Source organism: Oncorhynchus kisutch, linkage group LG11, assembly GCF_002021735.2.
Source record: "Oncorhynchus kisutch isolate 150728-3 linkage group LG11, Okis_V2, whole genome shotgun sequence".
Taxonomy (NCBI): domain Eukaryota; kingdom Metazoa; phylum Chordata; class Actinopteri; order Salmoniformes; family Salmonidae; genus Oncorhynchus; species Oncorhynchus kisutch.
Genome location: NC_034184.2, coordinates 55800273 through 55944451, shown reverse-complemented (window position 1 = coordinate 55944451; position 144179 = coordinate 55800273). Strand labels below are relative to the sequence as shown.

The 144179-nt window shown below is 41.8% G+C and overlaps 1 protein-coding gene across 1 annotated transcript; it reads right to left on the bottom strand.

Annotated features, from left to right (window-relative positions):
• Positions 1–35120: 35120 nt before the first annotated feature.
• Positions 35121–121360, bottom strand: LOC109899533 (cadherin-6-like). The gene is made up of 12 exons (XM_020494855.2): positions 121093–121360; positions 75738–76174; positions 54996–55290; positions 53238–53357; positions 51283–51450; positions 49254–49441; positions 45530–45783; positions 44096–44232; positions 41830–41951; positions 41531–41648; positions 41017–41268; positions 35121–40566 (listed from the first exon to the last, which is right to left on the bottom strand). The coding sequence occupies exons 2-12, from the start codon at positions 75981–75983 to the stop codon at positions 40052–40054; spliced, it is 2415 nt and encodes an 804-aa protein (XP_020350444.1). The 5' UTR covers positions 75984–76174; positions 121093–121360; the 3' UTR covers positions 35121–40051.
• Between the last annotated feature and the right edge of the window lie 22819 nt (positions 121361–144179).

Here is a 144179-nt window from a genome sequence, read left to right as displayed (position 1 = left end):
CATGTAGGGTTTTTTTGTATTGCCGTGGGTTTTGTAATTAAACTGCTCCATCTATTATCTATCTCTGCTCTCCTGCATCTGACTTCACTGCCACCAGTTCTGCAACCCTTTACAGTGTCTCCCACTGTCCCTCCAACACCACTTTCAGCAGCATCTGATCTCCCAACCAGGACCAACCGTGCTTAGCTTCAGAGGCAAGCCAACAGTGGGATGCAAGGTGCTATGCTATTCAGTCAATATAAACACATTTTGAGTATAGCCATTCCATAACTTCCCCATTTCTTCCTCTCTTGTGTTAATGTTGTTCTTAACCTCAAAGCAACCTTTAAATGTGTCTGACGTTACCTCTTAAACATCAACTAAGTAGCCTAGACCTCGCTTCCTCTCTCTTTTTTTCATCCCTGGTTCATTGTTGTGTTCCCCCTCAGCTTTCATCGACATGCTCTACATCGATAAGGACCTGAAGTAAGTTCACACCTTCGTGGACGTCTACTTCTTCCCTCAACTGAAGGAGAACGTGTGTGTGTTCAGTGTCTGTGCGTTCTTGCGTGAGTGTGTAAGCTTGCATGCCTGAAGGTGAGATCTCCCTACCTCTCTGACAGCCCAGCCTCCCCTCGCCTGCTAGAGAGGCCACTCACTCTCAAATCAATGCGCACTCTTCTCTCTGCACTGTGGATAGAGAGGGGAGGCGAGAGGAGCTAATGGCTAAACACTAATAGCTCTAGCATTGACAAGCGGTGCGCAAGTGATGCTTGACTACTTAATTCTCTTATCATGGCTGTGTGGTCCTATTTTGGTCATCTTTAACACTAGAAGCACTGGGCCTCCCTGCCTGTAAGTACCCACTAGAGAACATTGCTGGGCGTAACCTTTAGCATATGCATCATATGCATATCAACCCGCAAGGTGCACAGGTCAAAAGATTTTCCATATTCCTAAACAAAAGCACTAGTGCATGAACAATTGTAAAGGGTGAATCGCATAAACAAATATTTGTGGAAATATATATTTAAAAAATATATATTGTTTGGATCGAGTAAAGGATATGTTTGCTTATTTTTCTTTTGCCTATTAAAAGCGTATAGACTATTTTTGATGACTTTAAGAGCATTACAGTGTAATGCATTTGAACCATTTTATCTGTAGATTCAATTAGTAATGGACTTATAAGACGTAATTACAGTTCAGTCTTGCCATCTGCACGAGTGAATCCACACCAACCTACTGTTCAAAAAAAAATTGAATAGAAAGGTTTAGAATCATATGGAATAATAATACTAATAGTAATAAGAGTAATATTAATGTAATATAATGAAAGCAGATCATACAGTATTTGGTGTTTGGCAGATGGAAAGGCTATCCGTACATGGTAGAGATACATACCTTTGTCACCGTCCATTTTTTTCATTTGGTCACTGCCGATGGCAACAGAAATGGGCATGGTGTTAAGGATGCAAACACTTATTTATTTTAAATCTGTACACTGTGAGTGTTACTTTACACCTCTCTATCACTGATGTCGAGTACAGCTCCCCTGGTATGTTGTTTTACGCAGAGGGTGGCAGCTCCCATCTTTGTTAACGGTTCTGAGCAGGCTAGACTTTTTTTTGCAGTGAACTTGTCTGCCAGGGAAATTGATGTGTAAAATTTGTCCAGGGTCACATTTCTGCAGTCTCAGATAGTCTCTCATCCGCTGGCCTGGTTTCATCTTTCCTCCGGCAATCTAAAGCCGTTGAGCTAAAACTTGGTTTCGACATCCAAAACTTAATTCCGAATTTGTCCGGTTTGTTGGCCATGTATTGGCCATGAGCTTTAGCTGGGAACAGTTGCTCATCAACAGTAATGTCAAGCAATGCATTTGAATAGCAAACAAGCTTCCCGTGGTTACTTTGTTATTGTCATGCCATACACTCAAGATTGTAAAATGGCCTCAATTACGCTCAAATTTTTGTTGAGAAATAAATCATACATCACTGAAATGCTGGGTATGGAAGCATTTAGCTGCCAAAACTCAATTGGAAATGCAAATGGTAAAATGATAAATCAATATATTTGCTCTTACTTTTCCTAAATGGGTAGGTATTCGTTGTGGAAAAAATTCTACTTGAAATATCAAAAAATATATTGCATTATAAATTTCATGATTGAGTATGCATCATTTGTATTTTTTTTTACCTTGTTTTAACGAGGCAAGTCAATTAAGAACAAATTCTTAATTACATTGATGCCCCCCCCAGCCAAACCCTAACCTAACACGGACGACGCTGGGCCAGTTGTGTGCCGCCCTATGAGACTCCCGATCATGGCCGGTTGTGACACAGCCTGGGAACGAACCAGGGTCTGTCACCACACCCTTTTATCAAGTTTGCTGATCTCTTGTGTTTATTAAATGGTTCACCACATTTTCTTTGCAACTTTGGGTAGAAAACGAATTGCAGAATTAATGAAAATAAAATGTGTGGTCAAGCCAGCCCTCCATGAAACCACTTCAGTTGGTGTTTCTCTTAGCAACCTAATGTTTCAACCTCACTCTGCTTGAATAGTCCCCAGAAAATGTAGCACAAACATCTAGTGGGTAAAACATGGTACACAAATGTATGGTAAAGAATGCAAGCAACTTCAATGGCTAATTTCTCTGAACAGGGAGAAAAAGATTAATAGGGAAGCAGCTGCTCCATACTACTTGTCAGACATAGAGAACTGATGCAGTATACACGTTGTTGGGGTGGGATTGGCACGGGGGCGGTCTGTGGGTGGCTATTGATCATTTTATTGGATTCCTCATGTCTTACTCTTGTTTATGGTCCAAATCAGATTTAATGAACTATATTTATTGACGAATATATGAATAAAATAAATAAAAATGGGCAATTTGGGTGCAATCAATTAGCTTAATTTCTCAGAGGATGCTAATCTTATTTCATCTTACCAAAATAAACCAAATAAGTTTGCACACTAGATGCCGCTGTTCCTGCTACTGCCACCACACCCTTTTATCCATTTTGCTGGACTCTTGTGTTTACTAAATGGATCACAACATTTTATTTGCAGCTTTGGGTAAAAAAACAATTGCTTTTGATCATGGTGAAAATAAATTACGAAGGGCAAGTCAGCCCTCCATGAAACCAATTCAGCTGGTCCATCTCTTAGCAACCTAATGCTTCATCCCAACTCTGCTTGAATAGTCCAAACCAACGCCCTTTGGCACACTTGTCTTGTCCTCTCAAGATGGTAATAGCAAAGAAAATCAAAAGGTTAACAGCCTCTGAATACTTTTCTGTATGTGATTAAAACATTCTGACAACTGAGAAATGTAAAATATTATTATTATTATCTTTAGGAAAAGTCAGGGAAGGTTCTAGTGTTAATGTGCGGCGGTTGCGGTCGGGTCTATGTTAGCTGAATGTTATTGGGTTGTTGGTGTCTGTTTAGATATTGATCCCCAACCGGTAGTCAGTGCTGTTCTGTTGATGTTGTTTCTCAAGTGTTTCAGGGATGGGTGAGGTGTATGTTCATTCAGAAAGGCGTCAGTTAAGCCTCCTCTCGTATTAGATGAAGTAGCAGTAAGATTTAGCGAATGGAGTCTGTCTGTATAATGAACAGGTTGGACCTGTTCCCTCCCTCTCTTTAGAGAAGATAGTATATGTCTACGATGAACAGGTTCGTGGACCTGCTTCTTCCTGTTAGACTGGTCGAGAAAAGAACTGTGCTACTCCCATCACACATGCGTGCACACACACACACACACTCACACACGCACGCACGCACACACTCACACACTCACACACTCGGACACACACACACTCGCACACACGGACACACACACACACACACGCACACACACACACACACACACACACACACACACTGTGACCCTGTGTGAAGGCCATGGCTCAGCTTACAGTGGTGTGCTAATTGCTGTGTGTGTGTATGTCCTGGGAGGCTCGGTGTCCATGTAGGAGCTGAGCCGTGTGTGTGTGTGTGTGAGAGAGAGAGAACTCTTTGTAGAAACAGACAGCTCTAGATTCAAAGTGTACCTTTTATAACAAGGCTGCTTTCCTGTTAATGGAAGTGCTTTTAGACACAGACCAAGAGAGAGAGATCTGTATTTCTGGCTCAGATAGTAGCAGGCAGGAGATGATATTTTCTTAAGTAGCCTGTGATTTGTGCCCACTACGGAGAGCGAAAGAGAAGTCAGGGAGATGGAGAAAACAGAGAGAGCCAGGGAAGAGCAATAAGTGAGTGTAGAGCAAGAGGTTGAAAGAGAGTGAGGGAATGAAAGAAAGCATGGGCAAAGAAGGGGGAGCGAGAGGGGGGACATGAGAGAGATGGAGACAGTGATTGTAAAGGTTTCTATAATGGTTGCTCTACTGTATTTGTGATGTGTTCAAATTTGTTTTGGCTCGTGTGCGTCCATGTTTTTTGTGACTAATGTTTACTTTTGGTGTGTGTGTGTCAGTAGTTCATCCTGAACCAGTAAAGGAATGATCCTAAATCCCAGCTCCAGCAGTTCTGCCTGACCCTGGGCACAGAGGGCAAGGAGCCTGACATCCCCCTCTACAAGTAAGCCACTGCTCTCTCCATCCCTCTTTCCCCCCTCTATAAGTAAGCTGTTCTCTTGGCTCCACACAAGCTGTTCTCCCTCTCTTATTCTCCCAGACCCTCTCTTTATCTCTTCTGTTATCTTTTTCATTCTTTCACATGCGTCTCTCACCCTGACCGCTGTCGTTCCATTCAGAGACGGGCTGAACCGTGCTGTGTTGGGTAACGGTCTTTGTTGTTGGCATAAATAAGCACTACTCCCAAAGATACCTTTTATTTGACCAAGGAGCAAGTATCGTTTGATTGACCACTTCCCAAGTCCCACAGCGAAATTAGCTAGGCTAAATGTCTCCATATAAACTGACAATTGACGAACAGTGTTTATGAGAAGTGTGGGTGGGTCTGAGTGTATTCCCTTAGAGGACCAGCCTGTTTGGGAATCACCACAATGTATACAGTACTTAACTCTCTTGTTAAAAAATTTGATTCTGATTAAGGTCTAAATATTTAATGAGAAGCAACAGAGGGGTTCTGATAACAGGGTTTGGGATGTGTCCAAAATGGCACAATATTCCCAGTATACATACAGTGCATTTGGAAAGTATTCAGACCCATACACTTTTTCAGCATTTTGTTACATTACAGCCTTATTCTAAAATGGATGAAATTGTTTTTTCCCCTCACCAATCTACACACAATACCCCATAACGACAAAGCAAAAACTGAAATATCACATTTACATAAGTATTCAGACGCTTTAATCAGTACAACCTTTGGCAGTGAATACAGCCTTGTCTTCTTGGGTATGACACCACAAGTTTGGCATGCCTGTATTTGGGGAGTTTTTCACATTATTTTCTGCAGATCCTCTCAAGCTCTGTCAGGTTGGATGGGGAGCGTCGCTGCACAGCTCTTTTCAGGTCTCTCCAGAGATGTTTGATCGGGTTCAAGTCCAGGCTCTGGCTGGGCCAATCGAGGACATTCAGAGACTTCTCCTGAAGCAACTCCTGTGTTGTCTTGGCTGTGTGCTTAGGGTGATTGTCCTGTTGGAAAGTTAACCTTCTCCCCAGTCCTAAGTCCTAAGTGCTCTGGAGAAGGTTTTCATCAAGAATCTTCTCAAGTGTACTTTGCTCCGTTCATCTTTCCCTCGATCCTGACTAGTCTCCCACTCGCTGCCACTGAAAAACATCCCACAGCATGATGCTGCCACCACCATGCTTCACCGTAGGGATGGTATTGGCAAGGTGGTGAGCAGTGCCAGGATTCCTCCAGAAGTGATGCTTGGCATTTAGAAAAAATAGTTAAATCTTGGTTTCATCAAACTATAGAATCTTGTTTCTCATGGTCTGCGAGTCCAATAGGTGCCTTTTGGCAAACTCCAAGCGGGCTGTCATGTGCCTTTACTGAGGACCATAAAGGCTTGATTGGTAGAGTGTTGCAGAGATGGTTGTCCTTCTGGAAGGTTGTCCTATCGCTACAGAGAAACTCTGGAGCTCTGTCAGAATGACCATTGGCTTCTTGCTCACCTCCCTGACCATGGCCCTTCTCCCCCAATTGCTCAGTTTGGCCAGGTGGCTAACTGTAGCAGGAGACTTGGTGGTTCCTAACTTCTTCCATTTAAGAATGGAGGACACTGTGTTCTTGGGGACCTTCAATGCTGCAAACATTTTTGGGTACCCTTCCCCAGATCTGTGCCTCGACACCATCCTGTCTTGGAGTTCTACCAACAAGTGCTTCGACCTCAAGGCTTGCTTTTTGCTCTGACATGCACTGTCAACTGTGGGACCTTATATAGACAGGTGTGTGCTTTTCCAAATCATGTCCAATCAATTGAATTTACCACAAGTGGAATCCAATCAAGTTGTAGAAACATCTCACGGATGATCAATGGAAACCGGATGCACCTGAGCTCAGTTTCTAGTCTCAAGGCAAAGGGTCTGAATACTTATGTAAATAATATATTTCAACCAAACAAATTCCAAAAATAATAAAACCTGTTTTCTCTTTGTCATTACAGGCTATTGTGCTCATAATGCTATAATGCATTTTAGAATAATGCTTTAACGTAACAAAATGTGGAACAGTGAAGGGGTCTGAATACTTTCCGAATGCACTGTAGTGCACTACTTTTGACCGGAACACTATGCTATGTTCCCTGGTCAAAAAGTAGTGCATTATATAAGGAATAGGGTGCCATTTGGGACACAGACTTGGTGATCTGCCATTTTGATCAAACAGTCCGTTTTAGAATTTTGCATGAATCATATCCTTTATTTAAAATGTTTTTTTTTTTTTCACCTTTATTTAACCAGGTAGGCTAGTTGAGAACAAGTTCTCATTTGCAACTGCGACCTGGCCAAGATGAAGCATGGCAATTCGACATATACAACAACACAGAGTTACACATGGAATAAACAAAACATAGTCAATAATACAGCAGAACAAAAGAAAACAAAATGTCTATGTACAGTGAGTGCAAATGTGGTAAGATAAGGGAGTTAAGGCAATAAATAGGCCATGGTGGCGAAGTAATTACAATATAGAAATTTAAACATTGGAATGGTAGATGTGCAGAATATGCATGTGCAAGTAGAGATACTGGGGTGCAAAGGGACAAGATAAATAAATAAATATTGTATGGGGATGAGGTAGGTAGATAGATGGGCTGTTTACAGATGGGCTATGTACAGGTGCAGTGATCTGTGAGCTGCTCTGACAGCTGGTGCTTAAAGCTAGTGATGGAGATATGAGTCTCCAGCTTCAGAGATTTTTGCAGTTCGTTCCAGTCATTGGCAGCAGAGAACTGGAAGGAAAGACAACCAAAGGAGGAATTGGCTTTGGGGGTAACCAGTGAGATATACCTGCTGGAGCGCGTGCTACGAGTGGGTGCTGCTATGGTGACCAGTGAGCTGAGATGAGGCGAGGCTTTACCTAGCAGAGACTTGTAGATAACCTGTAGCCAGTGGGTTTGGCGACGAGTATAAAGTGAGGGCCAACCAACGAGAGCATACAGGTCGCAATGGCGTGTAGTGTATGGGGCTTTGGTTACAAAACGGATGGCACTGTGATAGACTGCATCCAGTTTGTTGAGTAGAATGTTGGAGGCTATTTTATAGATGACATCACCGAAGTCGAGGATCGGTAGGATGGTCAGTTTTACGAGGGTATGTTTGGCAGCATGAGTGAAGGATGCTTTGTTGCGATATAGGAAGCCAATTCTAGATTACATTTTGACTTGGAGACGCTTAATGTGAGTCTGGAAGGAGAGTTTACAGTCTAACCAGACACCTAGGTATTTGTAGTTGTCCACGTATTCTAAGTCAGAGCTGTCCAGAGTAGTGATGCTGGACGGGCGAGCAGGTGCTGGCAGGGATCGGTTGAATAGCATGCATTTAGTTTTCCCTGCATTTAAGAGTAGTTGGAGGCCACGGAAGGAGAGTTGTAATGGCATTGAAGCTCGTCTGGAGGTTAGTTAACACAGTGTCCAAAGAGGGGCCAGAGGTATACAGAATGGTGCCTTTCCGTGATTCCTCGCATAATATTGCTTTGCCTCCTTCTGAACAGTATTTGAGGAGAAGATCCAAGGAGGTAGGGGGAGATAGGATGCAAGGAATCAAGAAAAGCTACATTGGGAAAAGACATATGCAACAAGGTAAATACCCCCTCACACATTTCATGCACCATCTGGTACTCTGGCAGTTTGATCATCAACACCCTTCCCTCTGTCAAATCTCAGAGAGAAAGCCCTCAGGATGATTTTAACATTGGCGTCAGCACACAGCCCTTCAAGGGGCAATCTGCAATTCAAACAACAACAAAGCAGACACCCTGCCACCTTTTTAGGTAAACAGCTTAGAGATGGGGCTGGAGATATGTAACCACTCTCAAATGCATAGGCCGGGATATGGATGCAATACCCAAGTTTTGTTTATGATTACATTGTTTACACACAATGGAGTAAAACAAGCTTATATTTTGGGTTTTGATGGGGTTAAACAGTTCACCTAAAATCATGAGATATTTGTAAGTTATATTATTCAAGAATCAATGGTTGTATATCATTCATTTGAAAGTCCAAAAATGGATGTCACAATCGCAGATTGGCCCTTTAACCTCTTGAAACTAGGGGGCACTATTTTCATTTTTGGAAAAATAATGTTCCCAAAGTAAACGGGCTATTTTGTCAGGAGAAGATGCTAAAATATGCATATAATTGACAGCTTAGGATAGAAAACACTCTAAAGTTTCCAAAACTGTAAATATATTGTCTGTGAGTACAACAGAACTGATATTACAGGCGAAAGCCTGAGAAAAATCCAATCAGGAAGGGACTCTTATTTAGAAAGCTCTGCGTTCCGATGCGTCCCTATTGAGTAGTGAAAGGGATATCAACCAGATTCCTTTTTCTATGGCTTCCCTAATGTGTCTAGTGTCACAAGACATAGTTTCAGGCTTTTATTTTGAAAAATGAGCGTGAACGACAACATTGCGTCAGTGGTCAGCTTGTGGCTCTCAGTGTGATTTGTGTGTAATAGACAAAAGCGGCCATTGTGCCTCTCGATCAAACTGGGAAGCCAACTGTCCCGGTTGATATACTATCGAATATATATTTGAAAAACACCTTGAGGTTTGATTATAAAAAATGTTTGCCATGTTTCTGTCGATATTATGGATCTAATTTGGATTTTTTTTGCCGTTGTTTTGACCGCAGTTTCCGGTGGATTTCTCAACCAAATGTGAAGTACAAACGGAAGTATTTCAGCTATAAGAATCATCTTTATGGGACAAAATGAACGTTTGCTGTCTAACTGGGAGTCTCGTGAGTGAAAACATCCGAAGCTCATCAAAGGTAAACAATTTAATTTGATTGCTTTTCTGATTTTCGTGACCAAGTTTCCTACTGTTAGCTGGACATAATGCTATGCTAGGCTATCGATAAATTTACACAAATGCTTGTCTTGCTTTGGCTGTAATGCATAATTACAAAATCTGAGATGACAGGGTGATTAACAAAAGGCTAAACTGTGTTTAACTATATTTCACTTGTGATTTCATGAATATGAATATTTTCGAGTAATATTTTTTGTCCGTTGCGTTATGCTAATTAGTGTCAGTTGATGACAATTCTCCCGGATCCGGGAGAGTTAGTTCTATGAGGTTTTAAGCTTTGTCACTACAGTGTTAGCAAACTCCTCACCAGAGGTAGTATATTACAGACTACAGTGGTCACAGTAGAAACACTATTGATTTCCTTCATTCAAACATATCACCCAATAATCTAGGTGTTTGTGTGTTGGAGTAGGGTGAGACCTTCACTCTGAGAATTCTAGTGCAGACTGGAATGCAAGCTACCACAACCCTGGTAGAGATTGACCTGGTCAACTTGACATTGATGACTCCTCACCTGGAGCCAGGACCATCTAATTCACATCTGGACCTCAAATCCAGTTCCACTGCTTTTCATTATAAACCCGGGACCCCAGGTTGGTGCAATTAATTATCAGGTAGAACAGAAGAAAACGGCAGTCGTCCAGACCTCGTAGGGTAAGATTTGCATAACACTGGTATAAACAGGGCCTTATGTGAACAGTGATACTACATTTCAAATCAAACCGTTTGTCCCTACTCCCTAGGTAGACACCAATGTAACCAACACCTGTGGGATTGGGCTCGATTTGGAACACAGTTTGACAGTGTTTTTAAGTAAGGGTTCTGAGACTTCCATAATGAGCCCATGCAGACTGGAATGTAACCAACCAACCACCACTTTTAAAGACTGACATGGGCTGTGTCCCAAAATGCACCATAATATCTACAGTGTACAGCGCAATCAGAAAGTCTTCAGGCACCTTGACTTTCTCCACATTTTGTTAAATTAAAGCCTTATTCTAAAATGGATTAATAAAAAAAAATCATCATCAATCTACACACAATACCCACAATACCCATTAATGACAGAGTGATTTTTTGGGGGGGTGGGGCAAATTGATAAAAAATGTAACAACAGAAAAACGTTCCCCAAGAACGTTTTTCCATTCTTAAATGGAATAAGTTTGGAACCACCAAGACTCTTCCTAGAGCTGGGCACCCGGCCAAACTGAGCAATAGTGGGAGAAGGGCCTTGGTCAGGGAGGTGAGCAAGAACCCAATGGTCACTCTGACAGAGCTCTAGAGTTCCTCTGTGGAGATGGGAGAACCTTCCAGAAGGACAACCATCTCTACAGCACTCCACCAATCAGGCCTTTATGGTAGAGTGGCCAGACGGAAGCCATTCCTCATTAAAGGCACATGGCAGCCCGCTTGGAGTTTGCCAAAAGGCACCTAAAAAACTCTCGAACTATGAGAAACATGATTCTCTGGTCTGATGAAACAAAGATTGAACTCTTTGGCCTGGATGCCAAGCGTCACATCTGGAGGAAACCTGGCACCTTCTTCTACGGTGAAGGCATGGTGGCAGAATCTTGCTGTTTGGATGTTTTTCAGCGGAAGGGACTGGGAGACTAATCAGGATCGAGGGAAGATGAACGGAGCAAAGTACAGACAGATTGATGATAAAAACCTGCTCTAGAAAGCTCAGGCACTCAGACTTGGGCGAAGGTTGACCTTCCAACAGGACATCAACTCTAAGCACACAGCCAAGACAATGCCGGACTGGCTTCGGGGCAAGTCTCTGAATGTCCTTGAGTGACCCAGCCAGAGCCCGGCCTTGAACCTGATCAAACATCTCTGGAAAGACCTGAAAATAGCTGTTCAGAGACGTTCCTCATCCAACCTGACAGAACTTGAGAGGATCTGCAAAGAATGTGAGAAACTCCCCAAATACAGGTGTGCCAAGCTTGTAGCATCATACCCAAAGGTGCTTCAACAAAGTACTGAGGAAAGGGTCTGAATATTCATGTAAATATGATATATATATATATTTTATATATATACATTAATACATTATGGGTTATTGTGTGACAAATGTGTTTGTAGAAATTGTATTGAATCAATTTTAGAATAATGACGTAGCGTAATAAACTGGAAAAAGTCAAAGGGTCGCAATTTTTTTTTAACCTTTATTTAACTAGGCAAGTCAGTTAAGAACAAATTCTTATTTTCAATGACGGCCTAGGAACAGTGGGTTAACTGCCTGTTCAGGGGCAGAACGACAGATTTGTACCTTGTCAGCTCAGGCGTTTGATCTTGCATCCTTCCGGTTACTAGTCCAACGCTCTAACCACTAGGCTACCCTGAATACTTACTGAATGCTCTTTATAGTGTGCTACCAAAAACCTTATGGGTAATATATAGGGAATATGGTATCATTTTGGCACACCGCTAGTCACCTCAACAACCATGACCCCTCACCCTGATCTAGCTCTCTAAATGAGCTCATGAGTACAGAGACAAAGGGCAATTGGTATGAAGTGCATTCCATACAATCCCAACACACTTTCGCACCCACACACACAAAAATTCCACTCTCCGATTAGACAGGAAAATGTGTCGAAGGCAGCGAGCTTTTAAAGAGTGCTTTTTGCAGGAAGTGAAATGGAGAGTCACTCAGAGTGTTCTAGGCCCCCTCAATAGCTGTACAGAGAACTTGACTTAGTCTGTGGCCACTACTACATACTCTAAGAGCCTGAGAGATAGGCACGCACTGTGTTTGTACTATACTTTGTCTATCCGCCTGCATTTACATTCATTCATTGTACAGTACCTGTCGAAAGTTTGTTAGCACCTACTCACTCAAGGGTTTTTCTTTATTTTTTCTATTTTCTACATTGTAAAACGATAGTGAAGACATCAAAACTATGAAATAACACATATGGAATCATGGAGTAAACGTAAGTGTTTAACAAATCACAATATATTTTATATTTGAGATTCTTCAAAGTAGCCAGCCTTTGCGTTGATGACAGCTTTGCACACTCTTGGCATTCTCTCAACCAGCTTCATGAGGTAGTCACCTGGAATGCATTTCAATTAACAGGTGTGCCTTGTTAAAAGTAAATTTGTGGAATTTCTTTCCTTCCTAATGTGTTTGAGCTAATCAGTTGGGTTGTGACAAGGTAGGGGTGGTATACAGAAGATAGCCCTATTTGGTAAAATACCAAGTCCATATTATGGAAAGAACAGATCAAATAAGCATGGAGAAATTACAGTCCATCAATACCTTAAGGCATGAAGGTCAGTCAATCTGGACATTTTCAAAATCTTTAAAAGTTTCTTCAAGTGCAGTCACAAAAAACATCAATCACTATGATGAAACTAGCTCTCATGAGGACCGCCACAGGAAAGGAAGACCCAGAATTACCTCTGCTGCAGAGGATAAGTTCATTAGAGTTACCACCCAAAGAAATTGCAGCCCAAATAAATGCTTCACAGAGTTCAAGTACAAGACACATCTCAACATCAACTGTTCAGAGGAAACTGGGTGAATCAGGCCTTCATGGTCAATTTGCTGCAAAGAAACCACTGCTAAAGGACACTAATAAGAAGAAAATACTTGCTTGGGCCAAGAAATACAAGAAATTACATTAGTCCGGTGGAGTCCAAATTTGAGATTTTTGGCTCCAACCGTGGTGTCATTGTGAGACGCAGAGTAGATAAACAGATGAACTCAGCATGTGTGGTTCCCACCATTAAGCATGGAGGAGGAGATGTGATGTTGTGGGGGTGCTTTGCTGTTGACACTGTCTGTGATTTATTTAGAATTCATGGCACACTTTACCAGCGTGACTACCACAGCATTCTGCAACGATACGCCATCCCATCTGGTTTGCGTTTAGTGGGAATATAATTTTTTTTCAAGAGGACAATGACCCAACACACCTCCAGGATGTGTAAGGGCTATTTAACCAAGAAGCAGAGTGATGGAGTGCTGCATCAGATGACCTGGCCTGCACAATCCTTCGACTTAAACCCAATTGAGATGGTTTGGGATGAGTTGGACCGCAGAGTGAAGGAAAAGCAGCCATCAAGTGCTCAGCATATGTGGGAATTCCTTCAAGACTGTAGGAAAAGCATTCTAGTTGAGGCTGGTTGAGAGAATAACAAGTCTCTGCAATGCTGTCATCAAGGCAGAGTGGCTACTTTGAAGAATCTAAAATCTAAAATATGTTTTGATTTGTTTAACACTTTTTTGGTTACTACATGATTCCATATGTATTATTTCATAGTTTTGATGTCTTCGCTATTATTCTACAATGTAGAAAGTAGTAAAAAATTAAGAAAAAACATTGAATGAGCAGGTGTGTCCAAACTTGACAGGTGCTGTATATATTTATGCAGGGCAATCTACTCAATAACAATTGCCTGAGTCCTGGGATCCATCAAATCAACACAAACACACATATTATATACTGAATAAAAATATTAGCGCAACAAGCAACAATTTCATTAATTTTACTGAATTACAGTGAGAAAATCAGTCAATTGTAATGAATTCATGAACCCTAAGCTATGGATTTCACATGACTGCGCATACATATGTATCTCTTGCTCACCGATACCCCCCCCCCCCCCAAAAAGAAAAAAAGTGGTCCTCAGGAGCTCGTCACAGTATTTTTGTGCATTCATATTGCCATCTTTAAAATGCAGTTGTTTTCATTGTCCGTAGATTATGCCTGCACATACCATAACCCCACCTCCACCATGGGGAACTCTGTTCACAACACTGACATCAGCAAACGGCTCACCCGCACAAAGCTATACACGCGGTCTGCTGTTGTGAGGCCGGTTGGATGTACTACCAAATTCTCTAAAACAACATTGGAGGTGGCTTATGGTAGAGAAATTAACATTAATTTCCCTTGCAAAGCTCTGGTGGATATTCCTGCAGTGAGCATACCAATTTCGCACTCCTTCAAAACGTGGCATTGTGTTGTGTGGTAAAGCTGCACATTTTAGAGTGGCCTTTTATTGTCTCCAGGACAAGGTGCACCTGTGTAATGATCATGCTGTTTAATCAGCTTCTTGATATGCCACGCCTGTTATGTGGATGGATTATCTTGGCAAAGGAGAAATTCACACTTACAGGGATGTAAACACATTTGTGGACAAAACTTGAGAGAGGTGCGCTTTTTGTGCGTATGGAGAATTTCTGGGATTTTTTATTTCAGCTCATGAAACATGTGACCAACACTTTACATGTTGGGTTTATGTTTTTGTTCAGTATATACAGTATGTTTGTCTGTCTGTACGGTATGTGTATGCTGCTTGGAACTGACAGCCTCCCTAATGCTTCCCGTATTGCAAAGTTTTCTTTGGTTTATGCTGCTTTTCAGTTTTTCTGTTTGATTTCGAATTCAGAAGCACAGAGGAACAGTTAGTATTTGTTTGGAACATGCCACAGGCCTCTTCATTTGTAAGTGAGAAATAGGATTTAATTATTGATAAAGTGACATAAGTGACCACATTGCATTAAAAATTAATAGCTTTCCTGAAAGTAATATAGTAAATTGGCTGTTAATAATTTAGGGTACTCAAAAACCCTGGGTGTTTTGTGTCTGTGTGTTTTATGCTAATGTTAGCATTTTTGACATCTACAAGTGTTGTTTGTTTACTTGTTCTAGCTTCCCCCTGCTGAAATCTAACCAAAATGGGTGATGTTAAATGTATTTTTAAATGTTTTATATGATATGAATATGATATTTTCCTCGTCTTTCTCCCGGAGTGTGCTGCTTTCTCACATATTTCTGCACAACACCAAAGTTTGATGGGGCATTGTCTTTCTCTTATGTCTTTGTTTTATCCCTCCTCTCGACGTGTAAAATGTGTAGCAGTGGAACACACATCTTCTTCCCATTCAGAGATGATGGGGGACTATATGCTGTTGATATGTCCCTCAGATTAATCAAACCTCTTCTCCAGCTCAGGGTGCCTCTCTCCATCTTTCTCTCTATCTATCTTTCTAGGCAAACAGTAGGGCAAAAAAAAAAGTATTTAGTCAGCGACCAATAGTGCAACTTCTCCCACTTAAAAAGATGAGAGAGGCCTGTAATTTTCATCATAGGTACACTTCAACTATGACAGACAAAATGGGAAGGAAAAAATCCAGAAAATCACATTGTAGGATTTTTTATGAATTTATTTGCAAATTATAGTGGAAAATAAGTATTTGGTCACCTACAAACAAGCAAGATTTCTGGCTCTCACAGACCTGTAACTTCTTCTTTAAGAGGCTCCTCTGTCCTCCACTCGTTACCTGTATTAATGGCACCTGTTTGAACTTGTTATCCGTATAAAAGACACCTGTCCACAATCTCAAACAGTCACACTCCAAACTCCACTATGGCCAAGACCAAAGAGCTGTCAAAGGACACCAGAAACAAAATTGCTGGGAAGACTGAATCTGCAATAGGTAAGCAGCTTGGTTTGAAGAAATCATCTGTGGGAGCAATTATTAGGAAATGGAAGACATACAAGATCACTGATAATCTCCCTCAATCTGGGGCTCCACGCAAGATCTCACCCCGTGGGGTCAAAATGATCACAAGAACGGTGAGCAAAAATCCCAGAACCACACGGGGGGACCTAGTGAATGACTTGCAGTGAACTGGGACCATAGTAACAAAGCCTACCATCAGTAACACACTACGCCGCCAGGGACTCAAATCCTGCAGTGTCAGATGTGTTCCCCTGCTTAAGCCAGTACATGTCCAAGCCCGTCTGAAGTTTGCTAGAGAGCATTTGGATGATCCAGAAGAAGATTGGGAGAATGTCATATGGTCAGATGAAACCAAAATATAACTTTTTGGTAGGACAAAGAATGCTGAGTTGCATCCAAAGAACACCATACCTACTGTGAAGCATGGGGGTGGAAACATCATGTTTTGGGGCTATTTTTCTGCAAAGGGACCAGGACGACTGATCCGTGTAAAGGAAAGAATTAATGGGGCCATGTATCGTGAGATTTTGAGTGAAAACCAGCAAGGGCATTGAAGATGAAACGTGGCTGGGTCTTTCAGCATGACAATGATCCCAAACACACCGCCTGGGCAACGAATGAGTGGCTTCGTAAGAAGCATTTCAAGGTCCTGGAGTGGCCTAGCCAGTCTCCAGATCTCAACCCCATAGAAAATCTTTGGAGGGAGTTGAAAGTCCGTGTTGCCCAGCAACAGCCCCAAAACATTACTGCTCTAGAGGAGATCTGCATGGAGGAATGGGCCAAAATACCAGCAACAGTGTGTGAAAACCTTGTGAAGACTTACAGAAAACGTTTGACCTCTGTCATTGCCAACAAAGGGTATATAACAAAGTATTGAGAACCTTTTGTTAATGACCAAATACTTATTTTCCACCATAATTTGCAAATACATTCATTAAAAATCCTACAATGTGATTTTCTGGATTTCTTTCTCATTTTGTCTGTCATAGTTGAAGTGTACCTATGATAAAAAATTACAGGCCTCTCTCATCTTTTTAAGTGGGAGAACATGCACAATTGGTGGCTGACTAAATACTTTTTTGCCCCACTGTATCTGTCTCTCTCTTCTCTCTCTTTTTCTCTCTCTCACTTTGTCCTCGCTTCTCTATCTTTCTCTCTTTCTGACTTTATTTGTGTTATTTTCCAGAAGGACAATACCAGCGTCTAGTGTCCTTGAGCATTCTCATATGATTTCTCTCTCTTGTCCTCACCCTCACTCATCCCACTCTTCTTTTCATCTGTTTGTTGCAGGACCTTCCAGACAGTGGGGCCGGGCAGTCTCACGCGCGGACCGAGACTGTGGCTGTGTATTTCAAAGAAGAGAGAATAGGCTGTGGCAAGGGCCCAAGGTATGTAGACCCACAACAACCACCCAATAGGCAGAGTTAGCATGCAACTCAAATGGGACCCTATTTCCCATGGAGCCCTGGTCAAAAGTTATGCACTATAATGGGAATAAGTTGGCATTTGGGACGCATTCCTTAGTGTGCTCCGCTCTGCTCAATGCATGTCTAATGGGCTCTAGAAATAATGGCAATTTTTTATTGATAGTGTTTATTATAGCAATTAAGCTTTCAGTGGCTGTTCTATTGGTAGCAACATTATGCAGAATGAAAATTAATCGATTCATTATTGAATTGACATAAATAGTATTATAGAAACAACATCACTTTGAAGAGGGGAAGTGCCCTGTGACACAGAGTGAGAGACCGCACAGAGTGCGTCTCTCTCTGGAGATAGCTTAGCTCTGGTCTATGGAATTAGTGCGGCTTGCGGACACTAAGCCTTCCTTTACTCACACCCTGGACTATATCTAGGGCTAGCTGTGAAGATAGACGGCACACAGTGAGTCCCTCCGGCTGCGTCCCAAATGACACCTTTTCCCCTATGTAGTACATTACTTTGACCAGGGCCAATAGGGCTGTAGTCGTATGGCTCTGGTCAAAAGTAGTGCACTATAAAGGGAATAGGGTGCCATTTAGGATGCAGCCTCTCTCCGGGGCTAAGTGGGGTTTGGTTTGGTTCTACCTGTGATCTGTCTCTTCACAGGAAAAGGGCGTAAGGGGTGGGGAGGGCTTTTGTGAAGAAGCCTAGGGTAAAGCAAGTGTGAATCGCTGCATGAAGGAAGGCCCTTTCAGGGTGGAGGAGAGCATAAGAGATAAAACCCTTTGGCTCAGCTTAGGAGGAATGAAACGGAAATGCATCAAACATCTCTCAACCCTCTGCATTGGAAATCCCTCTCCTTGGCCCCCCTTGAAAGAGCTCTCTGCCTCTAAGCTGGTGATAACTTTGTCCCCTCCATAGTATCTCTACCCAGCTTACTGTTTTTATATTTACGGAATTTTAAGCCCCACTACCCCACTGCCTCTTGGCTATGATCACATAATGCATAATATAATATATACTGAGAGCGGTACGGTAAACAGTGCCTGGCCCAAAGGCTTAGCTACCTCTGTAAGATGTATGCATGGTGCTAGCTACCTGGGATTGTTAGGAGGGAAAATGGGCTTTGGGGAAAGAAACTTTTTCATATAATCCTCTGTCTTTGGCCTGCTCTCAGACTACAGCATATGAAAAGGATGTTTTGAATATGCTTAAGACCTTTTTTCTTGTCTGTCTGTCTGTCTGTCTCTCTATTTTATTTATGAATTTTTCTCCCTTTCAATCCAGCATCCAACAGGCGGTGATGGAGGCTGCTATGGACTGGCTCGAGAAATATAAGTTGTTTGAAGAAGAGTCATTTTTAACCACCACTACATCTTATATGTTTAATAAGCCCTAGCTTTGTCTGTAGAAAAAATATATAAATGGCTGCCAATGTTTAAGTTCCTGGGCGTACATATCATAGACAAACTGAAATGGTCCACCCACACAGACGGTGTGGTGAAGAAGGCTTGTCACCCAAAACCCTGACAAACTTTTACAGATGCACAACCGAGAGCATTCTGTCGGGCTGTATCACAGCCTGGAAGAGCAACTGCACCGCCCTCAACCGCAAGGCTCTCTAGGGAGTGTGTGGTCTACACAACATATCACCAGGGGCAAACTACCTGCCCTCCATGACACCGACAGCACCCAATGTCACAGGAAGGCCAAAAAGATCATTAAGAACAACAACCACTGCCTGTCTGTTCCACTGCCTGTTCACACCGCTATCATCCAGAAGGCGAGGTCAGTACAGGTGCATAAAAGCTGGGACCGAGAGATTGAAAAAATGCTTCTCTCTCAAGGCCATCAGACTGCTAAACAGCAATCACTAACTCAGAGAGGCTGCTGCCTACATTGATACCCAATCACTGGACACTTTAATAAATGGATCACTAGTCACATTATACAATGCCACTTTAAATAACGTCACTTTAACTTACATTACTCATATCACATGTATATACTGTATTGTATATCATCTATTGCACCTTGCCTGTGCCCTCGGCCATCGCTCATCCATATATTTATATGTGCATATTCTCATTCACCCCTTTAGATTTGTGTGTATTAGGTAGTTGTTGGGGAATTCTTTGATTACTTGATAGATATTACTGTACTGTCGGAACTAGGAGCACAAGCATTTCTCTACACTAGCACTAACATCTGCTAACCATGTGTATGTGACCAATAACATTTGGATTTGATTTGATGTACAGTGGTCTGTCCAGTTGTTTGAAGAAGTTGGAACCACCATTACATGTTTAAAAGCTTCACAAAAATAGCCTACAGTTGAATTCGGAAGTTAACGTACACTTAGGTTGGAGTCATTAAAACTCGTTTTTGAACCACTCCACAAATGTCTTGTTAACAAACTTAAGTTTTGGCAAGTTGGTTAGGGTTACGCAAGTATAAACACCATGGGACCACGCAGCCATCATACCGCTCAGGAACGAGACGCTTTCTGTGTCCTAGAGATGAAGTACTTTGTTGCGAAAAGTGCAAATCAATCCCAGAACAACAGCAAAGAAGATGCAAAGAAGATGCTGGATGCTGGAAGATGCTGGAGGAAACAGGTACAAAAGTATCTCTATCCACAGTAAAATGAGTCCTATAAATGAGTCCTATATCGACATAACTTGAAAGGCCACTCAGCAAGGAAGAAGCCACTGCTCCAAAACCGCCATAAAAAAGCCAGACTACGGTTTGAAACTGCACAGGGGGACAAAGATCGTAATTTTTGGAGAAATCCCAACTGTGAAGCACGGGGGTGGCAGCATCATGTTGTGGGGGTACTTTGATGCAGAAGGAACTGGTGCACTTCACAAAATATATGGCATCATAAGGAAGGAAGGTTATGTGGATATATTGAGGCAACATCTCAAGACATCAGTCAGGAAGTTAATGCTTGGTCGCAATTGGGTCTTCCAAATGAACAATGCATACTTCCAAAGTCAAGGTATTGGAGTGGCCATCACAAGCCCTTACCTCAATCCTATAGAAATGTTGTGGGCAGAACTGAAAAAGCATGTGTGAGCAAGGAGGCCTACAAACCTGATTCAGTAACACCAGCTCTGTCAGGAGGAATGGGCCAACATTCACCCAACTTATTGTGGGAAGCTTGTGGAAGGCTACCCGAAAACGTTTGACCCAAGTTAAACATTTTAAAGGCAATGCTACCAAATAATAATTGAGTGTATGTAAACGTCTGACCGACTGGGAATGTGATGAAAGAAATCAAATCTGAAAGAAATAATTCTCTCTAGTATTATTCTGACATGTCACATTCTTAAAATAAAGTGGTGATCCTAACTGACCTAAGACAGGGAATTTTTACTAGGATAAAATGTCAGGAACTGTGAAAAACTTAGTTTAAATGTATTTGGCTAAGGTGTATGTAAACTTCCGACTTCAACTGTAAAACTTTCTTTGGTGTCTTTTGAAATTCACTTTGTTTAAACATTTTTTTTAAAAGGTTAATGGCTGCCGGAGAGTGGTGGACTGTGCTGTCGGTTGTCTGGTGGATACGGAGAATTAGCCTGTTTTGAAGTGCTAGTCCAGAGAACAGCTAGCATGTGACCTTGACCTGCCTGCATTGTGGTTCATGAATGCTAAGCTAACTGCAGCTAAGAGCCTTCTTCCATGCTAATAGCCTTGGAGGACCATGTTGAAGTCTCTTCTTTGTGTCGTGTATTTCACAAATAGAAAAAGGGACATAATAAGAATAGGCCTTGGTTTGTGTGTGAGGCTGTGAGACGAAAGACCTCTTGTGTTGAGCATGGCCCCGGTCCTTAAGCTGTGTAGTGGAAGACATGTTGACTCGCCCTTTAGGGTATAGGGTGTAATTTGGTATGCAGCCTATTTAGAGCCCTATGTTCAACCAGAGGGTAGCCATTTGCGACTCACTTCTAGCCACACGCTGCTTTAGTTTTTGGCCGTTTGTCATTAAACAGCACTTAAGGAAAATCTATAAACGTTTTAGCATTAATAACCATTCGTCATTCACTGCCAGGTAAAACACAATTACATGCTCTCAGATCCTGATCTGAAAGTTATCCCCATCATCATCATCATCATCATCATCTATCCTCCTCTTCCGGAGCACCTGCGTATGTATGTGCATGGCTAATGCATTAGTGTCTATACATTGAGGTGGGTAGTGTGTATGGTGAGTTAGTGTGGTTTTGGACTGAACCAGTGTTGTCCGCGCCGACCAGCAACACATTAATCAAACAGTACAATTTGTCTGTCTTCACTGGAACTAATTACCGGGTAGATGGGTAGAGTTAGCCTTGCTGGAGGAAGGAGGAAGCAGGCCTGTAGGAAGTTGAGAAGGTCAAAGCTTTTATTTGGTTTGGCCTGTAAATGAGGCCCTTAGCGGCCTGTGTTTGATACTGTTTGGGTGTTCAAACCCTCGCTTTTATGGAACATTAGTGTCTTACGATGTTGTTTTTTACAACCCCCCCCTACCTCGCTCCCCCTCTTGCCATTTGAGGCGTAGAGAAGATAATCTCTCCCTCCCTTTACCTCTTCCCCCCCCCCTCCCTATCTCTCTTCCCCTCTCTCTCTCCTTTTTTTAGTCTTCCTCCCATCCTAAATTATCTCTATTCTCTCTCCCCTGTGTAATCCCCTGTCGTAATGATTGATAGATGCTCATTGCTAGTAAATTAACATTTCCCTCATAAATTGCACTTTCAAGTGGCTAGATTAGCAATGCATCCTGAAAAGGTCAGTTCATTTAAAATCATCTCTCCCCCTGCGAAGCCTCTTCCTCTCACTCCTTCAGACAGTACAAACTGTCCAGGCCTGCATCCCAAATGGCACCCTATGCACTATTATATAGTGCACTACCTTTATATAGCTGATGCGGCCCAGGGCTGTGTTGGATCTGTTGTTTCCTATCCTTAATAAAGCTAGCTACTTCCTGTGAGAGAGCGAGCCCCACCGACATCTCCCTACCGTACGGCTGAGACATTTAAAAACTTTTGAACACAGCCCTAGTTTGTCCAGGTTATGACTGAAATATTTGCTCATTACCAGGGTCAGTCATTTCTCTGTGTTGGGGACCCAATTATAGTTACTGTACACTGAGCTCCAAAAGTATTTGGACAGCAACAATTGTGTTGTTTTTCTGCTCTGTACTCCAGCACTTTGGATTTGAGATGATACAATGACTGAGGTTAAAGTGCAGACTTGTCTTTAATTAGAGGGTATTTTCATCCAGATCGTGTGAACTGTTTAGAAACTACAACACTTTTTGTGCATAGTTCCCACATTTTAGGGGACCACTTTTGTATGAAATTAGTCAAAAATGTAGTATTTGGTCACATATTCCTAGTTTGCAACTCTACAAACTTATTGGATGCATTTGCTGTTTGTTTTGGTTGTGTTTAATATTATTTTGTGCCCAATAGAAATGAATGGTAAATAATGTATTGTGTCATTTTGGATTCACTTTATTTTTATATATTTTTTTAAAAATTAATTATGAATAGAGATGAGTGAGAAAGTTAGACGCACAAATATACCCCCAAGACATGCTAACAGCAGTATAATAGCAGGGGAGGTTAACATTTTTTGGTGGGGTATGATATTTGTGCCTCTAACTTTCTCACTCATCGTTATTCACGATTCACTCAGGAGTATCCATGGACATTGTTACTCTTGGGTACCTGTCTTTTTAAACTCTGGTTTGAAACGCAGCTCCGACGGATGAGCCGACAACTGGAATGAGCCTACAACTGGAGGATTTGCTAGCATCATCCTTGATACCATCGCTTGCTGATGTGCCCTTCAGCATGGCACTGAACCCCTGCAAGCCTCCAGCTTCCTTCAGTACAAACTGTGTTGGACAGTTGTTTCTTCTATTAATACTGCTAGTTACCTCCTGCGAGAGAGACGTCTCCCTACAGTACAGGTGGGACATTTCAAAACTTCTCAAGACTTTTGAACATAGCCCATGTTTGTCCAGGTTATGACTGAAGTCTCCCAAAGCGCTTACTCCCTACTAGCATGAATCATATCTATGTGTTAGTGGTCCAATTATAGATGTACAATGAAATCAAACAGTGTTCCTTTAATTAAGGGGGAAATGTACAGGTAGCTACCAAAATAAAGGAAACACCTGAGTAAATGAGGGGTACAAAGTATATTGAAACCAGGTGCTTCAACACAGTGGAGTTAATTAAGCAATTAACATCCCATCATGCTTAGTCTCATGTATAAAAGGCCCAGTTGTCCATTATTTTGGCTACTCTGGCTAGGAAAAAATATTTCTGTGACTTTGAAAGAGGAGTCTCAAAGGTGTGTATGTGTGTGTGTGTGTGTGTGTGTATGTATGTATGTATGTATGTGTGTGTGTGTGTGTGTGTGTGTGTGTGTGTGTGTGTGTGTGTGTGTGTGTGTGTGTGTGTGTGTGTGTGTGTGTGTGTGTGTGTGTGTGTGTGTGTGTGTGTGTTCCATCAACAAAACACAAAATGATGACATTTCTGGTGGAAGAATGGTGTCGCATCCCTCCAATAGAGTTCCAGACCGAATCTTTGCCAAGGTGCATTGAAACTGTTCTGCCGGTTCGTGGTAGCCCAATGCCCGAATTAAGACACTTTATGTTGGTGTTTCCTTTCTTCGGTACTTACCTGTAGATGGGGAGTGGACACTCCTGCATCCCAAATGGGACACTATTCCCGACAAATTGCACTACCTTTGACCATGGCCCGCATATGGCTCGGGTCAAAATTAGTCCACTATATAGGAATAAGGTGCTATTTGGGACGAAGCCAGTGTATCTGTATTTAAAGGGGGATCTGTAGTTGGGAGTGTACTGTCTTGTGTTCTGTCCTTGTACACCCCGGTAACACTCAGGGATCACAGGACATATTATTCCACAGATAATGAGGGTAGAAAAGGAGTGTAGTCATAAATCTGAACTCTTCTGTATTGAGGATCCAACTTTCATTTGAGCGTTCAAGTTTCATTTATTTGCCATTTGTAAGTTGAAAATATATCTGAAATGCCATTGAAATGTAACTTAGATGAGATTTCTATAGTGTGATCATATTGTCTCTCATATGTTTCCCGGGGGCCTTTATTCCTTTATTTCTATACCAACACTAACTGGCTCTACTGTGTGCATCATTTGATTCATCATCGATAGTTTTATTGTATTGAGCATTGAATGCATTTAACTATAGGTCGTTCCACCAATTTGGTGTCGTTTGAGAAGTGTAACTTAGTAAAAAATGTAAAATAATTTCACCTTTCACATAGTGTCATAAAGAGAACATGTTTTCCCATCTCAAGAGGTTAAATAAAAAAGTGTCTATTTAAGTGCCAAATAAAGTAACAGGGTTGACCGTAACAGGGTTGACAATTTCATTTGAAATCAGCCATAAATCACCTTGTAACAGGGGGAATGGAAGCTGTTTGTGTGCAGCAGGGAGTGTCAATTGAATGCAAGCTTCACAGGCTTGACGTGGTATGCTTGACCCGCTCAGTCTCCCACCAGAAAATGGCTAAAAATAGTAGAAAATGGCTAAAATAATAGTAGTTTAAAGGAATAACAGGGTTGACCATAAAATGAGAGCAGACATAAATGAATCACTAATCACATTAAATAATAATAATCTTCAGAAAGAACATTGTCAAACCCACAAAATAACTAGGGCTTTACAATTGTGGCGAAAACGTGGATAAATGTTGGAGTTAAGTGGGTTAAAATCTTCCTAGAAGCCACAGATTGTACATGGAGGGACATGTCAAAATGTTGAATTTTTGCACTTTACCAAGTCAGATTTATTGAATTCGTATGATCTACATTAAGAGCACCTCATTTAAAATAACAAGCTTTTTAAAATGCAATACCGGTACACAATTTATACTTAAAATATCAATGGCACGCTTTTCCATATATATTTTTGTATTTTAATTGTTTTATTGAGAAGGATAGACAGAAATGAGCTAGGAACCAGATAATTAAAGAGAACATAGAGTGAAGGCCAGTGAGGCTGGAATTGGAAACCACGCAGCTAGGCGAATGCATAATGTGCTGAGGGTGTGTGGCCTTAACCACTCAACCAACCTCGGGGCACACACTCGTTTTCTCCTCTTACACTTAGTGTCTTACTCTAGCTACCTACAGTATATCTCAGACTGTCCAAAGGGCTTCCTTCTTTCTGTCTGGGATCATTTCCATGTTTTATTTAAGGCCTTCTTGGGTATCGAGCCACTCAGTGAAATTGAACTTTTTGTTCGAAGGCACCACCGCCATGCCCACCTCCCTCTTTCCCTCCCTCCCTCCCTCCCTCCCTCCCTCCCTCCCTCCCTCCCTCCCTCCCTCCCTCCCTCCCTCCCTACCTGACAGGCAACATAGCTGCAAAGGGGAAAAGGGAAAGTGGATACCTAGCCAGTTGCGCAACTGAATGTATTTAACCAAAATGTGTATTCCGCATTTAACCCACCACTCTGAATCAGAGCAGTGCGGGGGGCTGCATTAATCGACATCTACATCATTGGCGCCCGAGGAGCAGTTGTTGAGGGTTAACTGCCAGTAGTAGAGAGTAGAGAAGTGAGAAAAATAGCCATGCTAAGTCCTCACATTGACGGCTCATTATTATCTTCCGGCGCCGACAGAGATGGCCGCCTCGCTTCGCGTTCCTAGGAAACTATGCAGTTTTTTGTTTTTTTACGTGTTATTTCTTACACTAGTACCCCAGGTCATCTTAGGTTTCATTACATACAGCCGAGAAGAACTACTGAATATAAGATCAGCGTCAACTCACCATCAGTACGACCAAGAATATGTTTTTCGCGATGCGGATCCTGTGTTCTGCCTTACAACCAGTGTAACGGAGCGGATTACATGCAGCGACCCATAAAAACGACTCAGAAAAAGAGGGAAACGAAGCGGTCTTCTGGTCAGACTCCAGCACATCGTGCACCACTCCCTAGCATTCTTCTTGCCAATGTCCAGTCTCTTGACAACAAGGTTGATGAAATCCGAGCAAGGGTAGCATTCCAGAGGGACATCAGAGACTGTAACGTTCTTTGCTTCACGGAAACATGGCTAACTGGAGAGACGCAATCCGAAGCGGTGCAGCCAGCGGGTTTCTCCACGCATCGCGCCGACAGAAACGAACATCTTTCTGGTAAGAAGAGGGGCGGGGGCGTATGCCTTATGGCCAACGTGACATGGTGTGATGAAAGAAACATACAGGAACTCAAATCCTTCTGTTCACCTGATTTAGAATTCCTCACAAATAAATGTAGACCGCATTATCTACCAAGAGAATTCTCTTCGATTATAATCACAGCCGTATATATCCCCCCCCAAGCAGACACATCGATGGCTCTGAACGAACTTTATTTAACTCTCTGCAAACTGGAAACGATTTATCTGGAGGCTGCATTCATTGTAGCTGGGGATTTTAACAAGGCTAATCTGAAAACAAGACTCCCTAAATTTTATCAGCATATCGATTGCGCAACCAGGGGTGGAAAGACCCTGGATCATTGTTACTCTAACTTCCGCGACGCATATAAGGCCCTGCCCCGCCCCCCTTTCGGAAAAGCTGACCACGACTCCATTTTGTTGATCCCTGCCTACAGACAGAAACTAAAACAAGAAGCTCCCACGCTGAGGTCTGTCCAACGCTGGTCCGACCAAGCTGACTCCACACTCCAAGACTGCTTCCATCACGTGGACTGGGAGATGTTTCGTATTGCGTCAGACAACAACATTGACGAATACGCTGATTCGGTGTGCGAGTTCATTAGAACGTGCGTTGAAGATGTCGTTCCCATAGCAACGATTAAAACATTCCCTAACCAGAAACCGTGGATTGATGGCAGCATTCGTGTGGAACTGAAGGCGCGAACCACTGCTTTTAATCAGGGCAAGGTGTCTGGTGACATGACTGAATACAAACAGTGCAGCTATTCCCTCCGCAAGGCTATCAAACAAGCTAAGCGCCAGTACAGAGACAAAGTAGAATCTCAATTCAACGGCTCAGACACAAGAGGCATGTGGCAGGGTCTACAGTCAATCACGGACTACAGGAAGAAACCCAGCCCAGTCACGGACCAGGATGTCTTGCTCCCAGGCAGACTAAATAACTTTTTTGCCCGCTTTGAGGACAATACAGTGCCACTGACACGGCCTGCAACGAAAACATGCGGTCTCTCCTTCACTGCAGCCGAAGTGAGTAAGACATTTAGACGTGTTAACCCTCGCAAGGCTGCAGGCCCAGACGGCATCCCCAGCCACGCCCTCAGAGCATGCGCAGACCAGCTGGCCGGTGTGTTTACGGACATATTCAATCAATCCCTATACCAGTCTGCTGTTCCCACATGCTTCAAGAGGGCCACCATTGTTCCTGTTCCCAAGAAAGCTAAGGTAACTGAGCTAAACGACTACCGCCCCGTAGCACTCACATCCGTCATCATGAAGTGCTTTGAGAGACTAGTCAAGGACCATATCACCTCCACCCTACCTGACACCCTTGACCCACTCCAATTTGCTTACCGCCCAAATAGGTCCACAGACGATGCAATCTCAACCACACTGCACACTGCCCTAACCCATCTGGACAAGAGGAATACCTATGTGAGAATGCTGTTCATCGACTACAGCTCGGCATTCAACACCATAGTACCCTCCAAGCTCGTCATCAAGCTCGAGACCCTGGGTCTCGACCCCGCCCTGTGCAACTGGGTACTGGACTTCCTGACGGGCCGCCCCCAGGTGGTGAGGGTAGGCAACAACATCTCCTCCCCGCTGATCCTCAACACTGGGGCCCCACAATGGTGCGTTCTGAGCCCTCTCCTGTACTCCCTGTTCACCCACGACTGCGTGGCCATGCACGCCTCCAACTCAATCATCAAGTTTGCGGACGACACAACAGTGGTAGGCTTGATTACCAATAACTACGAGACGGCCTACAGGGAGGAGGTGAGGGCCCTCGGAGTGTGGTGTCAGGAAAATAACCTCACACTCAACGTCAACAAAACTAAGGAGATGATTGTGGACTTCAGGAAACAGCAGAGGGAACACCCCCCCATCCACATCGATGGAACAGTAGTGGAGAGGGTAGCAAGTTTTAAGTTCCTCGGCATACACATCACAGACAAACTGAATTGGTCCACTCACACAGACAGCATCGTGAGGAAGGCGCAGCAGCGCCTCTTCAACCTCAGGAGGCTGAAGAAATTCGGCTTGTCACCAAAAGCACTCACAAACTTCTACAGATGCACAATCGAGAGCATCCTGGCGGGCTGTATCACCGCCTGGTACGGCAACTGCACCGCCCTCAACCGTAAGGCTCTCCAGAGGGTAGTGAGGTCTGCACAACGCATCACCGGGGGCAAACTACCTGCCCTCCAGGACACCTACACCACCCGATGTCACAGGAAGGCCATAAAGATCATCAAGGACATCAACCACCCGAGCCACTGCCTGTTCACCCCGCTGTCATCCAGAAGGCGAGGTCAGTAAAGGTGCATCAAAGCTGGGACCGAGAGACTGAAAAACAGCTTCTATCTCAAGGCCATCCGACTGTTAAACAGCCACCACTAACATTGAGTGGCTACTGCCAACACACTGTCAATGACACTGACTCTACTCCAGCCACTTTAATCACGGGAATTGATGGGAAATGATGTAAATATATCACTAGCCACTTTTAACAATGCTACCTTATATAATGTTACTTACCCTACATTATTCATCTCATATGCATACGTAGATACTGTACTCTATATCATCGACTGCATCCTTATGTAATACATGTATCACTAGCCACTTTAACTACGCCACTTGGTTTACATACTCATCTCATATGTATATACTGTACTCGATATCATCTACTGTATCTTGCCTATGCTGCTCTGTACCATCACTCATTCATATATCCTTATGTACATCCTTATGTACATATTCTTTATCCCCTTACACTGTGGAATTGGAATTGTTAGTTAGATTACTTGTTCGTTATTACTGCATTGTCGGAACTAGAAGCACAAGCATTTCGCTACACTCGCATTAACATCTGCTAACCATGTGTATGTGACAAATAAAATTTGATTTGATTTGATTTGATCATTAAAGAGAAAGTGGCCAAAAGGTTATTATTATGCTTCACTTTATAGATTCTCTGGTGGCTCTGGGCGGCAGGTAGCCTAAACGGTTAAGAACATTGGGTCAGGAACTGAAAGTTAATTCAAATCCTGAGCCAACTAGGTGAAAGAAACTGCCGATGTGCCCTTGAGCAAGACACTTAACCCTAATTGCTCCTGTAAGTCGCTCAGCATAAGAGTGTCTGCTAAATGACTAAAATGTCAAATGTAAAAATATCTGTCGAAGCAGAATTAAATGTTAACCAAGGCCTGAACTAGAGCTGGAGGTGGAGGGCAGGAGCAAATGGATAGAGCTGAGCCTGCCATGTTGGCGGGAAAGATGGGAGGGAGAGAGGCGTCCCAGCAGCCCCATACACCTTGGCCAGAGAAGATGAAATATACATGGGGAGACGAGTTGACCATTTATCAACGCATCGCTCATCCATTTTAGAGCAACCAGTTTGGTTGTCTCTTAATCTCTTTCTCTCTCTCTATGCTCTCAATCAGCTATTACACACTTTCTTCCGCTCTCTCTTTCGCTCCCTCGTTCTTTTCATTATCACCACCACATCGTCCGATCCTCTGTCTCTCCTGCAGCTGCATGTTTCCTAAACAATACAGTTTCTTCTTCTCCTGGATACGACAAGAGATAGTCTCTGAATGTTTCACAAATGACACCCTAGTCTCTACATTGTGTACTACTTTTGACCTGTGCCCCATTGGAATTTGGGATGCAGCCTCTAATCTATTTGGCTGTCAGCGAGCAGGGAGGGGACGACAACCTCTCTCCTCAACTGTCACTTAACCCTCAATCTCTGGATATGGTCATGTGTGAATACACAACAAGTACAGTACAGAACAGTATGGAGGATGGCTGGAGGGATGGATGATCTTGATATAGTGGTTCTGTGTGTGTTTATGTATTTGCCCCTTGCTGAGACAGGGAGGTAGGCTATAGGGAAATCTTATCTCATCAACGATGGTACATGGATAGATGCAATGTTAGTGTTGGTTAGATGTGTTGATTCGTTAGTAGGGCTTAAAATGTGTTTGATTCCCATAGGCAATAGATATGCTGTTCTTTAGTCATTGTGTGTTGTGTTTGTGTGTGTATTCTGCAGCACCCCTTGAGGGAGTCGAGTGTTGCTAGCTACATTCCAAAGTGTCATCGCTGTGGTGCACAACAAGTCTCATTGTTGATAGGGTCCCAAACTTTAAACCATTCTCCTCTCTCTCTCCAAAAACACGGAATTCAGAATCGCAAGACCGCAAGTCGCAACCCTGTCCTTGAAAGTAATTACCAGACTGTCGATAAACAAAAGACTCAAGTCAAGCTAAATGGGCTAACGCCTAACACTAAGGTGATCAGTATGCAAAAGCACATCTCCTCTAAGGTGATTTTCTACACAACGTTGGACCGCAGAGAATTCTCAATATGTCTCTTCATGCAATACCTCAACACAACACAGAGACCCTGTTGTCTTTTCTGTCTTCTCCTGCCAGACTGGGAGCAAGGATATGCATATTCTTGGTACCATTTGAAAGGAAACACTTTGAAGTTTGTGGAAATTTGAAAGGAATGTAGGAGAGTATAACACAAAAGATCTGGTAAAAGATAATACAAATAAAAAACAATTTATTTTGTATTTGTTTTGTACCATCTTTGAAATGCAAGAGTAAGGCCATAATGTATTATTCCAGTTCATGTGCTATTTATATTTTGCCCACTAGATGGAAGCACGGTATGTGCAAAGTTTGACTGATCCAATGAACCATTGTATTTATGTTCAAAATGTTGTATCAAGACTGCCCAAATGTGCCTAATTTGTCAATTAATAACTTTTCATGTTCAAAATTGTGCACTCTCCTCAAACAATAGCGTGGTATTCTTTCCCTGTAATAGCTACTGTAAATTGGACAGAGCAGTTAGATAACAAGAATTTAAGCTTTCTGCCAACATCAGATATGTCTGTCCTTGAAATGTTCTTGTTACTTACAACCTCATTCTAATTGCTTCAGCCTACGTTAGCTCAACCGTCCCATGGAAGGGACACCGATTCCGAAGGAGTTTTACAGTAAGAGTCTCAATCTCTTGTCCCTTTACACTCTTTATGTAACGGCATGATAAACAATGCAAATGACCAAAGAAGCATCTCTCTCTCTCTCTCTCTCTCTCTCTCTGTGTTATTCTCATCTGTTTTTCTCAGTTGCTAAAACACAATTTCTGAAACCTTGCTCCATGTCCTGAAAACATTAAACACAAAACCTCATCTTCAAGCACTATTTCAATAACCTCTGACCCGTCTTGCAAAATGAAACATTCGCCTCAAAACAGTTTTACCTGTGTTCAAAATCAAACACTGCTCTCAAATCATAAACAAAGTGATCAAAATGATATACACTCTCAAGCAATCAGTAAACAATTGTCACAGCCTACTAGGAGTGGTGGGTTGGAATCAGGCACAGAGAGCAGGGTTCAGTAAATCATGATTTATTCTCCGGTCACGCCAACATAAAACAGACCAGCCCAAACACAGGACCAAACAGTCCGGAGAATACAAACATGAAAACCACAACCAACAGAGTAACAAAAAACAATCCCGCACAAAACAAGGGCGGGTCAAACTACTACATATAGGGAAGCTAATTAAACCAAAATACACACAGGTGAAACTAATAAGACAAAACCAACAGACAAACGGAAAAGGGATCGGTAGCGGCTAGTAGGACGGTGACGACGACCGCCGAGCACCGCCCGAACAGGCAGGGGAGCCAACTTCGGTGGAAGTCGTGACAACAATACACCGAAAAATTGAAAACACATTGTTCAAAACATACAATTCTCAGGGAGTACATTTTTAATGTAACAAAAATATTCATATTTTTCCATCATTGTCTTTTGATGAACGAAAACATGTTCTATCATAGTAGCTCAAAATTGATCAGAAATTACTACTCTGCTTTGCTCTTTGCAATTGTGTTTTTTGTTCTTCCTCCTCCTTGTAGTCCTATTTTTACAGTACTGTATCCTGCATCTCACAAACTTGTCCTTTGTCTCTGTAATACTGTAATTCGTGTTCTTTGTTGATATGAACCTGCAACCAGTCAAAATCTAGCTAAAATTCTCAATTGCTAAAACACTAAGACCCATTGGCTGAACAAAGTTCTCAGTTGCCTGGACTCATTTAGCTAATTATGCAATCTGTTGTCAATACCTTAAACCATTTCACATGGAAAACACAATTTGCAGATCTCACTTAGACTTTTCAGCAAAACTCTAAACACATTCTCATTCTCAAAACACAATCTGCACTCTATAGTGTATCCCTCGCTGTTTGTTGAAGTGAATATGTTTGCTTATACTAGATGTTGGCCTCCCATTGCTGTAGAGAGACGTTGGGGCATTTGGCTATACGTTTGACATTTTAGTAATTTAGCAGACGGTCTTATCCCGAATGCTTTATTGTCTGTAGACTACATGACATGGTGGAGTGACCAAAGATTCGTCCTGGGGTCAAATACTATTAGTTGTCTTTTAAATAGAGTGTGTTTGATTGAGCTTTAAGTGAAGAGGAAATTAAGCAACTCCTGGAGGACAGTGGAAGTTGATAAAAATGCTATTGATATTTTTAAAACCAACGCATTTCGGCCCGTGGCCTTCATCAGGGTTTTTATTGATTGAACTTGACACATAGACAGTTAGTCAAAAGGATACTGTAAATCTTAGTGCCAGTGCGAGATCTGTGAATGGAATAACCTACAGTACAGAACAAACATGGTCTACACAACTAAACTGTCTGTTGTTCTTTCATGATATCCTAATCGACTTGATCTAAATTTGTGACATAAATGCTTTGACACAGAAGACCTGGCATCCCTCCATGGGTACAGTTTTAAATTGAGACGCAGTGACGCAGTGATCCTTTTCTGTTCTCTTTATTACAGATCTCATTTGGAGATGTTATGTTCTAATTAGCTTATCAGATCCCATTCTCATCACAATGACATCAAATGAAGCCTGTCGAATTCCATGTTATTTTGCTAATATTAGGAAGGAAAATAATGAGGTACTAGGGCCATTCAGTGCTGGTAATGTTTGCAGTGTTTCACAAATTATAACTAAAATGACAACATGTAGGAGTACGTGTACATTACAATGTCAACACATGCTAAACACTATAGTAATCACTGTCCTCTATCGGTCATATACTGACTGTGTCTCTCTCTCTTTATTCCTCTCTGTCTTTTATATTTTCCCTGGTCCATCTCTTTTATTATGTCTCTCTTTTATTATGTCTCATCAGAAGCGATTCATCGAGCGGAAGTACAGACAGGAGCTGAAAGAGATGAAACGAGAGAGGGAGCGCCAGCAGAAGGTGGGAGACGAACCAGAGGAAAGTAGGAAGTAACAGAGCCTTTCTCTGACCCATCGAGATGGACAGAGCACTTCTTTGACCAATTGAGATGGATGATATTGAATAGCGCATTCAAGGAGCAGGAAGTGGAGGGATGAACAATTTACAAACACTGAATTGCAAACAAAAAATGCATTTTCCTCTGACTACTCCCTTCATCTGCATCTGACTGGAGAAGATTTGTCAGGTGTAAACAATATGTTGGCAGCTTATCATTAGACTTGCTTTCACCTGGTCAGTTCTTTCAGATCAGTGCAATGAAGGAGAGAATTCGAGGAGAGGACAAATGTCTAGACAATTGAGAAAGACCACCAGTCTACAGTCCACCCTGTTCTGTCTCATCCCATTTTTATTGTGCTTGGTTGCGTTTGTGGTTGTTTTGAGCTGCATTCATGTGTAGGTCTTAATCAATTTCATGTTGATTATGTACAGTCAGTTTTTACCTAAATCTACAGCACTGTTGGTCGTCGCTCATGATAATGAACGGCATCAACAGAAATGCTATGTTTTAAATGTCCATTTTTACTGCAAGTGACATTGATACTAATTGATATTAATAAGGGTATTTGAAATATAGATTTTTCATTATAATGACATCTGTCCTCTTGATAGCCATACTCTTCATAATCAGTGTCCAACGACAAATTGCTTAATGGGAAAACTAGTAGTGGCATATCACATGCACGTTATGAGGAGGGGAAAGTGTTAATATGATTTAATTACATTAAATATGTAAAATGCCACCATCTGTCGCACATCTGCTGCCTCTTCCTCTAACAATGAAAAAAATCGTTTTTCCCCCCTCTCTCCAAATCCGATAGCCAGATTTTAAAGATCTTAATTATAGATTGTGTGGAATTAATGATTGCTTCAGTTCAGTAGCCACAGGATCCATGCTATTAACCACTTTGTCTTGAATTTCAACGTACGTCATAAGAACTTAAGCTACAGTACCTTCGAGCTAGTCTGATGTCATACTGGGCAAAAACTAAGGGAATATGGCTAATGTGCAGACTGATTTTTTTTTTCCAAATTGGTAAAAATTTGGCCAGTGTCTAGGGTGTGGTTATGGTAAGTTTGAGTTTTTTGCCAGTCTGGCTGTCAAGTAGTCCCCAACTTTCTCACTTCCTATGCCTGTTAAATTGCCCTCTGACAGCAAAGCTTATCTGATTCTGAAACACTGATGTCTATGCATAGAAACAGTAAGGATGAATGCATGATTTTGAAGAAATTTAATTGTTGGATCATGTAAATATGCAGTAGAAAATCATGTTGTACAAAGCAGATAGATGAATTAATGGGCATCGTGTCATGACCGGGCCCCTTTTAACAACTTCACATACTATAACCTCTCATAGTATTAATCAACATAGAAAAAAATGTCTGCATCCCTATTCTCCATCCGTCCCCTGAAGTGTGCACTTGCATACTTTCTCGCACAGTAAGTAAGCCTTATCTGAGCCAAAACGGCCAATGGGGCAGGAGCCTAGCCCCTTTTTCTGTAGCGTGAGGCAGGTTGGTGTACAAGTACAGCCCCTAGACAGGATGCTACCTTCTCGCATGGATTTAACATTCCTATTCTTGCAAATCCATGACAGGTAGTGTGTAAGTGCACCATTTAGGAGAAGGGTGGAGAATTGGGACATAGCAATAGACTGCTCAATAACATAGTCAGCAACATAATATAGAGGCAACCTTAAGGCTAGCCAACTGTCTACAGTTGAGGAGGACATCAGTACTGCATACTGTAGGCTAGCTCTGGTCCAGGGTGTGAATGGAAGCATCGGTGTTAGCAGGCCGCACTAACTCCCTGGACCAGAATTTACTGTAGGCTAGCCATATCTGGCAGCTAACTCTTGTGTCCTTAGCTGAGCATGGTGTTAATGCACAAACATGTATTTATAGTGAAATTATGCTGTTGACACCCTGTATTAAAGAGAGACAATGGATGTACCAATCCGAGATTGCCCCTTTAAAGAAGGAAAACAATAATGCAGTCTTCTGTTGTCATTTCTCCTTCTGACATAAACTAGATGTCAAACCCTCAGGGCAGTAGAAGAATAACAGTTGATTTTCAGTGTGAAGGGTTTAGGAACCCAAATAAATGCTGCTTATCAAAGCCACATTTGCCACAATCTCAAACAGTCACTTACACAGTGGGTGCTCAATGGTCTTTTAAAAACATTTTTTTTTTTACACAGTTTCTCATTATAATATTGAGCATATTATAGTAGTATACATTTTTAACAAGTGTGTTCTTGTCTTAGAGTACTGTCTAAGCTACCACACCATTTTCATCAAATTATACTATTTTTTTACATCCATGGGCACTTGGAAAATATTTTTGAAAAATAAAGTATCAAGTCCGATTTGTGTGAATCATAAATGCTGCAGACAGAGAGAAAAATATAATCGTCATCGTGGCAATTACGTCAGTTGTGTTATTCGTTTGAAATGTCTGATAAATGTAATCCGTCCTCAGGTTGGCCTTTAGTAGAGAGTTGCCACTGCTTGTTTTAGCTAGGCTAAATCCCAAATGGCAGCCTACTCCCTATATTGCACACTAGTTTTGAACAGGGCCCTGGGCAAAATTAGTGGACTATCGGGAATAAAGGGCCTTTTAGGATGCATCGCTGTACTTTTTTTCTCTTGATGTACCGCTGCCCTCTGAGTGCTCCCTCATACATTCCTCTTATCAGCTAAACGATATCAAAGCTGTTTGTTCATAAATCATAGAGAAATAATGCTTGGGGGCAATATCGCAATGCTACTGCTGTTTAATGTGTCTTTTGTGGCCTTGGACAATTTGGGGGTGCTTTGCTTCATTTGAATTGCTATATTTTCTTACTACATGTATGTCAAACCATTTTATGACGGCAAACCATTTCATGACCATTTCATACGTAAGTGTCAGACCATTTCACGCTCCTAATATTGTATTGACCTTTACCTCTTATGTCAAGGACAATCCCAAGGCAATGTCGACCCTCTTCCTCACAACTGAAATATCACATTTCCCTTAATAATAGGCAGCGTTTTCCCCCACATCGTCCCAATATGTCAAGCCTGCGAATGCCCTTTTTGTCAGTGTGCACTTCACAAATATATAGTCAACCATCAATCAATGACTTACATTTGAAAGAAAAGGAAACTGTTTCAAAATACAGAACAGCATACAGAGTAAGACACTAAGTAAGGAATTAATGTTTAATGGGAACTGCATGTTTCGTTTATACTAAGCAACACACTGCTACTGTAACCCTCTATGCTTTCATGTCTATAGACAGTCTTCCAATAGGAATACATAATAATAATAACTACTTTATTTGTATAGCGCGTTTTAACACAAGTAAAAAGTGCCTCACTTCATAAAACAATCAAATAAAAAGTACTGACAGAGACAGGAAGGAAAATGACAAATGATAGCAAAATGAAATGACCTTTTAATGTATGATTTCAATGTACCTTTATAAAAGTGTGTCTTCAGCAGGGATTTAAAAAGAGGCACTGAATCGGCAGGCCTGGTATCCTCTGGCGGACCATTCCAAAGTCCAGGAGCCCTAATGGCAAATACCTGCTCTTCTTTCGTTTTCAACCGAGACTTTGGAATGGTCAGCGGTGCCCCTGCCAGAGGATCTCAGGCTGCATCCTGGCTCGTAGGGAGATGAAAGATCAAGTCCGATTTGTGTGAATCATAAATGCTGCAGACAGAGAGAAAAATATAATCGTCATCGTGGCAATTACGTCAGTTGTGTTATTCGTTTGAAATGTCTGATAAATGTAATATGCGATATGGAATGGGGCTAAACCAAGTCTAACCTTACATGTGATTAATACAAATAAGAAATATACTCCAAAAGTGACTGGTAGCCTTTGTAGAGAAGCTAAAATAGGTGTGATGTGATAACATGTCCTGGTTCCTGTTTAAAAGAAGAGCTGCAGCACTTTGAACTAACTGTAGACAAATGGAGTGATTTCTGACTGAGACATGCACACAAAAGAGTAACAGTAATCTAGGCATGAGGAATAAAAAGCGCAAATAACTTTCTCCAGATCAGTGACTGAAATAAGACTGCTTTTAGCTAAATTTCTTAGGTGATAAAAGCAGGACTGGACTACCGTTTTTACATGCTCGAGGTCAAGGTCAAAGAGGACAAGGTTACTGGCCGTAGGCTTTACATTGGTGGACTAATGACCAAGGTTATTTACAATCTGGATGGGGGGCCAAATAAAACATCCTCTGATTTTTGTATCATTGAGCTGGAGAAAATGTTCAGTCATCTAACATTTTATGTCAGCAAGACACTTGTGAAGGGTAGCTATGCTAGCTTGGTCACTGGGTCTGATTGTTAAATAAAGCTATGTCATCCGCCTAGCAGTGACACTGAATTGTTATTATTGTGGATGCTGTCACCAAGGGGACAGGTAAAAAAAGGATGTGGCCCAGATTTGACCCCTGAGGGACACAATAGTGAACAGCTGCTGGGGACATTACTGAACCACCCATGCTCACGGGAAACGTCTGCCACATAAATATGACCTGAATCAGTCGAGGTCAACGCCAGAGTTTCTCACCTACTTCTTCAGCCGGTCAACAAGGATGTTATGACAGGTATTACAGTAACACTTTTTAAAGAGGGTACCTTAAAAGTGAAGCATTATTGACATTAGTTCTTCAGATACATGGTCCAGGTGTTTCAGGTACCCCCACACAGAATATAGTTTATGATCAAAATGATTGGCATCCTTGATTTTTTACATTTTTTACCTTCATTTGATAAATATGAGTAAACAATACTGAGCTATATTGTACGATAAATTAGTTTGACAATTATATTATTTTAAACTAATACAGTTCCTCATAGAACAATTTTTTATAACAATAATTACAAACAAATCTGTATGTAAAGATTCAGTACGGAGGAATGGTCTAAGATCCCTCCCAATGTGTACTACAATCTCATAAAACATTTTAGCAAAAGGCTAAGTGCTGTTATCCTCACAAGTGGCGGGTACCAGAGTACTGAGCAATAGTTTTGACCACTATTTTTGGGGGAAAAAAACAATGTATTACTTGTTAAACAAAATCTCTTTCTTTGAGCAATTGTATTAGTATAATAATACAAATTAGCATAGATTAGCATACAGCTCAGTCTTTTTTCTCATCTTCATCAAGGGTGCCAATAATTTCGGTCATGACTGTATGTGTTTGTCACAAATGGCACCCCATTCCCTAGATAGTGCACTACTGTTGACCAGAGACGTATGTACCTTAGTACAAATGTAATGCACTATGAAATGGTATGCCATTTGTGAGACAGAATATATGCAAAACTATAAGAAGATGTGGATCAGGTATTGACAGTCAGAAAGGTGTGTTTTCTGACGTCCCCCCCCATAGAAATACAATGAGTAGAGCGGTTGTCCCCATTCAAGTCAATTATGCTATAGTGGGTGACTGGCGGACAGTTTGAGTGTACCCATAGAGATAACATTCAGCCTCTCAGCAAGGCTTGTGTGATCTCAAAAGAGCATTGTGACATACAGAGTCATTGCTATAAGAGGGTGTATGGGAAGCTAGAAGCCTGAAAACAAAACATAACTGTACAATGTATTGTATCGATTTACAGATACGCACACACATAAGCTACGATAGAACTCACAAAATGCAGCTTTTTTTTTTTGTCCCAGAAACACTGAAAAATGAATAGGCGTTGTCTGTCTATCAAGTCCACCACAAAACCGCTTGCTGTTACTCCCTCCTTTGCAGGAAGCTTTTGAAAAAGAAAAGAGTAGAAGTTTGTTTGTATATAGAGATACTGTGTATGTGGGCCTGGTGTACAGAGTAAAGTACAACAACTCTTTTCCTCAGGAGTCCCCTGCTGCCTAGCAGAGAAAGAGAAAGACCACTAAATACTGACAGGATAGCTTATCTTCTTCCTCCTAGTCCTCCAGAGAGGTCAAACATCAACGGTGATCAACGACGGTAAAACACTGCCTCGTGTCTGTTTGTGTCCTCTTTGTTTTGTTCTATTGTTTGCCACTTTTACAAAGTACCAGGAGTTAAGTTCACTTTAGCTATTGTTCCGAGTGTTTGTTTGTTGTATGTTTACCTTTAGCTCCCCTCTTACGAGCTCCTTCTCTCTCATTAGGAATCCCTGCAGCTGTCACTGTCCTCTCCCCCGTACAAGTCTGCCAGTTTCTTAAACCTGGGTCCCCACTCGCTCAGGTAGTTATAGTCCTGGTCTCCCTCTATGGTCATGGAGCCCAGGGAGCTAAGGGACTCAGCAACCGAGCCGCTCCCTTCGTAGGCGTAGGTGGCCAGGGAGTCGTAGGGCGGTGCGGTGGGGTCCTGGTCGTTTTCCTGAAGCCTTTGGTTTATGAAGTTCCTGACGTCCGCGTTGTCCCTGTGGGCCGGGGGAAGGATCACAGTCCGACGGATGGGAGGGTGCAGGGTCTCGGGCTTAATGTCCCTGCGCTGTTTGCTCTCCTCTGTGGCCTCTGGGTTGCGCAGCGTGCCGATATCAAAGGCCTGGGTGTCCTCCTCTCCGCCCCCTTCATCGTTGTAGCTGACAACGTTGTCTCTCACATCCTCTTTGGAGATGATCAGAGGCTCCTTCTTCCTCTGCTGCCTCCTCAGGGCAGCGAACAGCACCACGATCACTATAGACAACAAAAAGAGAGGGAAAGAGAGAGAACTTGAGTATGAGATGGGAGAGGAGAGGCGAGGAAAGGAGAGGTGAGCAAAGGAGAGGAGTGTGCTTCGATTGATCATGATCACTTCAGAAACAAGACAAAAAAAGTCTGAGCAACTTTTTATATTTTTCCTTACTGGATTCCTCCTATTTTCTGAAGGATAGCTTTTGTCTGTTGGGAACCATTGATGGTGTGGATATATGATACGCTCACTAATGTACTTTGGTGGGCTGAGAAAGGCTTGCGCTGCCACATAGGACGTGTGATGTGAAACTTATCATTTATGTGTGTTAATGTGATTGACGCTTTAAATATGCTCTATGTAAGCCACATGCCAAATAACATTTTCTGTGTCATTTAAAAAGATTAATGGAAAATAAAGCTTTTTTTAATTGAACTGAATTGCGAAGTACTCACTGAGCAGTATGAGGACACAGAAGATGATGGCCATGAGGGCTCCAGTGCTGAGGCCTGCGGTGAGGACCAGAGCTTCCTGGTTACACAGCTGCATGTTCCCCTCGCGGTCGCAGGTGCAAACGTGCACCGTCAGGGTGTTGGTGCTGCTCTGCATGGGGAAGTCGCTGTCCGAGATCACCACGGGGACCAGATAGTTACTCCTCTGTAGCCGGCTGTAGCTGTTTCGTCTGGTTAGGATACCTGCCGTGTTGTCTGTTGGAGAGAAAAGTGTTAGAGTTAGCTACTATACAAGTTAGGTGGAGGAACGTTTCACAGTTTTTTAAGAGGCTTGTTTTCTTTCAATTTCCTTGTCTCAAATGTATGGCCTTAAATATTATATTAGAGTGTGCTTAAATATATATGACTCGGTGTGATTTACAAATCGTGATCATGGCAGCTGTGCAATACACCAAATAAAAGACACGGACAATTAAATGTGTGTCAACTGCTGTTCTACAGGAGGAAGGGCACATACCTTTATTGTCTCTGACGGTGAAGTTGGCTTTCACAGAAGCCTCGTGCGCTAGACTAAAGAAGAACCTGTGTCCACCAATAGGCTCGTCAGCGTCTGCAGCACTTACTGTCTGAATCCTCTGAAAAAGGCATGACAAATATGATCAAGCACAGATAACATACTTTATCTCGAGGAACAAGACGAATGTGTTAACTGACAAAGGTTATAAACTGATAAAGGTTAGATAAGTTGGGGACCTTAGGTGGCAAAGAAGACCTGCTGTAGGGGGTTTAAAATAATAGTACATTGTTTTCCATTACCTGGTTAGCCTTGGCGTTTTCACAGACAAATGTCTCGTAGTAAGTGGCGAATGTAGGAGCGTTGTCATTAACATCCAGTACTCTAACATAGACTGGTACACGACTCATCAGCCGTGGGTTGTCTGTGTAACAAAGGGACATGACATTTAAGAACAACACCAAGTAAAAGACAATAAATGCCTTTGATACAATTATGATACTGTTCTGTGTCTCAGCAAGCACTTTGGTGTAAGTCCCTCAAATTCAAATCTAGACTTTGAAGTCAGTTCCACTGCGTTTTTTTTTTATTCTTACCCTCTAATCAGAGACTGATTTAGACCGGCGACGGCAAGTGGGTGCAATAAATTATCAGGTAGAATAGAAAACCAGCAGGTCCGCGTAGTGTAAGATCTGTATTCAAATATTACACTACGACAGTGGCTCGCACCCAGTAGGGGGAGATGAACAAACGCAAAGCAAGCACTGCCCTATGAGTTCTGGAGTAATTCTGGTATGTTGTTGTACCTAATCTGGTGTCCCAGGTCTGAATCAGTCCATGATTACAGAGGAAGAATGAAGATGTTTTTTTTAATGTGTAACTGGATTCAAGGTCCATATTGGATTTGTGGGCTATGGAAGTAGATCTGCTTTGTCTTGTTGATACAATGATGCAAACTCAACTACTCATACTACTGTACATGTAACTAGAAAGTACTGTACTAATTCACCACACACACACATGCACACACACGCACACACAAACACACACGTACATCAATGATCAACAAGGCCAAGGCTTTCGACTCTGTCAATCACTGCATTCTTATCGGCAGACTCAACAGCTTTGGCTTCTCAAATGACTGCCTCGCCTGGTTCACCAACTACGTCTCAGATAGAATTCAGTGTGTCAAATCGGAGGGCCTTTTTGTCTGGAACTCTGGCAGTCTCTAAGGGGGTGCCACAGGGTTAAATTCTCGGGCCGACTCTTTTCTCTGTGTATATCAATGATGTCGCTCTTGCTGCTGTTGATTCTCTTATCCACCTCTACACAGACGACATCATTCTGTATACATCTGGCCCTTCTTTGGACTCTGTGCTAACAAACCTCCAAATGAGCTTCAACGCCATACAACACACCTTCCTTGGCCTCCAACTGCTTTTAAATGCTAGTAAACCTAAGTGCATGCTCTTCAACCGTTTGCTGCCCGCACCCGCCTGCCCAGACTAGCATCACTACTCTGGACAGTTTTGACCTAGAATATGTGGACAACTACAAATACCTAGGTGTCTGGTTAGACTGTAAACTCTCCTACCAGACTCATTTTAAGCATCTCCATTCCAAAATGAAATCTAGAATCGGCTTCATATTTTACAACGAAAGCCTCCTTCACTCATGCCGCCAAACATACCCTCGTAAAACGTATTATCCTACCAATTCTTGACTTCGGCGATGTCATTTACAAAATAGCCCCCAACACTTGAATCAGCAAACTGGATGTAGTCTTTCATTGTGCCATCCGTTTTATCTCCAAAGCCCCATATACTACCCACCACTGCGACCTGTATGCTCTCGTTGGCTGGCCCTCACTACATATCCGTCGCCAAACCCACCTCATCTATAAGTCTTTGCTAGGTAAAGCCCCGCCTTATCTCAGCTCACTGGTCACCATAGCAACACCCACCCAAAGCATGCGCTCCAGCAGGTATATCGCACTGGTCATCCCCAAAGCCAACACTTCCTTTGGCTGCCTTTCCTTCCAGTTCCCTGCTGCCAATGACTGGAACAAATTGCAAAAATCTCTGAAGCTGGAGTCTTATATCTCCCTCTCTAACTTTATTCATCAGCTGTCAGAGCAGCTTACCGATCACTGTGCCTGTACACAGCCAATCTGTAAATAGCACACCCGACTACCTCATCCCCATATTATTACTTACTCTCTTGCTCTTTTGCACCCCAGTATCTCTACTTGCACATCATCATCTGCACATCTATCACTCCCGTATTAATGCTAAATTGTAATTATTTTCGCCTCTATGGCCTATTTATTGCCTACCTCCCTACTCTTCTTCTTGCAAACACTGTACATAGATTTTTCTATTTTTATTTTATTTTGTGTTATTGACTGTACGCTGGTTTATGTGTAACTCTGTGTTGTTTTTGTTGCACTGCTTTGTTTTATCTTGGCCAGGTCAGAGTTGTAAATGAGAACTTGTTCTCAACTGGCGTACCTGGTTAAATAAAATAAAAATAATAATAAATAAATAAATAAAAAAACATGGTACTTACTGAACTCAGTGGCAATAACAGAGACATTGTGCCAGGCGATGTCCTCTCTGTCCAGAGTCCTCAGCATGAACACTGAGCCGTTACCTGGGTGCACATTGAGCACCCTGTCCATGTCTGTACGCCGGTCAATAGAGTACCTGCACATAACAAACAAGTATAAGCTTCCTCACTTTGTTTTCACATAAACCCAATGCACTGTTGGCAGTGTATAAGCTTCTTCACATTCGCAGGAATATTATGCACCCTGTCTGTGCGCTGTTCTACCAAGTACCTGTATCTGCACATTTTTTTGTTTTACCTTTACTTAACTAGGCAATTCAGTTAAGAACAAATTCTTATTTTCAATGACAGCCTAGGAACAGTGGGTTAACTGCCTGTTCAGGGGCAGAACGACAGATTTGTACCTCGTCAGCTCGGGGGTTTGAACTTGCAACCTTCCGGTTACTAGTCCAACGCTCTAACCACTAGGCTACCCTGCCGCCCCACATAACAAACAAGTATACATTTCCTTGCATTCTTTTTAGAGAAATCCATTGCCGCATTATCACAACAATACATCCTACTGCTACAAATATCATCCAATTTGAAAGCAATTTGGATGACTGACAGTTGTGGATTGGTCGTTCGTCTAAAAATAGAATGACTTCAAAAATATGTATCTGCGCTATCATGGACAAACACAAAGGCATACACACACACACCATTTATGTGCACCCACTCACACACACACACACAGACACACACACACACCATTTATGTGCATCCACTCACACACACACACACACACACACAGGAAATCCAGTCGTGTTGTGTTTCTCCACTTCCTAAGAATGACTGTTATACATCAGTTTGATTAATGGAGGATCAGACGTCGGCTGTGTCCCAAATTCACCCTATTTCCTATATAGTGCACTACTTTTGACCAGGGCCCATAGGGTGCCATTTAGTTGCAGATGTTGGCAGGGAGAAGAGGGAAGGGGAGCGAAGGAGGGAAGCATACCCCCGGGGGAGAGCATGAACCAGGGCGATCAGTCGCTCAGGTATCGTGTACCATCGCACCCCCTACCCCAATCTTCCCTCTATTCCATACCCACACTCTTCTACTCTCCCCTTTCACAACCACTATTTTTACTCCTTTTTTCTGAACAACCAACATTGTTAGCATCTATCTATCTAAATGCGCCCTACACTCTCACAGACAAACACACACATACAGACACACTATTTGCCCCTCTCGTTTCTGATAGTTAGTCTAAGCTTGTTAAATCTGTTGCTGTTGGGGTGCTAATTGCCTTTCTAATATTCTCAATAATTCAGTCGGCTGAACTCCTCCGCTGATTAATAACAGATAAGTGTGTATGTGTGTGTGTATGTGTGTGCATGTGTCTGTCCTCTCCCCTCCCCAATGTGTGTGTTTGTGTGTGTGCGTAGTACCTGACGGGACTGCGGCTGCTGTCTGGATCTGTGGCGCTGACTGATCCGATGATTGTGCCTACTGCCACGTCTTCTTTGACCTCCATGACATAGCCGACCCGGTCGAACACGGGCGGCTCGTCCACATCCTCCACGATCAGTTTGACCGTCGCCCCGTCCGTGGTTGCTGCATAGCGCAGGAACCGAGGGTCAGGGTTGGAGTTCTCCACCTGGATCCTTAGAGTGTAGGACCGCTTCCTCTCAAAGTCCAGAGACTGAGGAGACAGAGGGAGAGTGGAGAAGAGAGGGTTAACAACTCACACGCACTCAATTGCCAGATGACACATTTCTATTCCACTTTCTTTCCTTTTCACACAGACAAATCCTGTGACATGCAACACCCTCCTTGTCTAAGCAACCCACACACACACACACGCACGCACAGACACACACAGACACACCAAACAACGCGCACTCTATCAACAATTGAATTGATTCAGTGTGACTCAACCTCTCTGTCCCTCGTCAGTTGACACATTTTTAATTCACTTCCCCTCTCACACAGACAAATTCTGTGACTTGCAACACAATCCTTGTCGAAGTCACACACAACTTCAACAATTGAATTCTTTTTCTGTGTCTGGCTGCTTTCTGGTGTCTGGGGTGGCAGGGAGCATAGTGGCTAGAGCGTTGGGCCAGTAACCGGACTGTTGCTAGTGTAGTAGAAGAACGTGAGAAGGTAATATACTCGCGACTGGTGACTTGCTGAAACCAGACTGGTGAGGGCATTGTCCAGTGTGATAGCGGTATATTTGCATCTCACAGGAGCGAGTCACACCTTTGCTGTAGCAATCTCCAGGACGCAAAGTTCTCGTGGAAATCCTAGGGTCACTGTCACCAGGAGAGGTGTGAAGACTGATGAAACTTGAATCGACGAAATGAATGTTACTGTGTGAATTAAATTGTTGCGGTTGGTTTGTTTCAAGAGCTTATAAAGAGCTGCACATTTCGATATGTCTTATTGCATTGTGTGTTTTCTGGTTGCTGTATTTTTTAATTGACTGGATTTAAATTGTATGTTGGGTTGACTGGTTACCAGGCACATTCCTATTGTCTGGTCATAACATTCAAATTGAGTTGATTAGATTCGAATCTGGGTGTGTTTTCCTGTTTCCGTAATTCAAGCTCCTGCGCGCATCAAACACACTGTTTGTCTCTTAGAGATGATTCTGAACTGAAGACACATGTAACCATGTTAAGTCTTAGCCTATTGGGGATAGTAATTTACTCTGTGTTACTTTGTAATGTATGTATTTCATGTGCACTCTAATTGTTTGAGTGTCAATTATTTCGTAATACATTCTATTAGTTGAATTGAGCAAATGCATTCCTCGTTTTACAGAGTAATTATTTGATTGACTATGTGCCTATAATTTAATAGGGCTATTGATAGTTGTTAATTACACAATACACATAGCATATACAGTACGCTTGGTCTCTAACTGTGCATCTCTGAGCTGAGGACAACTCAATAATTTGATGCTAGGACATTAATTGCCAGATATTAGCTCCTTGTTCCTCAGCCTCTTAATAATTGCATGACAGTAAACCTAGACATGTGTATCTTATAGTATTCTGAGTGGTGACTCAAGGCTCGCAACCTTGGCTATACCCACTGGATGCGGGTATGGGCCTATAGCATTCACATAATAATGGAGTCAGATTGATAAATGTAGTTTATTATTATTCAACATACATAATGGGAGACCCCTCATCCTCAGTCGATGGGGATTTCCACCAACCGACATAATGGTTGGATCACTATCACCAAACTAAATGGTGACTCATCTAGCTATTGGCGATATCTATATTACATTACACTAGTTCAAATCCCCAAGCTGACAAGGTGAAAGATCTGTTGATGTGCCCTTGAGCAAGGCACTTAAGCCTAATTGCACCAAGTATAGGTCCAAGAGGCTTCTAAAAGGCTTCTACCTCCAAGCCATAAGACTTCTGAACATCTAATCCTGAACACCGGGAGAGTTGGGATATGCAAAAATTAGTTTCCAATTCACACATGCGCGTGTGAAAATAGGACAAATATGAGCGCCACACAATTAGCATTATATTCTGTCTTGAGTAAATTTACTCAGGTACGTGGTGTAAAAAAGGTTTAGAGCTCTCTCCTCTTCTTGTGTGTGAACCCCAATAATCTCTCCTTTCTCCTGAAGTGTGCACTTGTTTGCTTCTAAGCGACTTTGGGTCCATTATATAAATACCATGTAGTATTATTATTATTATTATTCCCTTCATGGCTTTGAAAGGAAATGACTGGTCTATGCTATGGAATCACTAGCCATGGGATGACACCTCTGGCTCTGTGCTTCATCTTTAAGAGTGCCATCACACCAACGCTCTCTGGAAAGAACACATCTGACGTGTGCCTTTAGCTGTGAGGGAGCTACTGCCAAATCAAATGCAGTCATTTAACCAGAGAGGTAGGTGCGTGTGTGTGTGTGCGCACTTGCATCAGTGCAGGTTTTTCAATGCCAATGAGCTTTCAACTGGCCACTGTCTGCCTGTACCGAACTTGATATCAAACAAATACAGACATTTGATATGACCCTACATACTCAATAAATCGTTGATCAATTTTTTTGTCCTTGTTTGGCTTTTCCTCAAGACAGGGGTTTAATGATGTCAACATGAGCATGTGTTGTTTGGTGACAGTGCTAGTGGTACAGGAGAATTGGCATGCCCTTTTACCTAGATGAGCCATTTAATTAAAGTAGGCTCGGCTGTAGACCAGACCCTGTACACATGCACATGCACACGCCCGCACATACACACAGAGCGAGAGAGAGCGAGCCGAGATCCCTCCAATATCATTACAACGGTAGCATCAGCAGAAGGCAATTACATCTCCCTCCACTCAATGACGACCTGGTGGAAGTGGCGTGATCGATTTAAATCCACACTAGAGGATAAGAGGGCATTTGATAAAGCAACAATCTGATTCTGTTTAATACATCAAAACATACTATAGCTCAGAGCACCCAGAGGACTACTGGCTGGTTCTGGTGAAATAAATACCCAGCATCAATCTGATCTGCACTCAGAAACCGTGACTAAGAATGCATCCTATCTGAGCACGTGAATGTACAATCTGACATGACTGGATAGCAATGTGGCAAAATCCACCCTTTCAAAAAGCAAGGTGAAGCTGTTACCATATCACTTACATCGACCAGATACTTTTAGGGCCCTAGGGAGTACTGGTTAGGGGTTGATTTGGAATGCAAACATTTTGAACAAGTGTGTACAGTCGTACAGTCTAGCGCAGTGTTTCCCAAACTCTCTCCAAGGGGTGCACGTCTTGGTTTTTTCCCGAACACTACACAGCTGAATCAAGTTATCAAAGCTTGAGGATTCGTTGATTATTTGAATCAGTTGAGTAGTGCTAGGGTAAAAACTAAAACGTGCACCCCTTGGGGCCCCGAGGATCGAGTTTGGGAAACCTTGATCTAGTGTTTATAGGGGTTACGGTTCAATTTCGAATCCAGCCATACTGAACTTTCTGAGTGTGATAACACCTAGGGAGTAGGGTCGAATGCCCCATTAACGAGGGACTAGGAGTGATTTGGAATCCAGCCATACTGAAGGAGTGACCTAGGGATTAGGAGTGAAGGAATAGGGACTAAGGACAAAGGGTAGTGGTAGATTTGGAATCCAGCCATTCACTGACCTTCCTGAGGGTGATGACACCATCCTGTGTGCTCCTATTGGTTGAGATGTCGAACATGGAGGGGCCGTCGCTGCTGGTGATTCGGTAGTTCATCTCAGCGTTCCTGCCGATGTCAGCGTCCATAGCACGCAGCACGGCCACTGTCGAGCCCGGTTCTGTCGACTCGGGAGCTTTGAACTCATACAGACCTGGAGGAAAGAAATGCGTACGTTCGCTTTTTCCATCTGTAGCACCTGGATCAACCCCTAAACTAAACTATACGTTTAGATACTGTACATCTTCAAAGCCAAGATCAATCAATCTTGCATCATTTATTTATTCAACTATTCAATACATTGGCCCATGCATAGCTAGTTATTTTCACCAGATGATTTCCTGGTTTGAGCCAGATAAATTGATGCGTCCCTGTCTGCCAGCTTGAGCACCCCACTGTATCATATGCTTCAATAAATAGCTGGTCTGACCTTTATTTAACTAGGCAAGTCAGTTAAGAACAAATTCGTATTTTCAATGACGGCCTAGGAATGGTGGGTTAACTGCCTGTTCAGGGGCAGAACGACAGACTTGTACCTTGTCAGCTCAGGGATTTGACCTTGCAACCTTCCGGTTGCTAGTTCACCACTCTAACCACTAGGCTACCCTGCCGTCTGCAGAGGGATGGACCTGATATACACATGGGCTGCATATACAAACACCACTGACAGCCTCATAAAACATGCTGACATCATTCTGGACAACACCTGAGTCGGCAGGTCCCACACACACATCTTCCATTCAGGCACGCAAGTGTACACACGCGCACACACAAAGGCATGGGCACACACACAGACTCAGACATTTTTGTTTTACTATCGTTGTAGGGAACAAACAATTAATTCCCATTCAAAATCCTATTTTCCTTAACCTTAACCTTAACCCCTAACTATAACTATCCTTGTGAGGAATTATGGTCTCCACATGGATAGTAAAACCACACACACACACATATCACACTCCCTTCTTGTTCTGTCCATTGAGGTTAGGTGCAGGGACAGTGTTTGTCTCCCTGTTGTAGAGGGTGATAAACGGAGTCAGGGTTTCTACGTTTGTGTGAGTTTTGTCACGTGAAGAGCTGTTTGGCTTGTGCGCGTTGATTCTAACCGAGTGTAACACGCTTACACACACACACGCAAACACACAGGGATAAACACAGAGACACAGAAGCACACACACACACACACACACACTGCTGTTACTGAGGGGAAACAAAATGACACCAGTAATCTGTCAATCTGATGCAGCTGCCTTTGCAATTCACCAGATGCACCAGAAAGGGAGAGAGCAAGGGAAAGAGAGGGACAGGAGACAATGTGTGAGAGGAGATGGAAGGAAAGTGGGAGAGGAGTGTATGAGAAAAAGATGAATGGCAAAAAAGAAACACTGAAAGCGAGGACGAGGAAGGAGAAGAAACACGAGAAACAAAGGACAGTAGCGGAGCCACACACGGTGACATTGAGAGCGTTAGAGAGAGCAAGAGAAAGAGATGGAGAATGACATGAGAGAAAGAGAATGAAAGTGATAGAGTTAGAGATAAAGAGAGAGCGACAGAGAAAGAGTGAAGAAGATAAAACCCACAGTGTACTCTTTTCATTTAATAGGGATTAGCAGGCCGATCTGATGCACTGTGCAGGACCCTTCACTCTCTCATATGGCTCTACATTTAATTATGCCAAGCCTTCAAGAGAGCGGCACTGCCACACACACACACACACACACACACACACACACACACACACACACGCCACAGCAGCACAGTAATACTTGCTGCAATAATCCACATTCATTTTGAAATTGCCACCAGATGGAGGCTGCCTGGTTGGCACAAGCCTGTATAGTGAACTGAGTTTTATATTCAGGGGACTGATGTGTGTGTGTGTGTGTGTGCGTGCGTGGATGAGCGCATGTGCGTGTTTGTGTGTGCTTATGTGTGTGTGTGTGAGTGAGTGCATGTGCATACACACATCTGTCTGTTTTTGTGCACTATACTCACTCTTTGGGAAGCGTGGTGGGTTATCATTGACATCAGAGAGGGTAATGCTGACTGTGGTGGTCCCTGATAACCCACCCATCTGTCCAGCCATGTCTTTAGCCTGGATCACAACCACATAGTTCTCCTTGGTCTCCCTGTCCATGTTAGGCAGGGCTGTCTTGATCACACCTGAATGTGAAGGACAGACAGTCAGGACAGAGGATCAAAGTGATGCAAGACTAGATACTTCTGATCGATATAGATATTTATAGCACTAACACTTTTTCCAAAGAGGAAATTAATTGAATATCAAACAATAGGGGATGTGAGGGTTGATGGTGCACATCATTCAAACCTAGTTCTGAGCAGCGTTGGTGAAACGCACGGTGAACGCAGGGGTATAAAACTCTCATCCTGCTCTTTCATCACTTAGGATGTGGCAGCAGGGGAGGAGGGAGACACAGAGGAGTGTGTGTGTGTATCTCACTCGCTGATGGACAGCTAGCAACTGAAAAACATGCTAGTCCATTCAAGTAGTTCTGAGGGGGAACAATACATATATACACAGTATGTGTGTGTACTGTATGTATACACCAGTACACTCTGAATACATCTCTCTACACTATCTTCCTCTCTCTTTATCTTTCTTCTCTCTCTCTCTCTCGTTCTCCCTCTATTCTTTCTTAATCTCACTCTCTGTCTTTTCTCTCTCTCTCTCTCTCTCTCTCTCTCTCTCTCTCTCTCTCTCTCTCTCTGTCTCTCTCTCTCTCTCTCTCTGTCTCTCTCTTCTTTCTATCTTTTTATCTTTCCCACTCCCTCTCTCGTCTTTTGCTACTCTCCCTCATTCACTCTTATTCCTATTCTCCTCACAGTCATAGACACAGAGCGAGAGAGCGAATCATGCTTATGATGTCCAAGCCTGCCTTTGTGTAGGGGGGGGTGTCAGTTTACATGGCACATCTGGCATAAACCACATTACTGTTAATCCTGCGATTAAAACTGCAAATATATTTTTTGGGGGTCGCCATTTCCCTTTTGTTCACGCAAAGAACTCATTTGGGATCCATTCCAAAGCACACATTACAAATGATTAAATATAGCAGTGGTGACGGAGCAGTGGGATCAAAAAGCGGCGGCTGGCGGAGATTCTGTCCTTCTTTTCTGTCATGTCTCTTCAGTCTGACACGGGAGTTAATAGCTGCGGTGAACGCACACGCACGCACACACACACACACACACACACACACACAGAGAGTCTCCAGACGTGGTAGTGAGGGGGAGTACACTGTTCGTATCCTGGTTCACTCGCAGTATGAATTTGGGTTCCATTCAGGTGTTAGTTGAATCTTCAGTGAGGCAGGTTAATGGCACCTTGTGTATACTTCCCTGGGAACTTTGCTCCCTTGAGCCACAGATAGACTGTAGAGTGTAAATATTATAGAACTCTGTATTTGCATTGTAACTGACCCCAATTCTCCTTTCTGTCTACAGAAAAGCAAAAAGACAGGGTCTGGGGCCGTGTGGCGCAGTGGTTAAGGGCGCTGTACTGCAGCGCCAGCTGTGCCACCAGAGACTGTGGGTTCGCGCCCTGGCTCTGTCGTAACCGGCCGCGACCGGGAGGTCTGTGGGGCGACGCACAATTGGCCTAGCGTCGTTAGGGAGGGGTTGGCCGGTAGGGATATCCTTGTCTCATCGCGCGACTCCTGTGGCGGGCTAACCAAGGTTGCCAGGTGCACGGTTTTTCCTCCGACACATTGGTGCGGCTGGCTTCCGGGTCTGATGCGCGCTGTGTTAAGAAGCAGTTTGGCTTGGTTGGGTTGTGTATCGGAGGACGCATGACTTTCAACATTCGTCTCTCCCGAGCCCGTATGGGAGTTGTAGCGATGAGACAAGATAGTAGCTACTAAACAATTGGATACCACGAAATTGGGGAGAAAACGGGGTAAAAAAAAAAGACAGGGTCTGTTAACACTGACCTGTGTTGGGCTCTACAGAGAAGTATGGCTGTCCTTGCAGGATGCTGTAGACCACCCTGGCACTGTTACCATATGTAGGGTCATCAGCGTCTGTAGCGGTCACCTGCATCACCACCGTGCCTGGGGAAGGTAAGAAGGAGGAGGAGAAAAAAAAGAGGTGAGCAAAGTTATACACATGGAATGGAGTCGGAGGGCGTTGGGGAGCACTCAATAACACAAGATTCAAGACAACTTCCTGAATAAGGCCAATAAAGTGAACTGGGCTGAACTGAAGTCTTTGGTGGCGTCACAAATGACCCCCCCCAAGCAGCTCTGCTGTTTGCAAACCCCTAAAAAAACGATTTGTGTATCTCGAGTGTCTAAAAACCATATATCTGATCCAAGGCAACGGCTGTGATCCATTTTCCTTATCAAAGAGGCGGAGAATGATATTTCAACAGAACAAAGGGGAGAAGTGTTCGTCAAATAGTACCTCCCAGCGATGCCTAGTGGGGCCCAGTGTTGACTCGTTAAATGCATAAGAATAATTAATTGAGTGGAACTATTTTAATGGCAATGAACATAAATATAGAATTGTGCAAATGACATTGGAATCGTGACCAACGGAAACTTCTAAATCAGTGCCAACGTGAGGTCTGCACGGGTGAAACTAGTGGGGCGCTTTACATTGCTGCACAAACATCGGAAAGTTACTTTTCTCTTTAACCTCTTAATTGAATAAATAAAGTGCAAGCTAATTTCTTTGATGATACCACTTTGCTTTCTGAAGAGGGAATGCTCAGTAGTTCACAGGACAAAGTGTCCAGTCGATTGCACTACAAAGGCCGGTCCAGAACAGGCCCTCTTTTCAAAGCACACCTCACTGGTGGCTATGGGCAACTGCTTTTCTTACTTAGAGTTTGTAAACAGGCTGACAGTTTGTCACTTGTCGGTGTTATGTGACTATTTAGTGTTAAGTGTATACTTCACATACCCAAGACTACCTAATATCTGAACTGCATGATTAATCGTCTTGAATTCCAACTACATTATTGACATACGCCAGGCAAAAACAGAGTTTTTAATGTGTTGCAATTGATAACTGGACAGAGTATTCATAAGATTAGCTCAAGTATATAATATAATCAGCATCATTGGGCCGCTTCACTTAGTTTGTTTGGCTGTAATAAAACAGTTAATGGCCTGTAATCATTCGCATTTAACGACTCAATTTATTCACCCCAAATGGCAACCTATTCCCTATGAGCCCTGCTCAAATGTAGTGCACTACATAGGGAATAGGGTGCTATTTGGGATGTGGACAATCTTTCCTCTCATTATTATGATTGATAAAGCCCTCATTGATCCAACAGGATAGGAATTTGTTTGTAACAACTTTAGCTTGTCTCACACATAAGCCTTCTAATCCTGCAATCCATTGCATATACAAGTATGGCATATATTATTACCACTGACTGCATGAGATCCCCCTCTTCTATAATGATGTCCAGGCTATCAGCTTAACTGTGGACCTGTTTAACAATGGTCGGTCAGGCTATGAGTTACAGTTACACACAGGACAAAACTGGATGACATGGTTATGACTTGACAACCAGAAACATTTCAACCACTTCTGCCCTGGTAGGTGTCTGTGGTAAGGAGTGAGTGAGATGGGATGTAGGGTTGTTCTCTGTAGCCTACTTCTGTCATACGTACCAAGAGGTTACATATTTGGTATGTGTGTGAATTAAGGGTCAGGGTGTAGGTGTTCATACGCACCCAGTGGGGACATCTCAGGTACCTCTGTGAAGTAAGGGTCCTTGGTAAACTTGGGCTCATTGTCGTTAATGTCATGAATCTTGATGATAAACTCTGACTCTCCCTCTAGAGAGGTGTTAGTGATTCTGTTGACGGCCTTGGCCCGGAGCGTGTAGTAGGCCTTCTCCTCCCGGTCCAATCTCTTAGTGGCATGGATATCCCCAGAGTTCTCATCGATGATGAACAGACTACCGGCTCCATCACCTGTCAGGACGTATCGTATGCTACCGTCACCCCGGTCCCCGTCTGAGTGGAGCTGTAACAGTAATGAGAAACAAAGGGGGCGGAGTCAGTTCACAATGGCACTCAATCTCAATACAAAGGATTTGCAGTGAATATGTACATTTCAATTATTGGACTCCTCTTGGGACAAAGAAACTTCAATAGTCTATGCCACTGTGCTCGTGACTGATTGCAAATGATCTGAAGACAAATAATCTAACTGTGACAGAACGATATCCTGACCATTTACATATTTTTTCAAAATGACTCTTTAGATGTTTGATTTAAGACATTTGTGTTGTCCCCAATTTCCTATGCCATTTGTAGAAATAATTATAGTTTCATAGAAATGTAATCAGGTTGAGTGTGACCAGTGTGTCCTATGTCTGTTCTTACTAACTCCGAGATCAGATTTCTCTAACATGCTGTAGAAATATGACGTGATATTTTCACATCATCTCCTCTCCTGTCAATCTCCTCTCTACTCCACTATTTGCCCGCTCTCCTGATGTGGCCTGTTTCTGTCTGCATGAACAACAGCTTAGCTTGTTCTGACATTTTAATTCAGCCACAAAATCTCCTCAACATATTCATGTCTGGGAACTCATCAAAATCTTGTCTGCGTCCTGAATTGCACTGTATTCCCTATACAGTGCACTTCCAGGGCCCATAGATATCTGGTCAAAAGTAGTGCACTATATGGTATAGCCAATAGTGTACTACTTGGGACACAAAACTTGTCCTTCCTCTCTTTCCTCCTGCTGTTCCCCCTCCTTTATTATTTATATTTTAGTGCATTCAGAAAGTATTCAAGACCCCCTGACTTTTTCCACATTTTGTTACATTACAGCCTTATTCTAAAATGGATTCCATTTTTCTACTGAATCTACTGAAATATCACATTTACATAAGTATTCAGAGCCTTTACTCAGTACTTTGTTGAAGAACCTTTGCCAGCGATTACAGCCTCGAGTGTTCTTCGGTATGACGCTACAAGCTTGGCACACATGTATTTGGGGAGTTTATTCCATTCTTCTTTGCAGATCCTCTCAAGCTCTGTCAGGTTAGATGGGGTTGTTACTGTACAGCTATTTTCTGGTCTCTCCAGAGATGTTCGATCGGGTTTAAGTCTGGCCGGGCCACTCAAGGACATTCAGAGACTTGTCCCGAAGTCACTCCTGTGATGTCTTGGCTGTGTGCTTAGGGTCGATGTCCTGTTGGAAGGTGAACCTTTGCCCCAGTCTGAGGTCCTGAGTGCTCTGGAGCAGGTTATCATCAAGCATCTCTCTGTACTTTGCTCCATACATCTTTCCCTTGATCCTGACTAGTCTCCCAGTCCCTGATGCTGAAAAACATTCCAACAGCATGATGCTGCCAACACCATTCTTCACCGTAGGAAAGTTGCCAGGTTTCCTCCTGACATGATGCTTGGCATTCAGGCCAAATAATTAAATATTGGTTTCATTACACCAGAGAATCTGTTTTCTCAAGGTCTGAGAGTCCTGTTAATGCGAGTGTATTTGTATTTCATAGTGTTCAGTTTATGTTTTAAAATAAACATTATGGACACTTACCACACTGCGTTTTGGTCCTCCGATCCTTCTCGCTTCTCCTCCTCAGAAGAGGAGGACAAGATCCCTTACAGCTATAAGAATATGTTGAAGGCTAGCTGTATTGTGTGCAGATGACTGATATGCTCATTTTTGTGTCCGTCTCTACACGTATACAGACGAGAAGGCATACAAAGGATTGCCAATTGGTATTGGTTTGTTATGCAGACCACATGCAGATCTCTTCAATGAAAATCCCTACATTATGGACAAGGTATGTGTATGAACACCATTATAAAAAAACGTTTTTTTTCCCCCTTTCACATTTACAAAAAAAACAAGGTATGAATACTGTTGTGTGCATGTTTGTTAAACATCTGTATAATGACTATTTATTTGATTCACAGACCCTCCCTACACCTCTGATGAATATAACAGGAAACCTGTTCGATCCCCATGCACTGCAAAATCATTGCTATGGATATGGAGAACATCAACATTAACATACCAGAGGATATACCAGTTGGACTTGGGGCTCTGCAGGGAGTTTACCTCATATTTAGATTCCCCCCCCCCCTGCTTTGACACTGAAAATCATAAACACTGACATTTACAATATTGTGTTATTGTTATCCTTATTATTATTAATAATAATAAAAAAATAGGGGAGGGGGGGTAGTTAAAAAATGAACCCCAAAACGTTCTTCAAAGGTTCTTTGAGGATCCTTTAAAAGGGGTTATTTGAAAAACCTGTTTAATGGGTTCTTTGAAGAACTTATAGGGGAGGGGTTCTTCTACAGTTTCAATTTGAAGAACTACTAAAGGATACTCCAGGAACCTCTTATTTTTAGAGTGTAGTCTCTATTATGCCCCTCAATTATCTCAGCCAATCATGGACCCTTCCTTTCTTCCTACATAGCTCATTTATTCATATTTACGGGCCCCAGACCTACTTGTAATTAAGGCATATGAACGTTCTTATGTTAAGGAACACAATTTTTTTTTTTCAAAGTAGGAAATAGCATCAAAAGCCTACGATCCTGAATCCGGTCACATAATGTGGTGTGTGACTTGCTAGCTTCTGGTGCTGGACAGATGGAGTATGTTAGATTGTGCAGTCAGTAAATTCAATCAGGTGGATGAGCACTGCAACAGTATGAATGTGTCCCAAATTGCACCCTATTCCCTATGCAGTGCACTACTTTTGACCAGAGCCCTATGGGTCTGTGGGCCCTGGTCGAAAGTAATGCACTACAAAATAATTAGGGCACCATTTGGGACGAAGACAGTATGCACCCTACTCCTAACTCCCTCTCTCTCTAAAATATGAATGGCTTTTTACTTCAGGTGCTGGAAGGCTTTATATAACTAATTCATTGTGTTCTGTGTGAAAACAAAGCTGTGGAAGCAAAATGGCTGCCTTTTAAGTTTAGCATCTTTAACATTTCTGTGTTTGTTGTAAACACTGAAAGATATGATCGTTGTGTTTTCCACCTATGTAACCAAGTTGGGAGAAGCTAGCTACTGACTGTCTATATTTGTGGTTATGTTGTGCTGACCATGTACCTCCCCTCTGGTGTGGCAGGTAGCTGAGTGGTTAAGCGTGTTGGGCCAGTAACCAGAAGGTTGGTTGTTCAGATCCCTGAGCTGGCAAGGTGAAAAGTCTGTGTTTTTGTCCTTGAGCAAGGCAGTTAACCCCCAACAACAACTTTGTGTACGTTGATTAAGGCAGCCCCCACACCTCTCTGATTCAGAGGAGTTGGATTAAAAGGTAGAAGGCACATTTCAGTTGAATGCATTCAGTTGTGCATCTGACTGGTTATCTTCTTCATCCTCTCCCAATGAGATACATTTAAGTAATTTAGCAGACACATATCCAGAGCAACTTAAAGGAGCAATTAGGGTTAAGTGCCTTGCTTAAGGTCACATCAAGAGATTTTTCACATAGTCCGCTTGGGGATTCAAACTAGCAACCTTTTGATTACTGGCACAACGCTCTTAACCGCTAGGCTACCTGCCACCGATAGACAGACAGTGTGACACATTCCATTCAATCTTGTTTGTATGGACAGAGTGAGCGCTCGGGGTCTGCTCTTTTGGTTTTGAGGGGTTCAGCATCATTCCTTCATTCCCCTGAAGGATATTACACAGCCAGCTCAGTGTATCGAACCCCCACTCTCCTCTCCTGCTTACTGCACTAAGGTTTGTGATCCCTCCGTCTCCCTCCTCTTCTAGTCACCCACCCTGCCCCTTTCTATGGTAGAAGTGAATTTACAGCCGCCCACCCGGGTCCCTGCTACTCAAATTAGGAGAAAAACCTCTCCCGAAAATCAATCTGTCAGCCAGACGTGGATCCACAATGGCTCCTGATAAATTTATCTTGAAAATTCAATAAAAGACTCACCAGGGGGAAGAAAGCATTGATCATGGCCACCAGGATACCTCCACACATTGATGCAGAGCCCTTTCTCCTCCGTCCACCATGATATCAAATCATAATGAAATAAAGCAAAGGAGGAATGTGTCCAAAATGGCACCCTATTCCCTATTTAGTGAACTTCTTTAGTGTGTAATTTGGGAAGCAAACAAGGAAGATGCTCCAGTACTAGTGCTACAGGAGAGCTTTGGTATTTTGTGGAGCGAGTTTCTGTTCTGTAGGTCACCCATACTCTATTAGATTAAGAATTATTCAATTTTATTACACACAATAAAGAGGTCATGAGACAGTAGTTTTGAAAGGCAACATTAACCAACTCCGCAAGATCCATAAATCCTAACATTTTATGTGTAATAATAATAATAATCAATACATTCCTAAAAATAATGATATCACATGCGTTTTTACCTCAATTCTGCATATTAGGAGCAGGAATATTGTAGATGTTTTTATTTTAAATGAATGTATATCATTAGCACAGAAAATGGCATGGTGGTCCAGACATATTTAGCTGCCATTTGAGTATCACAGAGCTATAGGGTATACAATATGTATGGTTTTAGACGAGGCCCTTAGGTCAATCATCCAGTTACACTTTTAGCCCTACAGTGGCACACTAATGGCACACTATCCCATATGCAGTGGACTAGGGCAAATATGGACTTATACAATTAATAACATGATTATTTAAATAACATAACAAAGTGGTAACTATTTCATCATTGGGATACACATAGGCACTTGAGGAACTCAACTTGTGTAAGCCTCATTTAAGACATGCTCCAGAATACTGACAACTACTAAGTAGTTTTATAAACATTCCAATTTGGGCTGGATGTGTCAATGTGTAGTTCATACATGTGTAACCGATGTGAAATGGCTAGCTAGTTAGCGGTGGTGCGCGCTAATAGCGTTTCAATCGGTGACGTCACTCGCTCTGAGACTTGAAGTAGTGGTTCCCCTTGCTCTGCAAGGGCCGCGGCTTTTGTGGTGCGATGGGTAACGATGCTTCGTGGGTGTCAGTAGTTGATGTATGCAGAGAGTCCCTGGTTCGAGCCCAGGGTAGGGACGAGGGGATGGACAAAAGTTATACTGTTACACATGCATAATCTATGAGTAGAATTACTGTAGTACCTCAGTTAGCGACGAAATCCCTAGTTTGAAAGCGACATCATGCACCCACAGCAGAGCATGAGAGAATAATGACGTGGTGCACATATCTGCACATACAGTGGTTCCTCCTTTAGAAAATGCGAACTTGCACCGCGCGACTTAGAGGTACCCAGTGTCATGGCTTCATTGCTCCAGATTACCACAAGGGGGAGATAGAGCACTCATTATGCATTTGGGTCCCAAGGTTTTTTATGACCAATCATATCGAGTGGTTCCAATGAAGAATTTTGGCGCGAGCCACCCTTGCCTTGTGGCGTGCTTCAACAAAGATGGCTGACAAAACATGGTGGAACCAGATGTAAGTTGTTATAACGTCATAACGAGTCAAGCAAAACATTTACAATTGAGAGGAATATGTTAGTTAATGTAAAGACAAACATTTGTTCATATTCTTTTGTCATAAAGTTAATTTACGAAAATCGCTATTTAGCAAGTTGACTAACTAACATTAGCCAGCTAGCTAGTGTTAGGACAATGAATTTGTAATTCGTGTGGTTTAATGTTTTAGGGACTCCTGAGAAAAGCAGCAAACCAGGCTGTCGTCTTGTGAAACAGTGGATGTAAAGAATCTAGCTAGCTAAAGCATTTACTGCAAATTGAATGTACAATTGTGTAAGCTTGCCTTGTGATGCAGCTCCAGTAACATAGCTAGCTAACTATTTACTTGTTGATTGTGTAGTGGAGGATAAAAATAACTGTATGCATATGGATGTGTAGCTAGCTACGGTATGTAGCCGATCTGTGCATGGACCCTAAAACGTTTGGTATGAATATTAGTTTAGAACCTATCTATGAACCTCAGCTATCATAGTTGTATCAACTTCAAGTCTGAATGGCATTAATGAAGCCTATGGATAGAGTAGAATATAATAACTTTATTGCGCCAAGGATGCAAGTCCTATAGACACATGTTCTGTAGTTATTACCATGCATGAGATTCCAACATTGTAGCCTGTACATTGAATATATTCACTGATCATGTACTCTTCCCTGGCAAATAAAGGTGCGGTTCTCTGAGACATTATTTTTCAGTCATATCAAACTCCATTATTTGAATGATGCTGTGTCTGCATGTATGTATTACAACTATACACGTCAACAATGTTTACCACACCTGCTCCTGGGACATCAATGAGTACACATTGTAACTATGCAATAGACTAGAAACATGATTGATTTGTAATTCATATATACAAAAAAGAACTATGCATATCTAACTCCCTTCATCTGCATTAATCTGAGGACAAAGGATATTATTTCAATGAGGTACTTAATTTCAACCAGTGAAGAATGTGAAACACTTTATTGAAAGAAGTTCATTATCCAGGTGTTACAAATACATAAATGCATTATAATTATGATAATTGTAATATTATAAATACAAGTTGAATCTGTACTTCAATGCACATATAGTGTGCATTATAAAACTAGGAAGAAAAACGAGGTGGAGAGAGGTGTATAAGACAGAATGGGAAAGAGGTAAGAACAGCGGTAGACAGCATATGATTCATGAATTACAGTGGTACCCTAATATTCTCTCAGTTCATCACAATTGCGGTGTCTCCTAACCAGCCTTGAGCCCACTGTTGGCCCGAAGGTTATCTTAAGAGCGGGTGAGGTGGCGATGATAGGACTGGCTTCCTCTCACATCAACACATACCTGCAGACGAGTGACAAATAGATAGAGAGAGAGCATGATTAAGCCTTGTTTTTTCCCCCATCTTAAATCAGGAGGTGAAATGCAAAACTGACCTTGTATCATTAACTCCGGGACTACTACATCGATGTCTGTATTTCAATGTAAAACATCTCTATAATAATACTTCCTGTTGACCTGACCAAGTGACATCTCACCTATGATCATGCTGTGCCCTCTGTGTCAGCCAGTTCAGATGCAGGAGGGATTCACCAAAACAGCTGATATAACCTAGAAGATTTAGGGAGAAGGGGGAGAGGGGATGAAGTGAATAAGAGAGACTGTTTCTTGTGTGTGTGTGGTTTCACCTGGTGTCCACACTAATTGGCTACAGAGAACTTTATGCTGAAAAACAGACACAGGAGGACAAACAATAGAAGATAATGTCAATAGAAGATACAGTATGTGATGCAGACAAATCGGAGTGTGCAGGAAACATTTACATATAGAGGGCTATGTGTCTCACCACTTGGTTATTGCAAGGCTAACCCCCAGGGAAAATTATAGTTCAGTGAAAATGGCTGTGTTTATGTGGTGTAAATCTGAAAAATACCAGCTGACATCTTAAGGTTTTTTAAATGAATGCATGTGAGACAGGTTCCATGTACCACAAGACAGGCAGAGACGGAGAAAAAGAAAACATAACAGTTTAATTACCTCTGGTTATGGACACTTTTGCCAGCAATAAAGCTTCCACGGCCTGTTCCTCGGACAGTGAACATCTGTCAATATCTACATTTTTGACCCCTTGGTCAGCTCGCTCTCTGAAAGTAAAGAAAACAACTTATTTTTTATAGATATGAAAACAATAACTGAGATATGACCGTTCAATCTAAAGCAGCAGATTTTTAGGATATACAGCCCAGTGCTGCTTACCTGAGATGCCATCTTCGTAGGTGTACGCTTTGACTTCCTTTGTGTTGGAAAAAAGTTGCTTTCAGAAAAATTATTTATGATTGAAAAAAAAAAAGTTTTGCTCTCGACAAAAAGACAAATGTACCTCCATAGCATATAACAATTTCTGTGAATAACCACACCTTCATACAAACGCGCTACTGTATGCTGAATTCTTGACGCACAACCGACGATGCTGCCATATCCTGCCAGCACTTCCACAAGCGAGCCACTCAGGAGCAGAATGATGATGCGTGGAAGAGGGAAAGGAATGAGATGGGAACAGCAATTTGTTGCAAGTTGGGGAGGGGTGCTAATAGCTGAACAATAGACTATTCAACCTTTACTTAATACACTAATAGCTGGGCTAAGTGTGAATCCCCCCCCCCTCCTATCACAGACCAGATAACTAAGGGGTAGCTTACTACTCAATGTAATAAAGTAATGCCTTTTCAAATAAGTTACCTTACACGTTATGTTGGCTGACAATTTGTTAGCTACGCTGTCCTTACGAACCACATAGCATATAATAGCAGTCTGTACCGGTATGTTAGCTAGCTACCTAACGTTAGTAGTTATACATCAAACTTGCCAGTATATTAACTTATAGGCTATCTAACTACCCAACGTTTATTGACTTGATTATTCTCGTCATTCTTAGCTTAGCTAAATGGTATAGTTGTTGTACTTTCTCAATTTACATTTGGGTGCTTTCTTAAATTGGCCCTGGCTCTCTATATCCCGGACAATAGAACTCGTCAAAATTCACCCAAGGCTGAAAGACTGGAACACTAGCGCGAGCCCATTAATGGAATTGAACATTCGCAGAGCCTGTTTTGACTGGAGTGATGCTTAGAATTCCATAAAAAAAAATTCTCTTTTATTTCACCACTACAATCTGTTTGTTGGGCAAAAACAATTTGTGTAGAAAGTAAACATCCGCATCTCAATGGTGTCAGCTGTGCTTATGTCTGCGTAATGAAAAAGTAGGGGGGAAAAAAATAAGAAAAAAAAGCTCGCTGCCCAGACTTACATAATTACAAAGAGGAGATTCTTCTGATTAAAATGGTGCCCGTGTAACAGTTTTGCCTCCGTCCCTCTCCTCGCCCCTAACTACGCTTGAACCAGGGACCATCTGCACACATAGATAACAGTCCCCCTCGAAGCATTGTTTCCCATCGCTCCACAAAAGCAGCAGCCCTTGCAGAGCGAGGCGGACAACTACTTCAAGGTCTCAGAGAGAGTGACATCACCGATTGAAACGCTATTAGCGTGCACCCCGCTAACTAGCTATCGGTTACACGTGATTTGAAAAAAATCTAAATTTACACATTGCGAGATATTCGGCAAGACAGACATGCGTATATTTCCCCCATAGGAAACAATGGGAAGACCGCAGAGTTCCAATATTATTTTAGTTGTTTACATTTTAACTAAAAAAACTACGTGAGCAGGCATTGTGACGTTGAACAATGAGCTGGGAATAGAATGTTCGGAAGGTGAGTTGGAGCCACAGTGCGCAATAGAACTAATAGGAGCTGGCAGGGTGAAAAATGCACTAAAATGGCCGGTGTCAGCAAACGTCGGATAAAAAGCATAATTCAATTGTTTCCAGCAGCACATTTACAGTCACCGACACTCTGGTTAACATGAAAACGGAACGAAACGGTCTGAATTTACAAACGGACAAATTCTCTGAATGGAAACACCATAATATTAATCAAATGAATTAAGCCAAATTGCAGGGTATGCCGCAGTATGGCGCAGCTTTTATAGGAGGAACCACTGTATATGATGTAGTATGCAATTTTCATGTACCACTTTTGGCTCGTGAGCGCTACAGAACTATACAAACTAACGGGGAATCTCTTTAAGTACAAAAGTGTCAGTGATCTACCTTAACATTTGTTAACAATACAAGAGAAAATTTTTGCTCTCCAAGATGGCGTAGCAGTAGGATGTGTGTGTTTGTCTTATCCCGTGTAAATAGTAGGTCTTTTTCATATACATCTTAATCTCACTTTCTATCTACGAACTAAATATACTTTCCTGCAACCCTCCTCACCCAATGTGGTACAGATCTGCTATTTCTATTCCTTATATCTGGAACTTCCATCAGGCTCTAGCCAGCTAACTAGCTACTAATCTTTGTTAGCCACGGGTAGCGGTCTTCATATTTTTCTCGGTCACCAGCCAGCCTGGACCATTTATTGTCGACGCGGAGCCCCGCCGATCCATCACGACTGGACTACCGACGTGATCGCCCAATGTGGTCTTAACAGGCTATTCTGATACGATGTCGCCGAAGAACTATCTACTTAGCCCCGGCCCGCTAGCTTTTCTGAATGCTGTGTCCCCTGCTCGCCTAGCGTATTAGTGACTACCGAATGGCATCCTGACTCACCTATTGCTGCTCTTTTGACCCTATGATCACTCGGCTACACAGCTGATGCTCCCTGGACTCATTTTGTTTACCTGTCGGTGCCAGCCTCGAAGGTCCTGTATATACCTAATTGACCCTTTCTGCCCATTCATCGCCTTGTCTACTGCAGTCTTCGCTAGTTCTTATTGTTTTATTTCACTGTAGAGCCCTCAGTACCGCTCAAAATGCCTTAGATAGCTCTTTTGACCCACCACACACACATGCGGAGACCTCACCAGGCTTAACTAGTGCTTCCAGAGAACGAAACCTCTCATCGTCACTCAACGCCTAGGTTTACCTCCACTAAACTCACAACCTACCATAGTCAGTAAATTATGCCCCGAATCTATTTTACCATGCCCAGAAATCTGCTCCTCTTATTCTTTGTCCCCGACCAGTTCTTATAGCCTTTAACCGTACCCGTATCCTACTCCTCTATTCCTCTGGTGATCAGTAAAGCACTGCCTTATCTCAGGTCACTGGTCGTCATAGTAGGACCCACCTGTAGCATGTGCTCCAGCAGGTATATTTCACTGGTCATCCCCAAAGCCAACTTCTCCTTTGGCCGCCTTTCTTTCCAGTTCTCTGTTGCCAATGACTGGAACGAATTGCAAAAATCATTGAAGTTGGAGATTTATTTCTCCCTCACTAACTTTAAGCATCAGCTGTCAGAGCAGCTTACCGATCATTGCACCTGTACACAGCCCATCTGTAAATAGCCCACCCAACTACCTCACCCCCATATAGTTTTTCCCCCCAGTGTTTAATTGCTAAATTGCAATTATTTTGCCACTATGGCCTATTTATTGCCTTACCTCTCTAATCGTACTACATTTGCACACACTGCATATAGGTTTTCTATTGTGTTATTGACTGTATGTTTGTTTATCCCAAGTGTAACTCTGTGTTGTTTGTGTCGCACTGCTTTGCTTTATCTTGGCCAGGTCGCAGTTGTAAATGAGAACTTGTTCTCAACTGGCCTACCTAGTTAAATAAAGGTGAAATATTTGTTCTTATAATAAAAAAAACAGAATGACATTTACTCTCATTGGTGTCCAAAAATAACTATCTGAAAGCAACGCCAACTGGCTGGGTCAAAAATAACCCAACATGTGTTCTGTCCTCTATTTACCCAGTTCCGGGGTGTTTTTAAAACCCAGCATGTTTTTAGAGTGTACTGTTGATATACTGTTGATATTTAAACCAGGTAGCTTGCTACACTCACCCGACAAGTCAACGCATCTCATGTTTGGATACTGGTCACTTAATCTCCGTACATGGCAGACTGGGAGACCTTACGAGCTTTGTAAAAGGCAGATAAACAGGTGCAACCAAACAATGGACTGGGTCGGGATGGGGGTGGTGAACTTGATGAGGTCACAACGACTTGCGGGCAGTGGGTTTAGAACAAAAATGACAAATTGTAAAAAATATATATATACACAGTACAAGTCAAAAGATTGGACACACCTACTGTCATGTCCATCGTACCAAGGAGACCAAGGTGCAGCGTGGTATGCATACATTCTTCTTTATTAAAGAACGAAACACTGAACAATATAACAAAACAAACTGTGACGCTAATATGAATAGTGCAGATAGGCAACTAAACATAGACCAAGAACCCACAAACACAAAAGGGAAAATGGCCACCTAAATATAATCCCCAATCAGAGACGACGATAAACAGCTGCCTCTGATTGGGAACCATATCAGGCCACCATAGACATATAAATACCTAGACCTACAAAACCTCTAGACATAAAAAAAAACATAGACAATACAAAACTAGCATACCCACCCTCGTCACACCCTGACCTAACCAAAATTTAAAGAAAACAGAGATAATAGGTCAGAGCGTGACACCTACCTACTCATTCAAGGGATTTTCAAGATGTTTTGTACTATTTTCTACATTGTAGAATATTAGTAAAGTCATCAAAACTATGTCATTGTCTTGTTGAAAAACAAAAGATAGTCCCACAAAGCGCAAACCAGATGGGAGGGCATATCACTGCAGAATGCTGTGTTAGCCATGCTAAATCACCGACAGTGTCACTACCAAAGCACCCAGCCCCACACCATCACACCTCCCCCCCATCATCCTTTCACCTACTCTGCGTCTCACAAAGACACGGCGGTCAAATTTGGAGTCATCAGACCAAAGGACAAATTTCCACCCGTCTAATGCTAGTGTTTCTTGGCTCGTGTTTCTTCTTATTGGTGTCTTTTAAAGTGGTTTCTTTGCAGCAATTCGACCTTGAAGGCCGGATTCATGCAGACTCCTCTGAAATGTTGATGTTGAGATGTGTCTGTTGCTTGAACTCTGTGAAGCATTTTCTTGGCCTGCAATTTCTGAGGTTCAGTTAACTCTAAAGAACTTGTCCTCTGCAGCAGAGGTAACTCTGGGTCTTCCTTTCCTGTGGCGGTCCTCATGCGACTGAACTTAGGGGAACTTTTGAAGTTCTTGACATTTTCAGTCTTGACTGACCTTCATGCCTTAAAGTAATGATGGAATGTTGTTTCTCTTTGCTTATTTAATATGGACTTGGTCTAATACCAAATAGGGCAATCTTCTGTACACCACCCCTACCTTGTCACAACACAATTGATTGGCTCAAACGCATTAAAAAGGAAATAAATTCCACAAATTAACTTTTAACAAGGCACACCTGTTAATTGAAATGCATTCTAGGTGAGTAATTCTTGAAGCTGGTTGAGAGAATGCCAAGAGTGTGCAAAGCTGTCATCAAGGCAAAGGGTGGCTACATTGAAGATTCTCAAATAGAAAATACATTTTGATTCGTTTAATACTTTTTTGGTTACTACATGATTCCATATGTGTTATTTCTGAGTTTTGATGTCTTCACTATTATTCTACAATAAAAAAAACGGTAAAAAATAAAGAAAAATCCTTGAATGAGTAGGTTTGTCCAAACGTTTGACTGGTACTGCATATACCTATATATATTTATATTCCGGACTCTTATATTGTTCGTTTTGCTACGTCTTAATTTCTTTATTTTACCTTTTTGGAGTATGTGCATATTGTTGTGTATTATTAAAACACAATAATTTCGCTGCTCCTGCAATAACATCAGCAAATCTGTGAATGCGACCAATAAACTTCGATTTGATTTGTGCTCCACCAGAGACCAAGGTGTTGCCATGGCGCAGGTACAAAACGTGTTTCTGTCTGTGCCATATTACAAACTCCATCGCCCAGTGGGGGATGGGGGAGCATGAAAAGATGCTGAGTGCAGAGCTAGGCCCCACTTTCCCCACCACACCACCATGGGAGCCTCCAAGACTGGGCTGCTCCCCACAGATTCCCACATAGCCTATATGTGACTCTCAAATGGCACCCTAGTACCTTTGAGGTGCGCTACTTTTGACCAGGGTCCACAGGGCGCTGGTCAAAAGTAGTGCTGTGCATTATGTAGGGAATAATGTGCCATTTGGAACACGTTTCAGGAAGGCGCTGACTGACACACAGCTAGATTGACTTGGGAATGCCGAGTAGGAACCAGCCTAGCCTGATGCATTATGTCTCTGTTCACTTGCTTTATTCCTTAAATGTTCCCCGATTTCCAGCCCATTACTGTGGGGTAAACAGGGCCAGGCAGTGAAGGGAGTGTAGCAAAGGGGAGCGCGAGGAGAAAATAGATAGAATATAACTGCTTGCTTGGGAGGCGCGGAGAGACCATACCCACCAGGCCTAGCAAACCATTGGGGCCTATCAGGGTCTGTAAATACTTTATGAGATATGATGATACTCCTCAACCACAGGCCATTAACCATTTTCACTAGGAATGTGCCCTTTGGTAAAGCAGGAAAATAATCAAATAAGCAAACAAACTCTTCCCCAGTGACAGCCCAGGCTCTCTTTAGGCCGATATGTTGCTTGACTGCTAATGAGACTCCGTGTACGGTGATTCTCTTCTCTTCCTCCAGGAAAAACAACCAACCGGCCCATACACACACCAAGACAACAGCCAACGGTTGCATCCCAAATGGCGCCCTATTCCCTATTTAATGCAGTACTTTTCAAAAAGACCATTAGGGCTATGGTAAAAAGTAGTGCACTCAGGGGTCTAAAGTGTGACCAATTTGCTCGCATCTGCAACAAAATATTTTGCTGTGCGACCTGGAGTCTTATTTTGGGAGCACCAGTGTGACTAAAAGAAAATCCAATAAAAGATTCAATGCGGAACAATATTTCACCTCAACACCCTTCTCTACACTGCTCAAACAAAATAGACTGCCTCCTGATGCTACTTGCTTACAGTTTCCGGGCCACACACACTAAATCCTGCCCCTTCACTAAAGCAGGTAGCACACAGTTCCTCCACGCTGTTTATTCTCTCAGAATGCTGTCAATTCATGCACTAAACATATGCCTCCAAGACACGAACGATGCTGCTTTCCACGTTGCATCTAAATATGAATCCACATATATCTCTATTATACTATTAGTTTGTGTATGTTGCTCTCTGCAAAATGTGAGTTAGTTAGTCAAAGGAAGCTGACATGTGCCTAAAATAATGCTAATGCTAATCACTAACTAGCTAGCTAAATGTCATTTAGCTAAATTCACTAGCTACAGAGAAGCAAACGATAACTCTAATACAGGTTGCTACCAGAGGTGTTGTAGATCATCAAGTTGTTTGTGCAACAGCATGTTCTGAATCAGATAGCCTATTCTAAAATATTTGTCTAAATGCAACATCTATTAAAATGTGATTAGGGTCCCCTGGGAAACACTGACCAACACGTTGGTTCCTACCCTATCATAACATCACTCAACTAGAGATGGAGTGGCCTTGATGTACTACGCATGCTGACATTCAATTGGCACAACAGAGTCTCCGCATGAGACCTGTAAAGTGTCTGAGGAGAACGTGAGAATTATTGTCACCGAAAGCTACAGATGGATCATAGGAAGGTTGAGGTGGAGCGCGCCCACAGGTCTGGAAAACCTGGTACTGTATATATATACAGTTTGGACACATTTACTCATTCAAGGATTTTTCTTTATTTTTACTATTTTATACAATGTAGAATAATTGTGAAGACATGAGAACTATGAAATAGCACATATGGAATCATGTAGTAACCAAAAAAGTGTTAAACAAATCAAAATATATTTTACATTAGAGATCCTTCAGTGTAGCCACCCTTTGCCTGGATGACAAATGCACACTCTTGCCATTCTCTCAACCAGCTTCATGAGGTAGTCACTTGGAATGCATTTCAATTAACACGTGTGCCTTGTTAAAAGTTAATTTAGGGAATTTCTTTCATTCTTAATGTGAGCCAATCAGTTGTGTTGTGACAAGGTAGGGGTGGTACACAAAAGATAGCCCTATCTGGCAAAAGACCAAGTCCATATTACGGCAAAACAGCTCAAAGAAGCAAAGAGAAATGACAGTCCATCATTACTTTAAGGTATGAAGGTCAGTCAATGTGGAACATTTTAAGAACTTTGAAAGTTTCTTCAAGTGCAGTCGCAAAAACCATCAAGTGCTATGATGAAACTGGCTCTCATGAGGACCGCCACAGGAGAGGAAGACCCAGAGTTACCTCTGCTGCAGAGGATAAGTTCATTAGAGTTAACAGAACCTCATAAATTGCAGCCCAAATAAATGCTTCACAGAGTTCAACTAACAAACAAATCTCAACATCAACTGTTCAGAGGTGACTGCATGAAGCAGGCCTTCATCATCGAATTGCTGCAAAGAAATCACTACTAAATGACACCAATAAGAAAAAGAGACTTACTTGGGCAAAGAAACACGAGCAATGGACATTCAATCGGTGGAAATTTGTCTTTTGGTCTGATGATTTGAGATTTTTGGTTCCAACCGTCGTGTCTTTGTGAGATTCAGAGTAGGTGAACGGATGATCTCTGCATGTATGGTTCCCACCGTGAACCATGGAGGAGGATGTGTGATGGTGTGGGGGTGCTTGCTGGTGACAACGTCAGTGATTTCTATAGAATTCAAGGCACGCTTAACCAGCATGGCTACCACTGTATTCTGCAACGATACACCATCCCATCTGGCTTGAACTTAGTGGGACTGTCATTTGTTTTTCAACAGGACAATGACCCAAAACATACTTCCAGGCTGTGTAAGGGCTATTTGACCAAGAAGGAGAGTGATGGAGTGCTGCATCAGATGACCTGGCCTCCACGATCACCAGACCTCAACCCAATTGAGATGTTTTGGGATGAGTTGGACCGCAGAGTGAAGGAAAAGCAGCCAACAAGTGCTCAGTATATGTGGGAACTACTTCAAGACTTTTGGAAAGCATTCCAAAGCATTCCAAAGCAAAGCTGTCATCAAGGCTATTTTGAAGAATCTCAAAGCTCAAACATATTTTGATTTGTTTAACACTTTTTGGTTACTACATGATTCCATAGGTGTTATTTCATAGTTTTGATGTCTTCACTATTATTCTACAATGTAGAGTCAATATTTGCAGTGTTGACCCTTCTTTTTCAAGACCTCTGCAATTCGCCCTGGCATTCTGTCAGTTAACTTGGGCCACATCCTGATTGATGGAGCCCATTCTTGCATAATCAATGTTTGGAGTTTGTCAGAATATGTGGGTTTTTGTTTGTCCACCCGACTCTTGAGGACTGACCACAAATTCTCAATGGGATTAAGGTCTGGGGAGTTTCCTGGCAATGAACTCAAAATATCGATGTTTTGTTCCCCGAACCACTTAATTATCACTTTTGCCTTATGGCAAGGTGCTCCATCAAGCTGGAAAAGGCATTGTTCGTCACCAAACTGTTCCTGGATGGTTAGGAGAAGTTGCTCTTGGAGGATGTGTTGATACCATTCTTTATTCATGGCTGTGTTCTTTGGCAAAATTGTGAGTGAGCCCACTCCCTTGGCAGAGAAAAGAAGCATCAAGCTCCTCACCGTGCACTTTCACCATTCTGTGAAGTTCATAATGACGTATTTAATCTGTAACCTAATAAACTGTATTGTTTCGAATCAAATGAAATCAAATTGTATTGGTCACATACACATGGTCAGCAGGTGCTATTGCGAGTGTAGGGAACAACAACTAGTTTACAAAGTTGTAGTGGCAGGACAACAGACCATATCATTGACTCCAAGTTTACTTTGAAATTATGTTATTATATCAATATTTGCACATAAAGGCGTTTCCACTGCCATTTCTCGTATAATACATTTGACAGACACAAAAAGATCCCATGTCGAACAAACAAATTGCAGCACTTTTGTACCATCAAATTGTACCAACACGTTTTGTTTCCATCACAGCTGTCGTGATAAATGTTGTATACGGGAATGACTTTATTCACATAAAATTGTGGATGGAAATTTGGTTACTTTGACAAAGCCGTTAGTTCCTTATAAGTGGCACAAATTAGTCATTGTACCTTATGGTGGGTATTGAGGTTACACAAAATGCATTTGTACCCTGGAAAACAGAAATGTGACTTCACCGTAGAGTGCGATGATTTTACACTATATATACATGTGGGTTCGTCTATTTCAGCCACACGCGTTCCTGACAGGTATATAAAATCGAGCACACAGCTATGCAATCTCCATAGACAAACATTGGCAGTAGAATGACCTTATTGAAGAGCACAGTGACTTTCAATGTGAAACCGTCATAGGATGCCACCTTTCTAACAAGTCAGTTCATCAAATTTCAGCCCTGCTAGAGCTATTCCGGTCAACTGTAAGTTCAGTTATTGTGAAGTGGAAACGTCTAGGAGGAACAACGGCTCAGCCGTGAAGTGGTAGGCCACACAAGCTCACAGAATTGGACCGCTGAAGCACGAAGCACGTAAAAATCGTCTGCAACACTCACTACCGAGTTCCAAACTGCCTCTGGAAGCAATGTCAGCAAAATAACTCTTTGTCGGGAGCTTCATGAAATGGGTTTCCATGGCCGAGAAGGTGCACATAAGCCTAAGATCACCATGCGCAATGCCAAGCGTCGGCTAGAGCAGTGGAAAAGCGTTCTCTGGAGTGATAAATCACGGTTCACCATGTGGCAGTCTGACGGACAAATCTGGGTTTTGGAGAATGCTCCCTGCCCGAATGCATAGTGCCAACTGTAAAGTTTCTTGGAGGAGGAATAATGATCTGGGGCTGTTTTTCATGATTCGGGCTAGGCGCCTAAGTTCCATTGAAAGGAAATCTTAATGCTACAGCATACAATGACATTCTAGACGATTCTGTGCTTCCAATTTTGTGTCAACAGTTTGGGGATGTCCCTTTCCTGTTTCAGCATGACAATGCGCCGTGCGCTAAGCAAGGTCCATTCAGAAATGGTTTGTCGAGATCGTTGTGGAAGAACTTGACTGGGCTGCACAGAGCCCTGATCTCAACCCCATCGAACACCTTTGGGATGAATTGTAATGCCGACTGCGAGCCAGGCCTACTCGCCTAACATCAGTGCCCGACCTCATGATGCTGTTGTGGCTGTTGAAGCAAGTCCCCGCAGCAATGTTCCAACATCTAGTGGAAAGCCTTCCCAGAGGAGTGGAGGCTACTATAGCAACAAAGGGGGGAACAACTCCATATTAATGCCCATGATTTTGGAATGAGATGTTTGACGAGCAGGTGTCCACATACCTTTAGTCTTATAGTGTACATTTTATATGAAAAATATTGGGTACGAAAATGTACCATTATACTAAATTGTCTGCACATATACCCTAAAAAGGTACCAAACAGCACCATGTGAGATCATTATGTGTACCTCTGAAGGTATATTATGTGTATTTAATAATTGTTGTACCCCAGGGTACATTTTGTACCCTAACTGTACCCTTATTTCTAAGAGTATAGAGGAGAATGTCCCGGCATCTGTGTGTACTTGCGAAATAACACACATTGCTCAGAGAGGCTTGGTTAAGTGAAACACTCCTCAATGGCTTGATACCTTAATGGTGTCTATCTTCAGTAGAAAGGCTCTTAAGGCCGCGGCCCCGCCGTAGCTCAAGGGTTGTTGCCGTGAGTCTGTGTGTCTCTAGTGTGTGCGTATTTAATGTGTGTGTGTGTGTGTGTATGTGTGTGCACTTGCCTGTGTGCTAACCATGTTCTGATAATACATATACCCTCACAGTCTATTAGCCATTTACACGCTAAAGGACGAGCCAGAAACATCAATCAATGCTCAAAGGAGATAAAGTGGTTTGATTATACTCCAGTGGTTGACTTTTGATCTCAACCGTCTTGTATTTTCTTTACTTTTTTTTCTTCTTCTCTCTGTCTTTTTTTGTTCTCATATTTGTTCTTCTCCTCCTCCTCCACTTCGTTGCTTCACAAGCTCTGTAATCGTTTTAGAAGCAAAGCTGAAAGTCAAGCCTCGCTTGGGGACGATGTTATGTTGTGGAATCTTATTTGGGTTTGGATGGCTCTATTCTCTGGATGGACGGAGAGACCGACTGCACCACAGGAATGCAAAGCAACCAGACCCTATTCATCCAGTGTTTCATCCCAAATGGCACCCTATTCTTGTAAAGTGCACTACGTTCGACCAGTAATGTAATATATAGAGAATAGGCTGCCATTTGGGACACATCCCAGTCCTCACAAGACACTCTTTACTCCTCGTCACTTGTCCTGACCTTGGCTGGGATGCTTGACATTCACAATCTCTCAATTACAGTATGTTGTACGACGTTGCAAACAAACAGAGTGATATCGACTTCCCCAACTCTCTCATCTAGCTATGTAAAGCATTTCTTATTGGATACACTTTGCTGTAGGCCTACTCTCCGTTATGTTATCTAGGTCGACATTGTGTTTTGATTTTGTTGGACAAATAATGGCCGTAAGAAGCCTGTGTGTTTGGCAGTAGGGAACTAGTCCACTACCTCCTTAGGATGTTTTGATATGAGTGGAGTGGACATCGGCCGAGCTACCACATAGCTGACAGTCAGCACTGAACACATCAGACAACACAACATCTGAGTCAGCCTAGGAGGCAGTGCTCAGGGGTGAAGTTTCCTCTAGGTACAGATCTAGGGAGAAGTACATGGAGGAGTTTGCTTTACCAGTGAAAGTATTGTATCTCAATCAAAGTACATTTTAGGCCATCTGAGAATGATAATATGTGGTGTGTATCCTATTTCAAAATAAGTGTTATGGCTTGAATGCTGGCTATGACTGAAATGTCTTATTCAATATCAGAATAATAATATACGTCCCCACCTTTCATCCTGTCGAACTCAGACAATAAGAAGAGAACAATAATTTCAAAAAATTAAGAATAGAAAACAACGGAGACATTTAACATCACGCCGTACCTTGCCAACATACTGGTGATCCATCCCTGTGTACTCCTCCAGTAGGAAGAACTGGTTCCACATCCATCCTCGTTTGGAGCGTCTCAGAGGCACTCCATTAGCGTCCTGTCCCATCAGCGTCAACCCCACTCCTGCGCCACCCCGCCTCCCCCCTGTAGTCCTCCTCAGGGCTCGCAGTCCGTCCCCATGGGAACACAGGTATGCCCAGAGGACCAGCAGGAGAAGTACAGTTCTTCCTCTCAACATGGCCAGGCCAATAGCTCCAAATACAGCTTCACTCAGCTAGATGTTCTACTCCCTCTGGGTGTTAGTGTGAAGTGGTCAGTGGACTTTAGTTAGAAGTTTCGTCATTGGGTCACTCCTCCAGGTCTGGGTGTAGGTCCGCAGTAGCAGCACGGGCTGTCAGTCTGTCATTGGGGCCCAGGTCCAGCCAGTATCTGGAACATAGAACACACAGGATGTTAGTACTGGGAATACTTAGAAAAGTTAACTACTACGATATTTGGTGCAACAACACCTGTCTGTAGGAGCTAAGCCATAACTTTCTTCTCCTCCTGTCCTGTCTCCCTTCTTCTCAGCAACATATGCTTTCCTCCTTTCACCCCCCCTCTCTCTGACTCTTCATTTCTCTCTCCCTCACACTCTGTCTGTCTGTCTGTCCGTCCGTCCGTCCGTCCGTCCGTCCGTCCGTCCGTCCGTCTGTCTCTCTCTCTCTCTCTCTCTCTCTCTCTTAATTCGATTCAATTCAAGGAATTTTTTTGGCATGGGAAACATACACTCCTCAAAAAAATAAAGTTAACACTAAAATAACACATCCTAGATCTGAATGAATTAAATATTCTTATTAAATACTTTTTTCTTTACATAGTTGAATGTGCTGACAACAAAATCACACAAAAATTATCCATGGAAATCAAATTTATCAACCCATGGAGGTCTGGATTTGGAGTCACATTCAAGATGAAAGTGGAAAACCACACTACAGGCTGATCCAACTTTTGATGTAATGTCCTTAAAACAAGTCAATATGAGGCTCAGTAGTGTGTGTGGCCTCCACGTGCCTGTATGACCTCCCTACAACGCCTGGGCATGCTCCTGATGAGGTGAGGGATCTCCTCCCAGACCTGGACTAAAGCATCCTGGACAGTCTGTGGTGCAACGTGGCGTTGGTGGATGGAGCGAGACATGATGTCCCAGATGTGCTCAATTGGATTCAGGTCTGGGGAACGGGCGGGCCAGTCCATAGCATCAATGCCTTCCTCTTGCAGGAACTGCTGACACACTCCAGCCACATAAGGTCTAGCATTGTCTTGCATTGGGAGGAACCCAGGGCCAACCGCACTAGCATATGGTCTCACAAGGGGTCTGAGGATCTCATCTCGGTACTTAATGGCAGTCAGGCTACCTCTGGCGAGCACATGGAGGGTTGTGCGGCCCCCCAAAGAAATGCCACCCCACACCATGACTGACCCACCGCCAAACTCATGCTGGAGGATGTTGCAGGCAGCAGAACGTTCTCCACGGCGTCTCCAGACTCTGTCACGTCTGTCACGTGCTCAGTGTGAACCTGCTTTCATCTGTGAAGAGCACAGGGCACCAGTGGCGAATTTGCCAATCTTGGTGTTCTCTGGCAAATGCCAAACGTCCTGCACGGTGTTGGGCTGTAAACACAACCCCCACCTGTGGACGTCGGGCCCTCATACCACCCTCATGGAGTCTGTTTCTGACCGTTTGAGCAGACACATTTGTGGCCTGCTGGAGGTCATTTTGCAGGGCTCTGGCAGTGCTCCTCCTTGCACAAAGGCAGAGGTAGCAGTCCTGCTGCTAGATTGTTGCCCTCCTACGGCCTCCTCCACATCTCCTGATGTACTGGCCTGTCTCCTGGTAGCGCATCCATGCTCTGGACACTACGCTGACAGACACAGCAAACCTTCTTGCCACAGCTCGCATTGATGTGCCATCCTGGATGAGCTGCACTACCTGCGCCACTTGTGTGGGTTGTATACTCCGTCTCATGCTACCACTAAAGTGAAAGCACCGCCAGCATTCAAAAGTGACCAAAACATCAGCCAGGAAGCATAGGAACTGAGAAGCGGTCTGTGGTCCCCACCTGCAGAACCACTCCTTTATTGGGGGTGTCTTGCTAATAGCCTATCATTTCCACCTGTTGTCTATTCCATTTGCACAACAGCATGTGAAATTTATTGTAAATCAGTGTTGCTTCCTAAGTGGACAGTTTGATTTCACAGAAGTGTGATTGACTTGGAGTTACATTGTGTTGTTTAAGTGTTCCCTTAATTTTTTGAGCAGTGTATATCTTTACATTACCAAAGCAAAAAAATAAACAAACAATAGAAGTAAACATTACAAAATGAATAAAGACATTTCAAATGTCATATTATGTCTATATACAGTGTTGTAACTATGTGCAAATATTTAAATAAATAAATACATATGGGTTGTATTTACAATTGAGTTGGTTCTTCACTGGTTGCCCCTTTTTTTGTGGCATGATTTGGTTGGGTCTAATTGTGTTGGTGTCCTCGGGCTCTGTGGGATCTGTTTGTGTAAATGTATTTGCATTGTGAAAACATTATGTTTCAGAAAGTCCAGCAATGCAATTACAATGAACATTACACAGGGCTGTGAATAGTGTAGCTTGTCCCTGAGCTGGTGTACTAATGGTTTTTGCCTCTCTGCCTGCTGTAGGTACTGCATGTTGGTTCTAACCTTAAATGAAACAACAAAGAAAGTTAGCAGGTCTGTTAATAAATGCCTTTGTCCAACCATCTGGATAAGGGCATTTCAGTGCTGCGCCAGAAATACTCTAAATAGTGAAATGGGAAACTCCATTTGACTCATATTATTATATTCCTCTTTCATTTAAAAATTGCATGACGTGACTATGAGATGTGGCTGTATCTAGGGGAATTTTTATTTAGCTGACCCTGCTAGCTAGCAAAATGTTATTAGCTAGCTAGCAAATGTTGTGAAATTATTTGAAATAACGACTGAAGTAGCTTAGTTATCTAAGTCAACACTACACTACTACAAATTAATTTAAATGACAATAAATAAAGATTAACTTGCTTGATTTTTTGCTGTCCAGTGGCACCACAGGCATTTGATTTGCAAACTCATGTGCGAACCCACTATCCAAAAAACTGTGCAGGACATGTACACTGAATTAAAGGGCAACTACAATACGTTTCTAAGATTTTCCCCAGAACTGAAAAGTCACTCCTGATGTGGTTTAAGCATTTTTGTGAACACAGAAAATCAAATGTTGCTGTTTCTCTATTAAAAAAGTGTGAAAAAACTGGGGGAAACCAGAATTCGGGGGGGATCGGAAACCCCGAAAAACAAAACAGAGAGAACTTGAATTTGGAAAAAACAAAACAGAATTAGGTCAAAAATAAAAAACAGATTTCAAAAAGGTCCAACCAGTGTTTTTTTTATTGTAAATGACTGTACTTCAGAGCGGGGGAAAGTTGTGGTCAGGTCCAATATTGGCGGGAGGGAAAGAGGTTTGGCCATCCTATAAATATAAATATTTTAGAGTAATATATACAATTTAGCAGACACTTTAATACAAAGCAACTTACAGTCATGGTTGCATGTTTTCTTTAACGTATGGGTGGTCCCGGCACACCACCCTTTATAAAGCACAGGTTTTGTCATATTCGACCTAGTGGGTTATGTCACGTTTGACATTGGTAGTTATGTCACACAGTTATACTACATTTATGAACCCTTTACAGAGTATGACATATGGTTATAGATGATTTGCAACACATTTATGTAGTGTTTATGAAGGCTTTCTAAGCTCCACGTCATTTAAAGCAGGACGAGAATAGTCATTTGTGGTCCTGGCAACTGGACCTTTTTTGGAACCCCATTATTTTTGACTTACTGAAATTCACTTTCAGGACCCAGGTCTGACAGAATCTGTACAGAAGATCTAGGTGCTGCTGTAGGCCATCATTGGTTGGGGACAGAAGGACCAGATAAATCAGCAAACACTAGACATTTGACTTCAAATTCTAGCAGGGTGAGGCCGGGTGCTGCAGACCGTTCTAGTGCCCTGACCAATTAATTGATATATATGTTGAAGAGGGTATGGCTCAAGCTGCATCCTTGTCTCACCTCATGATCCTGTGGAAAATTTTAACTGCACACTTGTTGTTTGTGTACATGGATTTTATAACGTCATATGTTTTTCCTCCAACACCACTTTCCATCAATTTGTATAATAGTCCCTCATGCCAAATATAATCATAAGCTTTTTTGAAATCAACAAAGCATGTGACAACAACTTTTTTTTGTCAATTAAGGTGTGCATGGTGAATACGTGGTCTTTCGTACAGTATTTTTGTCTGCTGTTAATGATAATGCAGATGATTTTCCCAAAGTTACTGTTGACACATATCCCACTGTTGTTATTGGGGTCAAAATTGAGGCAGTTTGTGGATTTGGGTGATCAGTCCTTAGTTCCAAATATTGGGGAAGATGCCAGATCTGAGGATGACGTTAAAGAGTTTAAATATAGCCAATTGGAATGTGTGATATGTATATTTTCAAATCAAATCAAATGTTATTGGTCACATACACATGGTTTGCAGATGTTATTGCGTGTGTAGCGAAATGCTTGTCCTTCGACAGTGTAGCAATATCTAACATGTAATCTAACAATTCCACAACAACTACCTAATACACACAGATGTAAGTAAAGGAATGGAATATGAATATATACATATAAATATGTGGATGAGCAATGACAGAGTACCATAGGCAAGATGCAATAGATGGTATAAAAAACAGTATATACATACATGAGTAATGAAAGATATGTCAACATTAATAAAGTGGCATTATTAAAGCGACTAGTGATCCATTTATTAAAGTGGCCAATGATTTCAAGTCTGTATATAGGCAACAGCCTCTCTGTGTTAGTGATGGCTGTTTAACAGTCTGACAGCCATGAGATAGAAGCTGTTTTTCAGTCTCTCGGTCCCAGCTTTGGTACATCTGTACTGACCTCGCTTTCTGGATGGTGAACAGGCTGTAGGTGTCCTGGAGGGCAGGTAGTTTGCCCCCGGTGATGCATTGTGCAGACCGCACCACCCTCTCGAGATACTTGCAGTTGTGGTCGGTGGAGTTGCCGTACCAGGCGGTGATACAGCCTGACAGGATGCTCTCAATTGTGCATCTGTAAAAGTTTCTGAGGGTTTTATGTGACAAGCCAAATTTCTTCCACCTCTCGAGGTTGAAGAGGTGCTGTTGTGCCTTCTTCATCAGACTGTCTGTGTGGGTGGACCATTTCAGTTTGTCCGTGATGTGTACGCCTAGGAATTTAAAGCTTTCCACCTTCACTGCTGTCCCGTCAATATGGATGGGGAGGTGCTCCATCTGCTGTTTCCTGAAGTCCACAATCATCTCCATTGTTTTGTTGACGTTGAGTGAGAGGTTGTTTTCCTGAGTGCCCTCACCTCCTCTCTGTAGGCTGTCTCGTAGTTGTTGGTAATCAAGCCTACTACTGTTGGGTCGTCTGCAAACTTGATGATTGAGTTGGAGGCGTGCATGGCCACCCAGTCATGGGTGAACAGGGAGTACAGGAGGGGGCTTAGTATGCACCCTTGTGGGGCCCCAGTGTTGAGGATCAGTGAAGTAGAGATGTTGTTTCCTACCTTCACCGCCTAGGGGCTGCCTGTCAGGAAGTCCAGGACCCAATTGCACAGGGCGGAGTTGAGTCCCAGGGCCTCAAGCTTCATGATGAGCTTTGAGGGTACTATGGTGTTGAATGCTGGGCTATAGTCAATGAACAGCCTTCTTACATAGGTATTCCTCTTGTCCAGATGGGATAGTGCAGTGTGCAGTGAGATGGCGATTGCATCGTCTGTGGACCTATTGTGGCGGTAAGCAAATTGAAGTGGGTCTGGGGTGACAGGTAAGGTGGAGGTGATTATGATCCTTGACTGGAGTCTCAAACCACTTCATGATGACAGAAGTGGGTGCTACAGGGCGATAGTCATTTAGTTCAGTTACCTTTGCCTTCTTGGGTACAGAAAGAATGGTGGCCATCTTGAAGCATGTGGGGACAGCAGACTGGGATAGGGAGAGATTAAATATGTCCGTAAACACACCAGCCAGCTGGTCTGCCCATGCTCTGAGGACGTGTATAGAAATGCCGTCTGGGCCGGGAGCCTTGCAAGGGTCAACACGGTTAAATGTCTTACTCATGGTGACCACGGAGAAGGAGAGCCCAAAGTCCTTGGTAGCGGTCCGCGTCGGTGGCACTGTATTATCCTCAAAGCGGGCAAAGAATGTGTTTAGTTTGCCTGGAAGCAAGACGTCGGTGTCCGTGACGAGGCTGTTTTTCCTTTTGTAGTCCGTGATCGTCTGTAGACCCTGGTCTCATGTCTCATGTCTGAGCCGTTGAATTGCGACTCTATCTAATAGTTCTTCCCAGATGTATGTATAACACTTAAGATTTTCTGGGCTAACAATGTTAGAAATAATACATAAAACAACTAAATACTGCAAAGTTTCCTAAGGACTAGAAGTGAGGCAGCCTTCTCTGTCATCATCATCTTGTAACACACAAGATGTTATCATTTATCAGGGTTTGTATTTTGTCCTGTAGTTAATTCAGTGTAATTAGAGAATCCAGTGGGTTCTGGTAGTCGTTAATAGCTGATTCTAAGATTTGTAATTGATCATGTATATGTTTGCTGTTTGTTCTTTGTTATAGAGTCAAAAAGACTGGAGAAGTGGTTTATCCGTTTTGGATAGATAAGTCTGTTGTTGTTTGTTTAGTGTTCCAATTTTCCCAGAAGTGGTTAGACTATGGATTCTTCAGTTACACTGAGCTGATTTCTGACATGCTGTTCCTTCTTTTTCCTTAGTGTATTTCTGTATTGTTTTCGTGATTCACCATAGTGAAGGCATAGGCTCAGGTTTTCTGGATCTCAATGTTTTTTAGGTTTCTCCATAAATTCTTAATCAAACCATTTGTCATTGTTGTTAATGTTCTTAGCTTGTCTGCTTTACATTTTTTAGATTTGATAGGGAAGCTGAAAGCTCAAATATACTGTTTAGGCTTTTTACTGCCATGTTTACACCTTCACTAATTATGTGAAAGTTTTATCCATGAAGTTGTCTAAAAGGGATTGAATTTGTTGTTCCCCAATTGTTTTCTACAATACTTTCCTTCCATCTATAGCATTTCTTAAAATTATGCAGTTCCATTGGCTTTGATGACTTATGACAGAGTATTGCTCTGTTCAAGTAGACTGTAATTTTGCTGTGATCTGATAGGGGTGTCAATGGGCTGACTGTGAACACTCTGAGAGACTCTGGGTTGAGGTCAGTGATAAAGTAATCTACAGTACTACTGCTAAGGGATGAGCTGTAGGTGTAGCTACCATAGGAGTCCGCTAGAAGCCTACCATTGACAATGCACAGACCCAGCATGCAACAGAGCTGCAGGAATTGTGACACATTTATTGTTGTTTTGTTGTAGTTTCGTCTCGGGGGTCATATTGGGGAGGGAATGCTGTTACCTCTCTCTCTCTCTCTCTCTCTCGCTCTCTCTCTCAGAAATTCGATTTCAGATTGCCCCTATAAAGGAATATGACTCGATATAATGAATCTACTTCTCCATCCACACATTGACACAGCTACAAAGGGCTACATGTACATCGGGTTTGCACTTAGTGGAACTATCATTTGATTCCATATGTGTTATTTCATAGTTTTGATGTCTTCACTATTATTATACATTGTAGAAAATAGTAAGAATAAAGAAAACCCTTGAATGAGTAGGTGTGTTTAAACTTTTGACTGGTACTGTATGTATACTAAACTGAATAAACTTTTAATAGACTAACAGGTCTACATGCTCAGCTTGTATCTCTTGAAACAATCTGTTTGGTCACACTATGTTATCAGAGCAAGCAGGCTGTCAATGGAGACCCTGAGCAATGTCAATCTGAGTTTATTACCTTCAGATCATTGTAAAGATACTAAGCAAAATGGTTGTTTGCAAACCACACAATGAAAGCACAGAGCATACAGTGCCACACACACTCTCCCCCATGTTCTCTCTTTCTCTCACTCTGCTCTCTCTCTCTCTCTCTCTCTCTCTCTCTCTCTCTATGAAGGCATGGTTAGACAAACATGGGGGGAGAGAATGGAACAAGATGGAGAGATGAAAAAGGGCATGACTTCTTATTCTATGCTCATTATTCCTGTCTGGGTGCTATCCAGGCCAATGATGTGGTACCGCTGGGGTCTGGGCGCTGGGTTATCAGTGGGCGCATTGGGAACTAGCAGCACCACCGTCACTATCACACACAAACTACGTCCCAAATGACTTCCTAGTTCACAACTTTTGACCAGGACCCATACTTTTACTGGTCAAAAGTAGTGCACTATATAGGGAATACGGTGCATTAGGGACACACCCACACAGGCTCCGCTCAGATAGAGAGATGCAGAATGCTGTATGGCAGCTCTGCTTTTCTCACTGGACATAAAGGAAAACATCTCTGGCCATTCTGCTGAATTAAGAGCTTTGAACTGCATACAGAAAGTGGGGAGAGATTGAGCAAGAGAAAGAGAGGGAGAGACAGACCGGTCGAGACACATTGAGAGGGGGAGAAATGGCGGGAGAGGCTCAGGTAGAGAGAGACGGAGGGCCATGGTAGGTTGGGCAGAGAGAGAGATGGAGAAAGAGAAAGAGGTAGAGACAATTGTTGAAAGGGGGAGAGGGTGGGTCAGGGACTAGTAGGGAGAGTTCGAGAGGATGGAGAGAAAGAGAGAGATGGAGGGAGTGCTCCTGTCAGAGCAGCGTCAGCAGGACAGTTAAGAGAGGAGCTGTGTGTGTGGGTGAGAGTTTGTGTGTGTCTAGCCCATCCATTACCCTACCTGTCTTCTCTCTATCCTTTTAGCCATCCAAGCCAAGGCCTCTCTCCCTGCCCTCCCTCCCTACCTGCTTTCAACCCTGCTTTCCCCTTATGAGGCAAAACGCAAATGGGAAAAGCTGAGGGGTTAGGTCCTCCTTTCTCTTTTCCCCCATGCCAAGCAGTTTATTATACCCCATGCCAAAGCTCCTCTCCTCTATGCCTGCTGCATGCGCTTCAGCTGATATGCATTATCATGGGGGATTTCCAGACGCTTGCGATGCTAGTCACTTTGAATGTGTCCTTTGCATGCCTCAGCAGGGGGAATAAGAACCCATAGGTCATAACAGGCTCTCTCTGGGCCGACGAAGCAGGTGAGAGTGACGGCCTGTCTCAAATATAGTGCGTTCCCTTTGACGAGCTCCCATAGTCAACTAATAGGGCTCTTTTCAAAAGCGGTGCACTATGTAGAAAACAGGGTGCCATTTGGGACGGAACCATAGAGTACCCGAACCCACAGCCCACTCACATTCTCTCTCTTAGTAACTCTCACTTGGATAGCTCTGTTTCAAATACATTTTTAGCTAAAAGTATTTTTTTTCTCCTTTACTTCCTCTCTTCTATTTCCCTCCTTCTGTTTCCAAGTCCTCACACGCTTGACTTTATGAATTTCCTTAATTGACCATGGTGAGGGAGCGTGGGGGACTGGGAGCTATTGATTTGCTATAGGACTCAGCAGTGTGGTTGGAAATACCATGCGGTCTCCGGGGTTGCTTCTCAGAGCCTTCTAATACCTCCAGTCTTCAGCTTCTCAACACACGCACACACACGCATGCACGCAAGCAAGCACACAAGCTGCTCTGCTGTGGTGGGAGGCAGACAGTCAGTCCTTTCAATATATTTCTTTATAATGTCACTGTGGAAGGCTGGAAGCTAATGCCTGACTGACTGTATGGAAAGGCCCTGCCTGCTGTCCCTGAGGAGTGCTCGCACCGCTGATCACATTTTGTCATGCCCTGGAATCCATGTTGTCCCAAATGGTACCCTATTCCCTACACTGAAAAAAAATAAAGGTTCTTAAATTGTTTTTCCTCAGCTCTTATGGTTCCATGGGAGAACTCTTGCCCAATAAAGAACCCTTTGAGTTAAATTTGGGGTTCTTGTTGTGGCATCTACGGTTCTTATGAATTCTGAAAGGTTCTTGAAATGTGGAAGCCTTCAGATGTATCCCTTTCATAGCACACAGCTATGGCCAGTGTTAACTAGTGTAAAATGTTTCAATATCAACATTTTTGCATCTACATTGATGGATTAATGTATCTCATGCTAATAAAATATAAATACAATTTTTACAAACTATTCAAATCTGTTGCTTGGACATATTGCACTTGTTACTGAAATGGTTGTTCCAGTTTGGATGTTGAAGTTAGTCTCATATCTTAGTGTTCCCAACCCTGGCTGCCATTCTGAAAGCAGGTTGTGGGTGAATTAAAATATTGGATATGCCCTCTCTGGCTGGATTAGAATATGACTTACACATCACTTTGCAAACCAGCATAATGTGACTTGCAGGCTTGATGTGGCCTGTAAACCTTGAGTTTCAGGCCACTGTATTAGGGTAATTCTCGGCCCTCTAAAGAAGGCCTTATGGGTGGTACTGGTAACTCAAAAATATGCAAATAGGGCTTAAAACCTTACATCAGGGCTATTCAATTTCGATCCTGGAGGGCAGAACTACTTCTGGCTTTGGATTTCTGTATGGTTCTTCAAAGAACCATCACATTTATCTTTCTTCAGAGACCCTAAAATGGTTCCACTAAGGCATCGCTCTCAAGAACCTAATGCGGTTTCTACTTGCACCTTTATTTTTAAGAGTGTATGCAGTGCACTACTTTAAATTGGGAGGATACAATAGTAGTGCACTATGTAAGGAATAGGGTGCCATTTGGGACACTGCCACAGCTCTCTGACCCCTTAATTATCCATGAACAGTGGACCAGTAGCAGTAAGTCAGTTACATCCAGAGCTTAGTTTTCTCTACATCTGTGTGTACCAGTGTGTACGTGTGTGTGTGTGTGTGTGTGTGTGTGTGTGTGTGTGTGTGTGTGTGTGTGTGTGTGTGTGTGTGTGTGTGTGTGTGTGTGTGTGTGTGTGTGTGTGTGTGTGTGTGTGTGTGTGTGTGTGTGTGTGCGTGTGTGTGGAGTAGCTCTCCTCTCTTTTCTTGGTACCCAGCCCCAGTAAGTGTCAGCGTCATAATGAACCTGTGTAATAGAACATGACAACGCAATTATATCCTCACAGTTAAGAGAAAGTGTTTACAACAACCCTGACACTGCTTGATTTTCTGCCTCTACTCCCTCTTTCTCCTTGCATCCATTTTTTGCGCCATTTAATTGCAACCATAAAAAAAGCTTTAAATTGCCTGTCACCAATTATCTGGAGTCACTACACGTGGCTATAGTACTGCTGCATTGTGTTCCGTGCAGGGTTAGCAAGATGAATGTGTCTGCAATTTGGAGAGTGGGCCCAAGGATTCTAGGCTCATAGAATTGCATGAAATAACATTTCAACTCATAACAATTAGCTATTAAATATATCTATTGCTCGTATCGAACACAGGGACTCATAGATAAAGACAGGGACACAGCGAGACACACAAACTTATCCTTCATATTGGATGTAGCAGACTAATAGCTTTTCTAGTGTTTTATATGTAACTACACTAAATGGCTTCAGGGGCATTTCGTGTATAGTCTGGAGCCATGCAGGCAAAACTGACCTATGAACAGCAGTACTACTCATCCTCCTCTTGCTTTTTCTCTTCTTCCTCGTTCCCTCTTTCTCTCTCTCTGTCTCTCTCTCTCTCTCTATGCCTCTGTCTCTCTCCCTCTTTCTCTCGCTCCCGCTCTCTCTCTCCCCAGCTCTCCTCTCTCTGTGTGTCTCTCTCTATCTTTCTTTCTCTCTCTCTTTGTCTCCTAACGAGAGAAGATGAGCGACACAGAGAGACAAGTACCCTATCGCACCCATTGAGCCACAGCAACCCAGGCTTCCACGGCAACCCAGAAGATGCCCTCAGGGGGGGGCAATTAAAAGTGAGATAGGAGAATGTCAGCCACGGGCAAGTTGGGGGGTGGGGGGGGTACATTGCCCTGGTACAAACCAAAGAAGAGGCCCTTAAAGGCTGCTAATGTGTGTCACTGTCAGCGACAGGTTGTTTCACAGTTTCCCTTCTTTCCCTTCGCCTTGACACAATGTTGTCACGCTCTGAATTTATTTTATTAAGAGGACATGGGCTACATCCCAAATGGCATCCTATTTCCTATGTAGTGCACTACATTTGACCAGGGCACTGGTCAAAAGTAGTGCACTACATTGGGAATAGGGTGCCATTTGGGACGCACACACGGACACAGACCGAGAGAGTCACTCCCTCACAGTATCGCTCTCCATGCTATTATTCTCTAGCCCCTCTTCTTGGCTAAATGTATCACTAAATCCCACTTGGTGCATTGGGAATAGAGTAGCCGACCCAAATATAATTCTTTACTTTTTTGTGTGTCTTTCTTTCAGTTTTTGTTCATATACCTGTGAGAGCATGGAAACCCAACGGATGGGCTACTGGGTAGGGTTTAGATTTCCTTGTCCTCAAGTCAGTAAGTAGCGTAGTACGAGCCAGAACGGCCCATAGGGCAAGAGCCTATCACTTGTTTTTGCAGTGTGATGTACATGAACACCACCTGGACAGGACACTACTCTGTCACAAGGTTTTTAGTAATGAGCCAAACCGCTGGGTAAAGAGTGCTTGGCTGGAAACTGGGGGATGTTGAGAAGTATGTGGCAGCATGTAGCATACACAGTAATTCCCCTTTTACAGAGTAAAGCACACTTTCTCTCGACAGAAAGCCTGAGGGTCCTTCCCTTGTTTGTACTCTTTTTTTGGCTTTGCTTAGGTTGTTAAGGTTAATTAGTAGAACCTGTTTATTCTCTTACGGTCCCCTTAAGGCTGAACCATAATCACACCTTAGTCACATCTCCTAAAGGCGTCCACCTGCTTCCCAGCCGAAACAGTTTGTGCATATATTTTGATGAGGTTTTGCGATGTTTTAGTTCATTTTTGACTTCGGTGATGTTTTTTTCAGCTGTTCCGGGCACACAAAATGTTTTATGGAGGCAAGCCGAAGTTCAGAGCTAAAGTCTTCGCCCCTTTGTCTGTGATTGGTCAACAGTAGGGATTCTTCAGTAATGTCTGTTGTCATTCAATGAGAGACGCCTCGTTTTCATGCACATTTTTTCACTGAGAAATACTGTACCAAGAATATTAGTTATATGTAAAATTGTGCAACTAAGATGTCCTCTGCAAAAATGTCATAATTAATGACAGATTTCTTTAGTTATTTTAGATTAATCTGGACTTTTTTGAGGAAGCTTAAACTGGCTACGGTGTCTCAAAATGGACAAACAGTACTATTGCCGCTTTTTTCTAGGACTTTTAATTGAGTATGCGAGCACACTCGTTCAGTTTCGGCTCTAACTGAACCAGGTTAATGGAAGGGAGCGGGTATGGAGAAGTACATTTCGAATATGATGGTTGATTGTATAACTTGACAGAGACAACATTACTCCTTGCTAACATTTCTCCATCTGCATCCACCCGCTCTCAGGCTAGCAGAGGTAATACCCAGGGCATTAACCAAAGAAAGCCTATAAATTAAGACATTTATAACCAATAAGGACGATGCATTCTTCGATCATGCCCTGAATAACTGCATGTCGATTTCAACCAATGCACCATTCACATAATAACACAAAACAAACAAATGAACCTGTACCATCCTTGTCAGGGGGCGGGGGTGTGTTAGTCCGAACCATCCATGCCAATGTTCAGGGGATGTTCCCTCAACAATACATCCACGTGTATCACTCCAGAGCTCAATGCAAACACCATTACCTTGCCTGGCTGCCCAAATGCTTACCAAATAACCTGATAAATCATAAGATCTGGGCCAAGTCAATGCGACTGGGCCATTTCCCTGTGTGCATCCCTAATGACACCCTATTCCCTATATAGTGCACTACTTTTCACTAGACCCTAAGGGACCTGGTCAAAAGTAGCGCACTATATAGGGAATAGTGTGCCATTTGGGACGTAGTCCGTTTCTCGTTATATCCAGCCCCGCTATCATTCAGAGACGACCCCATCACTCAACCCAAGCATGCGCTCCAAAGCCGCCACCGCTCACATTCACAACACTTGTCTTCACCGCATGTATGGCCCAGTTTAGATACCGCAGACATAGGCTACTGGTGTAACCCTTTCTTTCCACCAGTCTTTCTGTTGCCTTAGCCTCTTTAGCTCAGGTTGTGTGTGTTAAAATGTAGTTACTACCTTACCAGCTTTCTCAACATTCTGCTCTTTGATCTGAATTATTTTTTCTCTTTGTTTCTTTTCATTACTCTCTCTGTTTATATAGTGGATGGCCCTGTCAACATGTCCCTGTGTTAGCTAGTGGTGTTACTGTTTACTATAGTGGAGTGAAATAGTGGTTAGGGAAGAGGGTCCTCTCTCTCTGTCTCCCCCACCCCCCCCCCATCGTTCTCTGTTGTCTCTGTGAATCATTTTATCCTAGTTTGCTTGTTCTTGTCTCCTTAGCTAGCACAGATAGTCAAAAAGGAAATCAAAAGGTGGAATGTTTTGAAGTGTCTGTCCTATATCTGAGAGATATAAGAAAGCTCAAAATGTATTTATTTATACCGTATACATTTGATGTGGAAATTCACTTCCAATCATTTTTACATCCCGGTAATGTGTTACCTTCAGAAAAGTCCCTTGAAGCCGAAATGTCCGTGTTTGTGAGTCTCAACTTTCGATAGTGGGGTCCAAATAGATTCTTGCTCAAACCGTTCGGACTTGACAGACATTTTTGTGATAAGTAACTTTTCGGGGGAGAAACTGGGAAGTGCCGCTCTACTGCTACTGCGACGTAGCACATGCTAGAAACAGGAAGTCAGTAGTGTAAACACACAGTGTTTTAATAAAACGTGATGGCATCACCGATTTCTGATTTCCGCAAATCGAACTCTGAGGTTTGGCATTTAGGCTGCATTCAAAAGAGTTTCCTATTCCCTACGTAGTGCACTACTTTTGACCAGTGACCAAAGGGATTGGTCGAAGGTAGTACACTATGTTGGGAATAGCTTGCCATTTAGAATGCATTTTTGTTGTTTACAACAGAGAAGGAGGAGAGAACTCAGTGGGGGGTTCGACTGGTTCCCCTGCCTTACTCATTACTCATTTCCTGCCTGCCCATTGTGCTTCGGTGATGGGTACTGTATGGGAGCCTCTATTCCTATGCAAATGACCTGTGAGTGTGTGCCAAGTGTGTGTGCGCATGTGTTTGTGTGCCAAGTGTGTGTATGTGTGCCGAGTGTGTGTGCCTGCCATGTGTAGTCAAGTGTGAAAGCGTATTCTCTCAACAATTATCCCAATACACAGTCCACAGGAAAAACACCCCAAATATATCAATACAGAAATAAACACACTCAAAGCAAATGTAATTAAAAAGAGTGTTGTTATTATCCATTATTCATTGTTTTGTTTGTTCTGCTTTAATAATGTACCTGGAGATTAGATCGACTGCTAACAAATCCTTACTTTTTAAAATGAATGGTGCAATTTAGAAGCGGACGCATTGATTCAGCAACACAAAGGTCAAACAGTGTGTTGTGAATTGAAAATCAGAGCGACCGTTGCATTCCCACGTTCAGTTTGTTTCATTTCCCTCTCTTCCTCTTTCCAGCCTGGTGGTGACAATTACAAACAGGGGGACCTTTGTAAAAAAACACATTAATTCAAGCGTCTATTGACGCTGTAAACAGCAGGTCAGCTACAGTGGTTCATCCTTTAAAAGTTGCAGCGTACTGAGGCACAGCTGGCATGGTGCCGCAGAATTCTATGACACGTTATTTAAGTGCCAACCACGGGTACCATTAATGCTAGTTAGTGCTCGTTTGACCACCAAAAGGCATCTTTGAGAAGCATTTGATAGACTTCCATACTGGCTGTACTAAAGAATTTTAAATATTTTTAGTAAGAACATAGTATATGGGACAGAAATTTAGCTTAATTAATTTGATTAATATTATGGTGTTTCTATTCCAACAAAAAAAAAAAAATCCTCTGGGTTTTCGTTAGGACAGAACAGAACAAATGGCCCTGTACAAAGTGACAGTAGGGAGTAGGCTACAGTACTGGGCTATTTAGATAAAGAATATCAGTGTCGTGTGGTCACGCGGGAGACCAGGGTTCAATTCCCCTGACAGGGAGGAAGGAGTAGGCTGAATATGTTCTTAACTGATTTACCTAGTGAAAGAAAGGTTACACTAAGAGCATAACATTTCTACACCCTAATTGTATAATTGTAGTCTAACCAATACCCAAATGGTGATTCAGTGAAAATAAGCAGTCCCCATGCTTGTCTCAGAGCAGCATGAAACAGTGCAAAAATGGTTGTAGGCTACTGCTTCAAATCCTACTGCTTCTAACTTCCATATGCTCTTTAAATAAATAAGACCTACACCACTTTAAGCAGCACAATACTCAACACTAGTGAGGCTCATGTCGCCTACAGTATATCGAAAAATATGACGTCACTCTCCGCAAATATTTACATATAGAGGATTGGAGGATTCTAAATTAAAACCAAAAGCCGCCTCATGGGTCTCCCGGGCTACAGCGGCTTGCGAAAGTATTCACCCCCATTGTCATTTTTCCTATTTTGTTGCCTTTACAAACTGGAATTAAAATATATTTTGTTTTGGGGGGGGGGGGTTGTATCACTTGATTTACACAACATGTCTACCACTTTGAAGATGCAACACATTGTGAATTTTTATAAGGTGTGCATAATTCAAGGTGTGCATAATTATTAGGCAGCTTCATTACCTCAGGTAAAATGGGCCAAAAAAAAGATTTAACTGACACTGAAAAGTAAAAAATGGTCAAATGCCTTTCAGACGGATGCAACACCCTTAAAATAGCTAAACGATTGTGGCGTGACCACCGGACAATAAAACGTTTTGTTGAGAATAGTCAACTGGGATGGGAAAAAAACTAAAAGGCGCAAATTACCTGCAGAAGACTTGAGAAGAATTAAACGTCAATCTACTAGGAACCAATTATCCTCCAGTGCCATCATATTCCAGAACTGCAACCTACCTGGAGTGTCCAGAAGTACAAGGTGTCAAGTGCTCAGAGACATGGCCAAGGTCAAGAAGGCTGAAAACACAACCACCACTGGATAAGATTCACAAGTTGAAGCGTCAAGTTTGGGCAAAGAAATACCTGAAGACAGATTTTTCAAAGGTTTTATGGACAGATGAAATGAGAGTGACTCTTGATGGACCAGATGGATGGGACCGTGGCTGGATCAGTAATGGACACAGGGCACCACTTCGAGTCAGGCGCCAGCAAGGTGGAGGAGGGGTACTGGTTTGGGCTGCTATCATTAAGGATGAGGTAGTTGGACCTTTTCGTGTTGAAGATGGACTGAAACTCAACTCCCAAACCTACTGCCAGTTTCTGGAAGATACTTTCTTCAAGCAGTGGTACAGGAAGAAATCCTCAGCATTCAAGAAGGCCATGATCTTTATTCAGGACAATGCTCCATCACATGCATCCAAGTACTCCACTGCTTGGCTAGCGAGCAAGGGCCTCAAAGATGCCTGAATAATGACCTGGCCCCCTTCCTCACCTGACTTACAACCTATTGAGAACTTGTGGGCCCTTCTCAAATGTGAGATTTACAGTGAGGGAAGACAATACAACTCTTTGAACAGCATTTGGGAGGCTGTGGTTGCTGCTTCAGCGAAAGTTGATCGTGAACAGATCAAGAAACTGACAGACTCCACGGATGGAAGGCTCATGGCAGTCATTGAAAAGAAGGGTGGCTATATTGGTCAATGAATATTTTTGAAAGGCCACAAAAGTAATTTAATTGTCATTTTCTGTTAATTATTTGTTACACTTACTCTAAAAATGTTGATTAAACAAGTGAGTGAGAAATTATTTTTGTAATTTAGTTGCCTAATAATTCTCCACACTAATTGTTGCCTAATAATTGTGCACACTGATATATCCCCCCGAGAAAGACCAAACTCACTTTTCCTTTGTTAAACATTCAGGTTTGAGGTTCAATAACATTATGGATTGACTGAGAGCATTGTGTTTGTTCCAACAATTAAATGTATCCTGAGGAATACAATTTGCCTAATATTTGTGAATGCAGTGCAAATAACGATATTTTGGAGCGTATTTAGTTTTCAAAAAACCGAAAGTGAGCAATTGTAATCTAAAACGTTTATATCTGTTTTTAAAGAGAGAGAAACGCTGGGCCAATTGTAGCGCCTCTCACGGTTGTCGTAAGAATGGGACCAAGGCGCAGTGGATATTGAGTTCCACATATTTATTCCAAAAGTGAAACATAAGTCAAAACAATACATCTAATAAACAAACAATGGAACGTGACTATGTGGTGCACATGCACAAACACTAAATTATATCCCACAAGCACAGGTGGGAGAAAGATCTACTTAAATATTATCCCCAATTAGAGACAATGAATACCAGCTGCGTCTAATTGGGAATCATACAAAACACCAACATAGGAAACAAACTAGAACACAACATAGAAATATTAACCCAGAATACCCCCTAGTCACGCCCTGACCTCCTACAACGTAGAGAAACAAGGGCTCTCTATGGTCAGGACGTGACAGCGCCGCACAAAAAGATCAAAATATACGGTTGAAGTCGGAAGTTTACATACACCTTAGCCAAATACATTTAAACTCAGTTTTTCACAATTCCTGACATTTATCCTAGTAAATTTTCCCTGTCTTAGGTCAGTTTGGATAGCCACTTTATTTTAAGAATGTGAAATGTTACAACAATTGAAGAGTGAATTATTTATTTAAGCTTTTATTTCTTTCATCACATTCCCAGTGGGTCAGAAGTTTACATACACTCAATTAGTATTTGGTAGCATTGCCTTTAAATTGTTTAACTCGGGTCAAACATTTTGGGTAGCCTTCCACAATCTTACCACAATAAGTTGGGTGAATTTTGGCCCATTCCTCCTGACAGAGCTGGTGCAACTGAGTCAGGTTTGTAGGCCTCCTTGCCCACACATGCTTTTTCATTTCTGCCCACAAATGTTCTACAGGAATGAGGTCAGGGCTTTGTGATGACCACTCCAATACCTTGACTTTGTTGTCCTTAAGCCATTTTTCCACAACTTTGGAAGTATGCTTGGAGTCAATTTCCATTTGGAAGACCCATTTGCGACCAAGCTTCAAATTCCTGACTGATGTCTTGAGATGTTGCTTCAATATAATGACACAATTTCCCTTCATGATGCCATCTACTTTATGAAGTGTACCAGTCCCTCCTGCAGCAAAGCACCCCCACAGCATGATGCTGCCACCTCCGTTGGGATGGTGTTCTTCGGCTTGCAAGCATCCCCTTTTTCCTCCAAACATAACGATGATCATTATGTCCAAATAGTTCTATTTATGTTTCATCAGAGCAGAGGACATTTCTCCAAAAAGTACGATCTTTGTCCCCATGTGCAGTTGCAAATGGTAGTCTGGCTTTTTATGACAGTTTTGGAGCAGTGGCTTCTTCCTTACTGAGCGGCCTTTCGGGTTATGTCGATTTAGGACTTGTTTTACTGTGGATATAGATAATTTTGTACCTGTTTCCTCCAGCATCTTCACAAGGTCCTTTGCTGTTGTTCTGGGATTGATTTGCACTTTTCGCACCAAAGTACAGTACATTCATCTCTAGGAGACAAAAAAATGGACTCAAATTATGTCAATTAGCCTATCAGCAGCTTCAAAAGCCATGACATAATTTTTGGGAATTTTCCAAGCTGTTTAAAGGCACAGTCAACTTAGTGTATGTAAACTTCTGACCCACTGGAATTATGACACAGTGAATTATAAGTGAAATAATCTGTCTGTAAACAATTGTTGGAAAAATGACTTGTGTCATGCACAAATTAAATGTCCTATCCGACTTGCCAAAATTATAGTTTGTTAATAAGAAATTTAGGAAATGGTTGAAAAACAAGATTTAATGACTCCAACCTAAGTGTATGTAAACTTCCGACTTAACTGTTGCCCTGCTAATAGTCATAATGGCACTGTACAATGTGACTGTGTGTGTTGAAAGAGTATTTTCCAGTAAGCAACAATTTGTTAACCTTCATTAGACAACTTTGCTCCAATATTTATTTAAATCATTGATATTTATTCCCATAGTAATTCTTAATGGATCCATAACTAAATAAACATTGGCATTTTGAAAGAGTATTTTTATCATTATTTTATTAACATAAGCATAAAGATGCTAATGAAGAAATACAGTACTGTACAGTATATGATTTTACATTTGGATAATAAAGCATTTAAAGCATTTTGAAGATATAAGCCACCTGCATTTGTTTATTAGGTTGTAGCAGAACAGCATAACAGTCCGGACGGCCCTTGCTGTGCATGGTGAGCAGCTGGTCAAGTTCTACTGTCAGAAGAATGGAAATGTCAGGGTGAACCGACGGCGTGGTGAACCCGCCAGGTATGTTGACTCAGCCTGTCGGAGGTGGAGTTCAGATCTCACAGGTGTGCCTGGCATGGATTGTGACTCCATCTCCTTCCTCGCCCTCTTCAACGCATCATCCTCTGCCCATCTCTCCGCCAATGCCATCTGGCTCTGGACCAATGCATTAGCTGTCACCCGTATCTCTGCCACCCGTTAATGTTTCTCTTTCTGCGGGTCTGCCTTCAATGACTCGATCTCGGTCTTCAGAGTTTTAATCGGATCCATGTGCACCTTCATCAGATGAGCAGAATGGTACCCGCCCTGAGCCCCAATTGATTACAGTGGCCTATGATAGAAATCGTAGATCAATTGAGAATTAAAAGTGACTTCAACACACAAATGTTGTGTACACATTTTAAGAATCTTGCAAAACTTACCACTTTCTTGGCAACCATCAGCTTTTTTTCGGTGCGGCCAGTTGTCCAGCCCTTTGTCCACTGATCTCCACGGATGGTTGTCGGCATGTTCGTATGCTTTGCAAAAACACATTCCCGTTTTTATTATACAATAATTTGTATTTTTATTTAACCTTTATTTTTCAATGTTATTACACATTATGCCTACACTTTGATAGGCTACATTTGATAGGCTACATTTTTAGGGGGATGTTCACAACTACAGTAGCCGGACTGTAAAGAGTCCTGCTCATCGGGCTGCAATTGTAATGAAAACCTGTTTTCAAAATGCCACCAGCTGGCCATCATTACTGTAAATAAAAACACAGCTTGTTTACATCTTGTTTACATTCATTATCGTAACCACAATGTCGCAAATCATTTGTATCTAATTACTTTTCGAGTTTGGGATTTACAAATGTGTGTTTTTCATGTCATTTTTCGTTAAATCCAGTTCGTATTTTAAGTATAACTTTTGAGTGACACATTTGGTGAGAGGTCCAATGCTTTAATATTTAATCATATCTGACCTCCAAATTCATATCTAAGGGCCATTTTTAGTTACATTGTTTAAGTTTGAACTTGCAGACTGGCACTAAGTACAGCGGGAGTGTTTCCCTAGTCAGCGCCATTATCCCCCTCGTGCGACCACCTCTGTTTCATTGGATACAGCTGGAGAACTGCAAGGCAATCCCATTGTGCGCCACTCGGAAGCCATGACCAATATGACCAATATATATTGTCCTGATAATAATATATCTGTGAGAATAACCAAAGACCTACAGTCATGTTATAGGTCTTCCAGCTAAGGCCGGCACAGGTATTGAACCAGCATCTGTAGCAACACAGCTTGAACCACTAAGCAGTGTCTTAGACAGTTGCGCCACTGAGGCGCTGTTCAATGTGACCTGTCGGGAGTGGCTACAGTACTACAGTTTCTATCGCCCATTCATTGTCCGTTAGAGACACAGTAGGACCCAAAAGCATAATCAGTGCTCTAACTCCCCCTTGCGCTGGTCTGGAGCAATGAAGTAGTGACGAAGAGTACCGTACTAAACCAGAAATTACCTCTAAGTCCTGCAGCATAATCACGCAACTTTTAGTGGAGCAACCACTCTACAGACCTAATTGTCACACAACACGACATAATTCATGGAGCTAAAACAGGAGACATTACACATTTAAATTAGAAGGGCTTCTTCTTCCTCCTCCTCTTCCACCGTCCGGAGAAAAATCATGTATTTTCTTGGAAGCTCCCAGTAAAACAGCTGCTTTTACATTATTGATGTGCCAGTCACACATGCAGTTAAGTCAGTCACACATGCAGTTGAGTCAGAGGGTTGAGTCATACATGCACTTTGTAAATGCGTCTTGTATACTTTATAAAATGAGAACATTGTAAAGATATGGATATATGTCCTTGACCTAAAGAAACATGTGATTACCATGCTTCCATTCAGAAAGCAATAGTGGTTATCCTACAGCAGCAATCAATTTATCTCAGGTTTGATTGTGCTCCAATCAGCGGTGGAAAAAGTACTCAATTGTCATACGTAAAGATACCTTAATAGAAAATGTGAAAGTCACCCAGTAAAATCCTACTTGAGTAAAAGTCTAAAAGTAATTGGTTTTAAATATACTTAACAATCAAAAGTAAAACTATAAACCATTTCAAATTCTTTAAGAAGAAGCAAACCAGACAGCAGAGTTATTTTTTTAGACAGATAGCAACGGGCACACTCCAACACTCAGACATATTTTACAAACTAAGCATTTTGTGTCCACAAGAACACAGGCAGTAGTGATGATCAGGGATGTTCTCTTGATAAGTGTGTGAATTGGACCATTTTCCTGTCAAAATGTAACAAATACTTTTGGGTGTCAGGGAAAATGTTAAAGTTAAAAGTACATAATTTCTTTAGGAATGTAGTGAAGTAAAAGAAAAAGTTGGCAAAAAATATAAATAGTAAAGTACAGATACCCCAAAAAACGACTTAGGTAATACTTTCAAGTATTTTTACTTAAGTACTTTACACCACTTGCTCCAATGAATGGCTTGGTGGAATTTGTCTCTTTCATTTCTAACCACTCTGTCCGTGAATTCCTTAGAGATGTTGCCTGGCGTAACCTCTGTTGACCCTAACAGTGACTCATGGTGACTATCGGCAATACGTTATTCCTATGGCTTGGGTTGTCTAATCATGGAAATTAAGTGCTTTGAATGTGTTGTTTTTTATACACCCTAATGAAAGACACACACACACACACACACACACACACACACACACACACACACACACACACACACACACACACACACACACACACACACACACACACACACACACACACACACACACGCCTAAACAGTATACAGGACCCCCACCACCCTAAACAGACACACACTATTTAATAATACTCACCTCTCCACTGACCAGGGTGACTTCCAGTGCATGTTTAATTACCAGGCACTTCAGGGGTCTGGCTGAACAACAACCCCAGCCACAGGTCACTGTGATACACTGTATCTGACCATATGGGCTGGAGACCCAGGGGCCATGGGCAGAAAAGAGAGGGTGCAGAGAGGGGTGGATGGTGGACACAAGCCCTTGGCACCAGGCAAAGCCAACAGGAAGCCACTAGACTAGGGCATAAGATTTCATATGAATTTGAGGATGCCTTATCGAACATGAGCCACATTTCTAACATTTTAAACTCAGCTTCTATCTATTTAAGACGTGGGCCATTAATGTACTGTACTGGTAGGGTGGAACTTGTAAGATACAGGATCACAACCGGTCTGTAAAGCGTGTCTGATTATCCATCATAACCTTACCACCCAGCCTTTCTCCCCCACTGCCCTATCCATCCTCTACCCAACCCTCATTGCCACCAACACAGCTCCAGCACTGTGTTATTTCACATAAACAATCAATACCACATTAAAGAGGCAGAGGAGGCAACCTGGTTTTAAACAGCTAGATGAGGAAAATCATTCAGCCCAATGTCATGGGTGGACTACAGGCAACCAATCTCCCTCATGAACTTGAGGGGCAAACTGATATCGAAAATGTAGGCCACTTTCTTTCATTATCCCTCGACGTCATTTCTTTGTATATGAGGTCAACAGATACACACTCACTCAGTCACTCAATCAAACAAGTGTTCTCTTTCTTACCCTGGCCTTAGTCTCAGAATGAAAGACCCCACTGCATTAAAAAACGAATACCCTACTTTACAGTCTTTTTGCTTTTCGATCAATGTCACAGGGCGAGGAATGGATATTTTAACACGACTCCCAGGCCAAGTATTTCCACTCTAAAAGTATCTGACCCTTTTCTTTTTGATGATTGCTTCTAATCCACATTCTTGGCCACTCCATTTCTACACTGTGACGATGATGACTATCTATAAAATGGTTAGCTCTAAGGCCCCGTCTTGCCCTTTACAATGCCTGCTCGTAATCAATACATTCCCTGCTATAGTCCATGCACAGCCAATGAAATAAGCAACTTTTCTGAACCTCTGTGAATAGCTGACAACAAAGCTGTATTTATCAGTAGGCCCAAAAAGTACCCCCTCCATATTTGGATCAAACTATTTGTATTCATCGCCAAGTAAAATCCCCAACTGCCCACTTCCGGTCAGCTTTTGTTTTCCTGGATATGGCTAGTCGAAGTCACGCATGAGAAGAGGCACGTTGCTAGGACTGGTACCTGGCTGAATGATTACAGGTTATGTTTACTAACACCACAGCTCACTCTTAGCTTTATTAGGGAGCACCACAATTTCCATTACAGAGGGAGAAGGGGAGCCAGCCCGGAGGAGGGTGAGCCGGCTGGGAAGAGGGGAGCCGGTCGGTAGGAGGGTGAGCCGGCAGGGAGGGGGGAGGAGAGGAAGACATAGGAGTAGAGAGGACAGGCAGGCTGGGAGGGCCGTAAACGTCAGATAAAAAAATATTCCACTCATTACTCTCCCTCACACTGCTTATTGCAAATCATGATGCTGTTTTATGAGCTGAATCCTCCATTAGGACAAAGCTGGGTGGACAGTGCTCTATAGTCCATAAACCAGCTATATCAGTACAGCCGTACAGTACAGTACCCCATGTTACGTCCCAAATGGCACCTTATTCCCTATATAGTGCACTACTTTTGACCTGGGTCCCGGTCAAAAGTGGTGTACTATATAGGGAATATGGTGCCATTTGGGATGCAGACTGCCACCACTCATTCTACTGAGCACCTCAACAGCGGTGAGCAGGGAGAGGCGTAGAAATGACAGCAGCCATGAAAACAGAGATTCAAAATGTCCTGAGACATATTTCACGGCCACTTTTAGCCCTATGTCAGTGAGCATAGAGGTACGTTGGTTTCATTGAGCGAAGCTGCCTGCAGAGTGAGAATGTGAGATCATAGACTACGTACTAACTCACAGATTGTTCTTTAAAAAATGTGTGGGTAAATATTGAAGATTGTCTTTAGAGTGCTGTCCATTTCATTTTTCAAGAAGTGTAAGAGTGCCCTCCATAAATTGACAGACAGAGAGCATCAGAGGCTTAAGTTAATTCTACAGTCATACACTCTGAAGATGTTACATTACTGGCAAGTTTCCGGGCGGCAGGTGCCAGTTTGTTTGTTTGTGTGTGTGGAGGGGAGGATGGTCAATTTAGAGACCTAGGACCTCATGAATTCATCAGATAGAGATGGCAGAAGTGGATGCTGAGTTTGAATCAAGCAGCAAGCACATCCTGCTTGACTCCTATCTGGAACAGGTTGACAGATGCTTCGCCTGTGTCCATTATATATCATTTTTATTTAACTAGGCAAGTCAGTTAAGAACTAATTCCTATTTACAATGACAGCCTACAAGGGAACAGTGGGTTAACTGCCTTGTTCACAGATAGAACAACTGATTACTTTTCCTTGTCTGCTTGGGGATTCAATCCGGCAACCTTATGGCTACTGGCCCAACGCTCTAACCACTAGGCTACCTGCCGCCCCTGGAGGCTGAAGAGGAGGACTACAAGATATGGATGGACTGCATTGCATTTTTACAACTCGTCTGCAACTCAGCATCTGATAGAATCCAAGTTCTGACTTTGAGTTGGTGTGTATGTAGTATAGTCTTAGGCAAGCCCATGAATAAGGCCAGGTTTGAAGTTGTGTGTTTGTAGTGTAGGATAAGCTAAACATGAATAACTACTACACCTGACTCTGTGAATCTAACCCCTGACCACTTGGAGTAGTTCTCATTCTCTCCAGACAGAAAGAAGCCTAGCTCTTTAGCTCTGTTGTGACGGGCCATACACACCCTCAAACATAGTCTCCCTATCCATCCCAAATGGCACCCTAGTCCCTACATAGTGCACTACTTTTGTCCATGGCCTCTGGTCAAAAGTAGTGCACTACAAAGGGAATAGGGTGCTATTTGGGATGTATACTCCAAGCCACTTAGAGATGCTGACCTGTGAGTGTCGGCCATTTGATTGAATTAAGAGGATGATTCATTTAATCTGCTGGTGAAGAGCTTGAATGACTGACAACGTCCCACGGGAACAGAGGTCTAAACATTATGATTAACAATATACCAACTGTTGGATTCACTTAACTTGCGTACCAAATGGCACCCATTTTCCCTATATCAGTATTTCCCAACCCTGGTCCTCGAGTACCCCCAACAGTACACATTTCTATTGTAAACCTGGACAAGCACACCTGATTCAAGTTGTCAACTAATCATCAAGCCCTCAATGAGTTGAATGAAGTGTGTTTGTCCAGTGCTACAACAACACAAATGTGTACTGTTGGGGGTACTCAAGGACCAGGGTTGAGAAACACTGCCCTATATAGTGAAATACTTTCGACTAAGGGCCTAAGCCACATACAGTTAGCTTCTGGTTATTCTAATGTCTTTTCAGCATGACTATCCAACCCTGTTCCTGGAGAGCTACTGTCCTGTAGGTTTTTGCTCCAGCCCTAATCTAGTGTACATGATTAAAAACATTTGCTGGTTCATAAATTAAATCAGGTCAGTTTTAACTCGGGTTGGATCGAAAATCTACAGGAGGGTAGCTCTCCAGGACAATGTTGGAGAGTCCTGCTTTAGTTATTCCTTACCACTGCTTGTCTATGTCCCAAGTGGCACCCTATTCCCTATATAGTACACTACCTTTGACATAGGGAAAAGGATATCATGTAGGAAATAGCCTTAAACTGCTGTTTCTGCTGCTAGTAGGAGAAGCACACCATAGCTACTAATAGCAAGCACAATATGATTAATACAAATGGAATGTTTAATGCAATTTTTCCATTTCAAAGAAATTCCCCATGCATCTTAAATCAAATTCAACTTTGTATTGTCCTCGGGGCTAACAATAACTCTCATTTGGCATCGGCTTCATTAGATCAAACTCAATTAATGACGAGTACCCTGCAGCCCCTCCACAATGACAGGTTTTTTAGGCATGCGCACGCACACGCACACGCACACGCACACACACACACACACACACACACACACACACACACACACACACACACACACACACACACACACAGTCTTGTCCAACTAACATTGTGTGGACACACAATTCAATCCCATTTAAAATCCTTTTTTCCCTAACCTCACCCTAAACCTAACCCTAATGAGAACCTTAACCCTAACATTAACCCAGAAATCCAACCTTAATGCTAACCCTAAAACAAACCCTAAACCTAACACTACTTCCAACCAGAACCCTAAACCCCCTAGAAATAACATTTTACCTTGTTTGTTTACTATTCTTGTGGGGACGTCTGGTTCCCACAAATGTAGTTAAACACACACACACACACACACACACCAACCTCTCTGACAGGTCCTTGCTCTCTTTCTCTTTGATGGGCTGACACATCAGAAAGTAATTGGAGGCCTTCACAGCCCATACAAATCCACCTGTCAGTTAAGTGTGTCACAGCACTGTGTTCAGCTGTTTTGGGTCTCAGAGTGTGACCTTTTCACAAAGGGGCTGACTGAGGACATGTAAGACACAGAAGGGACCCCAGCCCCTGGCCCCACCGATAGGCCTATGTAAACACTGTGGTATTGTTGCATTATTAGTACATGTTCATTTTCTGACTGTCACTCTCTGGACAGATTGTATTGTACCATTCCAACAAGCTTGTAGGGCCACAACTGGGATTACATGTATGCTGTTTCCAGTCTCTCTTTCTCACAAACTATTATTAGTGTCCATATTATGAGGTGAATTCATTATCTAACAGTTCAAATCGATGAAATGCCAAATGTGTTCTGATACGAAAAAAGGAGCAAGGTTCGCGTTGTTTGTGGTCAAAGTGACTGTGGACAGCGATGGATTAACCTTTTCACAGGAGTTCCAAATATCTCTAACGGTCGCCCCCACGTGATGTCAGAATGCACTCACTGTTCCAAAATGTGATTATTACGCAACAGGACAGTTAACACGTGCTGCCTGCTAATTATTTATAGGCTGTTTCAAGTTGTCAATTTCAAATTATTTCTATCAAGTTGTATTTTCTAACAACAGTTTGAATTGAGGCCTGTTCCGCCTCCTCATTAATTCACATAAAAGTAGTCCATTTCAGCGTTGTGGACAATTTTTGTTGAGGCTTTACTTAGCCGGGTTTAAATTTCTCTCTTCCAGGAGAACCCACCGCACTTCACTCATGTTTGCGCAGATCAAGTATGCATTATTTGCGCAGACTTGCAAGAATTTGAATGTTTTCTTGCTTGCGCTCGCTTTGCCTTCTTTGTTGTTTTCCTTACAAATAATAACTTTGGACATGTGCGTTCCTTTTTATTTTTCCTTTTTTTTTTTTAGGGTGGATCAGCTTAATATTGCGGAAAGAATGCTGCTTCCAATGTAATTGTCTGCATCATTTCCAATCCCCCATATTTTTTGGGTAAATATATATATCCATACACGCATGCATATATATACACATGTATACATACACATACCTATGTAGACATACATACTTTTTTAAAGAATATACCTTTATTATTATTCCCCGCAAACCCTTCCGGCGATCCCCCAATTGGAGTAAACTAATAAACACTTCTGCTTCTACCTTCAATCCATACATCTTATACATACTCTACAGACACAGTCTACTTTACAATAGTTCTCTCTGGTTTGTTCTTAGTCCTTCCTCTATTTCTGATGTCCATCCAGTTTGATGATTTCTATTTGTAACTGTGCTATTTCACAAAAGTTCCGAACCTATATACATTTTACAGATCCCGTATGTTTTACATTGTTTATCTTGTTATTAGTCCCACCCTTCAGCTCCACTCAACCCCTCCCATCTGTCTCTCAACATCATCCATTTCAGATTTCTACTTGCCATATATTTTTCAACTGTGCTGTGATGCTTCACAAAATAATTGAACCTTCCTATTCTCATAGCTTCTACAGATTGTAAATTAAAAATAAACATTTTTGCAAAAATAATTATTATATTATTGATTGATTGACAATGGCTTTTCAAATCACCCAGTATTGCTATCTGTAGTGTTACTTCTAGGCAAATGTTCCTGGACCTGTGACCAAAAATGAGCTACATATGGACAATACCAAAATAAATGATCTAATGACTCTGCCTTCTCACAGCAGAATCTGCAGAGCTGGGAAGATTGTATCCCCCATATATAGAACATTCTATTGGTTGCAAGAATTTTGTATAGTCATTTATATTGAAAAATGTGACATTTTGAATCTGCGTTGTTTTGCGTACCAATTCATAAACCATGTGCCATGGAATAGGTACATCGAAAATCTCTTCCCAACTATTTTGCAATTTATATGGCACAGCTGTCAATTTTCTGGTCCTTAAATGAAATTGGTATATGTTTTTATTTATCATACTTTTCTTTAACCATTTATGTTCTTTAATACAGGGCCGACATACAAGTTCCTTACTTTTTTCCCCTTCTACTTGCCTCTTCCATTTTTGTGGTAATGCTAAAATGAATTGGTTGTAATTTTGGGTAGAGCAGACATTTCCATATGTCTGTGTTAGCTGCATGTGCGACATAACTCCACCAGTCCTATTTATGATATCATTCACTAAAAATGTTTTACCTTTTTTTTTTATTAAAAGTTTCTTCGATAAATACAGTTTTTTTTATCAATTAGTGTTAACCACAATATTTGTTGTACTATTTGTTCCGTTCTTTCAGGTGGATTAAACTGAAATTGCAACCAACTTTCTAAGGCTTGTTTAAAAAATAAAGATATTTTGGAGATTATTTCCTTTTCAAACAACCGAAAGTGAGCAGGTGTAATCTGAATAAATTGGAAAAGGCCCTTCCTGAATATAGGATGAGACATTCGTACCAATTGACTAGAGAACCAGTTTGGATTTAAGTATAACTTTTGTATGACTGATGCTTTTAGTGTGAGGTCTAATGCTTTAATATTTAATAATTTCTGCCCATCGAATTCATATTCGTTATATAAATAGGCCCTGGTTTGCCGTTCCAAATAAAATTGAATATTTTTTGTTCATATAATTTAAAAAGCAGGTCACTAGGTGTAGGCAAAACCATAAGCAAATAGGTAAACTGTGATATAACTAAGGAGTTAATCAGGGTGATTTTTCAACAAATAGACAGGTATTTTCCTTTCCATGGTAGCAATATCTTATCTATTTTTGCTAACTTTCTATAAATATTTATTGGAGTGAGATCATTTCTTTCCTTTGGGATTTGTATACCGAGTATGTCTACATCTCCGTCAGACCACCCAATTGGCAAACTACATGGTAATGTAAAATGTGATTTTTTTTAGTGATCCAATATGGTACATTTATCATAATTTGGTTTTAATCCAGAGAGGATAGCAAAAGTATCTAGATCCTCTAAGAGGCTGTGGAGAGACTCCAATTGTGGTTTTAAAAGAAAACATGAATCATCAGCGTACAATGACACCTTAGTTTTTAGGCCACTGATTTCTAATCCCTTAATATTATTGTTTGATCTAATCTTTGCAGCTAACATTTCGATGGCAATAATAAACAGATATGCCGATAGTGGACAACCTTGTTTTACTCTTCTAGATAGTTTAAAACTTTCTGAGATGTAGCCATTATTTATTATTTTACACCTAGGTTTACTATACATAACCTTAACCCATTTTATAAGAGATTCCCCAAAATTGAAATATTCTAGGCATTTATCAATGTGTTTGCGTTCCTATCAAAGTAAGTTCCTTATTTTCTGTATATCATGTCGTCATTTCTAATGTAGGCACATACAGTATGTATGTATGTATGTATGTATGCAGCATAATGTATTTAGTTTTATTCACATGTTTTCAATTACTGGTGACAAATCATGCATTCTGATTATTACATATATTGTAATAGACACCTATGATGTGTGTAACATACTTTTTGAAGGTTGTACTGATTTTAATGAGCTAAGCTATTTGCCAGCTCTGTGTGGCACCATGTTTGTTGACATTATACAATGCATTCTGGGTGTCACGTAATCTGCCAGACCAAAGATGTTATAATGAGATGAAGGAATGGTTCACTCATATTTCGGGTAAACTTCCAGAAGTGAATGAAGGGAAGTGGATGATCAAAGATGACACACCCCCTTCACCATGCATATTATAAACAGACCAAACTCATATTGTCTCCTCTTATTATCTTTGGTTGATGCGGAAAAAAAACAAGCATGGCGGCGTGCACAAACTACCCATCGTCGGATCACATTCAATTTCTAGAAAGTGTTTTACTCAGGTATTTTGAACAATGGTGAGCTCACCCGTGATGTGATTCATTTGAAATTGTATTTGCTATCAGCTAATTCATATTGTAGTTTCTGTCAGCCAAATATATGACCACTTCTGTTATGTCAATCTTTCCTCAGTTAGCAACTAGGACAAATGTAGCTTACATTTTTCCGGTTTGGATGTTTGTGTTATGCTGTAGCTACTTTTGTGAATGTCTGAACATTGCATTCAAAAATAAACTGCTCACATTCTAGACATAACTTTGTAAGGACTGTGTTTGTGCATACTGTTTCTGAAAAAACAGTGTGGCGAGCTCAAATGCTGATTGCTGCATCATTCGAAACATTCTAAATAAGCGTTCTAATCACACCGGTTTGATCGTACGCTACAGGGACCACTGTAGAAGAGGTTAAGATTATTATGAGAGATTGTTCCCAGTCAGGGGAGTCATGCACATCAGAAAACCGAGGGGGGCACAAAGTACGTGAGCATGGATAGGGGGGTGGTCCGGTTGACCCCCCCACACAGACTATGCAACTCTGCCGAAAATTTGAGATTTTTCAAACACCTGAAACAGCTATTTCCTGCAATCTAGAGCCATAATTATTATGCTTAATTTTGTGTAAAAAAAGATGTCTATTTTCTGCATATCTAAGCATACCTCTGTATCCTCCTGTCTGGTGGTTCTTTTTTTTAGAAACAAATATATGTCTCTGCATCTCTGCTAAAATCTGGGTAAATGATTGAAATGAATGTGAGTCTTATTCAGTACATGTAGTGATTGCTTGCCTTTCTAAAGTCTACCAACCTTTTCCAGCAGGCATGCCAGCTAAGATAGTTAGACAAGCTCACTCAACTTCTCCCAAACTCGGTCCTGGGGACCTCAAGGGTTGCATGATTCGGTTTTTACCCTAGCACTACATAACCGATTCAAATAATTAACTCATCATCAAGCTTCAATTATTTGAATCAGCTGTGTAGTGCTAGTGCAAAAACAAAAATGTGTACCCCTTAGGGTCCCCAGAACAGAATCTGAGAAACGTTGAGCTAGCTACTCTAACTTGATTTGATATTTTATTTGGATCCCCATTAGCTGGGGGATAGTTTCTTAAATGGTTCTTCCTCAGCTCTTATGAACCTTTGAGTTAAGTGTGGGGTTCTTGACGTGGCATCTACAGTTCTTCAGACATCTGAAAGGTTATTGAAATGCATGGGAGCCTGAAAATATGTCCCATTCATAGCACACAGCAAATTGGACAGTGTTAATTAACTAGTGTTGATTTTTCAGTGTAACACTTCTAGTGTTGATTTGTTTTTTTTACAAAAAAAAACACTGTAAATAGTTAAATAGACACTCAGTGGTGTAAAATAACACCAGAATTGGTGTTCATAACCAGAGTTATCATATTTACCAGCATGGTCTTTTGCATGTAGATTTTTTTTTCAATATCTATGTTTTTGCATGAACATTCATTGATTAATTCATCTTATTCTACTCCAATATAAATAACATTTAAACAAATCTGAACTATTCCAATCTGTTACTTGGACTTATTGTACCCGTAACTGAAATGGTTGTGTAGATGTAAAGTCCACATATTTGATTGTTTTTATTCAATTCAGTCTGGTATGAAAATGGTAGCCCCTTTCTGCAAAAGCTGAGTATCTTGGCTATTGATCGGTGCCTTCAAATCTTTGGTATGACTTACTACCATATATGGGCATACACATTTATAATGGCAGGCCGAGCCGCTGACCTTGTTTCAAGATGGCTGCTACCTACATTCCAGTTAGCGTTGTGAAGCTACCGTTATTGATCACCAGACCAGAGAGTCAAAATGTATATTTTACACATTTTCACCAAACAGCGAACATCTTACAAGGTAAGCTTCAATTTGGTCTTTATTTGAGCTATAGGTACGGGAGGGTATCAAATTAATCCTTAGGTTGGTAGGAACAAATCTAGCATATTATCAATGATAACTGATGATGTATGACTTAATGGCCACATCGAATGTCCACCGAGTGACTATCTTTGCGCATCAAAAATATAACGTTGCCTGCTTACAGGCTGTAGGCATCCATATCCTCTGTATGTCCCCCAACCCAACCACAATGTTTGAGAGAGGTTGGTGTTGTAGAAATGTAGTTTTATAGTTAATAATAACTTTTAGGCATATCCAGTGTGCAAAAACTATGCAATTACCACATTTTGACACTTTGGAGAGGTTGAAAGGACACTTGAATGTACCCTGGATAGCCCATAACACCACCACTATGTTTGAGTGTTTTTATACTGAACAAATAGCATTTAGGGATTGCAAATATGATCTAATTACCTAATTTACAGACATATGCCACTTTGGAGAGGTTTAGGGACACTTGGAAACATCCCGTGACCACACCTGACACCACTTACTAAAACATCTGCCCATTTCTAGTTTTTAGGTCTATCAATCCCAGTTTTTTTCTCTGATATTGTTCACATGTTCTGTTCCCAGCTCGAAGTTGTTGTCAATGAAAGATGCCTTTCAAAATAAAAAATACAAAAACGGTTATTTTGTGTGTGCTTGATCTTGTGTTTTCTGAACTATGTAACTCCTATCTATCTTCTGATAATTTCCTCATAATCTACCAGATGTCTTCTTTCCAAATGTACCAAGTTGTTGCATGTCAGAATCATGTAATTACACACGAATAGCAGTTACTTTGGGGTATGGCTATTTAGGTGGAAATCTACATTGTGCCATTACATTTAAGAGGTTTTAATTCAGCTAGTTTCATGTCTTAGTCATTTTGAATGCAGTTGATGGGTGAATAAAAATGTAAATGTTGAATTTACTCATCACTTTGCAAGCTAGAATTATGCATTGCAAGCTAGCACTGTGCATTGCAAGCTAGCATTATTCATTGCAAGCTAGCATTATGCATTGCATGCTAGAAGTATGCATTGCATGCTAGAAGTATGCATTGCAAGCTAGCATTATGCATTGCATGCTAGCATTTCAGGCCACTGTATTAGGATAATACTAGGCCCTCAAAATAAATACGTACTGTATTGTCTAAAATAATTTAATTTTAATGACAACATATTTTCTTAGGATCTCATTTGGTAAAGGCCACAGGACTGAAAATGAATGAATGCATAAACCATGTCTCTGTCACTAGCAAACACAGTCATGGGTGGTACCGGTAACTCTAAAATTCACTTGAAAGTAGCGATGGGACGATCGATACCGGAGCTCCGACGATCTGATGCAGTTTCCAAGCACTACTGATTCAGCACAACGTAGCGATGCTTGTATCAAACTAACAATACCACAAGATGATGACGTTCGAAAGCAGGTCGATACCGCAAGATGATGACGTTTGAAACAGATGTTGGAACTCCGAAGTGAGAGCGCCGACCTCTGTTGTAAGCCTTCTGTTTTATCTTGATATTTCACCTTTCAAGCAGGTGGAAAGACAGCTCAGGGAGTAGAGCTACACAGCAGACAAATCTATCATAGCACACTAGTATCGAATTGAAAGAGCCTATTTAGATATCTTTCTTCCTCAAACAGTGATTGTAAATTAAACAGCTCTAGTAGTTGTTAATGGTATTTATTAAAATATGGACCCAAAGTGGTTTGCTAATATGTAAAAGTGAGTCGAAAAAGTTTCATTCAAACCCAAAGCAAACTTGAAACGTAGTTATCACATGATAAATGACGTACAAAGCTTTGGCTTCCAAAACGTTGACTTCTGCTGGACTCTACTTACAGACGGGCAAGTGTCTTCACCGACATTTTCAAACTCTCCTGTCCGAGTCTGTAATACCAACATATTTTAAGCAGACCACCATAGTGACTGTGCCCAAGAACACTAAGGTAACCTGCCTAAATGACTACCGACCCATAGCACACGTCTGTAGCCATGAAGTGCTTTGAAAGGCTGGTCACATCAACACCATTATCCCAGAAACCCTAGACCCACTTCAATTTGCATACCACCCCAACAGATCCACAGATGATGTAATCTCTATTGCTCTCTACACTGCCCTTTCAAACCTGGACAAAAGGAACACCTATGTGAGAATGCTATTCATTGATTACAGCTCAGCGATCAACCCCATAGTGCCCTCAAAGCTCATCAATAAGCAAAAGATCCTGGGAGTCAACACCTCTCTGCAACAGGATCCTGGACTGAAGGACCACCCCCAGGTGGTAAGGGTAGGTAACAACACATCCACCATGCTGATCCTCAACACAGGGGCCCCTCAGGGGTGCGGCCCCTCAGTCCCCTCCTGTACTTCCTGTGCACTCATGACTGCACAGCCAGGCACGACTCCAACACCATAGTCAATTTGCTGATGACACAACAGTGGTAGGCCTGATCACCAACAACAATGAGACAGCCTATAGGGAGGAGGTCAGAGAACTGGCAGTGTGGTGCCAGGACAACAACCTCTCCCTCAATGTGATCAAGTCAAAGGAGATGATTGTGGACAACAGGAAAAAGAGGACCAAGCACACAGCCATTCTCATCAACGGGGCTGCAGTGGAGCTGGTTGAGAACTTCAAGTTCCTTGGTGTCCACATCACCAACATACTAACATGGTCCAAGCACACCAAGACAGTCGTCAAGAGGGCACGACATAACCTATTCCCCCTCAGGAGACTGAAAAGATTTGGCATGGGTCCTCAGATCCTCAAAAGGTTCTACAGCTGCACCATCAAGAGCATCCTGACTGGTTGCATCACTGCCTGGTATGGCAACTGCTCGGCCTCCGGATACAAGGCACTACAGAGGGTAGTGCGAACGGCCCAGTACAAGCTTCCTGCCATACAGGACCTCTATACAAGGCGGTGTCAGAGGAAGGCCATAAAAATTGTCAAAGACTCCAGCCACCCTAGTCACAGACTGTTCTTTCTGCTAGTGCACAGCAAGCGGTACCGGAGCACCAATTCTAGGTCCAAGACGCTTCTTAACAGCTTCTACCCCCAAGCCATAAGACTTCTGCACACCTAATCAAATGGCTATCCAGACTATTTGCATTGCCCCCCCCCCCTTTTACACCGATGCTACTCTCTGTTGTTACCATCTATGCATAGTCACTTTAATAACTCTACCTTCATGTATATATTACCTCAATAAACCGGTGCCCCCGCACATTGACTCTGTACCGGTACCCCCCTGTATATAGAATGGCTACCCTATGGCATCGCTCTCAAAAACCTTATTTGGTTCCAACTTGCACCTTAATATTTAAGAGTGTATGAAAGCCTGTTGTAAAGGTTAGCTGTTCTTCTTCCGTATAAGGTACATCTAGTAAGATGTGCTGAGAGAGGACTGTCGGGAAAGGAAAGTCCAGATACAGTATCAGTGTCACAACAAGCAGGGATGCCATCAACAGCAAAGAGAAAGAGAGACACACATACAGTTCCCACAGAGTGAGCGAGAGTGAGAGAGATTTGAGAGATGCTATAAAATCCTACTGAGTTTTCAAGTGTTGTTCCATGTACGAGAGAGGGAGAGAGAGCGAGAGAGCTTTGCTTGGAAATTATATTCTGCTTTCTGACAACTGACAGTCATTCTAACCTTGACTCCTCCCCTTTCTGATTGGCATATCTTGGACCGGTGTTTTAGAACCATTTCCTCCCTCCAGTATTTGAAAGTTCAGTCGAGATAGGATGCTAAGCAGTTTAGCGTTGGGAAATAAATGAGAAATGTTTACATACTTCATGTGAAACATTTTATCATGCAGATTCGTGTGAATGTGCTACTAAAAAGTGTGTGTGTGAGTATAGAGAGAGAGAGAGAGAAATAATAAAATAATGATTGCCTGCCTGAATGGGCTGGGTTTAAGAGGAGAGTTTTGGCCAGCCGCAGGACAGAAGCACAGCCCCTAGGCTAATGCACAAGGACAGCCTGTCACACTGTGAACATTCACTGAGCCGACGTGTTACTAGTCATATGCAATAACCTGCATAATTACTTCTGAAGACTATTAGGGTGTGGAAATCATATCACGCCCCTCTGCTGCCAACTTACAGTATATACACCTACAGTATATACACACACACACACACACACACACACACATTCACACACACACACTGACAGACAAACAGTCTATCACACACACATCTTCCTTGGTCTTAGCGTTCTCTGTAGTTGACAGTTCTCTGCTGTGCTGACAGAACAATGGCAGGCCCTGCAGGAGTAAGCATGTGTCATTATCACCCTATTTAGCTAGATCCCTCTCTCCTCTCCTCTCCCACAGTCCCTGCTCTAGCGAGTCAGACACAAACACACACAGCCCCATTCCTTGTCTATGTATCAAAGCTAGCCACTAATACTCTCGTCTTCTGCTTGGATCTGTGATCTCTTCTTATTGCCCCGTTCTTATCCAACAGTCAATAGGATCCATTCCTTTTCTCTCAGACCCTCCTGTGCTGTACAGTATGTTGAGTCAGTCAGACAGACAGACATTGTTGTCGTCTGTTCTCTGGCCTCCACTTGGTCTTCTTCTCAACACTTATTAACTGACTGTCATGTTCTGTTCTGTTCTGCCCCCCAAACACTGTTTAACATCCTCAGGCCACTTAGTGCAGTCTGTTCCTCCGTCCCAAATGGCACCTTATTCCCTACATAGTGCACTACTGTCGACCAGATCCCTATGGGCCCTGGTCAAAAGTAGTGCATGATATTGGGAATAAGGTTCAATTTGGGACGTGCCCTGTCTGTAGTACTGGAGTTAAGCCCCTGGGCTGTTTACTGCCAGGAATCCATATAACCAGACAGAGTGAAGCGGCTGGACGCGAGGTAGGATCTGAGTGTGTGTGAATGTGTGCTGCTGTGTGAGTGTCTTCATCTACATACAGTATCTGTCCACACCTTATAGTTCACAGCACAGATTAGACACATGCTATAATACTACTGAGGGAACACACATGATGCGTCATAGAAAAGTCTGCATTGCATCTCTTGATTGGATCAATACTGACTTTGTGAATCTATAATAATGGCCACCTGTCTGTGGCCTGTTTTGTCATAACATTGATTGCCATTGCCTCCTATGCACGCTGAAGAAGGGCTCATACTCTAAAAGTTTGTGCGTTAATACAAATACGTTCATTTCAGTTTATTCACCGGTGTGCTGTCCTATTTTTGTTGTTTGGACTATGCACAGCACGAGGATTCAGCACCCGATCTAAGTTTATATAAGGTGGAGTTGTTTGTCTTTTCATACCTTACAGCTCACAGCACTGTCCAAACACAACAATTTAGCTAAAACCTGCATTTTAGCCACTGTAAATTCCCCTTACTCTAATTCCAACTCTTTCCAAGCCTATATCCCTAAGAAAAAAGAAAAAATAAGTAACTAGCTACTGTATGTGTGGGCTTTCACGGCCATGCCTCAACCACGTGACTTCCCAGCCTCTGAAATGGTGCCATGGTCTACAGGGCTTTGTGGTAAATCACTATCTCTCTTCCCCAGTCAGACCCCAGTCTGCTGAGCACTATGGACGGCTGGCTTTTTGCTGCCTCCTGGGTGACTAATATATCTTGTTAAATTGTGCTGAGAAGCGTGTTGGGAACCTTATACCTTTTGCTTCGTGCTGTCTCTGGTGTGTGTGTGTGTGTGTGTGTGTGTGTGTGTGTGTGTGTGTGTGTGTGTGTGTGTGTGTGTGTGTGTGTGTGTGTGTGTGTGTGTGTCAGGGTTTCAAATCCACCCAATTTAGAAAGTAAACGAAATTCCAATTCATTTTAAAAGCATTGGAAATAAGTGGAATAGGAATGTCAGTGTACTTCCTGAATTGACTGGAATTGAAATGGAATTGACCCCAACCCTGGTGTGTATGTAATTCTTGTTACCAGCCTATTTCCATCATTAGCTCAAGATGGAATAGACCCTGGGATTAAGTGGGGGATTTGATGGTAGCGGCACTGTATGGTTACAGGTAACGAGGTCACAATTTATTGGCCGTTATAAACATGTTAACTCACAGTTGACTTTTATACGTATTATTACATAACATTAATTACATAGTGGAACAAGAAAATGTGTAATAACGTTAGTAATGGAATAACCATCAGCAAGTGGATCTGTAATTACAGTCCTTGGTTCAATTGTGTAATAACTGATATCTCTAAACCCTATTACCATGTAATTACATAGTAATACCTGTGTAACTACTATGTTGTTATTATGTTGTTACTAAAGTTATTACTGAGATAATTAACAACTGAGAAATCAGGTGTCGACGATCTTCTCCTACAGTGTATTTAATGACACACAAAAAACGCAGAAAATGTCCCCTTTTAACCGATTTGAGCAGATTCTGTAATTACGGTAAAGGAGACATAGGACCTTCCAGGGGTAAAGAAAACTGACCTCCACAAACATTGAGAATAACCAAAATAGAGACGTCTCAGAAGTTTGGGATGTCGGCACCACATCTTTAAGTGTTATTTTGCTTGTGTTCAGTTACAAAATGTTCTGACCATACCTTTCTGAATGAAAATACACCATTAGCACATAGAAACTCAAAGAAACTTCAAAATGCTTAGTTTTGATGATGACAAGTCAGCAGTCATAAACACCTGTCCTAAACACCTGTCATATAGTTTCCATATCTCTTCTGTCCAGAAGGGGGCATGTTTTTTTGTATGGGCAAAATACTAAAGGCAATTCTTCAAACATTCTAGTGAGTCCATCCTCCATTTGAGTTAAACCCAGGAATATCCAAATGAACAAATGTTCAATCTCCATACCCTTTGTTTCAATACAATCATAGCCATGACAATCACAACATGTATGGACCTTCACTAACGCACAGAAGAAATCAAGGTGCCCCAAGGTATTCTGTGACTGATACGCATGTGCACACACACACAGACACATACACGCATGAGGACACACGTGCACGCGCACACAAACACAGAAAGAACGTAATTAGTTTTGTGTGTCACTGTGAAGTGGTACCGATAGTCAGTGGGCATGGGGATGTGATTTCATGAAGACCAGATGCTGCTACTTGGAGGACTGAGGACTTGAAATGGTTCAATATTATGATTCTGGAGCAGGACACATCAAAATGACGCTGTCCATCTGGAGCGGACATAATGTAATCAGCAGTGGGTCATTGGTCATCGCAGAAAGCGCGGCCAACGGGTTTATCCACATCCTGTGGTGTCATCATCATCACACTAACACTCAAGAGATGAGAGATAGTGAAGACAGGAGAGAGAGAGAGAGAGAGAGAGAGAGAGAGAGAGAGAAAGAGGGAGAGAGAGAGAGAGTGCGAGAGAGCGAGAGAGAGAGAGAGTGAGAGAGTGCAGATTGAGAACACAGGTAATCAGCATCACCTCATAACAACATCCAGCTTTTGGATTTGCCCTGAACTGATGAAACAAATTACCTGTGGAATATACTAGATAGTTTTTTTTTAAATGATTAATGAAATGTTGACTCCAAAGCATTAATTTCAAGGCCTAGAAGAATAATGGTTTTGATATGTTTATTCCCTTACCTGTCAAAACAAATTCCATGATATGTCTATTCCCTTACAACCCCCCCCCCCTCCCCACACACACACACACACACACACATCCATGCACGCGGACACACACACAGAGGAATGTCTATTTTCAGAGGCTATAAATATTCATTCCCTGACATGTTTACTGTATGTCTTTGATCAGACACAGATCTTATGCTACTCTCTCTCTTTCATCTTCCAACTTCAAACCAAAATGTATGTAAAAACTGAGCCAAGAAATCTGTTCTGTTGCAAAAACCTTGGTCTCGACACACTAGTAAGTTATTTTACAGTACCAAACTGCTGTCATCTGTCTCATGCAAACAAAATGGTGATAAGTAATTTTCAAATGCAGATGGGTGAATTATGAAAAACATATCAGCATTAGGCCTATAACACAATTCCTTGCAGGTGTCAATGTAAAACGTATTTTATTTCCAAAGCCAACATCTTAATGTGATGCATGAGCTACCCATTCCACAGGTGGGTACAATCAACAGCGTACAATCTTTTTCATTTTTAAGCATGTACTGTAGTACATGATCGGCTCATTTGAATGTGTGAGAGAGGGTGATATTCTTGCAGCATGTTCCCCTGGTAGCCTACTTAGTCAACTCCCCCTAACAACTTCTTGGCCTCCTCCAGGCATATCACTGCAGGCTTTAGAGAGCTAGAACAATATAACCAACATGAAGCAATCTGGAGGCTAGAGGAAGGCCTGGATAACTTTTTCAAGCATTAAAACACAAAATATGAATGTTTAAATAATTAATTACTGTTACATATCAACTTTAATTTAACAGTGGTTCTTTTTTTTCCTTTTTTTTTGTATTACCTCACTGGTCACAGTGAGGTATGCCTAAATGGGGCTTTTTTTCTCCAAAAGTTTTGAGGAATAGGCAGATTCCCAGAATGCAGTGCGCATGACCAACAGCATGGTCAACAACAACCCTAAAAATGTTCCTAGGTTTAATCTATTTATCCTAACCTGCTATGTTAATTCTCCTAACCTGCTGTGTAAGTTCTCCGAACCAGCTACGAAAAGTCAATGTTGACATAACTGTAATCCATCTAGACAACACCCAGTAGCGCTCACCTGACATTCCCACAACCTGAGAATGTAGTTTCTAATCTTATCCTTTAATTTAAGCAATATTTTTCATAACTGAAGCATAAAACATGATGTAATTTATAAACTGCACAAGCTAAGATGTACAGAGCAAAGGGCCTGTTAAAACTTCTTGAGTGTAGGGGGCAGGATTTTCGTTTTTGGCAAAAACTGCCTATTTCTCAGGCCCAGAAACGAGAATATGCAGATTTAGGTCAGATTAGGATAGAAAACACTCTAAAGTTTCCAAAACTGTCAAAATATTGTCTGTGAGTATAACAGAACTGATATTGCAGGTGAAAACCTGAGGAAAATCAAACCAGGAAGTGGCTTCTATTTTGAAAGCTCCATGTTCCATAGCCTGCCTTTGCTCCATTTAAAAGGATATCAATCAGATTCCTTTTCCTATGGCTTCCTCAAGGTGTCAACAGTCTTTAGACATAGTTTCAGGCTTTTATTTTGAAAAATGAGCGAGAAAGTTAACTTCACGTCAGTGGATAGCTGGGTGTTCGCAGAGTTTTGCTTGCGCAACAGAGTGGGGCAGCCATTGTCTCTCCCTCTCCTATTGAAAAAGTGACAGTCCCGGTTGATATATTATCGATTTATATATTTTAAAAACAACCTGAGGATTGATTATAAAAAAACTTCTGTGATGTTTCTGTGGACATTATGGATACTATTTGGAATTTTCGTCTGCGATGTCGTGACTGCTCGAGCCTGTGGATTTCTGAACATAACGCGCCAAACAAATGGAGGTATTTTGGATATAAAAATAATCTTTATGGAACAAAAGGAACATTTATTGTGTAACTGGGAGTCTCGTGAGTGCAAACATCCGAAGATCATCAAAGGTAAGCGATTTAATCTATTGCTTTTCTGACTTTCGTGACCAATCTACTTGGCTGCTAGGTGTTTGTAATATTTTGTGTACTGAGAGATGTTCTTACATAAATGCTTGTTATGCTTTCGCCGAAAAGCTGTATTGAAATCTGACACGCCAGGTGGATTAACAACAAGCTAAGCTGTTTTTTGCAATATTGCACTTGTGATTTCATGAAAATTAAATATGTCTAGTATTTGAATTTGGCGTGCTGCAATTCAGCGGGTGTTGATGAAAATGATCCCGCTAACGGGATGGATGCGTCAAGAGTCAAGTTTGTGATATAGGCTAAATGGCACCAAACAAAAGAAAACCACTAGGAAAGAATCAACTGCCATATTGTCCAAGAAAATTGCATAAGGCAGGCCAAACTAACCTAAAGAATACAGCTCAATCAAACTCATGCAAGCAATTAAAGTTGTTAAGGTTCCAGGCATAGGCAACATAAATGTAGGGCCCCTGACCATATGGGGGGTGGGGGGGGCTCATTCTGGGTCTCAAGCGTTTTTTTTTCTTCGTTTTTTTTCAAGGGTGTAGATCAACTTTAATATTGCAGATAGACTTTAGCTTCCATCAATGTAATTAACTGCATCACTTCCAAACCCCCATACATTTTTGGGCATACAAACAGATATAAAGCAATGTTTTATCTTGTTATGTCAGTCACTGACAGTCACTCAATTAGTCATGCCAACTAACAATTGTTGGATTGGTAATTAGTCTAACCAGCTATCTAAACTTGTAGTAATCACGTCCGAATACCGACCGGGCATATAGGGCACTTGATCAGGGGCCCTGACTTCCAGGGGTCCCCATTGATTTCGTCATTCTCACTCAGATGTCATTACAACATTAGCTTTAAAGTTTATGAAATTAGCTTTAATACTGCAAACATCTTACTCCACCCTGTGACAAAATGGGTAGAAATGCAGGAAATTGTTTTCTCTCTGCCCATGGCAACACAAAAAAAATGCAGCGAGGTGGGGGCCCCCCCAACCAAATCTTGCTTAAGGCCCCCAAAAAAGGCTGATGAGAATGCAAAGATGTTGAGGAATGGCATAGCCTACAGGCCTACCCGAATGTACCTAGTCCAAATTAATACTGTAAAAGCCTCAAACGTTATGACTTAATGTAATATGACTGAGGGCGCACTTGAGGAGGCATACTTGGAAAAATCCAGGCATCTCCAGGAGCCTATTCAAATCATGGTCTGGCCCCTGCGCTTCAGGCTACACCAACCAACTATACAGAGGGGAAGAATTTCATATTTTCATCAATACATGTAGCTTATTCTACTGTAGCCTTTAGGCTACCTGCATCGATATCCATAGCATAACCAGTGGGTAAGAATTAAGAGGAATGAGAACATTTCATATAGCACCAACAAACAATGAATATTACATTAAAAAAAATATTCAGTTGTCATTATATTAATTATTATTATATGATATATATAAGGTGGACCTCCCTCTGTTTGATACTCTCCATGATGTGTTGCCTTGTGGTGCCATCACAGTGCTACTGCAGCCTACTGTACATCTGATCTGAAGGAGTCAAATAAATAATATTATCCAAAATACATTATCCAACATCGTGGCCTATAATAAACGAAAGCCTAAAGTTGACGCAGTGGTCCATTATGTCTAATGCCTCGTTTATGTTGTAGTCGGAACTAGGAAACTCGGAAATATCCGACTTGCTAACTAGTTAGAGGCTGCACGTGCCGCGTTCAACCAGTTAGCAAGTCGAACATATCCGAGTTTCGTAGTTCCGGGTGGTTACGTGAATGCGGCATAATGCATTACACATCGAGTGATATTCCAAGCAACTTCCAGCGATGTAGGCTAAAGTTAACTCGCCTAGACTTACCCTTATTTATGAATCAACTATTGAACATATAACATATAATGCTACCTGGAAATCAATTCATGCACAACGGTCAATAAATTACACCAATAGCCTAACCTCTAGGTCGCAATAGCACTTGACTCGGCAGTTTTCAAACAGTAGCCTTATATATCGGGACAACCTTTCATTTGGCCACAAAGCACAAAGCTGAAAATATGTTCACATCGATATATATATGTATATATATAAAGTTGATTTGATCGTTTCACTCACCTGCCACCGGAGTTCTTATTCAGTTAAAGAAATCATACGATAGCGAAGGGGTAGTTGGTGAGATGAGAGCGAAGTGTATCCTTTCGTTCACTGCAGCAGTTCCAAAAGAGCTTCAAGGCTGTACCTCAACTGCGTTTAGCTTTTTCGCGAAGGCAGCATCACTTCTCTGTGTGTATGTCAGGGAGGCTGAAGGAAAGGGCACAGCCTCCGATTGGCTGTCATTCACAAGTCCCTGATACAGGGCAGGGGGAGAAATCGTCCGACAGAAATAATGAACAGCTTGCCGCGCTTGTGGAGGCATGTTTGAACGGACTGATGTAGGCTACTTCAACGGAGGGATGGAGAGAAATTATATATTATTGTCAGCTCAATTTGAAAACCTCAGCCTGAAAGTAAGACTACTAACATCTATAATAATATAGGCCTAATAAAGAAATGTCCAAATATATTGACATATCCCACTGGACAAAACCTGGTGAATCAACGTTGTTTCCATGGAATTTCAACCTCCAAAAATATATGTGATGATGTTGAATCAATGTGGAAAACTATTTGGATTTGCAAAAAGTCATCAATGTAAGGGCATTTCTCTTTTTGTCACCCAACTTTGAACCTTTTTTGTTCATTTCATGTTGAATTCATGTTAGTTGACAACTCAAAACTAGATGAACTGACATCCGTGACCAGTAGGATAGGCCTATTTAGCATGTAAGAATAAAGTAGGCTACTGTTTGCATGCCTTTTTGTAACTATTCAAATGTTAACCTTGAAGTGTGGATAATATAGAAAACTTGAATTACATAGTGTGGCAATAATATTTATTATTTAATATATACAAATAAAAAAATATATAGTGGGCAAAATATGTATATTTTTTTAGTTTGTGGTTCTAATTTTTATTTATTGAACTAAGGCGAGTTCTTTATAAATCGTGACAAACAGCAGGCCTACAAGAGTTGTTCCCTCCCCAGGGTGGTAGTTGCATGAGTTTAATTCCTGAACACTCCCAAGCTTTCACTTTGGAGCTGTTCTCCCAACCAAGCATCAAACTCTAGCTATTCACTGAGCCAGAGTGATTTCTACATCTGGCATGTTCTATTAAAAGATCAGCCACTGATTGACAATGACTCACTGTGGGTCTTGACCAAATCATCCCTACTGAATGGGCCTGGATAGACTCAATATTCGTTTTGTGAATATTTATGAATTCTGTTTTGGTCTTGGTCTCAACTAACTCTCACAGTCTCTCGTCAGAATTAGAAGTTTATCCTTGTTTCAGAAAAGTCCAATTTTGAAATTCTTCTAAACAAAATGTGTGTTTCAGGTTAAGTTTAGGCATTAACTCAGAATGGTTAAGGTAAGGGTTAAGATTTTAGATAGGCTTAAAGGAAAAATACAAATAACTTTCCATCGCTGGATTCCACATTCAAACTTTGGCAACATATGTCCCAGTCCACAACGCCCTAGCAATACCGAAACCTACTTGAAGGTAATAGCGCTCACTGTTGCCCTAGTGGACGGTTTTAACACCATCTTCAAATAAAATCTAACTTTATTTGCCACAAGCGCCGACTACAACAAGTGTAGACTTTACTGTGAAATGCTTACTTACAAGCCCTTAACCAACAGAGCAGTTCAAGAAGAAGAAAGTATTTACCCAGTAGGCTAAAATAAAAAGTAATAATAAAAAGTTACACAATAAGAATAAGAATAACGAAGCTATGTACAGGTGGGGCGAAGTGACTATGCATAGGTAACAAACAAACAGCAGTGTAGCAGCAGTGTAAAAGGGGGGGGGGTCAATGTAGTCTAATGGCTTGGGGGTAGAAGCTGTTGAGGAGACTTTTGGTCCCAGACTTGACGCTCCGGTACCGCTTGCCATGCGGTAGCAGAGATAATAGTCTATAACTTGGGTGACGGAGTCTCTGACAATCTTCTGGGTTTTCTTCTGACACCTCCTATTATATGGGTCCTGGATAGCAGGAAGCTTGGCCCCAGTGATGTACTGGCCGTTCGCACTACCCTCTGTAGCGCCTTACGGTCAGATGCCGAGCAGTTTCCATACCAGGCGGTGATGCTCTCGATGGTGCAGCTGTAGAACCTTTTGAGGATCTGGGGACCCATGCCAAATATTTTCAGTCTCCTGAGGGGGAAAATGTTTTGTCGTGCCCTCTTCACGACTGTCTTAGTATGTTTGGACCATGCTAGTTCGTTGGTGATGTGGACACCAAGGAACTTGAAACTCTTGACCCGCTCCACTACAGCCCCGTCGATGTTAATGGGGGCCTGTTCGGCCGCCTTTTCCTGTAGGAGAAATATCAGCTCCACAGGCATGGAGGAATGTTGAATACTGACTTGTTTCACGGATGCATGGCCTCTCTCTCTCTCTCTCTCTCTCTTACTCTCTCATATTCTCTCCTCTTTCTCATTGTCTCCCCCCCTCTCCGTCTCTCTCTCTCTCTCTCTCTCTCTCTCTCTCTCTCTCTCTCTCTCTCTCTCTCTCTCTCTCTCTCTCTCTCTCTCTCTCTCTCTCTCTCTCTCTCTTTGTCTCTCTCTTTCTCAATTTCAATTTCTATTCAAATGGCTTTATTGGCATGGGAAACATATCTGAAATAAAACAGTAAAACATTAACAGTAAACATTACACTCAAAAAAGTTAGACAATTCAAATGTCATAGTATGTTTATATACAGTACAGTGCTGTAATGATGTGCAAATAGTTCAAGGGAAAATAAATAAACATACCTATAGGTTGTATTTACAATGGGGATTTTTCTTCACTGGTTGTCCTTTTCTTGTGGCAACAGGTCACATATCTTGCTGCTGTGATTGCACAATGTGAGTTTAACAACATATTATATTTGTTGTCAATTTTTGTTGTGGGTCTGTGTAATCCGAGGGAAATATTTGTCTGCAATATTGTCATAGATTTGGCAGGAGGTTAGGAAGTGCAGCTCAGTTTTCACCTCATTTTGTGGGCAGTGTGCACATAGCCTGTCTTCTCTTGAGAGCCACGTCTGCATTCGGCGACCTTTCTCAATAGCAAGGCTATGCTCACTGAGTCTGGACATAGTGAAATCTTTCTTTAAGTTTGGGTCAGTCACAGTGGTCAGATATTCTGCCACTGTGTACTCCCTGTTTAGGGCCATTATAACATTCTAGTTTGCTATGTTTTTTTGTTAATTTTGTTAATGTGTCAAGCAATTATCTTCTTGTTATCTCATGATTTGGTTGGGTCTAATTGTGTTGCTGTCCTGGGGCTCTGTGGGGTCTGTTTGTGTTTGTGAACAGAGCCTCTTGACCAGCTTGCTTAGGGGGCTCTTCTCCAGGTTCATTTCTCTGTAGGTAAAGACTTTATTATGGACGGTTTGGGATTGGCTTAATTTTAGGTGGTTGTAGAATTTAACGGCTCTTGCAGTCTCAATTTGGTGTTTGTCCCGTTTTGTGAATTCTTGGTTGGCGAGCGGACACCAGACCTCACAACCATAAAGGGCAATGGGTTCTATAACTGATTCAAGTATTTTTAGCCAGAACCTAAGCCATATTTTGATGTTCCTTTTGATGGTATAAAGGCCCTTTTTGCCTACTCTCAGATCATCCACAGCTTTGTGGAAGTTACCTGTGACGCTGATGTTTAGGCCGAGGTATGTGTAGTTTTTCGCACGCTCTAGGGCAACAGTGTTTAAATGGAATTATATTTATGGTCCTGGCAGCTGGACCTTTTTTGGAACACCATAATTTTTTTATTACTGAGATTTACAGTCAGAGCCCAGGTCTGACAGAAAATGTGCAGAAGATATAGGTGCTGCTCTAGGCCCTCCATGTTTGGGGACAGAAACACATAGACATTTGACTTCAGATTCTAGTAGGGTGAGGCCGAGTACAGCAGATTGTTCTTGAGCCCTCGCTAATTTGCTGTTATATATTTTGAAGAGGGTGGGGCTTAAGCTGCATCCCTGTTTCAGCCCTGTGGAAAGAAATATGTGTATTTTTGGCCAATTTTAACCGCACACTTGTTGTTTGTGTACATGGATTTTATCATGTTGTATGTTTTTCCCCCAACACCACTTTCCATAAGTGTATAGCAGATCCTCATGCCAAATTGAGTCTAATGCTTTTTTGAAAACAACAAAGCAACAGAAGACTTTGCCTTTGTTTTTGTTTGTTTGTTTGTCAATTAGGGTGTGCAGGGTGAATGCATGGGTGTCATATGGTAATTAGGTAAAAAGCCAATTTGACTTTTCGCAGTAAATTGTTTTCGCTGAGGAAATGCAAGTGTCTGCTGTTAATGATAATGCAGAGGATTTTCCCACGATTGCTGTTGACACATATCCCCCGTTAGTTATTGGGGTCAAATTAGTCTCCACTTTTGTGGATTGGGGTGATCAGTCCTTGGTTCCAAATATTGGGGAAGATGCCAGAACTGAGGATGATGTTAGAGAGTTTAAATATAGCCAAATGGAATTTGTGGTCTGTATATTTTATCACTTCATTTATGATACCTTCAACCCCACAGGCCTTTTGGGTTGGAGTGTTTGTATTTTGTCCTCTAGTTCATTCAATGTATTTAGAGAATCCAGTAGATTCTGGTCTTTAATAGTTGATTCTAATATTTCTAATTTATCATGTACAGTTGAAGTCGGAAGTATACATACACCTTAGCCAACTACATTTAAACTCAGTTTCACAATTCCTTACATTTAATCCTGGTAAGAATTCCCTGTCTTAGGTCAGTTAGGATCATCACTTTATTTTAAGAATGTGAAATATCAGAATAGTAGTAGAGATAATTATTTCTTTCAGCTTTTATTTCTTTCATCACATTCCCAGTGGGTCAGAAGATACACTCAATTCGTATTTGGTAGCATTGCCTTTAAAACGTTTAACTTGGGTCAAATGTTTCAGGTAGCCTTCCACAAGCTTCCCACAATAAGTCGGGTGAATTTTGGCCCATTTCTCCTGACAGAGCTGGTGTAACTGAGTCAGGTTTGTAGGCCTCTTTGCTCGCACACGCACTTTCAGTTCTGCCCACACATTTGCTATAGGATTGATGCCTTGGCTTTGTGATGGCCACTCCAATACCTTGACTTTGGTGTTCTTCAGCTTGCAAGCCTCCCCCTTTTTCCTCCAAACATAACGATGGTCATTATGGCCGGTTCTATTTATGTTTCATCAGTCTAGAGGACATTTCTCCAAAAAGTACGATCTTTGTCCCCATGTGCAGTTGCAAACCATAGTCTGGCTTTTTTTGTGGCGGTTTTGGAGCAATGGCTTCTTCCTTGCTGAGTGGCCTTTCAGGTTATGTCGATATATAACTCGTTTTACTGTACCTGTTTCCTCCAGCATCTTCAAAAAGTCCTTTACTGTTATTCTGGAATTTATTTGCACTTTTCGCACCAAAGTATGTTCATCTCTTGGAGACAGAATGCGTCTCCTTTCTGAGTGGTATGATGGCTGCGTTGTCCCATGGCGTTTATACTTGCGTACTATTGTTTGTACAGATGAACGTGGTCCCTTCAGTCGTTTGGAAATTGCTCCCAAGGATGAACCAGACTTGTTGTGGTCTACAATTTGTTTACTGAGGTCTTGGCAGATTTCTTTTGATTTTCCCATGATGTGAAGCAAAGAGGCGCTAAGTTTGAAGGTATGCCTTGAAATACGTCCACAGGTACAGCTCCAATTGACTCAAATTATGTCAATTAGCCTATCAGAAGCTTCTAAAGCCATGACATAATTTTTGAGAATTTCCCAAGCAGTTTAAAGGCACAGTCAACTTAGTGTATGTGAACTTCTGACCCACTGGAATTGTGATACAGTGAATTATAAGTGAAATAATCTGTCTGTAAACAATTGTTGGGAAAATTACTTTTGTCATGCACGAAGTAAATGTCCTAACCGACCTGCCAGAACTATAGTTTGTTGACAAGAAATTTGTGAAATGGTTGAAAAACGACTGAAGGTGTAGGCTCCATTTTTTGTGTCCAGTTCTGGCATTTAGGTCGCCACAGATTAGTACATGTCCCTGAGCTTGGAAATTGTTGATCTCCCCCTCTAGGATGGAGAAGCTGTCATCATTAAAGTATGGGGATTCTATTGGGGGAGATTGGAAGCACACATGAGAACATCTTTCTCTGTTTAGATAATTTCCTTATTCATTTCTTAAAACATCAGCTACCCTGTTGTTCTGTGAAGCAAAGATAACTTTTTATCAACTAGTTTCACAATTCTATGGGGAAATAAAATCGCAAATGTTTTGGATTTGGCTGATGGGGAAACTCTGGTATAAATCGTCTCACTGTCGCAATATTGCATCTTCTGCATACATTTAGCTGGCATTTAAATGCTTTTTCATGATAAAAAAGAAAAAAAAGATATATATATATAGGGACTGAATTAATATTGAAATGTAGCTATGTGTTAGAGCTACAAGCAATGTGCTTAAATCATCTTTGGAATCAAAGATCAGTAATAAAGCTAATCAAATTATCCAGTGACCATCTTGTGACCTCAGTTGATTTATGGCAAAGTGTTTTCACATTTCAGCCTGTATCATGACCCCTGTCCCAAATATGGGTTGCATCCGTATTCTGTATGAGGTGCACTACCTTTGACCAGAAACCATAAGTCTCAGGTCAAAAGTAGTGCACTATAGGGAATAGGGTGTCTTATGATGCACATTTCACTGGAATGCTTACCAAGCTGACCACTCTTTGCCCCGGTGTTAAAATTGCTGTGGCCAGCAAAACCCCTCCGGATTAGGTGAAAATCCTAAATGTTCAGACAAAGAAATACTCAATTTGATGTGCATTTAGAGTGGTGTACAGATTAGCAGAGAGTACAGTGGGAGCAGTGATAGAGACTGTGTATACAATAGAATCATGCATTTATTAAGATGTAAATAGGATACTATTCACACACATCACACACACACACACACCTATACACACACCTATACACACACACACACACACACACACACACACACATTGTAAAACATTTCCTGTAAAATGTACAGGGAACTTACTGGCAGCAATTGGCCAGTAAATTACTCTAATTTATTTTTACAGTACAGCTACTGTGATCAATTTAATGGTAAGCAATTCTACAGTATATTTAGTTTTACTGTAATCTAATGTACACTTAAATCAGTAGTGGTGCGTCTGTAAAATGACTGGGGAAGCCAAGCCGGAAGAAAAAGCCATATTACAACCTGTGTTGTGATAATTGCGCTGTTTGCTCTATAACCTGTTAGTTCATATGCTTTGCGACCGTGATATTACAGGCCCACGGCCGAGACAATAAGAAGACACAGTGGCAGGATACATTCAACCAAACCTTTGTTTCATCACAAAACCGGAGAGCAACCTCTATCCTGTGAAGTCCACAAAGCATATTGCATGTAGCAAGCACGGTCAAACAAGTCAATGTTTCCGACATATTCGGCTCACTAAACAACTATTGATTTAGAACCACAGAGAGTTACTGCAAGTTTAAAAGAAAACAGGAGCTACCTAGACTATTCCTGCATCCTTTCATTTTCAATAATTCAACATCATCAAATCACCTATACTTAGTCTAATACAGTGAAAACTAAACAATACCAAAAACTATTTATTCCAATCAACTTAAACGAAATACAGTATGATGTGGCAGTCCTCGGTTCTGATTTCCTTGTGTGCATGTGCGTTCATGCAAGTAGAAAAAAATGCCAATGCCATCCTCCTCTCTTTGAATTTGATGAAAGGGTCTATCACTGTGATACTGTACATGCTTTCATTTTTGTTGTCCTAGGCAACCTGGCTAAAATGCTTGAAACTTCCTTTCATGGGCAACTCTTAGTTAGCCTTCTACATCTAGCTACATGTTGAACATCAATCCTCTCAGGCCAGGGGCACAATCAGTGGCGATTTTAGCATGTACATCTTGGTGGGTCAAACAAAGAAAATGTGGGATGCATGCCAGCAAAGGCACAACACAACACTAAACAATACATTAATTGCACTATAATTACACTGTAACAAACGGTGCCCACAAACTGTTAGGGCCTACATAAAGCTGTCCCAACAGCAGAATCCCAACAACGCCTTACCACTGCTACAGTTCATTCAGCCTCATTTACTGCCTTTAAAACATCTTTGGGGTAAGCGGGACGCAAATGTCTCAACTGGCCAATTTCCAGGGAAAATGCAGAGCACCAGATTCAAATAAAATACTATACAATTCAAACTTTCATTAAATCAAACATGTAAGATACTCAATGAAAGCTACACTCGTTGTGAATCCAGCTAACATATCAGATTTAAAAAATGCTTTTTGGCGAAAGCATAAGAAGCTATTATCTGATGATAGCACCAGCAGTAAATAAAGGGGTTAGCATATTTCAACCCTGCAGGCGCTACACAAAATGCTGAAATAAAATATAAAACATGCATTACCTTTGACAAGCTTATTTTGTTGGCACTCCAATATGTCCCATAAACATCACAATTGGTCCTTTCGTTCGATTAATTCCGTCCATATGTATCCAAAATGTTCATTTATAAAGCACGTTTGATCCCAAAAAACAGCTTACAAAAAACGCAACATCACTAAAAAATATTTAAAAAGTTGCCTATAAACTTTGCCAAAATATTTCAAACTACTTTTGTAATACAACTTTAGGTATTTTTAAACGTTAATAATCGATCAAATTGTAGACGGGTCTTTCTGTGTTCAATATAGGAATGAAAATAAACCAGCGATACTTTTTACGTCTTGCGCAACTCTCAACAGTGTACCCAGTTCCTAGTTGGCCTACTTCTTCATTGCACAAAGGAATAACCTCAACCAAATTCCATAAGACTGGTGACATCCAGTGGAAGCGGTAGGAACTGAAAACAGGTTCCTAAGAAATATCCCTCGGCAATGACAACCCAGGGAACAGTCAGAGAAACTAGGGATACCTAGTCAGTTGTACAACTGAATGCATTCAACTGAAATCTGAATAAGAGAGCTGCCTTGGGGGCTGCCTTAATCGGCATCCACGTCTTCGGCTCCCGGGGAACAGTGGGTTAAGTGCTACCTGCTGCCACGTAGTCTTATATAACTATTTGTTCAGCACTTGTGAAATGTACAGTGACAGAATTCATACATATAAACAGAAAATAAAAGCTCTTACAATATTCAATGTTTACATCTCTCAAAAACAGGTCATAGGCAAACAAGCACACACAGGCCACGAACGATGTGTTTACAATACCGCGTTGGTGAATATAGGCCAATTATTAGAGTCAGGCACATGGGCTACGAACAGCTTACTACACAACATACACTTAGTATTACTTTCTCAGCTACAGTATACATAGCTCCCTGGCACATTACATCATTTATGCAGCAGCATGCAAGACAGTTTTGAATTCACCTTGGCTTCTGATGTGCTCACTTAAACATGAAGGCGGTGCGGCGGTTTTGTCATCAAACTTTGTCATCAAAGTCTGTCATTCTCTGGATTTATGGTGAGTCCTTGGGGGAAAAACACACAGCCACTCGATTGAATAGCAGGCTACTCTTACTGATTTCTTTGTACTAATTGCAGTTAGCCACTGATTCCTTCCAAACAACTCATTGTTGAATTTGAGATTTCCAACTTGTTGTGTAATCTTTATGTCCAATGGCCGATGAGCACCGATTAGTTTTATCTATAATTTCTCTTAATTATTTATTTTCAAATGACAAGGATTAAAAAGGATTTGCCAGTAGATTGTCAGCTTGATTTATGAGAAAGACTTTGAAAGTAAAATGTTGACATGATCAGTCCAATCAAAACTACTGTAGATATAACGTAACTTGATGTCATTCTATCTGTGGCCAATGACCTTGAGCCTATTTGGATGGGCACTTCTAATTTTACTCTACAGTCAAAACATTTCGAACTCTAACCTTAACATTTGGGGTAACGTACTGTCCCATGAGTGACATAAAACTGAGCCAATCAGGAGCAACGCTCTGTATTTTCTGCTGGCTGGCCCCACCACCACAGAAAGCAGAGGCTGGAACACCTGCATTTTGCAGCACCTGCATTTTGCAGCTGGCTTACTCAAGAAAGCAAAAAAGAGACCATGTTTGTATGCGGTTTTATTAACTCAATGATTATATATTTTTTTACATTGTTTGCAAACTGATATGTGACACGTATTAACACCAATATAACAAGCAAAACAGGCAAGCCCCCCTAAAAATGTGGGTCTGCCCCACCTGCCCTGAATGACAGGTTGCCACTTGACAATGTATGAATGTATGGATGGATCATAATCGCCCTTATAATCATTGGCCAGTATGGAGAATTAAGTAAAATAACAAGTCCAAATCCCTATCTACATCAATGGCTAATTTAGCAAAGGGCCCACTTTAGCTAGCTAGCCATCAGAGAACAATGACACAATGAGATGCACAACGAGTTTCTGTCAATGACAAATGCGCTCGATGCGATGTGATTGAAATGAAGCCAGGTCAAAATAGATTTTTTTGTGCGCCAGGACCATTCACAGTTGAGCTCACTCAGTTTAGCTCAACGCTGGTTGACTATTATTTTATTTAGAAAAATGATCAATGTAGGCCAAATGCTTGCTAACTTCCCTTGCATTCAATGCTATGGGGGGAAACAATGTCATACTCTTTTGGACCAGACATCATCAGTTAGACATACAGAGACATATGGGCACTGTTTCGTTGGCTCGGATACTTTCTCTGGTGAGATACATTCAGCCTCTTGCGAATTGAAGGAAAATTATGAAACACAGAGAGATGAATGGTAAATTATTGTATTTTTTAAATTTGTTTTCTTGCTAAATGTTTTGGGGAAGCCTGGCTTCCATTGGCATCCATAAATACACACCACTGATATAACTGAAATTACCCATACAGTTACATATTACCCAGTGTCCTTAGCAAGTTTTCATTTTTACATTTATATTTACATTTACGTAATTTATCGTACACTCTTGTCCTCACCCATCAACACGCAATACCCCATAATGACATGTTTTTCGAAATGGTTTCAAATGTATTGAAAATGAAATACAGAAATATCTAATTTACATAAGTATTCACAGCCATGAGTAAATGCTTTGTAGAAGTACCTTTGGCAGCGATCACAGGTGTGAGTCTTTCTGGTTAAGTCTCTAAGAGCTTTGCACACCTGGATTGTACAACATTTGCCCATAATTATTTTCAACATTTTTCAAGATCTTTCAAAATTGTTGTTAATCATTTCTAGACAACCATTTTCAGGTCTTGCAATAGATTTTTAAGTAGGAATATTTGCTGTCTTCTTAGTAAGAAAATCCAGCGTAGATTTAGCCTTGTGTTTTAGGTTTTTGTACAGCTGATAGGTGAATTAATCTCCCAGTGTGTCACGCCCTGGTCTAAGTATTTTGTGTTTTTCTTCATGTATTGGGTCAGGCCAGGGTGTGGCATGGGTTTTTTGTATTGTGGTGTGTTTTGTCTTGGGGTTTTGGTGTGTAGGTATTGGGATTGTAGCTAGTGGGGTTATCTAGCAAAGTCTATGGCTGTCTGGAGTGGTTCTCAATCAGAGGCAGGTGTTTATCGTTGTCTCTGATTGGGAACCATATTTAGGCAGCCATATTCTTTGAGTTTGTCGTGGGTGATTGTCCTTAGTGTCCTCTGTTAGTTTGCACCAGTACCGGCTGTTTCGGTTTTCGTTACGTTCTTTGTTTTGTAGTGTTTGTGTTTATTTGTGTTGTACGTTATTTCATTAAACATGGATCGCAATCTACACGCTGCAGTTTGGTCCGACTCTCCTTCACACCTAGAAAACCGTAACACAGTGTCAGGTGGAAAGCAGACTGAACCAATATTTCCTCTAGGATTTTTGCCCATTTCTTTTTAATCCTGAAAAACCTCAGTCTTTATTGATTAAAAACATACCCAAAACATGATTCAGCCACCACTATACTTGAATATATGGAGAGTGGTACTCGTGGTACTCAGTAATGTGTCACATTCACAAAAGGTTAGTGGCACCTTAATTGGGGAGGACGGGCTCATGTTAATAGCTGGAGTGGAATAGGTGGAATGGCATCAATTACATAATACACATCATTTCCATGTGTTTGATGCCATTCCATTTAATCCGTTACAGCCATTATTATGAGCCGTCCTCCCCTCTGCAGCCACCGCATTAGATTTGCCCCATTTTGTATTCAGGAACAAAAGTAAATTCCTTTGCAGTTTTTTTGCAGTATTACTTTAGTTGCAAACAGGATGCATGTTTTGGAATGTTTTTATTCTGTACAGGCTTCCTTCTTTTCACTCTGTCAATTAGGTTAGTATGGTGGATTAACTACAATGTTGTTGACCCATGCTCAGGTTTCTGCTATCACAGCCAGCCATGTACCTCAGTAACTGTTTTAACCTTTTCACACATACCAACACATGGGTGTGATCATTCTACAGTGGTACCTGTAGTGTACGATCGTACCGGTGTGACTAGAACGTCCAGTTTCGAATGACAAAACATTATATTATATATAACAAAATATTTTGCACAAACACAGTCCTTACAAAGTTATGTCCAGAATGTGAGCAGGATATTTTTGGATGCAATGTTCAGACATTCACAGAAGTAGCTACAGCATAACACAATCATCCAAACCACAAAAATGTAGGCTACATTTGTCCTAATGCTAACTGAGGAAAGATTGACATAACAGAAGTGGTTATATTTTTATAAGTCTTGGCTGACAGAAACTACAATATGAATTAGCTAATAGCAATTACAATTTCGAATTAATCACATCACGGGTGAGATCACCAGTGATCGAAATAATTGACTAAAACACTTTCTATAAATCGAAAGTAATCAGACGATGGGTAGTTTGTGTGTGCCACCATGCTTTTTTTTTTTTTTGCATCAACCAAAGATAAGAGGAGACAAGAGTTTGGTCTATTTATAGTATGCATGGTGAATGGGGTGTGTCGTCTACGATCATCCACATCCCTTCATTCACTTCCGGAAGTTTACCCGAAAGATGAGTGAACCATTCCTTCACGTCGTTATAACATATATAATATAATAACTTTGGTCTGGCAGATTACGTGACACCCAGAATGCATTGTTTAATGTCAACAAACATGGCACCACATATAGCTGGCAAATTGCTTTGTCACCAGTAATTGAAAATGTAAATAAAACTATAAATACATTATGCTCCATATATACATACATACATTAACTCAGCATGAACTCAGACGGTAGGCAATTATGGTCACAGTCATGAAAACTTAGGACACTAAAGAGGCCTTTCTACTGACTCTGAAAAACGCCAAAAGAAAGATGCCCAGCTTATCTGCATGAACGTGCCTTAGGCATGTTGCAAGGAGGCATGAGGACTGCAGATGTGGCCAGGGCAATAATTTGCAATGTACAGATTGCAATGTCTGAACTGTGAGACGCCTAAGACAGCGCTACAGGGAGACAGGATGGACAGCTGATCGTCCTTTCAGTGGCAGACCACGTGTTACAACACCTGCATCACCCCAAGTCCGCCATGGTCTTGGGCGGTGTTACAGCATCATCGGACTGAGCTTGTTGTCATTGCAGGCAATCTCAACGCTGTGCATTACAGGGACGACATCCTCCTCCCTCATGTGGTACCCTTCCTGCAGGCTCATCCTGACATGACCCTCCAGCATAACAATGCCACCAGACATGCTGCTCGTTCTGTGCGTGATTTCCTACAAGGCAGGAATGTCAGTGTTCTGCCATGGCCAGCGAAGAGCCCGGATCTCAATATCATTGAGCATGTCTGGGACCTGTTGGATCGGAGGGTGAGGGCTAGGGCCATTCCCCCCCAGAAATGTCGAGGAACTTGCAGGTGCCTTGTTCCACAGACATGGGACTAACAGAAATTGAATAATGTGTCCCTGAACAAAGGGGGCGTCAAAATCAAAAGTAACAGTCGATATCTGTTGTGGCCACCAGCTGCATTAAGTACTGCAGTTCATCTCCTCCTCATGGACTGCACGAGATTTGCCAGTTCTTGCTGTGAGAAAGAGTGGGGTACTGCAACAAACACTCAAACTGGACAGTTTTATCTCAATCTCTTCAAAGACTTAATCATGGACTCTCTTACTGACAGTTACGGCTGCTTTGTATGATGTATTGTTGTCTCTACTTTCTTGGCCTTTGTGCTATTGACTTTGCCCAATAATGTTTGTACCATGTTTTTGTGTTGCTACCATGTTGTGTTCCTACCATTGCTGTGTTGTCATGTTTTGCAGCCTTGTTATGTTGTCTTAGCTCTCTTTATGTAGTGTTGTGTCTGTTGTTGCGATGTGTGTTTTGTCCTATATTTATATTGTATTTATTTACATTTATCCCAGGCCCCCTTCCCCGCAGGAGGCCTTTTGGTAGGTCGTCATTGTAAATAAGAATTTGTTCTTAACTGACTTGCCTAGTTAAATAAAAATAAATAAAATATATTATAGCATACCAGCTGATATTTGGTGTTTTACATGACTTGCACTTTCAGCCTTAAGAAAGGCTTCTAAAGACTTCAAGGCAAAACAGGTCAAAAGGACATGGCAAAACACTCAACTGTTACAATTGAGACTTGTCACTCTGATCTGTCCCCTATATTTAATTGTTAGGGAAGACCTACCACATAAGGGTGCAACAGAGACAACAATATCATTCACCCACTGTGTTCAAATATTTTTGGCACTCCAAAAATGTGGTGTGGTACTATATTCTGAATTAGAGAAAATTACTGGTAGCAATTGGCCAGTGAGTTACTGTCGAGGTTCAGGACAAAGTTTGTAGTATTCATAAAACAGAGTATACAGTATTACCTTATTCTGTAGGGGTACAGCATTCTCACTCACAGGTGCAACAAATATAGCCACTTACAAGGCACACCTTAAAATATGTTAATGAGCCTGAGATTCTTTCCCCACCAACATTTTCCCACAATCCACCATAATTAATATTGTAAAACACATTTACAGTATTTTACTGAGAAGGTCTAAGGTGTTTTAATGTTGAAATTACAAATGGTCTTAGTGTTCTGTAAAACAAAGAGTATTTCACTGTGAATTCTACAGTATAGTACTGTATTCAGTTTATTCAACATCAATCTGTTGATTTATACACAAGGTTACTGATCAAATTATTATAACTCAAACAGCTACAATAGGCAGGCAGGTCCATACACACACCCAAACCAAAGACATAAGACTTGATGCATGACATGCACTTTGTGCATGACACAAGTAATTTTCCAACAATTGTTTACAGACAGATTATTTCACTTATAATTCACTATCATAATTCCAGTGGGTCAGAAGTTGACATACACTAAATTGACTGTGCCTTTAAACAGCTAGGAATAATCTAGAAAATGATGCCACGGCTTTAGAAACTTCTGATAGGCTAATTGAGTCAATTGGAGGTGTACCTGTGGATGTATTTCAATGCCTTCAAACTCAGTGCTTCTTTGCTTGACATCATGGGAAAATCAAAAGAAATCAGCCAAGACCTCAGAATACAGTCCGGAAGGTGAGGGCATACGCAGCAGAGGGAATGGGCACCCTGACGGAGTTGGAGTAGTCGCTCACCTCCCACTCTGCCCTCTGGTGGATGGTCAAAGATCGCCCCAAACAGAGCCATGAACCCCTTGAGGAACCCAGCTCTTCCTCTCTTCTCTCCCAAATGGCTGTAGCCCACTCCAACACCCGCCCGGTCAGCAGGGAAATTACTGTGGCAACCTTGGACCTCTTGGTGGGGGCTCCCGTCTGATGAGTGAAATAGAGGGAGCGCTGGAGTAGGAAGCCACGACATTTGGATGGAGTCCCGTCATACTTGTTGGGTAGACTCGTGGTAGAAGGCCCTCCACTAGTTGGAGGTGAATCTCAGGTGGTGTCGAGATGGTGGAGGACCTCATCCATAGCCACACCCAGTTGCACCAGCTGATCATGGTGTTGGTGGATGTGTCCTTGTTGGTCCACCGTCTGGGAGCTTTCCTTATCTTCTGCTGTTTCCATTTTTGAAGAGGCAGTATTCTGTAACGTATATGCTGGGAGTCAGGAAAATGGTGTACAAGGTGAGTTTAATAATAATAAAAAGCAGATAAACAATAATTCATTGAAGAAGAAAGTACAAAACAGGAGAAGCGTAACAAACATAACCAAAACCAATACTGCCTGATGACTGAGGGCTATATGAAGGGAGATTAATCAGGGTGGTGATGCAGTCCAGGTATGCTTAACGATGGGGAGCAGGTGTGTGCAATGATCGTTGCCAGGTGTGTGCAATGTGGGCTGCCAGGACTGGTGGTTAGTAGACCAGTGACGGCGAGCGTGAGAGTGGTAGTAGACGTGACAATACCTGGGTTAAATACATGGGAATGTATTTGAGCCAGTGTACTTGAGTATTTTGTAATAAAATAAAATAAAAAAAGGTTATCTACTTGTTTGTAAATGCATTGAAAAGTCATTGAAATATCTGAAATAGTATTTGAACCCAGGTCTGATGGGCCTTTGTCGAAAGTAATGCACTACATAGGGAATTGGGTGGCAATTAGGATGCTGTCTTGGTAGTGTTTGTTTAGAATCTTTCCATTTGACCAAGAGTTTATAATGGCCATATAGCACAGGGTCTTAGTGTGGATTACTATGGCAATGAGCCTAGGTCGTCATGATAACTCCATGGTGCATCAATGGGTGGTTGGGTTTTAATGCAGCCCACATGCCAACCTAATCTGAGCGTCCTTTATAAATGGCCAATTAGGTAACTCAAACCGCAGATGCAGAGAAGCTTAACATCAAATAAAAAACGTGAGTATGCGTCCGTGTTGTAGCGTCATCCTAACGCTGTCACAACCTGATCTGTTTCACCTGTCTTTGTGATTGTCTCCACCCAACTCCAGGTGTCACCTGTTTTCCTCATTAGTCCCTGGGTACTTATTCCTATGTTCCCTGCTTGCCAGTTTGTCTTGTTTGTCATGTCAACCAGTGTGTTTTTCCCCATTCGCCTGCATTTTCCTGCTTTCTGTTTGGCTAGTCCTCCCGGTTCTTACCCTTGCCTGTCTGGACTCTGAACCCGCCTGCCTGACCCTTCTGCCTGCCCTGACCTCGAGCCTGCCTGCCACTCTGTACCTTCTGGACTCTGACCTGGTTTTGATCTTTTGCCTGTCCACAACCATTCTCTTGTCTACCCCTTGGATTACAATTAATATCAGAGACTCAAACCATCTGCATTCCGAGTCTGCATCTGGGTCTCACCTTGTGCCATTATAAACTCTGCCTCTGGCTAATTGTAAAACTGATAAGGTCTTTGCTGTGTTGAAATTTTTCTGAATGATGAACATGGTCATTTAAGTTCAGTAGTGCAGTACAGTAATGAAGATACATTTTCTGCTTGCATGAATAAAAAACTATACATTGTGTGATGAGTAGAACAAAAAGATGCTAATAAAGTCTCTGTTACACGACTTTCATAAATATAGTAATTCTAATTTGTGGTAAAGGCATCAGACCATGCTAGTTAGGTCAGTATCAAGGCTGCAACAACATTTGAGCCATATTCTATGTTCATAACCCCAAACAAGTACATTGTTATTACTCTTTAATAAGCAGTGTAATAGCTGCTTTAGAAAAGAGAACAGATCATCAGACATTGTGCAATAATTCACATAATTCTCTGCTGACAAAATGGCCACTCCTCATGCTGATCAGCACGTTAGTCAATGGAAACATTTTGAATGATTCTCAATGTCTTAGAGGGCCAAATGAATAGAGTATTGGCTAGCGCTCACATTTGCTCCTAACAAAGAACTAGGCTCCATCCCAAATGGCACCTATTTTCTATTTCTGCACTACTAGTGACCAAGGCCTATACGGGTCTGGTCAAAAAACATGCACTGTATAGGGAATAGGGTGCCATTTGGGACTCAACTATAGATCAAAGCCAAGAAGGGTCACAGAGTACATGATGACAAAATCATTTTGTTTTGGTCAGCTGAATTTTCAAACTGCTTCCAGTGAAGTTGTAATACTCAATATTGGAATATAAAAAACAACTACAATTACTGTTGTTAGCTTAGTGGTTTAACCACATTCTAGTATATGTGATTGAGGCACCAAAACAACAACAGCAACCAAAATCACAACCATCCAGTCAAAGTCCTGTGTATCACCAGGGACAGTTCCTATTTGCATGACTCTGTTGACACCATGTGTTTATAAGCATGCAATCACAGCTTCTGACCATACACGCGCACGTACACACACACACATACGGAAACCAGAATCCATTCCACCCCTTTAACCATGGGCTAGGCATCTGGGCATGGGGCATGCTTAGGCAGCGTAGCTAATCAGTGAAGCCAAGTTGCCTCCTTTGACAGAGAAAAATCCCACTCTGGGTTTGTTGACACACACGCACACACACACATGCACACACACACACGCTGCAGATGACTGGCAGCCGCGTGGCTCTAGCAGGGGATGAAATGAATTAGACACACATCTAAATAGACTCTGTCATGTTGCATTGCACTTACTCACAGCCATTTTTAAAGGGGAATGTTAAGAAGTCTCCTATCACCTTCAAATGCTGATAACTTTCTGTTACTTGGTATTTTGCAAGGTGTGCTGAAGAGTTTTCACCTTACTGCATATTTGCTTTGGAAATAACTGGCTACAGTAGTTCTGGAGTTAGAAAGTTCACAGTTTGATATTCCCTCTCAGAGAGATGCACAGCTCTCCTCTCCTCTCTGTGAATTGATGGTAACATCTAAGCATGGACTATAAAAAGTATGGCTAGCCACAATATGTCATACCAACTTGGTCTAGTAGTACCCAAAGAGATGATCACAGCATAATCAAACAATGTTATCAATACCGTTATTGCACGTGTTACGATAAAAGCATGACATAAACATTAAATGAAACATTGCCCTAAAATCAATGAAATGCTGAAACGATGAAAATAATGTGTTGATGTACTTGGTCAAGATTACGTTAACACATCGCATTGTGCTGATCATTGCCGATTCAAGGCGTCTGCATACATACGTTACCAGTCAAAAGTTTGGACATACCTACTCATTCCAGGGTTTTACTTTATTTTTACTATTTTCTACATTGTAGAATAATAGTGAAGACATCAGAACTATGAAATAATACATATGGAATGACGTAGTAACCAAAAAAGTGTTAAACAAATCAAAATGTATTTTATATTTGAGATTCTTCAAAGTCGCCTCGATGACAGCTTTGCACACTCTTGGCATTCTCTCAATCAGCTTCATGAGGTAGTCACCTGGAATGCATTTAAATTAATACAAAAAGGTGTGCCTTTTTAAAAGTAAATTTGTGGAATTTCTCTCCTTCTGAATGTGTTTGAACCAATCAGTTGTGATGTGACAAGGTAGGGTTGGTATACAGAAGATATGGCAAGGTAATGGCAAGAACAGCTCCAATAAGCAAAGAGAAGCGGCAGTCCATCAATACTATAAGACATGGTCAGTCAATGCGGAAAATGTCGAAACTTTGAAAGTTGGCAAAAGCCATCAAGTGCTATGATGAAACTGGCTCTCATAAGGACCGCCACAGGAAAGGAAGATGCAGAGTTACCTCTGATGTAGAGGACAAGTTCATTAGAGTTAAATGCACCTCAGATTTTGCAGGCCAAAAAAATGCTTTACAGAGATCAAGTAACAGACACCTCTCAACATCAACTGTTCAGAGAAGACTGCATTGAATCAGGCCTTCTTGGTTGAATTGCTGCAAAGAAACAACTATGGGCTATTGTGTGTAGATTGAGTGAAAAAATAATTGTATACATTTTACTGATAAGGCTGTAATGTAACAAAATGTGGAAAAAGTCAAGGGGTCTGAATACTTTTCGATTGCACTGTATATACAGCCTCAACTGTTAATTTCACTAACCGGCCTAGTCTTGATTACGATAAAGTTCTGCCTATGGCTTAGTATGAAATGTAGCCGTAATGCTGAGACAACATTGGTATGCACTATGTTCTATTGCTCTTGACTGTTGCTAGGCTGCGCCCATTACTACTATGCTTCCTCCTTGCAGTTCTAAACTTCACCATCTCTTTGCATAGCCCACCACATGCACTGTTATTCTTAATCAAAACTGGATGGACCCATAACAAATTACTTTGGGAATAAATATCACTGAATGATGGAAATATTGTAATTAAGTAGGCTAATGCAATTTAAGTCATCAAATGGTTGTTTACTCCCAAAGTCATCCAATTATTACAATACATTTTAAGCAATAGCCTACCCGCGTGGGGTCAATTAGTCCAGCACCATTTTTTGCTGCTTTGAGAGAAGCATGTGGACTCTCTTGATCAATCCACTTTTTATTTTCACTAAATCTCCATTTTGGATTTTGGTTAGGCTACAATTAGGCTATGGAAATGTTAGCTATGTTGAGGTGAGTGCTGCTCATGATCATGTTGTCTAGTTGGCTCATTTATTAGCACTGATCATAGCATTTTGACAGCATGTTATGTAGCTTAACAAGTGGAATTGTTTGTGTTTCACGCGCAGTTGCTTTGTCGCCTAGGCCTACTCCCGACCAAAAGCCTTGACTTGTCTTAATCAATCAATAAGATTTGATTTCACTGAATCTCTGTCTGTATATTTTGTTCATTCTCTGAATGGGCAAATAAATGGATGTGGTATAGCTATTCATTTGCTCATCTGTCACTGATCAGAAACATTTAGCATGCAATAATGTAGCCTAAATCAAGTGAGAGACAAAAACTTTTGAAATAAATGTCTATTATTTTAAAGGGTATAAGAGAGAGAGTTTCATATTACAGCAGTGTGAGACAGAGGCATACAGTAAACTGTACAACAACACAGTGACCCTTGGTAAAGTACAAACAAAATAACAGTGTAGGTTTTGACGGCATCATAAATCATAGTCCTAATGGCAGGCAGTGAGCCCAATAGTGTTGTGAGGGCACATGGAGTCTACTATCCTTCCTCCTCCCCTGTCCCTTGCCTACGGCTATATCCCAATTTACACCCTATTTAGTGCACTACTTTTGACCAGAGCAAAAATAATGGACTATGTAGGGAATATGGTGTCATTTGGGACGCAAACCATGTTTGCTGTTCTTCTGATATAGGCTGCAGAAAGTGGAACGGCCATGTCAGACAAAACACAAGAGACCAACAAAATAGATAAAAGAGTGTGGCGTTATAGCAGGAACAGCAGCATCTAATGGGTAAAACCTGGTACTTTAACAATAATATATGGTAAATAATGCAAGCAACTTCAATAGCTATATTCTCTGAACAGGGGGAGAAAAGAAATTACCAGATTCTCATGGAATACATTACATAGGATGAAGAAGCAATACCTCAAGCCGCAGCTCCATATTACTTGTCAGACATAGATAACTGGTTGTTGGGGTGGGATTGGCATGGAGTGTGGGGGGTCCGTGGGTGGCTTTTTTTGACCATTTCCCATGTCTTGCGCAATGGCAGGAAGAATTATGGTCCAAATCAGATGTTGGTTACTGTATTTATTAGGGCTGTCCAACAATTCAAATAATTCGTTGTGATTAATCACATGATTTTCTGTAGTTAATTGCGATTAATCACACTTTTTGAATTTGTTAAGATGTTGCCCTAAATATTTACCATTTAAAAAGCAATGCATTGTGTTAAAGGCATACTCTACTTTGATTGTAAGGGACGGAACACAAATAACACAAATAATCTATCAGAATGTTTTTAGTAGCATTTTCACCAGAACATAAACCTGTACCATTCATTTCAGTCCTCCTATTACTTTCCACTGAGCCAGTTGCTAAGACAAACAAGCCTGCTGACATTTTCAGATGATAAAGCTGCTCTTTTCTTCTGTTAAATATGCCCTGATAGTGAAAACAACCTCTCACAAGGTACTGCTGTGGCAGGTGTTGCCAGGGTACTGCATGCAATGCGGGCCAGCCTGTTGTGTGCCCCTGCATGCTGTGACCCCCCACTGCATTCAACAGTCCTCCATGTTGATGCAGGGCTCTGCTTTGTAACACTCCACACATTTCTCATTGGACTCCTCTTCATCAGACTCAGACTCTGAACCCAACAATTAGGCCTCTTTCTTCTTTGGTGGCTCTGACTTTGTTGCTTACTCAGGTTGCTGTGCAGGCCTCTCTTCCTTCAATAAGATTTGACCAGAACCCACACCTCCCCGCTCTCAGCTCTGGGAAGGTACTTCATATCTTTAAACCTTAGGTCGTGCTGTGGTGTTCTTCAGCCATGTGACGTTGGTGTTTTCCTTGTGTTTCTCCAAGTCTGTTGTGAATGTCAGCTTGAATCTTACCACGTAGGCAGGGTCACCAGCAGAGCTGTCCGTCACCCGCAAGAGATGGCACTAAGCTGGCAGGACCAGTGAACAGGAAATGTACTTCTCTCCTCCCAGGATTTCAGTCAAGTACATGTACCTGCATTGGAAGATAATAAAACATTTAAAAAACGCAGTCAATTGTTTCTCCAGTTCAGCTGTGGTTGACATGGTGATGTTGGTCTACTGTTGGGCCAGAGCATCTCTGTGGTTGTTGGTTTCTGTGCACACACTTGACCATTTCCAGTGTGAAATGGAACGACTCCTTTTTGGTGTTGTACGTGGCCATTAAGCGAGCAACACATATAGCACTAACAGGCAGTCATATCATCTTGTTGTGTGGCAGAAAAACAATCTATCCACAAATAACATATGATCCATCATAATCACGTTTGGCTACTAGAAAAGCCTTATAAAAATCCGGTGCATGGTTACTTCTCAGGTTACTGCTGAAATGTATTGATATAGTGAAGAAAAGCAATGACAGTGTCTCTCCTTTTTTGTTCCTGTGTGTGTGTGTGTGTGTGTGTGTGTGTCTATGTGTGTTTACTTGTGAAAGTTAAGAGAACAAATGTAATCATTTTGTATTTTAATTGAAAGGCTGTGAAGCCTGAGGATCACAGTGAACAACACTATGGGCCCTCTCTGATTTAGATGCCCCTGGGGGGATAAGATCAGAGGGTGTGGGCCTGGGCCG

Coding starts and splice junctions, on each gene's coding strand:
- LOC109899533 (XM_020494855.2), bottom strand. CDS start 75,983: ATGTTGAGAGGAAGAACTGTACTTCTCCTGCTGGTCCTCTGGGCATAC. Junction 41,649..41,829: donor AAAACGCCAAGGCTAACCAG/GTAATGGAAAAC, acceptor TGCCTTTTTCAG/AGGATTCAGACAGTAAGTGC. Junction 41,269..41,530: donor CACCGTCAGAGACAATAAAG/GTATGTGCCCTT, acceptor TCTCTCCAACAG/ACAACACGGCAGGTATCCTA.